The sequence below is a fragment of the Xiphophorus couchianus genome, chromosome 17 (assembly GCF_001444195.1).
Source record: "Xiphophorus couchianus chromosome 17, X_couchianus-1.0, whole genome shotgun sequence".
Lineage (NCBI taxonomy): Eukaryota > Metazoa > Chordata > Actinopteri > Cyprinodontiformes > Poeciliidae > Xiphophorus > Xiphophorus couchianus.
The window spans coordinates 9,448,891-9,593,069 of record NC_040244.1 but is presented as its reverse complement, the minus strand read 5'-3'; the positions used below and the strand labels follow the sequence as shown (position 1 = coordinate 9,593,069).

The following is a 144,179-nucleotide window of genomic DNA, read 5'->3' as shown; positions in this document are numbered from 1 at the left end:
CACCTATACATTCAGATCTCCAATCTGAATGGAGCTTAAAAAATTAGGATGATGAAAGACATGGAGCGCATCACTAAAGATAAAACATCAAAATACCACCAGAAACACAAAAACACTGTCAGTTATTATAAAAAGGGCTAGATTGCCCACTAAATATTTTCCAGTGATTATTAAAATATGCATATATAATGTTTTGCATAAATTTTTTTAAAGAAAATGTAAGAAAAAAAAGAAATTACACATTTTACATTATTTTTTATTTTCTTTTAAGATATGTCTGTTTCATTTCCTGACAGAAAAAAATTCTACTTGGTTGGTTGAAAAATAAATTTACGTCTTGATCTGCCAGTGGTGTGAATGCTACTAATACTTTCAGTCCTGTTGCAGTGGGTTCAGAAGAGATGAAAGTTCAGATCCATGAATCTGAGGAGTTAAATACTATTTATTTAGCCGGAGACTCTTTAGCGGCTAATTCTCATTTGCTTTGGCATTATCCCCTGCACAGATGAGAAAATAAAGATGATTGGAATCCAAATTAGAAGTTATAAGTCTAAGTCCAAAGCGAAGGCCAGGTCCGTTTTACCTCACTTGATACGGAACGATTTTGGAGGATGGAAGCGCTCTAGGATTGAAGGGGTGAAAAAAACTAAGCTTTTCCGCTTGCGGGAACTGACGTTTTATTTACCTGCCACGGTTATCAAGATTTAATGTTGCTTCACCTCCTTGCATTAAAGCAGTGATAATCTTTCTGACAACTCTGGCATTAGTCAGAGGGAGTGTCAGGGAAACATTCTGCAGAATTCGTCTGCAACTGTAAGTCTAAATCCATCTGCTAGAGCCCTGCCATTCTCCTATCTAATTCCTTATCATCTTGAAAAATGAGGACTCGATTTATCTGTTTTCGGGTTGTGGAAGACATTTATCGCTTTAAGTGAAGGCCATTGTCATAAGTTTCTTTGGGAAAAAAAGCTGAATTTGACATTAACTTATAGCAGATTGCCAGTTTTACCATTTAGTAATTTGAGAGAAATCACTCAAGCTCACATTCCTCAAGATTTAAACCTCTGCAAAGAATTTTATCTTTGCTGCCTGATTGTAAATGTGGAATGTCTTTTGAGACTGCACTGATGAGCCCTAGGCATGATGGGGACCTGATCCTGATGCCGTTTTATCATCCAGTGGAGTGGTTTTAGCTGCAGCTCTTCTTCTACAACTTATCCAGATATGTTCAGCACTTCACTACCAGGCTTTCAAATCCCTAATTCAAACCACTTGGTCACTTCCTACTTCTCTTTCAAACCCACAAACAATACCATATATTTTTTTTGTTTCTGCAGTTTTTACTATCTTGATTGTGATTCTGTTCCCCATTTGGAGAAGCCAGATTTTATATTTAACTGATCATCAAATAAAAATTACTCTCAGCACCCAAATGCATGTAGATATTCATTGATGTCACCAATAGTACTCGTTACATAACACATTACTTTGGTAAAGGAATGTCCCTATATATACATAATATAAAATATTTTCTGGCATTCACATTTCAAGTTTTGATTTCTTGTGATTTTGATGATTAGGGCTTAAAGAAAAAGAAAATCCAAAATTCTGTTTCTCAGGAAATTTTAATATTACATCGGATGATCACACCTCGGCATGTGTAATGGAAGCCCGGGTTGTTTTGATAGCAGCCTTTAAGTCATCTGCATTGTTGGGTTTGGTGTCTCTACATCGTCCTCTTGACAATAAACTGTAAGTTCTGTTTGGGCTCAAGCTAGCTTGCTGGCTAATGAAGAACAGCAACATCATGGTAATGAAAGCAGCTTTTGGAATCACTGGCAGTGTGGAAAGGTGCCAAGTCCCACTGGAAAATGAAATCAGCATCTCTATAAAGTTTATCAGCAGGAAGAACCATGAAGTCTTCTAAAATTTTCTGGTGTATGGGTGCATTGGTGCAGGAAACACAGTAAAGGCTTGACATATCTCACTTTGTATTATGAATCATGATCAAAATGAGTGACAAAAACTATCTACTCTTTCACTGTCATTTTTTTAGATGTACCTGTGTATGTAGGTTTTTGTTTTTGCCGTGAGATCTCCCAGAGGGACACGCTTGTGAGACTTCATGGTTGCATTCTGATCAAACGCTTGAACTTTCTTTCTTCCTCTCAAAATGGAGGACCAGCCTCTGTAATCTCACCCTGAAAGATGGGGTTCCTCACCTTATATGATCTTAGTCACCCTACATGGATAATGATCATAGGTGAGGTTTGGAAAATAGATGGAGCAGTAAATCATGAGTTTCAGCGTTTACTAGGAGCAAGCTCAATTCTGTAACAGGAATAAAGATTAAAAAGTCTTTTAAAACATCCTTGGCTTGCCACACTAATACAATACCAGCTACAAAAGGTTTCAGGCGACACAATCATCTCCTATCAATCGGTCAAGTTTGTTTGTGTAGCACATTTCAGCAACAGGGCAAATGTTGCATCACTCCTAAATGTGACAAGTGCAATATCTTCCTGTATCTAGAAACTTTAAAGATTTTTTTAAATTTGCTTGATTTTCTCTTCAAGATATGGATTGGTTGTGGGAGAGTCTAACAAACCACGGTAGTTCTGGAATGTTAACTTAATTTCACAGAACCTTTTATTTCCGATAGGGATGCACTAACATTCGTATTGGACATTTTTTTAACAAATCTGTGTCAGTCCATAAAATAAAACTGGACGGTATGAGCAACCAATATTTATCTCTGTCTTGTTCCCATTTGTTTCTGGATGGGGAGAGGATGTTATGTGGTATTTGTTTGTCAGTCATGCTGCACCGGAGTTTAACTCAAGCAGTGATCTTTTTTTAAAGGTTATACTATATCTATTGGTTATCGTATATCGTCATTGGCCCAAATTTTTATATCGGTGTTTTCCTAATTTTCAATATAAGAGAACATCCAGAAGTGGAAGAAAAGTGCAGTTCCATACTTGTCCTCAATTTAGGTGAATAGGTTTTGATAATGATTCCTAATGCTACTGGTTCTTTGGGTTTGTCAGTCGGGTTTGTCTTTTCCCAAAATGGTTTTAGGTCATGGCTTGAAAGATGACAAATCATCCATAAACAGACAGCAAGTGACTATGGAGTAGAAGTGTAATGGTGTGTATAAGTGTGCTTCTCATGTTGAATCCACTTTACACCTACTCACCAACCTGGCTCTGTGACTACTTGTCTTGGCAACTTAGCTTATTTAAACCCAGAATTTCTGCACAAGTAAATTGCTATACAGTTAGTTAGAGGTAGAAAGAAAAGTTATTCAAAAGGTCAAATAAGTGCATGTGAACTAATACGTTATTGAAACACATTTTGATTTAGTTCCAGCATTCACACTTATTAGGATCCTACATCTTGACTTGACAATATTTGTCCCCGTCCAACTGTGATGAAGTTTTCCAAACCTATCAGATTGTGAGGACATCTTGTCTTGCTTCATCAGGTCTTCATCTTCCAAACTTGATATAACTTCCCCCCATAAGCTCCTCTTGGCAGAATCATCTGCGCAAAAATATATTTGCAGGTCAGACCAGATATGCAAACTTAGATTTAAATCCAAATTCTTCATGTTCCTCTCGGAAACTTGCAGAGTTTTCCCCAAGCTGTGGGATTTTTTATTTTTGCCAGTACACTATGTTCTTCTGTTCTTTGTCAGATGTGTACCTGTGTTCCAGCCTGAGATTCTGGCTTATCAGGTGAAAGCTTTTACTCTATTTTCCCTCATCCATCTTTCCCTCTTGAAATCCTCTTAGAAAGACGGCTGTAGGAATTGCATGAATGGGGAAACTAAAGGCCCTGTTGACATGCTTGGCACTCCTGAGGGATGAGATTAATTATTACAATTTACCAATGTGGTTTTATGAGCTAAAGATTGTCGGGGGGTGTGTGTGTGTTGTGTTTTTTTTTTTTTTTTTTGGGAGGATTAGTAACATTCATGTCTATCCACACTGCATGAGCGATGTGTTTGCAGTTCATAAAAAGGTCAAACATCGTGATCAAAGCTGCTTCCAACATTCTGCCTCGGTGCCACGGCTTGATAGTAATTTTTAGCACAGCCAGCATTCTGTGCAAGTTTAATCAAAATTTGTCCCAAAGATAACATATAAATCCAGGCACATCTAAAGGATCAGGTACAGGTGTGGAGGAATTTATAACGGGAGGCTTCATTTCAATATTTGAGGCGACGGCATGCTGCTTTCTGCTGCTTAACGGACCCATCAAAGGAAATTGTAACGTAGATATCCATTTGTCAAATGAGATCTGAGGCTGATATTGAGGTAGAGCTGCTTATGTGTCCTTTGTGATTTTTATCTCGCTGCTCTGATGTTTTTCAATAGGCATTCATTCGCTTTCAGTCCCGCACTGCCTGAGACTTGATGGAAAGTTGGAGAATCCAGTGTGCCAGAAACAGTAGTCTTGCTTCATCTTTCATTATTTTTGCTCTTCTTTCCGCCATCTGTCTATACCTCCTTTTAAAGCAGTCTCTTTCTCATCTTGCACATGGAAACCTTGCAAATCCAACCGTCTTTTAAATTCAACAGCGCAGCATAATGTGTAATAAGTTGAATCTATTCAAGAATGAGCCCATCATCTGTCTACCAATCCAACCTTCTGTAAGTTGTCCATCAATTCATCCGTTTTCCCGCCGTCCCTCCATCTATCCAAGAAGAAAAGTTCCCCATCTGTTATAAACTTTGGAACTTAAACTACAGTCATTTCCTGACTATAAGCCAATACTTTTTTTTCAAAAGCTCTAAACACTTCAGCCAGAACAACAGGTTTGTGCGTGATGAAGAGGACAGCACAAGCTGATGGGAGATTTTGCCTCTAGACGAAAGTGACATTGAGAGAGCGACAACGAAAGAGAGACTGACGAAGTGTGTGTGTGTGTGTGTGTGTGTGTGTGTGTCGCTTTTTGGTTCAGACACTGATGAAGACGACTTTAGTGGTTTTAGTGCGCAGGAGGGAAATGAAGATGGCGACCTATTGCTGTGTTTACATTACAAACGTGCGCAAAACTTTGTTGCTGTCCAACTGAAGTGGGAAAACCCAATTTTGCGATTGAGTTAAGAAGTGCAATTAAAATCTCACATGAATAAGCTTTTTCATGCAATAAATCATTAAAAAACAAGCTGAGCCATGACCCGCCTACCACTACCTGTCGACTTCTTTGTTTCCCATCCGGTAGTAGCATCCGGTTGTTGATCACATGAGTCATGTGACGCAAAAGAAGTATTTTCATCAAAGTTTTGCAAAATGCACTGATTTCAATATGGCCAAAAAAGAACATCTCAAGCCAGCGGCAAAACTTTACATTGAAAAAGGAGATTGACGCGTTTCCATTAAGCAAATTTATTTTTAAAATGTCAAATTTCATTTTTCTCAAATAATTTTAAGGTGGAAACGCAGCTAATGACTTTTCTACACTTTTTCTTCTGTTTATAAAGGGCATTTACAGTATGTATTCGTGTATGTTACCGGTGTATATAAAAACAATCTTTCTGTTTTAATATCTCAGGTTACAACATGGATACCTGCAGGTTAGTATAGCGCCCCCTGGGTATGTGGCTTGGTTTTTTTCTTTTGCTTCACCTGTCAAAAATATTGTGTTCTGACGAAATACTTTTACGATCCCTCACAATAATGTGTTTACTAGTCAGTTCATGCGGCATCTTGAATACCGAAAGACTTTCTCCTATAACATAAGGTTTCTCCATCTATGTTAATATCTCTCTTGTGAAATATCTTAAGTTTCATATCTTTTACTATGGGAAACAAACACACCACAAACTTATGTGGAAAATGCTCGAGGCGACCTACTTTTGTATTTATTTTTGTCTTATTAAAAAATAACTTATCAGTCCAGGAATTATGGTAATTAACAAAAAGCAAAGTGTGGAGATCTGGGCATGGAAAGGTTTGGAGTTGTGACATAATAACTGGAAGAAAATTCTTATCATTCCACATAAGTGGTGTGCTACATATTCATACAAATATCCAGAAATATGAATTGGTTATTATTGTTCAGTTTACATTAAAACATTATATCCGTAACACTGCAGAGTCAGAGTTTAACTTTGATATTTTTAAGAATTACAATTCACCTGGCAGTATGCTGTCAGATAAACCATCAAAAGGCTTTTAAACACTATGTTAATTTAAACTACCAGCCCACTTTATCCATTAACCTTCAGGTGTAATTTGCTTTGGGGGCCATTATGGATTGGTTGTTCCCAGAACGCCCTCCTCAGTGGATATGTTCATCTTAACGGTGACGTTTCTAACCTGTGGCAATCACCCTTTGCTCAGTTGTTTAATTTTGCTTTAATGGTCTTAAATGGCTTTCATTTAATTGGCAGAGGGAGCCGATGCCCTGGGCAAGGCTCTTGAAACTCTGAGCCGAACAACTTTCTATCAATAACTAAATTAGGCTGAGGCGCACCTCTAATGAAAGTCTTGTAACGGTCTGCACAGGAGATTGCAGACGCAGGCCCTCCAGTGAAACACGGGGCGTTCCAGCGCGAAGGTTTACAGTAGATTTTCAGTCTTGACAGTTTCGCGAAGACAAATCATGGCCAAGTGTTTTTATCAGCAGCTGTCGCATCACACATCCATCTCAGTTTATCTGAACGCTGCCGCACATTACACGGTGAGAGTGGGTAAGTGTGACGGGGGGAGTCAGCTCTCTGTTGGAAGATGCAGGACCTAACGTGTCCAAAATATTAAGTAACCATCAAAACACATCCGCTTTGCAAACTGACGTGAAGCCGGAATATGAGATCATAACTCTAAGGAAATTTAAACAAGAGAATAAATCAAGGGATTTATTCTAAATTTTACTGACTCAAAAATGGAAAGCAGCTACGCAGTTTAGACTGAAAACAACCCTATATTTCTGCAGATGTTGACTTTTTGGCCTTTTGTCAACATTTACCCTCAGATGTCACCCTGACGACAGACGAGGCCCTCGGTTTGACCTCTGCCTTGTGTCACTAGTGCTCCGTGCGCTGATTACCAAACAGACTTGGTAAAGTGAGCTAATCGCCCTTTGATTAACTACAGACTTGGGGCTCGCATTACAGCGGAGACAAAGGCCGTTCTTCAAAATGTGATGTGACATCGCAGCTTCAACTGTCGAGGCAGCGCGCCGTGCCGCAGCTTGTGCATGGACAAAATGACGGGGTTGGAGGAACAGAACAGTGATTGAACATCAATCACTGGAAAGAACTCAAAATATTACCTCCTGGTATGAAAGCAACGTAAAATCAGTCAGAGTTTGTTCACATTTTATGAAGGCTTAAACACAACTCTGCAGTAGATGCATTATTTATGTAGGAGGATGGATTTATAGTACATTCAGTACTATACAGGCTATGCATGTACTGCAGATGTCTAGATGTAGCTAAGACAGGTTTAAGGAGAAAGAGGGTTCCACACAATTAGTATAAATCTGGTAATACAGTGGACTCCCAGTACCTTTAGGGATTAAGGACCACAATGGCCTGCAAATAGATACATTTTGCAAATGATTGAGGCCCCCTATAAACTTCTTATAACTTTGTGTTTTAATAGTTCATATACCAAGTATGCACTACTACGCATCAATATCCACTGTGAAAACTATTTTAGTACTGCTGCTTTAGCTAATACCTGCAGTTTTCCTTATTTCTGCTCTTGGAATTACAGCCAGTCAGCGGCAAGGAAAATAAATGCTGCTCCTGGTTTGGCTGCTTTGCAATAGCCAACCAAGTAGCTTTGGGAGTCAATGGTACAAAAATAAACACCCTTTTCTCTTTTCAGTAAAAGAGAAAAGGCCCTGTCTTTCGTAAACAGGGCATACGAAAGACTAGTAGAAACAAAACCATAAAAGTTTGACAAGTATTGACACAGCAAATTCTCCAGGTATCTTTTACATAAAACTGGGTTAAGACCAATTACAGTATTTATTGTAATCTAGACAGATTTTTCACAACATGAGCACAAGTAGAATAAATAAGTCCCACGTCCTACTAAAAACATTTGTATTAGCATAAAGAACTGAAACAGAAGCAGGATATTCTGATTCATGCACAGTATCAAAACATTATCCCTGTTTGATTTTTTATTTTTATGCCGACCTAAGCTAGCTCTCTCTGGTCAACTCCTTCTGTTGGCAAAAAACTAATTAAGCCCCTTCTGTTATATAATTTCATTGTCTATTATTGTATTCCTAATCTGCATCCATGACAACACATTTGAAACTACTCCAAAGTTTTAGTTGGAAATAACACACAAGGTAAAAGCTAATTAACTTATAACCCTGAACAAATTGCTTTCTGTCTGCTCCAGATCCAACAATTAAAATGGGGCTTTTTGTTGAAACATTACTGTTGCAGAGGTGCAGGAGCAGCAATGCCAACCATTGGTCTTATCACTCCAAGCACTCAAAGTCCATTAGCCGGCGCAAAGACTTTGAGCTGATTAATTGATTTTTAATTGGCTGCGATGATGGGGCCACTCCTGGCACAGCATGATGGCTTTATGGGGGGACAATTTCACTTTGACAACATGTGGCCGTTGTTATCCCCGGCGAACACCCACACAACTTTATCCACACAAATACGGTGAGCTTTCCTGCTCCCCTGAGTGTGGTTGTAATGATGTTAACTATGCCTTGCTGCTTGTCAGGTACAGGATTATCATCGAAAGCGTACACAGGTTTCCTGGCCCCCGATACGTTTTTCTCTGGGGGCTTGGTTGGTGTCGGGAGCCCTTTTCTTCTGTCAGAAGAGCCTATTAAACAACCCATTATTAGGCAAGGTCTCAAAGAACAAGAAAATATAGTCTGAAGAGATAGTAACATACAGTATGTTATTGGTTTCATTTTCGCATTTATTCTGCAATGCTTGCTCGGCATCATATCTGCAAAGCTGCATCTCTTGTCTAACTCCAGCATTGTTATCTGCCAAAGCCGAGCACATGTATGCACAAATAAAAAGGCACAAACAATATTTTATCTCCTGACTTTGCGAGTCCAATCTGCATATGCCAAACCCGGACAGGGGGTGTCATGTCGAGATGAGTCGGGCACGAAATGAAATGCGACTGAACGCACCTCGCTATCTGATGCTTCCGAGGCTCTTCAAGGATGCAATCTCTGAGGTAAACGCGAAGCTGAGACGTGCTGGTGGTGAGAGCCATAATTCATCATGGAGATGCGCGGCGTGGCGTGTGGTCAATTATCAGCGTAGAAAACAGACGCACTGTGCTGACACACAGGCTTTAAAGAGGAGGTTGTTGGCATTAGTCACACACAAAGAAACGGCATAAATAACTACAGTATGAAGAAAATTAGCCGGTGAAGGGAAAGGAAAACAAGCCTTTACAATAATCATCAAGGGCATTTACTAGCGGGGGTATTCTTCATTATTCATTCAAAGAGAATAATCGCACCTTATTCCTTTTGTACCTCAAGTAAAGAGGCTTGCAAAAGTATTGCTTGTACTTTAACTTTCATATCTTGTCACATTAGGACTGAAAACCTAAATGTATTATTGGGGTTTGATGTGATGAACAAACAAGAAGTAGGGCACAATTGTGAGGGGAAATAAATTTGATACGGTTCCAAACTTTAACAGATGAATGTGATTCTTTCTAAACCATGTAGCCCAGAGTTTAGAGTTATTCCAGAAATTTGGAAGTAGATAGTTTAACTTGTTGAGGGAATAAAGAAGGTAAGTATGGTGGAGGTGTTTATCCGATTTCATGCACACGAGGCTCCGCCCTGATCCGCTCAAGCAGCAGCAGAGATCAACCATACATCCCAGATGATGTGCTCTTGGCTCACCCTAACAGTATTGCTGTGTCACCACATCATGATGTTGCCACTCTCATGTTTTTACACAGGAGTGACCTGATAACCGAATGCTGCGATGTTACTTTTCTACCACAATATACTGTGGCATGTTGACGGAGACAAGAACTTCAGTTTTGATCTCACTGGAGCATCAAATTTCTCCGCACATTTGATATTTCCCCCTGCATGACTTGTGGAAAACCAGAGTTTCCTATCCTTCTCTTATAAAATCCTGCTTTTCTGATTAAACCATGTTAGCTTTTGGTAAACAGATATTTTTATCCTCAAAATAAATAAACCACTGGTGGACTTCTTTTACCCAATAGGGACTGACATAGCAAATTAGCTTAGGCTAGACATATTGACACCAAATGATACCCTTTAAAAAGTAAATAATCAAAATATAACAAATAATCTGTACTAATAATATGGCAATTAGTTGCACTGGATTTTATTTAGGCTTACCGAAGAAAATTGACAAAGTTCAGAAAGGAACAAATCAATGTCCTGTATCTCTAAAACATGTTTTAATATTACCAGTAGCCAATTGCATCTGCTTTGGTACATATCTGAATTGGAGAACATCGCTAAGACATAATTACACTTTAAGGCAGGAGAGCTTAATGGCTGAGCGCTAAAGAAGCAGCAGAAGCAGAGAGAGGAAGGCCGGATGCCTCTCAGCATTAAGTATCTCTCTTGGAAATTGTGCAAATGAAAAGGATTTTAGCCTTGCCAGAACCTAAACAGGTTGAGGTAAATCACTGTGATCAATAATCCCTGACCTAAAGCAGTGCTTAAACTGCAGCGACATAGGTGCTCACATAGACTGATTTCCCCTGATGTGAGCTCCTGCAAATTCACAGTTGGATCCCACTTGGTTGTTCTTTTTTTTTTTGCCCATTGGGACCTTTTTATCCCCCCTCCCCCTCCCTCCATAATGTAATGGAAACAGCTTTCTAATCCCTATGGGAGGATAAATTTAGGACACATTCCCATTTGGTGCCCTTCTTATTATCACAACTGGAACTTAATGTGAAAGTTACACTGAAGCGGAACACCGTCGATCAAGAATACCAATAAAGTGCTCTCTCTGTGTGTGTGTGTGCATTTTGTGTCTTTTTGTCCATGTAATTGTTGCCGGCATCAAACACACATCAGAGCTGAGGAATTACAGCAGCCCGACAAGTGCTGGTGGAAGAAAATCCTCATTTCAGCCGTCTTTTCCGTCTGCACTCGGCTTCTGCAGGAACTGCCCTGATTTCCATCTTTTCTCCCTGAGTGGGTTCAACATTAATTTTGTTTTTGCGGTGAATATGGATTGGCATTAATCACAGAAGATAGAAATTTGCAAGTTTAATTCTGCCCTCTGATAACTCAGCTGCATGCTGGCTGCTTATGATTACCAGCCCTCCCTTCGCCACACTGAATTTTTGCAATAAAAAATAATTATGGCGGCATGAAAAAAAAAAAGTCTTGATGATAACTCGCTGATTTCAAGTGCTCTTAATGGTCTATTGTCTAAATTTGTCAAGCGCTAAGAGTTGTTTTGTTGTCTCTTGAAATGGTAATTAGCCCAATGCAATCTGTCCTCAAACACCGTATCTACATGACTCAGGCATTTCAGCCAATTTATCTCGAGCCTGCCACAGCAAATGCAGGATGATGAAGGAAATGGTTCTAGCTTTTTATGTACACACAGAACCGCAATCTTTGTCACAGCAGAACAAACTGTAGCTAATGGTTGTTTCTTTTAAATCGCAACCTGGCTACTTTTTAAAAGCTTTTTGTCAAAGTCTTTACATTGTTTTTTAAAAAATTGCTTCAAAATAGTGTTAAAAAATTTCTCCCTATATCTGACAATTAACCCCTTAGCTTTAGTTGGTCAGTTCACCTCTGTATGTAATGCTCTTAGCTAGCAGCCACTTTACCACGTAAGTTGCGTTGTTAGCTAAACACCAGGTGTGTCAACATGGAAATTCACTACTTTTAGATACATTTTAACCATTTCTCTGACATTTCTGGGCTTTCTAATTTTCAATAGAATTCCCCTTTACGGATTTTTTTCTGTTTTAGTTTTATATCGCATTGATTTCTACCACATCTCAACAATTAAGAAGAATCTGTATGACTAGCTGAAGCTAAAAGTTCTTGAAAAGCAATCCGGTGATAAAATCTAATAACGGACGGCAATCGAACTTATTGACATCTAGAATAGGACAACAGAGAATCAGATTAAGAGCCAAATATCCACAAATGGACAAAAACATAAAACGGTGGGGAATCTTTCCACAAGTGGGCCTGCCAACCAAAATTACTCCAAGAACACGTCAAAGAGTCATCCACAAGGTCAAAATATAACCAAGAGCAACATTCATAGTACTGTGGGCGTCTCGGTAAAGGTCAATGTTTATGATTAAACAATAAAAAAAACTAGTAAATACACCAAAAACCTTTATTGTGAACCAAGATTAGAATCACAAATCCTTCACTGACATTGCAAACAAGTCAATGACTCTTTACAAAATCTATGAGATAAATGGTCCCACTGTTATCCAGCTCACACAAGAATTACTCATCTGGTCACGCTTCTTGTTTCCTATGTATCCTGGCAACTGCAAATAATATACTGGCTGTTCATATTTGAAATTAGCGTTCACATTAGTAGGGAAAATTGACCCTAAGCAATTGTCTGGTAGCTTTCACCTTCGCACATTCTGATTGTCTGATGACATTTTGCAATGACACATGCCAGCTTAATCAATCATAACTACTATTATATAATTGCATGACTGCCAATCACCACTGTTGTTATAAGAGCACAAATATAATTTATGTCTTGCACGCATTTTTTTTTTTTAGCTGAGCGTCTGATTTCCTTGCAATGTAGAGAAGACAGTTTCAAAGGAATACGGCCGTCTCCCTGCATCCATCAGGACCTCCTGCTTGTACTTACACAAAATGTCAAGGTTAGTAAGTATTTAAATGTCAGGATGATTTATTTGGACTTGATTTCTTTTATGTTTGAGTAATAGGTCCATCTGATAAGATTTGATAAATGGCAGCATGACAGCTTTATAGATGTTAACGTTTAAATGGTTTATTACATTTCCACCAAGAATACTGCTTCTAAAATTAGACGTATTTGGTTGGAAGACTTTTTGGGGGGATTATTAATGGATCGAATGTATGCAAAAAGTCTGGAAAGTGCAGCCTGCATTTGCATTACGCCCTTAAATTAGCACTTGTAGAACAAGTTATAGTCAACTCAGTTACAGGTGCATGACTTGTCGGGGGTATGCCTCTACTGCTCTGCACATATAGGGACTGAATTTTTGTGCCCATTCTACTTGGATTTATAAAATAGCTCAATTGAGGATGTAAAGTTTTGCCACAGATTCCCAAATGGTTTATGGTTTTAACTGGGTGGGCCATTCTAACACGTGGTTATGCTTTGATATAAACCGTTCCTTTGGGGCTCTCGCTGTCTTAGGTCTGTTGTAACTTTTCTCATGTTGTAATTGTCAGTATTTCCTCTTTTTGTGTTTATCATTCTAACAATCAAATTCAAACCAGCTCCCCAATCCCTTCTGAATTCTTCCTACGGCATGGTATTGCAATTACCATGTTTCCATTGGGGATGGTGTGTTCAGGGTAACGTTTGGGCTTAGTTTTTCTTGATTTTGCAGGGTCTCTTTGCACTTTGCCTATTTCAGACTTCAAATTATACCACTTAAGGTTTTATTCTCCACTTACCAGTTCATGTGCATTGCAGCTTTGAGATATGGATCATCTCCAGAAGAACCAAATCCCAATCACAAGCTAAATGAGATGTCCCGGTCCAGTAAACGGGATAAAATCCTGAAGTGATTGTGTTGCTCAAACCTGGGTTTGGAATCCTAAGAATAGTTATCCACAGTTTTTTTTTTATATATCTGATTTATGGTGAGTGATACACCAACTCTTAAAAAGCTGATTCAGGTTCATTTTAGCTTTCTTGCCCATACCTGTAAACTGTCCAACTAAATAGTCATGGTGAGATGAAAGGACTTTTCAAAACCAAACTGCGGCATATGAGCTCAGTTGGATAAAACCAAGAGGAGGCTGTATTTTCTTTTGTTTAGTTATGTAAAATTAAAAAAAAACTATTTAATACAGCATGGGGTGAGCACATTTATTTTGAGTCAGAAAATTAGGGAGCAAAAACATATGAGTTTGCATAATCAGTGTTGTCTTTCCTGCCCTGCAAGTTGCACTCACACACAGGGGAGAGGCACACACTTTTGTCTTAAAATTTTTATGACTTAGAAATAAACACTAAGTTTGTAAATATGTTCTTTGCTGCATGTTTTCTGTGCACACATCAGCTTTAACTGCACAGAAATGTGTCAGAGTAAAAATGCTAACATTAGCCTAGCATATCAGCTAACTGCCGGATGGAAGGATTGTCAGCAAGAGCAAGAAATGTGTTTAGTGAAGTGTTAGGTGCGTCTTTCAAAACTAATGATGAAGCTATGAACCTGTTATGTGACGGATAGTCAGAACATCAGAGCAGCTTTTATAACCAAGTTAGCTCATGTTGAAGCTGCGTTGTTAGTTTGCTCTGCAGAAACGCTGATTGGTAATAAATATCTGTTCTTGTCAAGAAACAGAGGAGGCTGCAGAATAATGAACATCATTAGTGTGAGTTGGAGTGTAACGATGACAAGTGGTGCGTCGTCGTACTGCACTGTAAAATTGCCTTCAAGTTTATTAATTTTAATGAATCATCGGCATGTGAATCATGTCAGGCGATGCCTATTACCAAATTGCGTGTACCTGTTATGGTTTTCATAGTAATTTTCACCCACTTAAAGTAAAACCCTTGTAAAACACATAGACATTTTTACTTTTGAAAACAATTTGTTTTCAAAAGTATTGGACGGGTCTTTTATATATGAATTAAATAGATATTTAAGAGAGAGAGAACTGCAGATTGAATCGGAAAGTGTGTTGGTCCATGTTGTGGTGGAGAGGTGAGTTATTTCTAGAGGGTCAACTGAGAGTTGGAGGGTGGAAAACAAAATGCAAGTAAATGTTAAGTTTTGTTAGATCTTTAGTGAGGGAAGGAGCTACAAAGGACATGACTGGTTGAGTCATCCATGTTAGAAAATTGTTTGTGTTCTTGATGATCACCAGGGGATTGTCTTTCAAGAGTTGATGAGAGGAGCTTCACTAATGAACCATGGAAGAGACAAATAAACAGCGTACTGTGATGGGAGGAAACATAAATCAAAGACTTACAGAGAGCTTGGGACTTCCACTTAGGGTCTACATTCAAGTGCAGAATGACTGGTCTCTATAACCAGCAGTTCTGATGGGTTGCATGTGGTTACAGGTGAACTAGGTGCAGCCCGTATGGCTCTGACAGGAAGTAAACTTCCAAGCCGGACAAAAAGAATCCAGATCCCGACATTTCTACAAGCTACAGACATAAACAAGTGGGTAAGACAATAAGAACAAAGTCCTTGTTTCTCAGAATTGAAAGGAATCAGTAGCGTTTGTTCAGGGTACCTACTCTAAGAACCCTTCACCATGGTGTGGCTTTAACCGGTTCTTTCCCAGTCAACCCTGTTCAGATTTGTTGCAATTTTCATATCCTGCATAGTTCCTTCTCCTTTTTTGGAAGCACCTCAGGGGAGGTACAAGGCGGACTAGCTGGATGTTGCGTGCAAGCAATTTGATTGGCAGAAGACCGCATTCATCAGCTGGCCTGTGGAATCTGTGAGGGGACTGTAGAAGTTGGCGAAATGGCGAGCTGTATAATGGTCAAACCTTGTAGTAAAACCCTTTTTATCAATTGTGGCAAAAGTGAGGATACAGTGTCAACTTGCAACCCATAACCAACAACTACACTAAGAAATTTCAAAAGAAACTGGCCACTCAAGGGTACATGCACAAAATTACATCAGAGTGTTGACCACAGCTCCTGCTCACTGCCAATGGCCACAATCCAATTGGCTAAAACTAAACTAGACATGAACCAGCTAGAGTGAAACTTGTTATTGGATAGCGGTTCATTGCAGGGCCAGTCAGACGTGGAGGAGTCCTCAGGAAATAGCTAGAACTTCCTGGTGGGTCTTCATTTAATGGACGGATGGATCTAATGCTACCTATGCTTCATCTTCAGTCAATCTTTGTTTTCAGTATTAATTGGGAAAATGCAGTGCTGCCTTCAATTTCACATTAATCCCGCAGACTGTGAATGGCTTCATAGCTTGGTGTTCGTTTTCTCAAGTTTCACTCCTGCTGATATTTAAAAATACCTGAAAAAGTCACGAGTGCATGCAATTCATTACTCCCACCCCTGGGAATATTTGACATTTGTAAATGATGGCTGCCTTTGTTCAAAGCGTCAAAGCCGAGGCGTTCATTGTTGTATCTCTCACTTTGTAGCGCAACCTCTAATCTCCTTGAAGCACTTCAAAACCGACGCAGTGCCGCAGGTTCGCCGTCTCTCCCGCTGCCTTCCCTCTCCTTGCTCAGACTTTTCTCTTGTTTCGCCACAAAGTGACACAGAGCCCCCCCTCATTGTTAGCAGATTGTGTCCTGCAATGGAAGGCAGTAGCAGCTGAGTCTTTTGGATCATTTTTCTACAGATTAAAAGCTTATTCAAATTATGTTTCTGCCTCTCTTATAAACAAGACAAGCTTGGATTTCCCTGCAGAGAAGTGCTGGTAAGTAGCTTTGTAAACATTTGGGTCTAGAAGCGCACAAATTGAAGCCTGAGTGATCTACTTCTTGTTTGTGGAAAAAAAAATTAACAAATGCCCACAGACATAAATGGATAAGTCGTTTAGTTGTATTGTTGTAATTGTTTGTGTGATCTGATATAGATTTAAAGCAAAAACGTTCCATCATTGCATCAGAAAAATGGAGAATGGGAAAAATTAATTCACTACCACGCTAATGTGCCTCGAGCGCTTCTGAACATGGTAAAGAAAAATGAATGTATTAAGACCCATTTTGCTGAAAACAAAATGTGGCCGAGCAAAATTGCATTTCACAGGCACATTTAGGCCCCCGTGGACCCCTATTAGCTAGGAGCATAAGAAGGCAATGGACGGAGGAAATTCACAACAGTTCGGAAGCATGAATGCAGTAAATGGAGAATTTCTTTGATCGCCCCATTTGTAGGCGGCTGAGCACTCGGCTTGTTATAAAAAATGAATCACGTGTGCTTTTCAGTGGAATAGGCTCAGATCTCCACAATAGCTCAGGCTGTGCTGTACCAGTTTTGCTCCGCTCGTGCGTTTGGCAGCTTGGCAAGTCCCCGTTCTTTGCATATTGATGCGAAGCTTGCAAAGCTCTGACACCTAGCTGCTAACACGGCTGATGGAAAGCAGTAAGATACTGGTCCTAAGCATCAGGCGGGAGATGTGTTTTTTGTTGTTGTTTCTTCTTCCACTGTCTAGGTTGTCTGAGTCAGACTGACTGCAGCGGAGTTAAAAAGCGCTACAGTAACAGGAGGCGTCATTGTGCTGCTCCAACGACGGCTGCTGATGATGAAAACGTACGCCTAAGAGACAGGAATTGTTTTTAATGAGGTGGAGTCATCCTCTCCCAGGAGAAATCACTAAAGTCTTTTCAGGATCTTTTTTTATTCCCACCACCCCCCACCCCCCACACTAGGTATTACAATAAAAACTAAAGACAAACTTCTCTGCATGAATTATTAAAATATAAACCACTCCGCTTAACCATATTTGAACAGCACCTCTGAAAACCAGAGCAAAAGAGAAAGAAAAGACAAATTTCAAACTTGTTATAAAATGCACCGTTTCAACAGAAGCTTGAACCGCAGCTGCGATACATTCATGTTTTTTTCTCGAGTTTGGTGATGCATAAAAACAGAAAAATGCATGATGTAAGAAAGTATTTTACAGCATTTAAACTATTACTTTTACAGCATGTTTGCACAAACTGGGACTAAAAGAAATTGATTTTGGTAAGAAGTCTCACCATCTGGAGCACCATTGTGTTATGGGATAGGAAAAAGGTTATGTTGGTTGTATCTAGCTATTTTATTATTGCTCATTGTGTTGTCCAGTAGATGGGGAGTTTAGGATGTGAGCTTTTAACTGCGCTGGATTAGCATCTGAATCAGGGTTCTGATTTGGCACCAAATTTTTACATTTATTTGAAACTGGATTGTTAATCACCAACTCAGAATCTAAAGTACTGTCAACACTGGACAGAGATTTAAAACAAAACACTACTATCATGTTTTTGGAAAAGAGCAATTGGAGAATTTTTTATGCTTCTTTTGGGTGGAGGGCCACCTTCTATTTATGAAAACCAAAGAAAAACAAGTGATCCTATGTTTTCTTAAAAATATACTTCAATATATGCCAGGACTGGCTGCCCTATTTCTATCCGCTCTTTACCAATCTTTTTTTTTTTTTGCTCTTTTATTGTTCAAGAGTGAGACATTTTACACCACCTCTTGCCTCCATCTCTGCAGGGCTTGTGCCTCTTGTGAGATGCTAATGCAACGCTAGCTTAAATTTGGAAGCAAATTACACTTTCTACCCATCGAAGCCTGTTATCACTCTATGAGGAAACAGAATAACCCGCTATTTGTCTCTCAGCGCGGAGATTGAATGAAGGGCCGAGTCGAGGAGCGAACGGCAAAGGAAGTTTGAGAAAACCCACAATAAAAAAAAGAAGAAGAAAGAGAAAAAGATGGAGCGAAGAACACTTGACTGGTAATTTTACTGTCAAACACCCACACTTGTGTGCAGCTTGGGCACAAATTTTTCCTCTAGACACAATGACTGTATGCATGCAACGTTTATGACATCATTAAGCTGGTTTTGCTTTGTGGTGTTCAGACTATATACTTACAACAACAGCCTGATGCTCCTCTCTGACAAAATTCTGTCGTTTGCACAAAGACAAAACCAATAACAGAGGGAGAGAGTGTGGGTGTGTTTTTTCCAAAGTCTATAACTCAGCTGTTCCTTTTCTCTGTCATACTTGGAAATGTAGGCGCCATGTGGGGAAGTGTGTAGCAGCGATAACGTAGTTGGAGGGCAGCTGTGTGTGCAACTATGACTTTGGCAGCATAGACAAACAGTAAACCAGTGGGTCTGGTTGCCTTGCAGTGTAAGTGGCAGATTTGGTCCAGTTTGCTTTGGCAGGATGGGACCAATGTGCTTTAAAAGGACCAGCTAACATTGTTTCAGTGATTGCTCCATTAACACAGGTGTGGGTGGTGATGAGGACAGGGCTGGAGATCAATCTGTCATGATTAAGTAAGAATGACACCACTGGACACTTTAAAAAGAGGCTGGTGCTTGGCGTCATTGTTTCTCTTCTGTGAACCATGGTTACCTCGAAAGAAACATGTGCAGTCATCATTGCACTGCACAAAAATGGCCTAACAGGAAAGAAAATCGCAGCTAGAAAGATTGCACCTCAGTCAACAATCTATCGCATCATCAAGAACTTCAAGGAGAGAGGTTCCATTGTTGCCAAAAAGGCTCCAGGGCGCCCAAGAAAGACCAGCAAGCGCCAGGACCGTCTCTTAAAAGTGTTTCAGCTGCGGGATCAGGCTACCAGCAGTGCAGAGCTTGCTTAGGAATGGCAGCAGGCAGGTGTGAGTGCATCTGCACGCACTGTGAGGCGGAGACTCTTGGAGCAAGGCCTGGTCTCAAAGAGGGCAGCAAAGAAGCCACTTCTCTCCAGGAAAAACATCAGGGACAGACTGATATTCTGCAAAAGGTACAGGGAGTGGACTGCTGAGGACTGGGGTAAAGTCATTTTCTCTGATGAATCCCCTTTCCGATTGTTTGGGACATCTGGAAAACAGCTTGTTCGGAGAAGACGAGGTGAGCGCTACCACCAGTCTTGTCTCATGCCAACTGTAAAGCATCCTGAAACCATTCATGTGTGGGGTTGCTTCTCAGCCAAGGGAGTCGGCTCTCTCACAGTCTTACCTAAAAACACAGCCATGAATAAAGAATGGTACCAGAATGTCCTCCGAGAGCAACTTCTCCCAACCGTCCAAGAGCAGTTTGGTGATGAACAATGCCTTTTCCAGCATGATGGAGCACCTTGCCAAATCTTTACATTTAAATTGAATTGAAAATAAAAAATTAAGTCCTAAAAACAACATATAGTCACCAATTGAGAAACCAGAAACAAATATTACATTTTGTCATCATCGAAATCATCAATACACATTTTCATGAATCATCAATACACAATTTTAATTAGCCACTCGAATTTCAGCATGATGGCCATTTTTCAGGATAATATTTTTGTTTAGTGGTTTGGAAAACCTGTTCCTCTCCTCGCCTGTGGGGGCGCTGCATCAAGTACTACTGAAGGAAACGACACGAAAACCTCTGAAGAGGAAACTGAGCACAACTTCCTTGCTTCACTAAATGTAAACAAAATGGAGGCCTCAGATTTTAGCGGTTGTAGATTTTCTTTTTGGCTTTTGCTCAAAGCTATAAGCCATTTCTCCTGCTAGCGCTAGGCTAGCACATTTGTTTTGATTGTATTTACCCAGAATGCCTTGCACTGTAATTCACTTCCTGCTTTTGGAGCGGTCTCTGGTCCGATTGATGTACACAAGCTGTTCTGTCTGCAGCTACAATACATAATGTAATGCTACATTCACATATGGGCTAGCATCGTCTGCTGTTAGCAAAATAACAAAACAACAAACACTGAAACAAAACAACAAAATAAACACTGAAACAAAATAAACACTGAAACATTTCTGCTGATATAATTACAAATGGGAATTAATGGAGAAAAACTATTTATAATAAGAACGGCATTGTGTCGTTAAAAAGCTAATGAAAACAAACTGAAAATATAGATTACAACTTTCTTTAGTTTAACTGACAGCCATCTTGGTGTGCAGTTGCTATGACAACAATAAACAAGACACGACAATACTAGTACAACTATCGCTCATTTACAATTTTTGAGTCTTAAGCCTGATAATAAAAACAAGGCTTAATCAATCCGACCCAACTTTCAACAAGATTTAGAAATCAATAGTTATAGTTTTTATCTTTTACTTTTTCATGTTGTTATAAATAAATAACCACAAAAATCAACAGATCCCCACATTTTTTCTGAGTTTATCAAAACTTCTTCTCAAAATTGGCCAAAAACATTTGGTGACCTCTGTCTCAGCCTTGCTTGATGTCAAGTTATAGTGCATGACCGATAGAGTGATTAATAAAAGAAAACATTTAACATCATATATTAGCTCAAATATTGTAAAACTTTCTTACAAATATTTCTAAATTAGCACCACAAAATCTGTGATGATTGCAGAAAACCACAAAAACAATCCTGGACGGACTGATTAGTGTGAAAAGATGTTCAATATGATGTTATTTTAAGAATTATTGAATGCTGAAACACCTATATATTGATGTTTTAACAACTGAATTGGTTTTTATCAGTACAATCTGGTGCCACAGGCCCTGTATTAACATTCAGATTTTGGTCCAAAATGGAAATGAGTTTGATGCCCTGATATTTTGGATAAAAACAAGTGAATCATGGACTATTTTGACTGTAAACAAGAATAAAGAGTGAGATATTTGGTGGTGGAATGATGTCACACCACCAGCAAAGGAAGACTCTGTGATGTCACTGGCGGTGCAGTCTGTGATGTCATCAACTGCAGAATTGTATGCAACACAATTCTGCATATTTTTCATTGCTTGCAATATCACTGACCAGTTCAGACGTGCGCAAAGCTCTTTCAGGTAGTTTACCAATCGACAACTTTAGTGATTGTATTTAGGAGAAAATGTCTCATTATACGCCGAGATACCGCAGTGGAACGATGGGACCCCACGCGAGAAGGGGAGGCCAGCAAAACCCCCAAGGCAGGTTCCCTCCTGCACACCCGAGAATCTTTCACGGGGAAATCCAAGAACTCAGCTACGCCCTGGAAATGGAGAGAGCCGGGAGGGTTGAAGACAACCAGAAACTGGCCCACCTGGAGGCCGAGCTGGAAGAGACGAAACTCCAGTTAAAGAAGCAGAAAGCTCTCAAAGAAACGTTTATCAACGAGGCCAACGAGGCAAAGAGGGAACTTGAGAGACTAGAGAAGTTCAGCGATCCAGCAGTCCTTAACGCAGCGGTCATTGCTTCCAAGGTTCACAACGATGTGAAGTACATGAAGAAGAAGAACTTGCAACAAGACTTTGAGGAGTTAAAGGTGGCCAACCTCCTCGGCCGGGAAGCGTTTGTAGCTGAAATACAAGCTGAGAGAAAGAAAAGTCTCGCCCTCCAAGAAGAACTGAACCAACTCCAGACTTCATACGAGGAGCTGCGTTCCCAGTATGAAGCAGATGATGCTCTGCTGAGGCAGGAGGCCGAGACACAAAAGTATCATGAAGCGAGGCTTAGTGAAGAACAACGGCTGCTGGAGAACATGAGAGCTGAAAAAGACGAAATGTTTCAAGAAATGTCTCAAAAGATCACATTCCTGCAAGGCAGCAAGAAACTTCTGCAGGAGGAATTAACTCAGCTCAAATGTTCATACAATGAGCTCAACTGTAGATACGAAAGGGTTGTTTCTGGATTAAAGCAAGACGTGGATAGATATCAGGAAGAAGTGAGACATGAGAAAGATGCCAACAAAGAAAGAGAGAACGAGAATCTGCAGCTCATCAACAAGCTGAGAGCTGAAAAGGAGGAGCTTCTCCACAAAATGTCAGGAGAAATCGAGACATACCAACATCAGGTAGAGCAGGAGAGAAAAGCTCACCTGGAGAAAACAGAGGAGGACAAGAAGCTTCTAGACAAGCTGAGAGCTGAATATGCCATCCACCAAGAAATCACAACAACAGAGAAGAAAATCCTGCAAGACAAGGAAAGAAGTGCCCAGGATGAGCTGGAGAATGTTAACTGTTTGTACATGGAGCTAAACAGTCGGTTTGAAACCGAAGTCACTGCATTTAAACATCAAGCAGAAAAACACCAGGAGGAGCTCATTTGTGTGAAAAATGATTTACAAAGAGCAAGAGACGATCTACTGCTGGCCGACACTCTGAGAGCCGAGGAAGAAGGTTTCCAACAACAACCCATCACAGTTTCCCAAGAGAAGGAAGAACACTCACAGAACCAAGTTAAAGTCTTAAATCAAGAGGTTTCTTCAGAGGAGGATCTCTCAGGAGAACCTTTACCAGGTTCTTCCACGGATCCAGACTCCTCAGAAGAGACCGAGGTCGCTGGAGAAACCATCCTGGAGGATTTGGACAATCCAGATGGTAAAAAGAAAAAGTCTAAAATTTTGTTTTGGAAGAAAGTACGAAACACTCTGCGATGGAAGAAGCCAAAAAAGAAACAAACAAGTGAAGACAATCAAGAACGTGTCTAAAGTTCTTGATTTTGATATTTAGAGAAGGAGAAAGACGTGCAGGAGACGAACCGAGGACTGGAATCAAACGCATGGAGGTTGTAGCCTCTGTGAACGGGGCGTCATGCCACGCTCCATCAAGACCAAATTTAAAAAGTTTTTCCCCCCATTGACAAACTAGAAAATAGATCCCTTCCCAACCCAATTGGAAAAAACGTGGGCAGCACGGTGGTGCAGCGGTTAGCGCTGCGTCTTCACAGACACCATCTGTGTGGAGTTTGCATGTTCTCCCCGTGTTTGCGTGGGTTTTCTCCGGGTTCTCCGGGTTCCCCCCACATCTCCTAAAACATGTCGGTCAGGTCAGTTGGTCACTGCAAATTGCCCCCAAAGATTTGAAGAAACCCCAAACACGTGTGCAGCTTTATTGTTAAACTTTAAAATTAATTGAATTAGCCGTACGTTAGCCCTTTTCCCTTCGCTGCTTTAGCGCCGCAACAACACTGGGCTCAATTTTTATAGCAACGTATTGATTTAAGAATTAAAATGTCTTCTTTTAATAGTAATAATTTCTGTTTATTTTCACTGTATTTGTGCTTTTATGGTTTGTCCTTTAGTTTACCGTTTCTACTCACTTTTTATATTAAATTGCACTGAATTGTAGCTCATTAAACTGTTTAAACCTGTATTTTAAAGAAGACTAGCAAAAGGATCATGCAGTGGCTGTTTTAGGGCGACTGTGGCTCAGTGGGTAGAGTGGTCGTCTTGTGACCAGAAGGTTGTAAGTTCGATTCCAGCTTCCTCAGCCACATTTTGAGCTAAGGGGCACTTAGAGGCAAGTTGCCCTCCGACCTGCATGTCGGTGTAAATGTGACTGTAGTGTGAAGCGCTTCGAGTGGTCAACATGACTAGCAAGGCACGACACAAGTTCAGTCCATTTACCGGTTTTTCTTTGATAAATCCTGTTTTGCTTTTTATACCAAACATAAAAAAGCTGATTTAACAGGTTTGGATTCTTCAGGTTCCAGGATGTTAAATGAAGATTAGAGTTTAATCTGTACATAGTAATAGATGATAATTGTAATCATAATTTAATACTCCGGACCCTGAAGAAGCCCAAACTTGTTTTATCTGGTTTGTTTGTTATAAGAAAAAAGCAGGTTTTATCAAAAATAAAAGTTACTGTGGGATCTTTCAGTTAGTCTTTATTTAGAAATACAGATTCAAGGTAATATTAGAAACTTAACAAAAAAGTGCAATTTAACATGAAAAACTGTAGAAAAGGTAAAAAGAAGAACAATCCATGAAAGTATGAAAACAGAGAACTTTATCAGAAATCATTTCCACTACAGGAAGAAATCGATTCTTAGATGAATACTTTGTAATAAATATGAAGCTTTTGTGTTGTTGAGCTTATGTGCTGTCTGCTTGTATAAGAGAAGGAAAAGGGGCTAAGAAATGAATAATTCAGTTATTTTTTTAACTGGATTTATAGTAAAACTGTAAATTATGTTTTGTTTGTCAACCTGGGTTTAATTCCCAGTCCTGGGGAATCTGCTGCATGTCATTTCCTTCTCTCTCCTCCCAATTTCCTGTTCAGCCTGTTAAATAACGGCCTAAAAAACTTTATTAGAGCCTAAAAATCTTTTTTTTTTAAACTACAAAGATACATTTCACCTCACAACTGGACCCAAGGTCAGAATTTGCTTCCCACCACATTGAGGTCGTTTCCTCATCTTAAAAAACAACTTTCTTCCTCTCTCTGTCATTTTCTCTCTGTCTTACATAATTAACAGGTTATTTCATATTTACACACACACACATTTACACATTTACACGTCCCCTCCATGGGCTGCCACCTTATCGTGGTGGGGGGGTTTGAGTGTCCCAGTGATCCTAGGAGTCTTGCTGTCGGGGCTTCATGCCTCTGGTTGGGCCACCCAATGCAGACAGATCCAAGGTGAGGAACCAGGCCAAGTGCAGCCCAAAGATTCCTTATGATGAAAACGACCATTGGAAACAGTGGTTCTGCTCGCCCGTACATGAGGTCCCACCCTGGAGCCAGGCCTGGGAGTGGGGCACGTTGGGGAGCCCCTGGTGGCCGGGCTTTAAGCCACAACATTCATAAAGGAGACAAAGATGATGATGTTGATGAGGGGGAGGAAAACCCTTACAGGAGTCAGAGGTAACCAGGGAAACAGCAACAGGGACAACCAATGATACACCAATACTTAAAGAACTAAATCTGTCTGCTGCATCCATAGCAAATATAATATCTACCCTGTTAAATGTTATGTTTGAAACAAATCAAAGTTCATATAAATGAAAGTGAGGACAGTGATTTAATTACAGATAAAAATCAATCAAACTTTGTTGCTGTTTTATTTATTCAATCAAAGGAAGAAGTTGCGACTCTCTACCGCCATACAGCTAGTCTTACTTAATTCAATCTTCAGTTGAATTAACTTCGTTGAGACGCCTCTTGTAGACATCTACCAGTCTCTGACATAAGTCTGAAGAAAGTACACTTTCTGCTCACTTTCAGCTTTGAGTTTTGACTTTCTTTTGATGTATAGCTCTTTTCTACTCACCCCACAACATGTCAGTGATGTGGACTTTGAGTCAGCCCGGGACTTCATTTCTTATTTTTTATTTCTTATTTCTCGGCCGGTCCTTGGCTGACTCCCTGCTATGTTTTAGGTCATTGTGATGTTTCAGAGTCCAGGGCTGCTTCAGCTTTAATTTTTAAAACGCTGTGTTTGGTTAACTTTCATGTCAAGAAGCAACAGCCTGTTTTTGGGGCTATTATGACATTTCTGTGAGGATTTGAGTTTTTTTTGTGTGTTTATTTCGGTTTCTGTGTCTTGACAATTTCACTGTTTTTGGAGACTTCTCTTAGTATTCTTAGCGTTCAGGGTGAACTTGCTTTACCAACCAGACCAAGGCATGTTGGCCCTGGTTTTGAATCTCCAGCTCTATTTCAAATTCTTTTCACATCTCTTTAAATCATTTACCAAACTCAGGAGCAACTACAGTTGTTATAATGGGCAGAGCATCTCCATGGACCTCACTATGATGTTCATTCCATCGTCAGCCAGGGACACCAAACTTATTGTCCTTCAAATGTTGAGTAAAGACGTTCTGTGTACTTCGAGCCATTTTATGTGGGGTGTACTAATGTATTCCTAGCCAGAAATTGCATTCTTAAATTCAATTTTACAGATATTTTTTAAATGTACATTACTTGAATTTCTCAGCATGGGCATATCAATGTGTCTAAGTGGATATGTAATACTTTGCAGGGATGCTAGTGGGATGCCCAGTTTGCTACCTGGTGTTGGACATAAACTGTAGCAGAACCAATCAGGTCAAACGTCCTCATTTCAGTGAGAATTTAAATGCATCTTTTTACCCAACTTCTAAAGTGTGACAATCAACTCCCGCGCAAATGTGAAAGACTCTTTGAATGACATATTTTAGGACCCAAAGGGAGCTAAACAAATGCTGACTTTTGAAGTAATATATATTTATTTCAGTAACCTCTTCAGACACTGCAATACACATTCCCAAGGACAATAAAGTGACTTTTTAATAACTTTTCTTTGAGGTAAAAGAGCTGTTTTAGGCTCTCTTATTTTTTAACCAATATGTTTTTTAAAAGCAGGCAAATAGTTTGTATTGTTTATAACCTCTGCTGATTTATGTATTTATTACACACAGGTCACCTTAAGGGGTGTTTAGTCCTGTCCTAAAAGTGCATTCATATTTTTGTTGAGCACCATAAACAAACCTAATTGGCTGAGAGCAACAAGGGAACAGAAAAATGACAATGTTTGTAACTGGTCTGTATTTTTTATGCTGGTATTTATCAGTTCAACAGATTATGTATAAATTTTTAAAGATTCATTATTTTAGTGACACACCACTACTATATCATATGTAAAGCTTTAGTAGACTTGGATCTTCTAACCCTATATTTACGCCACAGCTTAATAAAAAGAACCCTGGTGTGCCTAAACATTATTTTATCAATCAAATCAAAGCCGTTTTATCTTTATGCCACATAAATTACATCAATGTGAAAAGTTATTTAATTTTTAGCACCTATCAAATGCAGAGACAGCTACTTATTAATATTTTAACAGTTTGCTAATGGGTTTTATCAATACTTTCTGTCATAACCTTTGAGGACATTCATGATCTTGATACGGCCCAAAATAAAAGTAAATTTGATAAGAAATTACAGCATATTCATATGTTAGCATGGCCTAGTTGACATCCTGTCCTGAACACCTTTGTAAAGTTGTGGCAAACATCCTTTTTTTTGCCAAAAGAGGATGTTTTTGCTAAAAGAAATGGGCAAAACCTTTGGGTTTACTATTCTTCTTCTTCACCTGATATCCATAAGCTTTCTTTCCTTCACTCGTCTGTCTCTGATTGAGACCCTATCAGTGTTTAGAGACCTTAAGCCTGGCATATCAAGCAATCTTATAAGACACCAAAGCAGGAGAAGAGAAGCAATGTTTGTGCTTTCCATATCCGGACGACGTCCACTGTGTGATCGGCAGCACCGTGTCACTTCCAGAAAGGCGAATCGGCCTCTATCACCAACACCTTGTCACCTCGCAGACGCCGTCGCTTCGGCGTACAAGCCGATCAGACGTGTCGCTGCCACTCCCGCTTTCCAACGCGAACAGACGCACACCTGGCAGGTCTGAGTGACAGCCGCACGCTCCGCATGAACACCAAGCAGACGCAGCTGAGTGACAGGGACGTCACTCGCACAACAATGCAATTAAAAACTACAATAATTGCCTACATGAGAGTGAGCGAGGCTATTATGCTGTCAAGCGGCTTGAAGGGTTTAAGACAGCGGAATTTGTAAAGGCTCCTGCTTGATGATGGGAAATCAAAAATGTTCACCTCTGCAGCGGAGACTGCAGCCCCCTCCATGGCGCTTGCATTTGGACAATGCCTCTTCTTTATAATCGTCTTTAACAACTGTCAGCAGTGTGTTTACAAGGCCGCTCAATTGAAATAATCCATTTCCTTCTCTTCCCACAAGTGTTGGAGGCCCTCAGAGCCATCTGGTGGTCAGCGGGAGAACTGCAGCGCAGGAAACGTCTTTCCAATTGCAGTAAAAAGCTTCGTTGTGCACCACTGAGCACTTTGACTCTCATTCTTATGAATTATACAGCTCCTTCTCTTTATTTTTTCTTTTTCTTTTTTCACACTTCTTTTTCATCATGTGCCCACTAACAGTAATCCAGCACAACAAAACATCCCGGAATGTACCTTAATTTGCAAAGACTATGTGAAATAGGGCTTGAGGGCTTAAGTCACTCATGTGGAGTGAATCAATACACTTGTTGGCAAGATTACTCATTGTGCAGCCTGATCATACATATGCAAATGCTCTCTCATGATCCCGGCACAGTGAAAGAATTACAGCGAGCATCCGTCACACTGAAAGACACTGTACCGGCCCATATAATCACTCAGCTGAATTGAGGGCAAGCGGAAAGAAAGGAAGTGTTTTTCTTTCGTTCCCCCATCATCATTCAAAAGCTGGGGTAAGAAAGTGCTCCCCGTGTACTGCTGCACAGATGCTTATGAATCATTTTCAAAGACTTTTTTTTTTTCATTTCAAACACTCCACCCGCTGCTTTACCACCCCCACACCCCCCGCGAGCCTTAATCGGGTACAGCTTTTTTGGTAAATATTTGATGGTCCTGGCCTGGCGTATTTGAGAAGCAGAGATTGTCCACGTGGAGTTGTTTTTAGGTCATTTCCGAGGCCGTTCCTCTTTTACTTCTTCTCGCCTCGCTTTTCTTCTTCTTCTTCTTCTTCTTCTTCTTCTTCTTCTTCTCTCTAGCCTTTCAGCTTGCTCCCAGTGAAAACTGCAAAAGGACAGGATGTGATAGGCGGGTGGAGATTTGTTTGAAATTTGCCCCAGTTCAGAGAAAAGGGAATCAAGCATGTTGTCTGTAAGTGTGTCGGGAGATAGCGGAGGGGAAGACTCCTGCCTTTCCTTTTCCTCTCAAAGGATATGCAACTGATTCAGAGCTTTTTTTTTCCCCCTCCTATCTCCACATTAAACAGTGTGCCAACCTCTGTGATAAAGCAGGAAGGTAGAGATAACCTTGAGACAAATGCGGGAAAGGAGCTGAAAATCCATTGAAAAGTTGTAACGTTGTTGTGTGATACTGAAAAACTCAAAAACGTGCCAAACCAATTTACAAAGCATGACGTGTGCAATACAAAGAACACTTCAGAGTTGACAGAGTCATATTTCAGTCAAGTTATTTTCACTCTCCTTTCAGAGCACATTTTAAGCAATGTTCAGTTCAACTTTCAATTCACAACAAATGCGGTTCAATTCAAATACGGTTGTGTCCAGATTTGGTTTAAACCAGTGTGATTTTATTCCAAAACAGTCCCTCTAGGTCATCAGATTCATATGCAATCCCACATAATACAATCCAAAGCACATTTTAATAAAATGGTAAATTTCCGGCGATTAGTAGAAAGTTATCCTTGAGGCTGATCAGCTGATTGCAGAGAGTTTATGACTTGGGGAGCAATCCTAAGCAAGCATGTGGTGACAGGGGAGTAGAAGCATTCCTTTATAACAGAAATAAACATCCTCAGGCACTGAATGAGTGGCCATCTTTGAATGAGCGCTAGAAAGGAGACAGAGTCTGAGTTGTTTCTTACAGAAAATAACATTTATAGGCAGTACAGAGTTAATGGCTGAAATAATTTAGTTTAGGAAGGAGAGACAGCTAAACACAGAAGCACTGCACCTGGAGTACTTTCCACAGCAAAGAAAACAGAGTACACATACAGCAATTAATGACATCAAGACTTTGATCATTGGTTTTGTTGAGGAAGGCAACACATAGAAGTGCTTCCTTTGTACAGGAAAGAAAAAGCAAGGAGATTACCCGTCGTCAATGGCAACAACTGTTTTATCCAGCACTTCATTCGGTAAAGAAAAACCACAGAGGCCTGGGACATACTCACATTTCTTGGCAGCAGTAGCTACAATTAGGGAATAAACACCCAAACACTAATCTACAGTTACTTTCTATGTGAAAGAGTATTAAAGATGGTATATTAGTGGCTCAATTATGGGAAATTGAGCCACTAATTAAACATGGAAGAAGTGAGCCTCCGTCTGTGCAATGACAACTTCATCTGAAATTAAACCAATCAGACCACATTTTGTCCAGGAAAAAGCTAGTTCATCTCACCACCTCATTGTAAAAACCACCTTTCCTTATTAACGCTAAAGACATCCAGGATGATGTATTAAGGTTACCGCTTTCACGGCCTGTCAAGTACCGAGGACATAAGGTGCACCGTAAAACCGAAGCAAACTCAAAACTGCTACACAGCTTCAATCCTGGAGTTAATCAATCAGTAGAAAACACATTTAAAAAGCAGGAACTGATCTGCCCTCTTTCTAAGCTCATCTTGGCTGATGTTAATGATATAATACAGCAAAGTGGAAAATGTTGCTTCTTAATTTTTTCTTGCCTTTAACATGCGACACAGGTTGACGCAGGTTTTAAATAATTTGCCGAGATATAAGAATGAGGTCTGCAGTTGGGAAGAGTAAAATCTAAGGGTATACTTCTAGAAGCACTGTGTACAGGTGTAGAGTCCCTTTGGTCGGGCAATCCCTCAGGGCCAGCTGAGAGAAATCCGTGTCTGCAAGCCAGAGAGACACTGAGCGAGAGGGACAAGAAATTGGCTTTGTTTTGCTACAATCTGTTAGGGTTGACCTGTCAGACCCTAGGCAGAAACAAAGTGGGTACCTCATTAGTTTAAAGGAGGAAGTTAAACAGTACATCTATGTCAGATTCCACTCATTTTTATATTGTATTTAAATTAAGGAGCCTAATAACTTTAATTCAGTGGGACAGCTTGACAGTGTGCACTGAATTATTCCCTGGAAGCAACATTTCTTCTGATAGGAATTAAGATGTCTCTAGAAAAAACGATCCCTATGGAAGACAAGTATTTGGTTTTCAATCAAATATTGTTTTTACATCTATTAGAAGTGTTTGGACGATATTTAGCAGCATCATGTGGATTTCAATACCACTAGAAGAAATTCTTGTAATGAGATGTGAAACCTGCATTTACCAGAACTGAATATTACCAGTGATCTTCTAGCATTTGTTCCTGCTTTGGTTTGCAATCTATGCCATTTAAGATCTGGAATGGAGAGTCAGAAACAACTTGTTGAGTTGCTTGAATCATCAATGAGCTTGAAAAGTGCCAATTTCTCTAATCTGATCAAAAGACTAGACTCAACATCTTCCAGGCAAGGGAAGAGCCATATATATCAAAAAGTGAAGCAACTGTTCACTCTTTGAGAGTGAACACTGAAGGAAGTGAAGGCTGGAACGTTGGATCTATGAAGTTTGAGTAATAGTGCCTGGAAGGCATTTAGTGCAGAATGAGTAATATGGAAGGGGCAGCAGAACTTCTGAATTGGTTGGGCTGCACAAGTGCATTTAGTTCTAGCTGGTCAGACAGAAAAACTACAAAGCAAGAAACCAGGCATGTAAATTGCAATTTATACTGTTATGGGTAATGCAATGGACTGCCTTGCCAAATATTGCATGTCAGTTGACGTCTTTTATGCGTCACCCTGAAATGCAGAGAGGCTGGACAGCTTAAGAGACTCCAGCCTTGGATGGATTTATCAGGGGAAAGGATCCCTGTGTACGGCATCTTGGAGCGTTGGCCTCTGCTTAGGTGCAGCCTGTGTGAGTTCCTCATAGGAATGATGTTGGCGCCTCTTTCGTTGTGTCCTTGAGCAAGGCACTTCACCCGCCTTGCCTGCTCCTCATGACTGGGAACTTTCTCTAATCTTTCTCCAGTCATTTCCAACCTGCACTTTTAAAAATGATCTTATACATCCTGTGATGGACAGGTGATCTATGCGAGGCGCTCTTGTCTCTAACCCACTGATCACGAGATACACGCCGGCTACATCACCTGTACTGAAGGGTAGAGAAAAGCTGGCAAATATGTAACAAGCTTTATCAAAGACGCTCAATGTGGCAGCAAGTCATATCATGTTGGTATAAGGAAAAACCATTACCATGCTGTTGTCCCATGGGAGAACTGCACGGGTGATGAGACAAGGGCTAACACTGTAGAGGTAGTAGACCAATTTCCATAAAAATGCAGCAATTGTTCACATTTCACCCAAAATTGCTGATCTCACCGGTCCTTTGATGGTGTCGCTGTACCGGATTCAATCTTGCAATTTCTCATGAAATGGAGTCATTGAGAGAGTTTCTGATAGGAGAAAAAATGAGAAAAAAACAACATTTCGTCAAGATGACTTAACACTTCTTAACACATGACTTAACACGGCACTTTGTACAGCTACATTATCAGAGTTATTCACTGTGTTGCTTCTTCTCGCCACCCACACTTCAAAGTGAGGGAAAGAGAAAGAGAGAGATGAGATGGAGTGCATTTGTTTTATGCGTGTCTTTATAAATTGACGTGAGGGGGGGGCAATATGCTAGCACCATGAGATAGGTTAATGAAAAATCATTATATAAATCCAGGCAAACACAAATTAGATTCAAATGAGCCGAGTCTAAAGTATGGTTGAGGAGATGTTAACATTTATTTGCATCATGCACTGTCACTCTGTCTTCATACTCATTTCTGACTGAATCCCAACAAAAAACAAATCTTTTCTTGGACTCTTTCTAAAATGTTCTAGCATTTAACTTCTGTTCAGAGCAACAGCGCCATTGTCTTGTGTTTGCAGATCGCAGGCCGTCTGATTAGGTGCCTCAACACCTTAACTCTGATACATAGCAACACTGTGTGTAGGTGTAATGTGCAGTATGTGTTTGTGTGAAAACGAGAAAGAAACAGACTTTTTCTTTTCATCTGTTTCCGTGTTAAACGTTTGTCTACCACTAACCCACATATCCAACCATTATGTCATCATCTATGCTCTTTCATTTAAGAATTCCTGCAAATATTTACTTGTTCTATTAATATGGAATTTCTTTTGCTTTACTGCATGGAGAAAAGATCCACACAAAGTTGTTACTTTTTGCAGGGTCAGGAAGAAAAATGTTGAGCACAACTGAAAAAGTGACGAAGTATCTGATATATTGTACAATTATAAATAAAAACGAGTGCTTTGGTGCTGGTGTTGCAATCGCACTGCTTTAATCAGAGAGCAATGCAGTATCAGTCACTGGAAAAGGAAATACGAGCTCATCTTAAAGGCAGTTTAAAGAAAATAGTCCGGTGACGAAATCGTTTTTTTGTCTTATTTGTCACAAATAGATCGAGTCGGGGATGCTCTCTCTGAGAAAAGCTATTAAACGTTGCTGTAAGGTTACGGTGTAAATAAGGCAACATAAATTTGTCATCTTTTTTTTAAATAGAACTCCAAGCTCTTTCGGTCATTTCAAATGGGGTTATGAATGTGTGAATTAAGTATGCATACCCTGAAGTAAGGTATTATTCACTGAGGCTGCATAACTCCCTCATCACCCAAATATTCAATGATTTCTTTTACTTTCCTACTACCCTTGTTCAGGGTTGCAGGATGGCTTGGGGCTATGTCAGTTGTTGTCGGGTGAGAGACAGGGCAGGTCAATGCCTGATACAAAAATTATGATGATTTTATTTAATAAGCAATAAGCCTGTAGAAACCTAGCTCCTGCTGTATAAAAAAGTAATCTTTCTCTTGTTAAATTATAAATTAACTGTGGTTTAAGGTGTTTTCACACCTGATAGATTGATAGACTTGGTAAGACTGGGACCAACATTTGCTACATTTCCAGTTGGTGCGGTTTGCTTTCACACTGCACTGTCAAAAGAACGACCAAGAACCACTGAAGGAAACGACACAAAAACCTCTGAAGAAGACATGATCTCAACTTTCTTCTTCACAAAATGTAAATAAAAATGGAGTAGCGTCAAATTTGAGTGATTATAGGATTTCTCTTTTGTCATTGGTGAAAGACCACAAACGTTTTTGCACGTTAGCACTAGACTCGCACATTTTGGGTGACCTGCGTTACAGTTTGTTTGCTGCTGTTGGAGAGGTTGGCATTCACATATGCATTCGAACCGCACAAGAGTTCACTTCAACCGAGACTTAGGTTTGTAGGCAGACCGGAGTTCACTTTTTTGGTCTGCATTAGAGATTGCGAATTCACATCTTGCCAGACAAATCAGACCTTGTAGGCAAATGAACTAGAGTTTGATTAAAGCGTTGTGGATGGAATAGGAAAAAGTGAAACTGTTTGGAAGGTGTGTGTCCTGTTACATCTAGTGTCAAATTAGCATAACAGTAGTCAAACATAGTGGTACTAACAAGATGGTCTGGGGCTGCTTTGCCTCTTCTATCCATAATCCATAGAGCCATGAATTCTGTTTACCTGAATCTCAAACTTACTTGAGGTTTTCAGCAGAACAAAGATCTTAAGGAGGACAAGGCACTGAAATGACGACAGCATCCATTTGTGTAAAATGGACACAGAAATAGTGTCTAAAGAATACCTCTATAGTAGTGACGTAAAAGAAACCAACTCAAGCAAACATTAATGGAAAAGATGGGTACAAGTACCTCTTTGTCATATTTAGCAGTGGTTCAAGCATACTTGAACCATTCATGTACTTGTATTTATACACATGCAAAAATCTATCAGAAGTCTCTGAAAAAGACACTTCCAAAGGCTTTTTCCATAAGCTGATATTTCTTGTGGGTAAAGTCATGCTTCTGCTGGTGCGTGTAGCTTTCTGCACCTGCAGCATAATCAGATGTGATGTTTAAAAAGCTATTTGTACAGCTGCAAGGGGTGCATGCTATATTTTTACAAAGTTTTCACACTTGGTTTAGCTTGTGCTCATTGGTTTGCATTAAGATTCTGCGTCTTGTGCGCACTGAAAGGCTTTAGAGAGAGTTCATTGACGGACGTTGGAGGACGGGCTACAGGGAGCAGTTCAGCTCATGCAGAGCAGTGCTGTGGGACAGTACCAGGTTACCCTGCGTCACAGCGCACAGACAGCTGCGGAACAGTTATTTTTGATCATAGAACAAAATATCCTGTAGGTGTATGGATTCCTGCCACACCAAAGCGTTGAGCACATCATTCTTCGGTGTGTTTCTCAACAAGCCTGCGTGCATAAGAGCACCCCTTTAAAGCCGATCCTCTGTGTATTGGATATGCGGGGGGAGGAACGGCACGCCCCCGTCCTCTTTAATGTCTCACATTCAGAACGATGAGGTCGGACACACGGGCACAAAGCTTCGGATGCGCCTCTTCCCTCAAGGTAGCGACACACGTCGAGCAGCTGGGCTTTTCCCTGCAGTGAGCTGAAATCCACCTGTGATTAACCCTGCATTATCAAACACAACGTGTTATCGTGTGGAATCCAGAGCCTCTGGGCCTGCACTGACTCACAGTGTCGCCTCGTAAAATGCACCATTAAACAATTATGAGGCTCTGTGAGTGCGCCCCCCGGACCAAAAACACTATTTGCAGGCGCTGTCGTCTTTGGTGGACGGTAAATGGAGAAGGGAGGGGGTTGGGTTTCATATAGGTTACGTCTCATGGGCTGATTATTGCCAATGGATTATTGACCTATAATCTCTGTGCTTCCTGGATCTCCTTTTTGGTGTTTAGAAAAACTCTAGAAATCTTGGATGCTGTCCAATATTGACAGCTTGCAAATACTGAAGTTGTACAGGTTAGAAGAAATAATATATCAATCAACCAGGCAAGTTTATTGGTATAGGACATTTCAGCAACAAGGCAGCTCAAAGTGCTTGTATATTATAAAAACACAAAAATGATAAAAACATCATCCAATTGAGAAATCAGCAACAAAAATATAACATTTTGTCAGTGATTATGAATTAAAAGCTACTCTAAACATATAGGTAGTTTTTAAATAAAGCAACTACATCATTTAATAACTTATCCCTATTACTTGTAGATATATTTTAAAAATATATTTGCACTACAATATTCCTTCCATACATCCATACATGTAAAGGAATTTAGGGTTTCGCCATATTCCCATACTGCCACATTAAATCAGACATGACTTATTTCCATCAGCAGCAAAACTGGGAGAGCTTCAGTTTGTCTGCGACAGGATGCATCGTCTTAGACGTCCTGCTAGTAGCAATGAAATGGACGCGTTTTGCATCTCCTCAACACATTGTGCATTAAGTTGTTGGAAAGAGAAGTTTGGTACCAGATTAAGGAGGGGACATAACATATTTTTACCTAGTGTATAGTTCTAGACCAGCTGAAGGGATAACGGTCACCTTTTCCATCAGGAAATCTGTCCCTTTACAACCAAAAACCAAAGGTTTTTCCTGCAAATGCTGGAATCACCATGGTCGGGTCTCAGATTCTGTTCATTTTATTCATGTGGCAAAATTCCAAGTTTCTAGAAACGCCACACTTCAACTTTCCATTGCATTTTCGCTTTTGTATGAAGCACTCGAGAAGCTTCTGCAGATAGAAGAAACATCTTGGCATGATAGAGTAGGTGAGAGGTGTCCTGAATAAGAATTTGCCCCCAGTCCAACTGAGCAGCTGGCGTTGAGGTTTGCTTCTGATCGGGAATAAAGTGCTGCAGTTGTCTAAAGTTTAGAAGTGCACACTTTTTGAGTTTTTGTTCCCTAGTATAGATGGAACAAATTGTATTATTTATGTGGAGCTGTGCAGCATTGAAGGTTTTGTAGTGGTGTGTTTTGGTGAAAAGCTAGCTGATCCAAAAGAAAAAACAATCAAGCTATATAGCCTACCAATTTCTGTCTTTATCTTGATCCTTTGATACTCTGGATGGTGATTGAAAGGATGACATCGCAAATACAAGAAGGTGGTATTGAAAAGAACTCGAGGTGAAAAGGAAAACTCTATGAAGGCAATAAAATGTCCCATTCTGAGTTTGTTGCCTTCTATGTTGATGATGTTGTGAGCGGCACATGAAAGCATGTCATACTCAAAGCTGAAAGTGGATGAAAAAGATTAAGCATTTCTCAACCAGGCGGCGTGTCGGTTCAAGGTGTGTATACTTAAGCATGTGCTGGCGTAAATTTGAATGCATCCTTCAAAAAACGACACAAAAGCCGGCATTTCAATTACACAAAGACTTCTAAATCAAATTTACACTGACATGGGTATCTTATCAATTCGATTCAGTTTATTTACATGGCTCAACTTCATGATGAATGGCGTCTCAAGGCCTGTTAGAAAAGAAAGTCAATTCAGTCCAACCGTAGAGACAGACTTTTTTTTATTTAATTAATGCAGTCGATTTCAGTTTATTCAAATTGGTTAAAAGGTTTTCTATCTAAAGAAACTCAGCGGACTCCTAGATGAGCACGTAGTGACGGTGAACTGTCGCTTGCATTGAATCTTTGACCCTGACCCGCTATGCTAAGTTTTGAAGAACTTTGGTTCTGTTCTGTCACCAGTTTCCAATTCGTCATGTTGGGTGTATTCTGCATTTTAGTACATCATCGTATTATTCATTATTATTTTTACCCAAATGTTTTGGATTCCTCTGCTGCCAATACTTGTTTATCTCAATTTTGGACACTTTGTTTTATAACCTTTACTTTCCTTATGGTTTGGCCCGACTCCTGCCTGTTTTAGGGTCTTCCATTAATAAATAATGTGATATTGACTGGTTAGAACTTATTTAAGTATATAAATCATAGTTTGTGACATTTTGAATACCAAGAATATGCCAATTAATTATAGAAAAATAAAAATTGGCAAGATGTAAAATTATTTAACAGTCTGCTTTTAACCTTGCCTTTGCAGGATCCTTGTGAGTTTTAGCATAACAGCTGTTTCTGCAGCCGAAGCAAGACTACAGTGGTTAGTATAGCTAAATCATCTTTAAAATGTATTTCTCACATTTGTCTGAAATCAGTTTCAGAAGTAAACACCAGAAGCAGAACCAAATCAAGTTTCCAGGGACTCCTAAAGCTGATTAAACTGTTCTTTGGTGTGTTGCTATACTTCTGGTTTTGTACTAACCAACTGGATAATTCACCTGTTATCATCGAGTTATCATTTTAGCCATTAGTCCCTTCATTTCAGGCATCAGCAGTGACGCCTACAAACAAGTCAAGTCGTCGCAGTCGCCTGATTGCTTTTTGAATTTGCATTTGAGTTTCACGTTGCTGGCACAGCATCTCTCTGGGTCTCTCTGGGTGGTCCAGCGGCTCATATCCTCCTACATTATCGGAGCTCGTAATCCTCCCAATAATGCAGCATTTTATTGGTGTCAGATCGCCTGCTTGTAAAATGGTGTGTTGCCTTCATCACCCCTCCCTCTGCTCCTCCTCCTCCTCTTGTTCTTTATTCATTTGCAATATAAAACATCTCTGTACGTCTATTTTGCAAAGGGAAAGAAATGGGTTTTGCGTCTTTTCTGCGACTAGCTGTCACCTTCGTTATGAGAAAATCTGGACATTGTGAGAGAATACTCAAGCCCTGTGGGTGTATGCATGTGGCTGTTTTAACTCAGAAGAGATAATAAGGTCAGTAGAACCAGCAGAACAATGTGTAATCATGAAGGTCAGAAGTTCAGTCCCAGTGTGAAATGTCACACTGGTGACATCTACTAAAGTAAATGGCCTCTTAACTCGGCAGCGTTGTGCAACTCTTTGGTACAGCAGACACCATGACTGACGGCTTATTATGCTCCCTAAGCCTCAATTACAGCATGAAATCTTATCTTCCACAAGTCTCTCCTTCAAAACATCTGAAGGGCAATCGGCCACACAAGTAGACGGGATGGGAGAGAAACTCAAAGAGAGGTGGCTGTTTTCTATAAAACGCCTTCACCTCTATTTTTTCTTCTTCTTCTTTTTTTGTTTCCATCATACACGTGATTTCATCCGCAGACCCTATTAACCCACAGGATGAACTTTCGTTCCCCACTCCGGTCCCCTCATCTCTGTGTGTGATGAGGGAGGAAGGGTCAGGTGTTTTTATCCTGAGCTCAGTGAGGATCTTGTCACGCTGGTCCCCAGAGAGGTGGCAGTAATAGCGTTTTTGAGGGAGAAATCATGGGGCAAGGTGCAACCGGCAGGTCAAGGTCAGCATGTTGGATCTGCAACTAGTCTGCCAATGAGACTCGAAGACCGCTGCGTTTTGAGAATCTGGGCTCACTGCACGGTTGGCTTCTTCAGTTAGTTGCAAGGAATGCTGAATTAGAGCCGATCACGGAGGTTTTCGCTCGTGTGTCTGTGGATAATAAAAAGGCAATGATAAAAAGGTAAGGTTGGATAATTGTGAGACATCACAACGCGATTAACATATTTGTCTGTTAATGACCTTGTTGAAAATTATCTCGTGCAGATGCGACCATGTATCACAACAGCAATAACGTTCAAGTAATTTAATCACATAATTAAATTTCTTGATCATGTAATCAAAACCATATGGTGCATTGGAACAGCTGTGTATTGTAAGCCAGCCAGTTCCTTAACTCACTGTGTTGGCGCTCCTCTAGTGGGAGACGACCACTAGGGGCGCTGCTTCCCCCTTCACACTACACTGTATTTGAATCACGCATTTCATTAAAAGGAATGCTTTTGTTGTTGAGTTAATCATCACTAGTGTTTTTGATGTTTCTGTTTGTTGTTGACATTGGGCAATGGTGATAGTGAAGCTGTCATTCTACAAATTTCTGCTTATTTTTAGTCTTAAGTGACACTTTCGTAAGTTTTTTGGTTTTGAGTTCTTCAATGTTTTGATACTTTTTTTGTAAAATGACACATTAAGAACATGGATTTGATATTAGTAAGCATATCAAATGTAATATATTAGTGTTACATTTGATATTGATGAAAGTTTATCCAATTCTGATTGGTCTGCAGGGTTGCAGAAAGCTCCGACACATACAACAACTTTAGGAGGATACACACACAAGAAGCATATTGTCTGGGATTTATTGTGTTGAAATTAGACCACAAAGAAATATTTCTGATGTCAAAAGTGACAGGAAAAAAGAAGATTGTAGATACAGCCACAGTGCTATGAGCCATAAATAGGTGAGGATCTAACTGATGTCTGCTTTAACTAGAATAACCCTAACAGAGTAAAAAGGAAGTTGAAAAAGATGTAATGTGAAATAAGTGAGGTGTTATGTCCAATGCAGCGACCTCCACAGAAGAAAGGGAGTCTGAACGCGGAACTTCACCTTTGGTTCTTGGATGGCTTTTTCTCTGTTAGTAAATGAAATCATAATTTGAAAAACTGCATTTAAGATTCACTCTGGTTATCGATTGGAGACATTTTCAATAACAGCCACCAGCAAAAGAAGTTTGTAAGCCGGGCAAATACCTTTTCATAACACTGACTGAACAAAGAAGAGCAACAAATCATGTAAACACTGCATGCTAAAGGACAAAAGTCAATTTTTGCCTCGTGGGTTGCTGCATGTAGTTCACGCTGTGTTACTTTTGTTTTTTTGTTTTTTTAAGGAGGTGATGATTTTAACTGCTGATTTCTCAGCACTGTGAAAGGTTGTGCAAGTGTTCTCTGGCTGAACTTCATAAAACTTGAAAGAGAGGTCGAGCAGAAGAAAGGGAAGAACCCAATGAATCATGGATCAGTTGCTTTTAAAACCAGGAGGTACGGTATTGGTCTTGGTGGTGCTCTGAACCTCGCAGGTGTTATTCTTGTTTGGTCACATGGCACTTGTTCATTTGCGATACTAAACCTTCTTGACCCAAACTACTCTCAGGTACTTGTAAAGAACTTTTGTGCCACGTGCACAAAAGTTTGGTATTCCAGCAAAACGTTGACACATTTTGAACAGGTAGGAGTGTAATAATACAAGCTGACCTCAACTACGGTGCTGTGCAGATTTTATTTTTATTTTTCAAATTTTACTTGCAGAAAATATCATTTTGAAATGAAATTTTACAGGGAAAATGAAAAAGGTAAACACAAATACGCCTTAATAACTGGACGTGACAGCTGTCATCAACTGTTGATGATAACTGTCATTAGTTCTAGGCATGTTTGCCTTTTTATTGTATTTTTGGGAAGGGCTAAAGGTCATGCTAAAGTCATGTATTGGGTTCAAATTTGGCTAGGCCATGCCAGAACATTAATTTGAATAGCTGTTCAACTGCATAATCCAAGTAATGCAAATGTATGTCGCTTACACTTGGCAGAATTTGGATAAAAAATATTTTCATTCCACCAAGAAGTTTGTTTTTGATAGGAAATTAGACAGTCCTCCCGAAATAATAAAACAATGTAAAATGCCTATCCATTTTGAAAAGGGCAATTATTTTTACCCTTCTCAATCAATGGGCATTGCAGACATCCAACCCTCCTCATCGTTGTTGACCAGCTTTTTGCATGTTTCCATTAATATTTTGATGATTTACCTTTGGTGTTTGGTCTTTGAGGTCATAATCTTTTAGCTCAAATATTAATGTTACTTCCAAAGAGAAGAAATATGAACTTTAAGCCCGCAATTGCGTGTAACATGAGATGCACAATATTCAAAAAAGTTCCACTTTGGTCTCATTAGTCCACTGAATATTATCTGAAAAGTCTCGGGCTGTCGGGTCCAAACCTGCTGCCACTTGGGTCAATATTGTCAAGTCAAAAAATGATCACACAGAAATTGTGATTTTTTTATTAAGTCTGCAATATAGATGTAAATTAGTTTACGGATTTTGGATTAGAAAGGGACATCTAGATTCTCAGTTGACCAATTGAAGGAAAAACATTTTTGAAGGGTATGACTGAAATACAGGTGCATTCTCAGCATTAAGAACAGGATTCAGATCACTCTTTCGTTAAAAAAAGCTTTCTTTAACCAAATTCAGTAAATTAACATTTTACTGCACCAAAGCCTACTTTTGGGTAAATGTCACTTGACAAATGTGGGCATATTTATTATGAAATTACAATGAATGCAAAGAGCTGAGTTAATTAAAAAACAAAACAAAGAGTATACAGTATTTTCCAGTCCAACATTTACGAATAATAATTTTGTTCTAATTAGAGATAAAGCCTTTTACATGCATCAACACTGACCCTCACTGAGGTAGATGAGGTCTGCAGTAATTTACATGTTGCTATGAGTTCTTTAGTAACTTCCTAGATGCGTCATTTTCATCCTCCTACTTTTGCCTGCTATTCACTACTGCTCCATGTTTTCACAAACTTCATGCAGGCCTTCTATTGCATGTAGCATCAGGATTAGCTGCTGCACGTGTCGCACAGATAAACAACTTCTTCTCCTGCTTTAAATATCACTCTCTTAAAAGTCATCTCCAAAAATGCCCTGCAACCTGTCTGCTTTAAGGCTGGGTGAAATGCGAAAGCCGAGGCTTTTACATGCCATTTGATGAAGAATAATTTCCTTCTTCCTTTTTATTTCTAGGCTGTAGCAGTTTAAAGGAGTCCGAGCTGTCAGAGGCGTTCTGTAAGGATTTACGCTAAGGGGCCGACACGGTGGATGACAAGGGTTATGATATAGAGGTGAAGATGACCGAGAATGAGAACAAGGAGCTTGTCTTTGTAGTGGAAATGAATAGAAGTTTAACCTAATTTTTTCTCTCTCTCTCTTCTGAGCCCGGCTACACTTTTCTTTACCCCAAACACCAAGAAACCCACCGACTCTTTGAAGATCAAATGCAGCGCTCCCATTCTAATCCTCCTTCTGACATGATATCTATTTACATCTGCAGTCACATTAAAGCGAAACTAGGATCCCTCACGTACTGGCTGAACTCTTTGTGAATCGCAAAAATCGGCGAGAAAACCTGCGCATCACGTCAGGTGGCGTTCTGCAAGACTTTGTGATCTACCCTAATACGTAGAGGAAACACAGGGCAAGTGTTTGTTTTGAATGCATCATGTCTCTTATTACTAAAAGCCCTGATGTTGTTTTTTTTTTGTTTGTTCCCAGAATCACATCATCCTGTTGGAAGACTCGGTGGACGATTTACGGTAAAGTCCACCAGGATTTTTTAGCTAAAGTTTTCTTGTATTTTAAAGAGTTAATGATGCCGTGCGCTCTTAAAAAGGACACATTTTCCAATGGCACTTTCTCTTATTTTTCCCATTTTTAAGAGTGGGATAAAAGACTCATGAAAAGCTATTGATTTTTTTTTTCTCAATGTGCTCTGAAAATGGCAGGTGAAACATATGTGTGCAAACCTGAGTGGTATGTTCACTTGTGTTTCCTAATTTGAAGAATGGCTTATACAAATCATTTTATTTTTACCAGCAAAAAGAAATAGGTCGTCAGTTAAAAGTTGGTTTATTTAAGCTTTAATTAAGAACAATATATATATATAAGTAAATATTATTTTTTAAGAAATTGTTCAGAGGACTTCTTCAACTTTCCCACTAAAATTTTAAAAGTTTTTGTCTGAAAGACTTTTCTCACTGAAATACAGATTAATTTCTTTTAGATAGCATGTATTCATTTTCTATCCAGAAAATCTAGAACTTCAAAATACCTTGAACTTTTTTCTTATACTTTTTCACATTTTAATAGATAGTTAAGTAATCACCTCACCTTTGCTTCGGTTTTGCTTCGTTTGAGTCTATTTCGGCCTGCTAGAGGCATTAAAGGTCAAGGTGCTTTCACCATAGCCCTAAGAATATCTGTCACATTTTAAATATTCACTTTATTCTAATCTCCACCAGGGGCTGTCCAAGTATCACCCTCCATTCACTCATTCATTATTCACCGGTGCATAAATAAAGGCCGCAGGACAGAAGGGAAGCGACGACGTCACGTGTTGCTTCACTCTAATTTAGAAAAAAGCCCTGGTTTTTAAGTAAGAGTCTCTACTCACTTTTCTGTCAGCAACCTGTAATGAATGTGCAGAAACATTTGAAATCAGATATTTACACACACACTACATAAAAAATAAACATAACTCTTTTTTTCTTATTTTCTCACATTAAATCAGACTAAACGTCTCCAGATCGATTTAAAAAATCATTTTATTTGCTAAATGTCTGAATAAAACCAGAAGAAACTTTTTTAAAAAACGATTTTTTTAAACAAAGTTTATGTAAAGTACACTTTATTTACTTTATTCTTTGGGAATGGGTACAATTTCTCACTAGAAATATTTTGTACCAAAATATTTTCATCTCTGGATGAATTAACCAATCAGAAGCTTACAAAGCATGACATCATGACTTTGGCTTTTCCCAATTTTTAAGAGGCAAAACATTTTACCCAAGTCACTCAACGTCTTAGTCAATTCTGCCAAAATACTAACAAAATTTATGTAAACTTCTGAATATGAAGAGATTATATTGCCATTTGGCAGGTGTTTAGAAACAATCTTGGTAACTAACTGACACAAAATATGAAAAAACGTACTCCGATTTGTCTCACAGTGACAAGAAGCGGTTTTCAGTAGTGTATTTAGACATCTGGTTCATAACATAACTATTATAGCTAAGTTATGGCAACGTGAAGTATAGATTATGCGGAGAACATACACACATAAACACAAATTTTGTTCCGTGTCATTTTTGTGTTGCTTTTATACCAAACAGATGGCCCTGCTGTCAGCGGACGCAAACATTTCACTCAGCGTCGCGTTTGCCCCGACTTTGACTCTCGTGTGGAAATCATATCAAACATCTATCGGCCCACCGCTACCGCCGCCTCCTGCGTCTCCAACAAACAGGAAGTAAGCCGTGACGGAGATCATTTGGTCGTAAATGTCTCGGCTCCGTCCAGACCCCTGATATATGTGCGTCTTTATGGTTGTTGACGCGGCAGCGCCGGGTATCATGGGAACGGCTCGGCTGAACATCTGTAATGGGAGGTGCCAATTATTTCCCAGTGAAAGCCCATCTCTAACACATCTTTCTTTGCCGTGTCCCAAAGCTTCATTCCTGGGCTCACACATTGCGTTTTAACACTTTATTTTCTGCATTACATCATGTTTTATGACCAGTTGCCGTCTCGGTTTCCGTGGAATGAAAGTGTATTTGCAGTTGATGTCGACAGCTAGTTCTGATAGCTCAGGTATAGTGCTTTGTTTTCTTTTTGTTTTCGACAAGTTATTCCTTTTGTAGACTCTGTGTATTTGGAAAGCCTGCTCATCTGACAAAGGATTTCGGTTGTAATATGCAAGCCCGGAGCAATAAATAATTTCCACTGATGCATCTTTAAAGTTAGAGCGAATGCTATATTTCAGAGTAATGATGAAAGAATGTACAAACATTTCTCTTCCGAGTTCAGAGTTGCTTTGAAGTCACGAAAACCTGACGTCAAAGAGATTTTTACCTTTAAGCCACAATTCTTCACACAAATGCACTAAGCCAGACTTTTTGACAAGGCTTCATACACTCTTGACTCGTTTCAGCAGTTTGCAGCAAAAAACATCAACTGTGTTTGATTTGCTAGACCCAAAGCTGATGTGACTGATTCACCTGGGTACTGGTTACGGGAGTCTGAACATGTCAATCAGAACCTGACCCTGGTGAGCCACAGGAAGATGTTAGATAGTTTTATTCCTTTGTTACTTCTAGTCTTCCAAATGCTGCTAGTGAATTATGGAAAGACGTAATTTTATACAATTGAAATTGTCTCGCAGTGTTTACATGAAGTTGATGTTTATAAAACATGTTAATTAAACTCCTAATTTTATGAAGACCCAGGTCAAAACCATTTTTCTCCTATTGCTGATTACTAGGTTTAATCATGTAGTTCAGGACAGATCAGTTATTCTAATAATAATAAGCAAGGATATGAGACCTGTTTATGAATCTGCAACAAAATAATCACGTAATAATGTATAAATCTATCAATATGTATGTTTATGTAGACATATTGTGCATCTGATTAAGACATAAACCATATATTTACAAGATATATGCACTGAATTTATTCCACTTTAAATGGTAAACAAAAAGGTTTAGACTTTAAATATTATACTTTTTACTTCATAATCAAATGATCATAATCATTGATCCCAAATGGAAATGAAATGTCGTAAATTCTGTTATTCCAGATTCTTCAAAGAGTATCTATAGAGGCTGAGAGCTCTGGACAGAATCTCCTGTAGCAGTCAGCGTTACAGTGAATATCAAGAAGCTTCTGATTGAACACAGTTTTTCTGTGACAATCTCATGTAGACTATGCTTAGGTTTCCCCACAATTTTCTTGTTTTCATGTATATTCCGTGTGTAATATGAAGTTCTGTCAGATAATTTGCATCATTTGATGCAATTTTTGTTATACGTGCATAAATATTCATGCAGGATGAATCAAATAAAGTAATTTGACTCCAAACTTTATTTAAAGACATTAAAAAGTTTCTAATTTTACTGTCTTTAAATGAAAATGAGGCCAAATTTTTTTCACCTGTACAATATTATATATACATATATATAAAAGCCAGTCCTTACTTTTGTTTAATCTAAACTGGACTTCTGTAACTCTTACTAGGATGTTGCTCCTGTTATAAAAGCAAAATTTATTTTGTTATTGTACACATCTTTACCAGGAGTGCCAATAAAACTGTGGATCCAAACTATAACAGCAGAAAGCTTTGAGTCATTGTAAACTGTGACAGTTGACGTGGTAAGAAAGCTGTTGCATGAAAGGAAAACTTAAAGAGAAAGCAATAATTCCTCTTTATTTTCCCTACCAGAATGCCTCCTTTGCAGGTGCTTTTTTTTTAGAGACACCTAAAGGGAAGGGGAGAGCGATTCGGAGGATTCAAGCAGGTCTTTACCCAGGATGCCTCGGGTATTTGGTATGCAACCCAACCGGCTGAAAATCTGAGATACCACTCATCCATCATAAATGCACCAGAGTCAGGCTGCAGCAGCCATTAATCCATTTCAACATGGCGTTAATAAACCTTATCAGGACGACGCCGGCTGCACATTTTACAACTAAAACTTCGCAACGTTAGCTTCGCGCAAGACGGCAGTGGCCTCTTTTATCTGATTCAAAACAATATGATGAAACGAGAAAACATCGCAGCTTTGTTAAAAACATCAGTATGATGTCAGAGCCGTCATAATTACTTCTGATGGGTTTTCTCTGATGTAACACTTCGAAGATGCCTAATACTGATAAATATGAGAGTATGGAGGATTTTTTTGGCCTCAGGCTGTAAAGATCTGAGAAATCTTGATAGAAGCTACAAACTGCTTGCAGAAAGCAAAACAGCCAAAGGCCATAGTCCCCCCGCCCCTTCGTTAGCATCTATATGTACCACTTCTGCTGGTATAACAGGACTATGGGGGGAGTTCTCTGTCCAGTTTCTGCAAAACTGTTTCCCCCTCCCCCTTTCCCTTACTTTCCAGCAAGGCCAGAGCCCTGAGGAGGCGGAGTAAACCGAAGCGTGTGGTTGAGGTAAACACCTGAGCTCGCCATGTAAATATAGCAAATAGGGGCACTGTGCTGACTGTAAACTTTTCCCCGAGCCTCTTCATCATGTCGGGCAATCAGACCGTTCTGCGGAAGGATCGCACACATTTAATGGGTCTTCCTGAGGCCAAGGCGTGCAAAGAGGAATGGCAATAAAAGGCCTGAAAGTAAACAAGCGAGATGAAGAGTGACGGTTTTATCGCCAAATTCATCATCATTCAGAGAACCGGGGGAGATGAACACATTTTCAGATGAGCTGTACAGGCTGCCGACCTGAGCTCTTTTTGCTTCCCTTCACTCCTCTCCTCGCACACGTCTTGTTCACTTTCACGCGAGTACATTTGTGCGGTCGACATTTCTCTTGCCTCGCCTTAAAAAGAAGCAAACGTGTAGAAAGAGATCAGGAGAGCGCATATGGTGCTCATTTCTGCATCAGCGGACTAATGCTCTTAAGTTCCCCCCGCCCCCTTTGTTCTGAGTGTCATTGTTTTAAAGGTCGAGACAAAGCGGGGCAGTGTCTGTGCGCCGATGCATCATTGCAAAAAAAAAAAAGAAAAAAAAAGTAGAACATTGCGCCTATTGTTAGTCACCTCATAACTCCCTGCAACCTCAGCAACATTTCTGATGGATGAAAGGTCGTATTTGGAAATACTTGCAATTCCGTGTAGAATAAGGAGAACCTGTTAGCTAATGGGAATTCCCTAAACAATTGTTGTTTTGTTGAAAAATTGATAGTTGGGGTGTAATGAGATATGCCGTAAAAAAAACATAATTTTGCTGTCAATTTTTTTTGTTTTAGGTCTGTTGAGAGAAACGGGATCGGACCACAATAATGTGCAACTTTTTAGTTGTATTTCTGGATGTATTTTAAGACAGCACCTCAAACACACCGCCCCCATGTGATAGCACATACAAATTGTGTAAAGATGGCGACAGAAAGTAGCTGAAGCGAGTGTATTTATTGATAATGGGATGAAATATTATCTACACAGGGAGGAGGTAATTCAGCCATTTCATTCCAGTGTTTTGTACCTGTGACACATCTAAAAACTGCAGGACAGCGGCCCTGGAGGACTGGAGTTTGACATCCCTGCTCTAGAGGAACGGGCCTTTTTTATTTTTTATTTTTTTTGGAAACTACTCTGAGGAGTTTGTGAAAGGATACCAAAAAGATCATACTTTGAAAGGCAATTATATCAAATATTAAGGAAGAACATGGGCTTTTGAATTTAAGGAATTGTGATTGTCTTCATGAAAGTTGAAATAATCCAACAAAATCCTCACAGCATTCATTCAGTAATCCTAATTGATCTGAGCTGCTGCTTTGTTTGCTTATGCCTTGGGCCTTTTTCTGATTGAGTTATTTTAATGTAAAATGCACGCTAGGCCTGTATGTGATCTGCTTACATGGATATCTTTTTTTTTAATCTCAAAATGTTTATGAAAAAAAAAGCAAAGACCTTATTTTACTCTTTATAGCTCTTTCAGATTTAAAGAGCTCTGCATAAGTTTTCAGACTGTGGCTATATTTCATGTTTTCATTTTGACTACAGTGAGTCTTTGCAGGAATTTCTACAACTTTTTTTTATTTTTCACGTTTTAAAAACAGACTGAATAGCTCGGCCCAGACAAAAAAGAGAGAAAAAAAAACAAAACGTTGATGGCGATTATGTCTTCTTAAAGGGAGGGGCTTGAACGGGGTATTCGGTGCGGTTTTAACATTGAGTGTAGCAGAGGATCAACTGCAGACTGGCTCCCCTTCCTCTCCTCTCAACCAAACTCCAGAGCTCTACTTTTATCCCGTTAAAGATCCACAGGTAAGCCCCGAAAACACTTTTACAAGCGATACAAAACCTCCTTTTTGTTAGCGGAAAAAAAAAAAAACAACAACAACAGAGAAAAGATGATGCGACAACTTTTTTATTTATTTAATTATTTATTTTTTAAAGCAGCAAAACGAGGGCAGACTATATCCCACCGTTTCTTTCCAGAACATCTTTTGTTTGCAGTCTTACGCCACCGCGGGCAAAGGAAAGTCATGTGGCGGCGGCGGAGTGTTGAACTTTTTCGCGTCCAAGCAGCGAAAACGCACAAAGAAAGGCGAATGTCCGCCCCTTTAATGCGCGCTCGTCTCTTTCTGATTCTTATCGGACAAAAGTATGAAGGCGAAGCAAGAGAGGTGGAGGGTCTGAAGGGGGGCTGTGTCCGACCAACCCTGGACAGCTAGTGGCCGACATGACGCTAAGCTACCGCTACATTCCTGGCAGAATGTCGCACAATGATTTGTTTGAGCCCCTTCCAGGGTTATTGTCCTACAGCGGAGTGTCAATGTGTGGAAAGTACTGAGTGTAGTTAAAGGGACCATTTTTAACCACTGTAAAAGATAGTCTTGTTTGTCATTTGTAAAAAATAAATACATTTAAAAAAATTCACAATAAGAACACAGGTGGGTGTTTTGATGTGTGAATTTCCATTACAGGATTTCACAAAATTAACGCAAGAAAGATGCGAAGAAAAAGAAAAGGAGGTAGATGTTGCTTTGTTTGTATTTGGGTTGATGACGTCACAAGGGGCAGAGTGGGGGGGAGAAAAGGAAAAAAGCACCATCTGGTTAATTCCACTGTTGGCCAGTTTCCTACCAATTTCAGATCGATTCTGCACCTTCTCTTTTCTATTGTATATTATTTTTTGACAACTTATTTCCATTTATAATGGTTATTATCCCAGTTGTGATCAGTCTGCTCTAATGTAAAATAACTCTATGATCATTGATCAAATCAAAATTAGTTTAAAAAGCCTCCAGCTGGTAGATCTTAAAAATTGATAAGGGTGAATGGTATCAGGAAAATATATAAGTGGAGTGCCATTGGTTAAAAAAAATTGTAGGGATTAACCAACATTTTCCTCACCATTGTCTTCTGTTACCACTACACAATGTCCCCACCACTCTCTGTGACCTTTAACCTCTCAGCCAATAGAGCTATACATCAGATATGAGTTTTAAGGGCAGTCAGAATCCATCCAACTGGCTAAATATATCATCACTGTGCAGACTTTTAAGTTTCTGACATTTGAACTATGACAACGTAGCAGATATTTTGTCCTTTGCTATTGTACTATCTTCACAGTGACACAGCAGTAACGACTGCCGTTTTTTTTTTTTTATAGATTGGAGCTTCGATTTATTTTTAATTGTGTAACTGCAACGTCCCTCAGGCAATACAAATTGATGTAGGATTGGCAAATCGCTCCATTTTATTTCTATTAAAGGAATCTAATTGTACAGACTACAAATTGGGTATGTTTTTTTTTCAATAAACATTATAGCACATGAGAGACTTTTTATAAAATGTTAAAATTGATTTGCAAGCTTTTCAACCCAATGTGTGGGAGAGAATATTGACCTAATGACCTCTGTCACAGGTAACAAAGCTATAGCTAACCGCAAAAATGATGGTCTTCAGAACTTTTACAAGGTATCAGTTTGTTAATATTACTTTGTGAATTGTGCCATCTGTGCATATTTATCACTCATAAAGTGAACAAGTTCCCGTATTTAACTTGTGTCACCTAAAATAGTTACATGATTTGCCGCTACAGCCTGAGCTCACACTATCTTTATATTAACAACTCCTCTTGTAGACAGTTTACCAAGTTGCAACAGCTCTGTAGGAGACAATGTTGTGACTTGAAAGTCATCTAAAATGTTTGGTAACCTTAATTTTAGGTTACCAAGCAATTTTAGGTAAACTGGTCACTCCCCAGTATCTGAAAGACCTTTAAAAAGTTGGAATAGTGTGATGGAACAACACTTTTGCAGTTATGAAAAGATGACCTTCTGAACACCTGAATATGCCTTTGTACTTGCGACTAGTCTGCAAGGTTTTTATAACAACTTGGTTTGAAATGATTGCTGAACATCTCTGAAATCTTGCTATTCCAGTCTGACTTGGTCTTCTTCACAAAACACTTGTGAAAAAGACCAAGGAGTGTTTTATAGTTTCCCAAGTTTTCCTGAAATCCATGTAAAATCTTCCAGTGCGCTTATTGCAGGGTAGTGAACACCTGTCAAGGAATTTTGTTTTGTTGAAAACATGCAGATAAAAAGGACAAAACAAGAAAAACATAATTGAAATATTTTTGAGTATGTAATTTTTTTAAATCTAACTGTTAACAGTACGTTGCATCAAATAAAAAAAATGCTGTTCTGTAGGTATAAAGGTGTACTGTACAATGAATTCGATTGACTTTCAGAAAGTCTCAATTGTTGCTTTAGTATCTGGGAAATGTGAAAAGAATGGAGCTAGAAAACCGCGGACATGTCAGATGTTTCTGAAGGCTTTTTGGCCTCTGAGTACTGATAGTTTTTTGTGATACTATATCTGATAAGTTGAGTTGAGTTTTGGAAAATGTGTGGAGAAAGCTCCTTATAAGGTCCAGCTTGGTGACAGATGATTGGATTCGTCTCTGAAATTCAGTAATTTTTTAGAGTGGGTCAACATTTTATATCCCGACAGTCTGTGCCAGGAATTGGTCATTAAGACCAATTTTGCAGACTTTACTGTGTGAAAGAAGACTCCAAGTTCTTGATAAAATAATTATCATTACTCATAAACCAACTTGAGGTTTGTACATTTTGTACATTTTCATCTGTTCCCCCAGATCAAAAGTTGTTGGGAAGTAGTGTAACAATTGATTAAGTTTACGAGATGAGGTGATGCACAGTATTTAGGTCAAGAGAATGAGAGAAGGTTTAAAGAACTTTTTTTTGAGAAAGCTAGGAACCTCCCTCTTGTTCATTTTCACAAATACGTAAGGCTCAACATAAAAAGCTGTAGTCATTGCAGAATGTTCCATATGTAACATTTATGCCTCTCTAACTCTACACTAGTTCTAATGTCCATTGAAAGTAGTCTAATTTATGTGGCATTACATCTTGTCTGTCCCTCTCAGCTTTTTATTTTGACCCTAGTATCTCAAATACTGCTCCACAGGCAACTGAAAAGTGGCTGTTAAGGAGTTCAGTTCAGATTTTATTAGCCTAACGGTACATACTGTGCACAAAAAGAGAAATTTCTTCTTTCACTTGAGGTGGACAAGAACAAAGTTCTTTCTGACCAGGACATTTCATACTTCTCAAGAACTGAAGTGCAACATTTGTATATAATTGTCAGACACAAGACGAGAGAAAAGTTCTGTCAAATGAAAAGAATACATTTTTGTTATTGTAGAGCATGCGTAGCTGTTGAGTAGTGAAGACCTTAGAAAAGGGAGGATCCCATGCAGGCTAGACCCATTAAACAAACTGTACAGTTAGTTTCAGAAGTTTCAAGGCTGTTGCTAACTTTGGCATTGTCAGTAGCTAGCGTTCAGCCGATAGTTTCACAGCTGCTACACACAATATTTAAGTGGTTAGGGCTTCTTGTTGTCAGTTTGCCTGATGAGCAGTTTTTGTCAGTCAACACAATGTGACCATGCGTCATGATAAGAATTGCAAATATAGATACATCAGGGTATGAACTTTGAACGTCTTTGTCGAGGCTAAATATGGAAGGGGCCTATTGGCTGAAAAGACAGGCTGTTGCTAACGTGTTTCTGTCTAAATAAAAACAAGAAGTAGGTAAACTTTTGTAGCCCTTAAGATTTGTTTATGATGTGTAGCTACTTAAATAAGCATTGTGTTGGGTTTAAAAAAAATTTTTTAACAAGAATGTGTAAACTCTAAGTACTAAACAAACCCAGAAATCTTTGTCTTGCTTCTTATGTTGCATTTTTGTATATATATACTGTATTTGTATAATATACCAAAAATAACACGGCAAAGTTTTAAACTAGCTAGAAACTTTCCACACATTGCTTTTTTTTTTCACACACCACTTCTCTTATATGTACAACACAGCTGTAAGTTCAACGAGTGCTACTTTGAGCAAACGGTTTCAGTTGCTTACAAGTGACTTTTAATTATATTTTTCTTCTAAACTGTCTTGCCAAATTGCTTATAATTTTCTCCATGGTAACATGTAATTTTAAAAAAGCTGACACTCAATATTTCAAGATCCGGTATGTGTCGTCATTAAATAAGAAGTTTTGTTTTGAGAAAACTTGAGAAATTCTACCCTATTTGCACAAGCAGTATCTTGTAGCCAGACATTGTTTTTAGCAGTGTTGTATAGTAACGAAGTAAAAATACTTCACTACTTTACTTAAGTATATTTTGGAGTACTTCATACTTTCCTGGAGTATGAAAATTTTTGATGACTTTCACTTTTACTTCACTATATTTCCGAACTTAATTGCGTACTTTTACTCCGATACATTTTCAATGTGTGGTTTAGTTACTCGTTACAAAAAAGCGAGAGAGAGAAACAAAGTGTTTTGATCCCACCTACTGATTAGCAAGTAGCAAGCAGGCTACCGAACAAAGTCCGTAGCCTACTTGCCTGGGCTTGTTCATCACCTCCAATAGGATACACCTATTTCGCTTCTCCCATTAAACACAAAGCAAGTCTCGCAATCAGCAGCAGCCTCATAGAGGAGGAGACGGAGACCACAACGACTGCAACTACGTCGGACACGGCTCCAGGGGAACCACCAGCTGGTGATGAGAGCCCATGGCCTTATTTATACACAATATACTCTTTCGTGGGTGTTAAAGATTCGTCGTACCGCATGCAGTTTGTGTTATTCCTGCCCAAAGATGTGGAAATTCTATCTTACAAAAACTCCCCGTCCAACTTGAAGAAACACATCGAGGTAACGTCTTATGAAATGGTTATAATCCTCCTGTATCAGTAACTATAGCTTGGTCACTAGACACTACTGTATTATGAAACGTTGACCATAAATGAACTTTGTTTGGCATTGTTTCAGTTCCATACGTGGTGTATTTAGCTTAGGCCTAATGTTGACTGTATCAGGCTACCTAGACTCCTCTGTTCAAGGGGGGACAGAAGCCATAGCGATAGCAATTTAGACTAAATTTAACGAATATAGGAAAGGCATGCAAGTTCAAAACCAGGTTTACAGATGCCAATAAGCTGCATTTCCCTCCCAATTCTTTTTTTCTTTTGCATAATGACCAGTTGTGTGCACCACCTACTGACTGTAGCATTGACTGGTTCACTGATTTGTGAAGTAGAGTAATCGTAACAGCTCTTTTTCTTCATGTTGGCCGCATTTTCTGTACTATTTATTTTTCTCATTTTCAGCACTGACCTTACTTGAAGGGAAAACTTGAGGCTTACAAAAACTTTGTATTTTCTGTCCTGGAGGGTATACTAAGAAGCTGGTTCAGTTGTAAAGCAGGTTAAGTTAACCTTGTGCTATAGGTAAAGCACCTAATTTTCTTAACTAAATGATGCCTGCAGGTATATCTATTAGCAGGTTTAATTTTGCCTGCACTTGGTTGGGTACATTATTTTAAGTGTATTTGACAAGTTTACCAAAATATAAAAAATGTCATTCAAACTGCATTTGCTTTGTTTTACTTTTTACTTGTACTTTTCATTACATTACTTGAGTACATCCATTTTTACAGTAATTTCCATACTTAAGTACAAGAAGTTTCAGATACTTTAAGACTTTAACTCAAGTAACATTTCAGTCAGTGACTTCGACTTTTACCAAAGTCATATTTTGGAGAGGTACTTATACTTTTACTTGACTCTGAGATTTCAGTACTTTATACAACACTGGTTTTTAGTTGTTTTTTTTTGCATGCACAGACCTATAAGACTGGCTCTATAGAGGCTTGTGTTAAACTGCAAGGTTTAAGCTTAAACCTGTGTTCTACTTTGTACTCAGAATGGGATTGTATAATTGTCCCAATATGATCTTGGTGCCGTGGAATCTGGAGGTAATTGCACGGAGTGATAACAGAGGTTTGGCAGTGTGGGGGCGAGGGCCTGGGCCAGGGTTAGGGCTGGGCGGGCAGGATGTAGGGAACACAGCCATGCATTTCCGGAGTCTGGCTCTGGACTACCCGGTGCGGTGAGGCCTTGCATTTACTGTACGTAGCTTTCATTTTTCTCCCAATCTGCATTTTCCATCCCATGTTTTCCTTTAATTAAAATTAGACGTCAGAGTCTGGGTTATTTTGCCTCATTCTCATTACAATCAGCAAGTTGCAGCGGCATGAAGCATGTTTTGCATGCGTAAAGTGCATGTGGTTGGTTTGTTATGGTTTGATGACTAATTGAATCCAATACAGAATCAAGTTCCAAAGCAAGAATCCAGCGTTTTCTTGCGAAGCAGTTGTTGTTTCACCACCGCTGAGCTAAAGCAGCCAACCGAGCGGCAGAGTGAAGTTGAAAAATATTGGAAAACTGGCAGAGGGAATTATCCCAACACAAATGACCGGACCATTCAGTCCTGTTCTTTAAAAAAAAAAAGGATGGTGAATGTAAACTAGATCCAGCATTAAAGCTTTCCAAATGTGGCTCTTGGTATCCCGGCGATTGCATGCTGACATGTCAGTTCAAACACACATTGTTTCTACACAGCAGGTGCCAAAGCTATTTTCTGGTTTCTCCTCACAACAGACAAGTGAAGCAATGTCAAGCCTGTTTTACGTGCTGCGGTGTAATTTCGGGAGGATTTGTTTGTCGTAATGATACAGTTTGAAAGTTATATTCGGCACCACCATGTATACCGAGAAACGCAACAAATGTGTGCTTTTTTATTTTATCAGTCATGTCCTTGTCGTCCATGAGCTGTGGTTGTTTTGGGAAATAAGTCAGTTTCAGGTTTTAGGGTTGTGTTTTCTGGACAACAGACAGAAGAGGAGAGGGTTTTGGCTCAGTCGTAACTGACGTGCCGCTCGAGCTGCTTGTGGGACCTTGGCAGTAGACTTGAGGCCAACTGCCTTGGAATTCTATACCATGTAATTTGAACGAGCAGCATCCAGAACCGCAGTCTTAAATTGTGTAATATGGTGAGCTTGGACGTACCAGCAGATGTTGGGGCGACTAGGAAATTCAACTTGAGTACATCAGGGAGCAACGGTAAGCAAATGCAAGGTTGGTAGGTAAAAGCTGGTAACCTTAGATGCATGAGATCCTCACAGCCTGCCACTGTTGAGCAAAAACACCACGATATTAATTAGGGCTGAAACGATTCTTCGAATGATTCGAGTGCCTTGATTATTAAAATGTACCTCGAATTAAGCTTCGTTAATTTATGTTTTATTATTTAGTGCACCGTGTTCCGGCCAGAACATTATTTGCGTTACGTGTAGCTCTGACTTCTGCCTCTGAGTTGTTGACGAAAGCAAAGTTAGCGGCATAACGTCCAGGTTTCAAGGTGGAGGGGTTTTATTGATTGATGATAATGCCCGGGTTTTCATCGTTTTGGGGGGACCAATAAGCATCCTTAAAATGACTGACGCGATGCCTGCAGTATGGCAGCCTTTCTCCTCCGGGAGCTGCTGGTTGAAAGCGAAGGGCGGGAAGAGCGCTGCGCGAGTATTTATACAGGTGAGCGGATAGACTGAACACAGCGGGTGGCTGAGTAGCTGATGGTTACAGTGTAAGTGTAGCTTTACAGACGAACCGCACAATAAATTTCATATCATCCCGGTCTCAACAAACGGGTGGCGGAAATCGTCGTGGCGGTACATGGCTGGTAGAGGAGTTTCCGAGTGTGACGAACATAGGTGCCGTAAATATCCCGTATTGTCTATGTTATTGTCGTATATCCCCTGGTCTATTTCCTCCCCTTCACCCCCATCTTACGTTCGTTAGTTTGCCTGCCCCCCACCATCACCACCCCAAACCCCACACTCTACACGACATTTCCCGTATTCTCAAACCCAAAGCTTGACTGAAGATGAATACATAAACTCAAAGCTGGAGTATAGACATTTTTTATAAGCGTATTTGTGAGCCTGCCTCTTTATTATTAAATTGAATATAATTTCAGATTTTTGTATAACTTCAGGTTAACTTAGAAAGTGAGCTATTATTGTTACCGGTTAGTTTTCTAAACTACAAAAAAGTAACTGTTAGGGATGCTCAAATATGAAAAATTGGACTGATATTGATATCCGATAGTAACACCAGTGGTATGCCAAATTTATCAATATTTTATTTGATTTTTTTTTTATTCAATTACTCAATTAACCATAAGAATAATCGATAGATTACTTGATTACTAAAATATTTGTTTACAACAGCTCTAATATTAATACAGCAATTTAAAACAAAACAGACAACACATTGTAAACGTTTTTATTTAGAAATTACAGGTATTAGTTATTCTCATCATTAGAAGTAGGAATAACAAGAAGCACTCCTGATTTTGTTTATCTATTTACCAGTTCATATTAAAATTTTGAACTAGATTGGAACAAAGGTTGTTCAGAGTCCCTGAAAAATATTAAATATATGTTCAACACAACAGGAATAAAGCTGCCAAATTTAGCAATGTTGCCAGTAGAACTGTATGAAAGATTGTAAATGTATTATTGTTGCAGTAATTGTCAGTATTGTAAAGAACTGGATGTACTCCAAAAAAGATACATTTTATTTGTACCTTAAATTCAGCCTCTAAAAGCTAGCTAAATACTCCTTGTCAGTCTTTTTCTAGATTTTATTTTCTTTTTTTAACAGAAAAACACTTAAGCTGGCAAAGTCATTGAGAAACTACATTACATTACTTATTAGTGAACACAGAACACAGAAAGATATCAACCCTGCTGAGTTCAATATTTGAGTATTGCAATTCATCGTTATCCCATGCTGTGTTAATATCTTGACCTAATTAGTTTAGCTGGTCTCTGTATTTTCACCAAACAGCAACTACATCAGGAAGATCAAGAAATGGCTTGGTATTTGAATATTGTAAGATCTTTTCTCGTAATTTATCTTTGATTAAAACAAGCAACTGATGCATAGAGTAAGGCATAGGTTGCTATGTGTCTAGTTAATTATTTGGGCATCTCCTCTGGTAGAATAACATAAATGTTTATTGAAGCATTACAGCTGTAGCGTATGTAACCCAGGAAAGCTCTGGTCACTCCAGGACTCTGTAGAAACAGTAAAACAGAAATTTAGAGTTGCTTTAAAATCTTAACTTTTACTAACTTTGGTACACCCTTCTTATTTTCCTTGCAGTTGAGCATGAAGCAGCCATACCAGGAAGCATGGTCCAATTGGATGTGCTGGTATTTTCTCAGACTCTGGTTGTCTCTTGAGGGATAGGGAATGATTGCTATGGTCTCCTTTTTTTCCTGGCCTATTATACATTCACCACCAAATCCAGCCTTATTGAATCAAACCACACTTAGAGTAATCTTCTGCAAGCCACAATTCAATACACTGTACAGCATGAAGGCCTTTATAATGATCCCTTCTCTGTGATCGCACTCTCTCTCTCTCCGTTTCCTTACTTTCCCCTAACAAACTCTTCAACTTTGATCCTACTGGCTAAATCAGTCATGTGGACCCGAAAACCTTTGTTTGAATTCCTCTGGGCTTTAGTCACACTCTGATGGAGAGGGTATGTTAGATCAGCCACTCGCTCCTTTGGTTTTCTGACTTTAAAGTGTGATCATTCAGAGCCAGATTGCCTAATAGGCAGCATGGCACGCTAGTGTTGGTAATTGGCATATCGGTCCACCATCTGCTAGTTGCCAGATGCCCGCTTTGCCAGAGGTTTCATAGCTTTGGAAAAAGAAACAGACAATTCTATTACTGTAGCTGTACTTTTATTGGAAGATTATCTAATTCACGGACAGCCTTGGTTTCTATCTTAAAAGGTAAAAACTCCACTCAGAATCACGTAGCCCAGATTTCAAGTGGATGATTGATGGCAAGCGAGTGAGGTCAGTGCTCCTAAGCAGCACTTCTGATGTCATTCCTCAAAGATGCATGTTTTCTACCCTTTGTTTCCCAAAGCGGGTTACCCTGAGAAATGTGCAACCTTGCTTAGAGGGGGACATTTAGCCTTTAGGCTTCTTCTCATCTGATAAAACAAGCACAGGAAATGTCTCTGTTAGCTGATTGGCCTCGTGTTTTCATTCGCCGACGTCCCACTGGGACTTCAGACGTGTACAGTGTGTCCCTGTGGCAGAGAAACCACCTTACACGTCTTTCTCTAAGCAGCTATTCCAACTTCATCTTTGCCTCTCTCTCCTCTCTGATTCATTTCCACATCTCCTTTGAATTTTTCTGCTTATCCCCAATCATTGCTAAAACTAAACAGGAATAATCAAGAGCCTATCAAATTGGTGTTTTAAAGGCTCGTATTTTAGGGTAATGGGGTAATATGGTCATGTAAACCCCAAAGGAGTGTGTAAAAAATACCATTCAGTGTGTACACATGACTAAATGAGGTCATGCGTTTACAGAGTTTGGAAGTTTAACCATTCAATGAATGGAGCAGGAGTTGGGGAGGGGGTGCTGAAACAGACCGCCGGTTTGCAGGTCTGTTAAAGGCCTGCAGGATTTATACTTGTGGCTTTTCCTAATGTGTTGAAGTGTGCATGGTGATTGTGAGGGACAACGCAGAGAGGCCATGTTGGGTGGCTGCCACCATGGGAGTGAGAACTGGCAAGAGTGAAATTGGACTAGTATGTAGTAATGATGAAAGTGAGGACTTACCTCATCCACATAAAACAATCATTGTGTCCTTAAATGGGTATCCACATTTGTAGGCCCTCTAATTCTTCCCGGATTTAACCTTTAGATGAGTATGGTTTATGGTGTAAGAAATTGTTTATTTTAGGTCTTGGAGTAAAATGGAGTGTTGTAACACATTCTCAAACAACAGCAGGCAATTGGCATTACATTTATTAGAGGTTGGCCATCTTAGTAGTTGTGTCCTTGGGCAACACACTTCACCCCCCTTTCCTACTTCTGGTGCTCAGAGGGCCTGGTGGTTCTGATTGACAATGTTTCTTCTGTCCGTCTGCCACAGGGCAGCTGTAGCTACAATGTAGCTTACCACCATCAGTGTGTGAATTTGGTTATGAATGGGTTAATAGCTCAGTTTAGTGTTTAGTGCTATGAAATCGTCATACATGATAAAGTGCTATATAAGTGCAGGCCACTTAGCATTTGTGAAAACAGCAAGACAGAAGACATTTACATTCCTCAGCTAATTACCATGATTTCCAAGCTTATTGTAACAATCACTAATTCCTTAAGCCCCATTCTAAATTATTTTTGAAAATGTCTTCCGAAACCATAAATAAAAACTGTGTTGTTACATCTAAACATTAGTGGAAAAAGTGTGCAAACCTGCTACGACTTGAGGAAAAATAGCGATCTGTCATGGATATGACGGACAAAACGTTATGTCATGGTTATAAAAACCATGATGGCACAATTATTCAGTTCCTAACCACAGAGATTTGTTTGTAATTATAATGTATTGTGTTGGCATGTTTTTATGTGACGAAGAAATAGACTTTTTTTAGCGCTTAATTATGAACTGGAATACCACCGCACTATCAACTGGGCTGTTCTCATAATTCAGCTTTACATCCATATCCACCAGCTATAACTATTTATAGTGAACATGACAAAAGTTAGAGACTGAGGGACTTCCTTTCACCTCACATTATTCTGTTTCCTTATGGAAACATCTGGCTTGCTAGCTGCTAAACCCTTAATTTCCTTAACTGAGAAGTTGCTGTCACATGGACATTTAGGCCAGAAGTCTTTTCATTTTCTACTACCACAGTGTAGCAACCGTATTTAGCTTAATTTTTCAACACGTTAACTTGCATAAAACAAAAGTGCTGAGGTTAGCCAAATGTTATCTGCTGTCAACAGTATAATTGTGGAATGTTTATCTATGTTAATGTGAAAAACAAAGGCCTGCAGTCCCACCAGAAGGCACTTACACCCCTTTACTTTTTCCAATGTTATTATTTTGCAGTTATTTTAAAATGGGCTACTGTAGAGTAGTATTTTTCTGCGTCAACTAGTAGTGCCCCAAAATGACTAGCCAAGAGCAATTTTTTGGAAATATGTCCAAATTTTTCACAGCCAAGGCTTAGTATTTTCTCCAAGCACCTTAGGCAGCTGGAGCAGCCTCAGATCTTTTTAGTTAAGTCTCTGCAAACTTTGTACATCTGTTTTGGGGTTATATTCTCCTATTCTTCTTTGTAGAACCTCCCAAAAGCTCAGTCCGCTTGGTCTTTCCAGAAATTTACAGGGCCACTTAAGGATATTCACAGGCTGTTCCTGAAGCAACCCCTTTGTTATCTCGGCCAAGTTTTCAATCACACAACAGTCCTAATATTTCCTCAGAAATTACCATAATAAAAACTGTTCATGCTTGCGTTGCTTCCAAAAGAACAAAGAGAAAATATCCACAATGTTTGATTATTCGTATATCTTATTGATGTGCGAAGAAAACCTGAGAAAATGGAAAAGATGCAGTATTCAAATCTTGGATTAAATTACAAAAGGGGAATACACAATCAAAACCAAGCTGACCCTATGTGCAAAAGTCACTGCTCCCATTGTTGCATGTGGTGTAAAATGAATATACCAACAGTGAAACATGGTGGTGGTAGTATGATGGTGTGAGAGCTGATTTCCTGTATGAAGATCTTTAGAATGTTCCGTAATTGATGGACCCATGAATTTTGCTTTAACCACACCAATAAGTCAATCTGTGAATGGCAGATTGAAGCTTCTGGAGAAGCGTAGTCAGTCTGAACTTGAATTTGGTTAAGATACACTGGCATTACCTCAAACAGGATGTGTTTGCTTAAAATAAACAACCAAACTCTGAAGTGACTGAAATTCATCCACAAACCCTTGGTCCATACTCCCCTGGTGCTTCTTTTACATCTTAATATGAACTTTGTTGGTTGTTTAAGACTCAAACATTTTAGCAAAGAACCGGCACTAAGTTTTTCGCGCCCTGGTTGGCGAGTCAGGCAGCAGCCCCGACTGGATCCTGTGTCGGAGTTGCGGTAATTGTTTAACTGTGCATTTATAGAGTGTACTCTTTGTGCCTCCTAATCAGAAGCATACCGAGGCATTTACATATGAGCCTCGGAGGATTGCTCAGGAATGTATTACAAGAGAGAAGTGGAGAGCCGGCACTGGTGGACTACTCCATTGTTGGCCCTTCTTCCCACTTTATATGTTGCTGTCCGGTCCGGATAAGAGAGGAGGAGTGTTCAAAGAATAAATGTGCATAAAAATGATTAAGGTTGAAGATGGCACGCGCAGAATAGCTAATGCAAAGCCATTTCTAGCTTGACACTTGGTACCAAATGCGCACGGGGACACTGAGAATAAATTTCTGTTAAAAAGCAGAACTCCATCCGTCTACCTATCCGGAGGCCCTTTTATAGATCAGATCGGTTTTGCGGATTCATTTCGGTATGTATTGGGTAATTTGTCAATTTTTCCCTTCTATACTTTAACTTGGTTCTGGCAAGGTTACAAGGAGAGCAAAAATATAGCCTCAGAAAACCATTTTAATCAGACGGCGCTCCGCGGGGACAGCGGCTGGCATTGGAGGCCTCTTTACCTCATCAGAGCTCTGCCAGCGGTGATTGGGAGAAACACTCAGTCAGGTTTTTATTGAATAACCCCGGCTCAATACCAGAGGGGCTTTACTGTAATAGAGCAGCTCTACAGCCGCCGAGGTGACAGCCAAATGGTACTTATTAAACTAAGGGCTAATTCATACTACATGCCCCTGCTGCAGTTTTAACCTTGTTGGAGGGTTATGGTTTGGTTTAACTGCTAAAGTCCAGCCGCTCTGGTAAAACAGACACCCATGTGTGTGTAATTACCCTCTGATCAGACAAATCTAATGTCATTATTATAAACAGCTTTGCTATTCCAGCTGTATTCCTCGTTCTCTAGCTGCCGTACATACATGTCGGAGCCTCGGATGCAGCCCCGTTCGGGGATAATAGGCCGTGGGTGCCATCATCTCGGCTTATTTACACAGTACACAGCTCTGTGCACAAATTGAGCATGACATCTAATGGAGTGTGAGCACAGATTAATTACCCCCGCATTCAGACTAATGGCTCCTTTCTTCATGATTAATGATGACACATGTCACAACGGAGCAGAGCGAGGCCAAAACATACCAAGACTTTTCATAATGCCGGAATGAGAGAGCTGAAACAAAGAGGCATTAATTAAATTTTTGGTGATTTCCTATAACGGAGTGGGATCTGAGACTCGGTATATTTAATATGTAGTCATGCTGCAACATATTACAAAAAGTAAACCATAGTTGAAGAAAAGGACAAATTGTTTCTGAAATCTTCTATTTGGGATATGTCAAACTGCAAATTGGTCTTCTTATACAACAAAGGCTTTTTCTAATTTATTATGGGTAATAGAGTCAAGGGACCTACATATGTCTACAGCAATTTTTTTGTTGTTGTTGGAATACGCCAGTAAATTGTCCCAAATTTCCCTAATTTTGCGAGATTGGCAATTCGCTCATTCTTGCATGTGAAACCAATCTTATTTACCTCCATTAACGATTATAATAACCCATTCGGTTAACAATGGTCACCTCACTGTTTCCAAGTTGACAAATTTGCTGCCATCTTTATATTTAAAGATCGTTGATTGGCCAGAAAACTGCAATTGGTGCGCCCCTGATTTTCTGATTTCTAAATGTAAAACTGCTCAAGACGTGTATTTCACCTCACAGTTTTGCACCACTTTATGTTGCTCCATTTAAATAACAATAAAACACAAGATGGTAGTAAAAAAATATATATTTTTAAAGGTTATTAATTGATTTGGAAGGCAATGTAAACATTTTTGTCAAATCTGATGACCATGGGGCGTGCTGTGGTGGCGCAGGGGGTTAGCACGTCCCACGTTTGGAGGCCTTAGTCCTCGACGCGGACGTCGCGGGTTCGACTCCCGGTCCCGACGACTTTTACCGCATGTCTTCCCCCCTCACCTCACCCTCCTTCCTGTCTGCCTACTGTGGAAAAAATACGAGCCACAACGCCGCAAAAACTCTTCGGAGAAAAAAATAAAATAAAATCTGATGACCAATGTACTCCTGGTAGAGTTTATCTGAAGAAGTGGGCGTGGCGGCCATTCTGACTGCCCTCATTACACCCGCCTTAATTGGAAACGACGCAAAACCACCCTCTTCCCACAATTCCAGTGGAACAATGGGTTCTTGTTACCAAATAATCTGCATTCTACGTATGGGTTGAGTCAGGCAAAATTTTTATTGGACTCCGTGTGCCTGCAGTGCCAGTCGCTCCTGCGACAGCCACCTTGGAGACCACCTCTGGAAAATAAGCCCCTATTAGTTCAGGTTAGACTTAATGGCCAGTAATGATACCCTGGCCAAGCCAAACTGTGCAAAATGGCTTTGGGCAGCAACGAAATGAAATACCAGTCACTCAAGCAGCGAACATAAACACGAGTTGGGTGGCGGGCTCAATAGGTGCGTCTGTATTTGCATTTATCTGTGCGTTTGAGAAGGGAGGAGAGAAATTTCCCCACCAGAAAACATGGGTGACCCCCCCCTCCGCCTACACTCCTCTTATGGGGAGATTAGTGCTGGAAGCAGAGGAGGAGGGGTGGGGAGGTTGGATGTGGTTTTGGATGTTCTCCAATTTAGCGCTGCTGCCTTGCTGATCCAAATCTAATTTCCACTTTTGCCATTAAAAGCTCGGCGCGACCTCGTCTGAGCGACCGGTGAATCCTCCCTAAGAGCAGCTCTCAATTATTTACAATTTCATGCCTGTCGGAGATATGTGTTATTCTAATAAATTTAGGATATAAGCAGACTTGCGAGCCGCACATAGATTAACCCTCCGAAGCTGAATTTTCTCCCTAATTTAGTGGTAAATGCCACATCGCGCCTAATGGTATTGAAAGATGATTGCGACTTCCGACGTCTGAATTGTCCGTGGTGGAGAATTAGCGCGGGCGTCGCAATGAGAAGCGGGCCGATGCGAGGCAGTCGCGATGAGTAAAGCTGGGGCTCTCAGGCCTGCTGAGGCAGACTCGCTGTAGGAGACTCATACTGAGGAAGAGAGGGAGCTTTGTTATGTCTCATGAAGCTCTAGGGTTTCCTGGAATTTTTGGCAATGGATCCCAAAATCACATAACCGCTGAAAGAGAGAAGAATGAGGCCGATGTGGGGTAACTCTCTTTTAAAAAAAAAAAAACGGGCAGTAAAAAAGTCTGACAAAAGCTGCAGAGTGCTTTGCAGGTGTTAAGATGACACGCATAATGCATTGCGTTTGGACATATTAAGGCCAGGGTAATTAGTCATGCAAACTCCACCTGATGCAACTGTGCAACATGCAGGATGCTATTTGGTGGAGTGTTTATTTTTTGTTTGTTTGTTTTTTTCCTTGACGCTTTAGTTCCTACATTTAGAAAGGAAAAACAGCAAAACCGTCTTAAGTTCTGCAGTATAGTAGCGTGCTTTCAAAACTACTGAACTCTCAAATGGTCACGTATTTTATTAAGATTTTATGTTTTGTATACAATGTGAGATTAAGTGTACTTCACTCTGATAACCCTGAAAGAAGTAAATTGCAACAAATGGCACAAAAATAAAAAATAATTGCCTCAATTCTAAACACTAAGTCATAAAACTTCTGCTCATCAACCTGTAAGCACCATCCGTGTGGAGAAGCAAAAATATATTTTTGGACACTGTGAAAGACTTAAGACTGAACCCTAAACGTAATGCCAGAATCATAATGCAGTGTTTAGTAACCACTGAAAACGGCCCATTCAAAACCTGAATCCAATTAAGAATCTTTGGGTTTTCACAGCATGATGGTGCCACCACCTGAGATGCATTGGAATTATTTTAGATTTTAGTGCAAAAATATTTATAAAAAAGAGTTATGGGTGCATCAATCAGTCAACAAATTGATCCGATTTCCTAAAGGCCTGAAAATCAGCCACTGTCCCCTTTCGCTGACACCAGGTCACGTCTGCATGTCAGTGGTTAACAATCTGCCCGCATCGTGACTTTGTTGCTATATTTAGCGTCTTTCCAGATAAAAAAAAAAAAATCGTTATCAGCCAAGAATTTGAATGAGCAGGTCGGGCTTTTTAAAGATCGGTGTTCGGCCAGAAAACTGCAGTAGGTTCACCCCTCTAAAAACCGCTGGACCGCTGTTGTATCACTGCGACGTGAAAAGTGGAAAAAAAGTTAGAGATGTTTGGATATTTTTGCAAAACTCTGTAGGAAAAAAAAATCGGCTCAGTCTAGTGGCTTCACACTGCCGTCACACAGCAGTTGGCAGCGATGTGTGAAATCTGTCCTCTGTAGCTTAAAGCATCGGCACACCTGTGCAGAGCTTGTTCCAGGCCCTAAGACGCCCGGCTTAAGTGTATCACCTCAAGGGAGGTTTAGCAGGGGCAGAAGACCCGTATGTGTCCAAGCTGGCTCTAATAACAGTCAGCACAGCCATGCACGAAAACGAAAGCGTGTACGGTGAGTGAAGTTCAGCCTTGTTGAGCCTCGAAAGGATCAGTGGTATGAGAAGAGTGGAATGTTTTTTTTTCCTCTTTCTTTTTTTTCTCTCAGAGGAAGGGAAGGGAGTGAGCTCACAGCCACTCAGAGAATGTGCTTTCACTGATTCTAGTGTTGAAGATTTGATGACTGTTGGTTAATAGTTAATAATCTCACCTTAAAACTGAAGTTGGTGGAATAGACCTTCCACTTGATCAAGGTGATACTGAAATATATAGTACAGGTAAATGTTGTATTTTTAATTAAACTGAATTTGCTGAGATTTAAATCATGCGACATCTTTCAAGTACGCACTATAATACACAGTGAATCTTTCTGCTGTTAAAGCACCTCAACATTCAGACAACTGTAATCAGGCTAAAAGGAAAATGTGCTGAAGTAGAATTATATTGAGCAGAACACATAAAGTATTTAATTTTTATATCAACTGGATATAGTTTTAAGTATGGAATACATTTAAATATTAATATCTTAGCCCAAAATATATACAACAGAGGCAATCAAGCATATTTAGACATATTAGCTCTAAGGTTTCTACATGTAGAAACCAGGGGATTGCGTTCATTGGGAGGGGACAGTGGAGAGGAACAACTACCATAAATGAGAAGAAACCTCTATCAAAACAGGACTCGGTTTGGGCTGAAATCGGGCTCAGTTGGACAGAAACACTGATGATGTTGATGAAGAATGCCTGCCAAGTCAGAAAAGTCGGGTTTTTGACGGCAGCAGCCTGTAGTTATCTGCTTTTAAGCTGACGGTTTGCTTTGAGTAGAAACATGTGCCTTAAAGGCAAGAGGTCAGATTAAAAAAAAAAGAAAGGCAGAAGCACAGCTGACAGGTTATTTTTTTGAAAGCGTGTTCAGATGAAAGCCCCCTCTTGTGGTGAAAATCAAACAAGCCACTTTGTCCTCAGTAGTTCCATGGAGGCGGCGGGTCACAACATGGAAATACGAGCAGAAGCAGAGCTGACTGACATTTCAGAGCTCCGGTTATTAAAGTATAAATGACAGCCTTGTCTTTTGATTGAAAATGAGCAATATGCATCCCTTCAGAGTGTACTCATTGCACATTTTTGGTTCTAGTCCTTAAGTGGAAAATTTGCTAACTCCTCCCGTCCTCTGCTTAACTCTTATAAGGCAAATATATTATTAGTCCTATTTCGTTTTACTAGTTGGACTGTTCTGCTGATGAAAAGTGATTTGGCTCTCCTATCTAAAAAGAAGAAAAATGGAAACGTATAAATGTACGAAAGCTGTTTGAAAATGAATGTGACAAAATGACAAGCAGCTGTGGACAGATGGTAATCCTGTATGCTGAGGTGTAATGTGAGTTGGGACTGCAGGGAATTAAAACTGGATGCCGCCCAACCCTTCAGCGCACAGCCACCACGTGGCAGCTTGGGCCCGAATCTCTTTACTCGCATCCAGTTTTGGATGAATACCACCGTCTCTCACTAGAGCAAGGGTCTTGATCTTAAATCTATCAGGTTATCCATGCACAATAGGCTTTTCACATAAAAAAAAATAATTTTTGTAGCAAGACGGAACTGTGTACTTGCTCCACTGTTCCTCATCCAGTGTGAGTAATAGGCCTTCTCAGTCAGGTCATCTTGATGGTCCACCACCCCACTCGCCACCCAGCCCACACTTTAATCTCCTCCTATCTTTCTCCAGGAATGCAGGCCCTTATTTTGAAAAATACCTTGTCATGTAATACCCTTGAAAAAGTTAGCAGAGTATCTCAAAAAAATGAAAAAAAAAAAGGCATTCCACCGCGTGATTTACTCGTGTGCTAAAACAAGGCAGGGAAGATAAGGATTTATGGCATTTCAGGGTAATTTTTAAATAAAAAAGTCTTCTAGTTTGGTGATTTTTCTTTTTCCTTTCTTTTTAAAAAGGGGCATGCACAAAAATGGCAATACTGTGTCAGAGTCTTCACTCAGCTGTCATGTTTTCAGCAGACTCTCACAGTTTGGGGGCATTGCATCATGCATTGCAGCCTCATGCATGTTTCCATGTAAGGTATGATAGGAAGACATTCTGCCTTTGTGTGGGTTTGAGTCAGCCTCATAAATCACTTCACTGCTTACAATACTTCCTCTCCCCCCCCCCTCTCTCCCAGCCCTTCCGATTTTCTCTTTTCTCTCTCACCGGAGTGTAATTTCTCTCCAGGCTGACGGGGGGAGCCGCCTCTCTGTCCGACGCGACCAGAGCACGGCATTTATAGGAAGCGTGTCACAGTTGCTCAGCAGATCCATTTTGTTTCACTTTCTCCTGTAGGGAAACGCATAAGGAACCTCTCAAGCTTTATGAGAAATACATTTTTATGTTCCACTTAATGATTCCAGCCTGTCATGTTATTGCCAATAAACCAGAGGCGGTGGGGCTGCTGTAGATCCCCCGCTCTGGGGGTTCTTTTTAGCGGCAGACAACAAGGAAAAAAGTCTGATTTCACCCTCTTACGGTTTAGTTTTGCTTTATTGCCATCAGCTGGATAATCTGTTCTCTGGCCACGGTCTCAGCAGTAGCAGTGCTTTCAGTGAAACTCGCCATATATCAGCACTCTGGTCTCCTCCGCCGGTCTCCTTGGTCAGCTCACTTGTAGCAGATTGATGTCCTGTTGTGCAGATGCAGACTTCTGGCCGGGGCTCATTTACTCTGACGGAAGGCAGGTGTCAACGCCGGCCGTCCCGGAGGGGCGAGCCGAGGCTTCCGTTCTCCGGGAAATTGACATGAGGAAGGGATGTGACAGCAGGGACGCAACAAGTGCCAACATGGGGTTTTTTGTTTCAGAGGAAAGAGGAAATTAAACCATTAAATGTCCGTCTTTAAGATGTTAATGCTTAAAATGTTTGGCCTTTTTTTTTTATGTGATCTATGACTAGGTTCAGTTTCCAGAGTGGGCCTTTTGCTGCTGAAAGGGTGCCTATTGTAGACTGGGGAAAGTCTGGTTTTTCAGATCTGGATAAGTATGGAAATAAAACTGAGAAAAATGTTTCTATTTCCAGACTTTACCCCAGTGTTTATCCTACTATCTGAATGTGATGACCCTCTTTCATCACTCCATCATGTGCTTCTTTCAATCCTTACTTTTCTCCTGGATGCTTTTGCTTCTTTACCACCTTGTCTTGCCTTCGTTTCTTTCTTTCGTTTTTCCATTCTTATCATACGTTCCTGTTTTAGCCTTTCTTTCTTGCATCCCTCCTTTCCTTCTGATTTCCCCTAGTTGCTCTTTTTCTTGTCCTGTCCTTTCTTCCTTTACCTTCCTTTTTATTTCCATGCCTTGCATGCTTCTCTTCTTCCTTTTTCATACCTTGTTTCCTTTTGTTCTTTTCTTCATGTCTCTTTCCTTTTTCTTCCTCCTTCCCATGTGTCCTTCCTTCCTGTCTTTACTTCTTTCCTTGTCTTTATCACACTCCTTATGTCCTCTGTTTGTTTTTCATTGTCCCACTAGCTTCCCCCCTGTCTTTTTGCTTCATTATTATATTCATATAATCTCCTTTCATTCTTTATTTCCCTTCTCTTCCCTTTTCTACTTTCATTGTCCTCAGTTCACTTCTCCAGCTTATTTGCGAGTAGCTGTTGGAGCTCTTTCTCATGGCAGCCTCGTTGCATCACTATTACAAGCAGGCATGAGCTGGCTTCTGCTTTCAAAATACACCTCAGTTTTAAACAACTAAAATGTGGCGTCACACAGCTGCAGCGCTATGAAGTAGTTTTAATAAGATGCCAAAGAGTAGAGTGAAGAGTTTCCTCAGTTTGTATGACACATAAAAGTTGTGGAGGCGTCAGTCAGTTTTGTGTCAAGACAAAGTTGACTGGTTGGAAGCGTTTCTGGTAGTGCCATCATTTGTAAGAAACAGCCATTGGAAACAAGCTATGTTAGCATGACTTTTAGCTAAGACAAGTCTGTTTGTTTTACCCAAAAACATGCTAACAAGCTAACGTTAGCCTGTCAGACTTGTCCCTTCTTTATGTGGCTCCTACTTGTCCAAACCTCATAAAGTTTGCACTTTAATGTTGAAAACTGATTTGAGAACTCCAGTTAACATGGTCCGTATAAACTAAGAACTCTGGGAAATTGAGTGTGGAAAAGTCTGGAAGCATTTTAGAAGTGTGTCGGAACCCCTTCACACATCTAAAGTGTTTCTGAACACTAGCTTAAATTGTTTCTTCCTGAACATTTAAAGTCTTTTCGGAGTCGTTTAATACAAAAGTTTAGCAGTATTTGTTCTCTACGTTGCCAGGCTCTGTGCTGCCTGAGTGTGCTTTTGTTTTCTGCTGGCTTAAACAACAAAATAGAGAAAATTCCAGATAATTTGATAAGTTTCTTGTATAATGGCATGCCCACACAGACATTTATTTTGTTGCAAGAGGATGTCACATAGCGAGGCCAGGGAGAGGAAAAGAGTAAGGGGGATGGGGGAAGTCCGATAAACAAGCTGTCTCCAACTTAAGAAGAGGACTGTGGCGTTGCAGACGGCCGCTTTTTCACTGAGAGGAATGTGAGGGGCTGCAGAGACTCGGGTGGAGAGCTCATATGTGTGTGAGAGAGAGAGAGAGAAAGAAAAGCTTTGGAGTGTGTGTTTTAAAAAAAAATAGAAAAAATTAAATGTCAGCGCCGTGAAAAGATCGGCGTGGCTCTCTCTCGCATCTCCCGGAGTCGTGCAGGTGTTCGCGTTCATGTGCGCAACCATGCCCAAACACAGAGGTGTCACGGCGGGTCCAACAACACCATCAATCACGCTGTGTTTGAGAGGAAGCCAAGGCTGTGGCCACTACGTAGTGAATGTGAGAGCTCTATCTTGCTGTGCATGCAGCATGCAAGAAAACCTTCCCTCCTTTCTTTTTTTTTTTCCTTTTTTCCCCAGTTTGGTTACGGGAAAAGGCAGCATTTTTTCCTTCCATATTTGGTCATGTGGAGCACTGCCAGTGAGCAGTAGCCTTTTGATGCTGTACAAACATCCCTATTTTGTGTGGGATCTGTACTTTTTGGAATGCTCTTACTCCAATTTAGCCTGATTGTGGGTGTAGCATCTGAAACTGCACTTTTTAAGAGGGACACAAACCCTTTAAAAGTCAAACACTAGAAGGAGATTGGATTGCATTTTGCTTCTCTTCTATGGAGAACTTTCCTCATTGTGTGATTATTTATGATTCGGACAGAAGGAATCCAACTCCTAATGCAAATGTCCCTCTTAAAACCAGCATTTAAAAGTGAGGCAGCGTTTCATAACCTGCTTTTTCCAGCCAGCGGCTACATTGTCTGCTCTCGGACAGTCACTTTATTTAGAGAATCGGATCAGCAGCTGACAAATAGGAATTTATCATTTTGGGTCGGTGGCAAACTTTGGAGAAGTTTAAATGAGGTTTCAGAGTTGGCTTCAGTTTTTAAAAGCGTTGTGTTTTTTGCAGTTTAATCTAGTTAAGAGGTGATGCTGTGAGTAGTTCAAATAAAGAAGCTACTCTGAGATTCAGATGATGAATATGGTGCAATAGTGAATTGTTATTGCAGTTTAAGAGTAACAGCTTTAGGCGTGGTGTTTATGAACACACCAACAAACAGTGCTTATGATAGTATTTATATCAGTAACATTGTCATAGTTTCACCCCAAATTGTTATGGGATTTTATGTGATAAACCAACACAAATTCAGCTTAAAATAAAACTTGGAAAATTGGGAGTTACCAGATTTGTAAATTGGGTCCATCTGAAAACTGACACCAAACCTCACCCTAAACACACACTCCTTAGTGTAAAGGATGCATCATGCTGTGGGGAGGCTTTTAGTCTTGCCACAGTTTGCCACTTAGATTTAAGTCTACGCTTTGACGGGGCTGTTTGAACACATAAATATTCTTTTATATAAATATCAGCTACCCAATGATTTCATACAATTAACTTGCATTTTTCTTTGTTTTTTTTTTCCTTCATTATTGCCCCACCACCCTATGTCAACGCTAGCATCTCAACCATAAATGCATGCCTTTTAGCAGTATAAATTCACTAACTAATGTGACTGTGCTATTTGATGGGCATCCTTTGGCTAGCTTTGAAAGACTTTTAGCATCATTGTAATAAATGCTGCAAAGCTATAATTCTAAGAATTATTGAATCCAAGCAGTCTATCAGAACTACAGTCTGGGATATAAGGGTATTGCAATGACAACTGTGATTTAATTGCATTAATCATTGCATTGTAGCTCTGTATACTGGGTAAATTTACTTTGTATTTCCAGTAAACTGCATTGTTTGTGGTTTTATCGTGCCTAAATGTGAAAAGGTAAATAAGTTTCTTTATGTATGAGTATTACTGTATTTATGAGGTGTTTTCATCTGAAAAAGAAACATGATGTCTCTGAACACAAAGACTGAAGAGTAGAGGAAAAAATATATATATATAAAAAAGTGAGTCACAATCTAAATATACAGAAGATTACAGCATGTACAGTGAAGTTGAATTATTTCCCGCACTTAAACACAGGATTAAAGTGCTACATACTAATAATCTGTTTCAATCAAGGCAATCAATTTGTAGGTATGTAACTACAAATTTCCATCCAAGAAGAATTCCTTAACTTGACAGATCATTGGAAGAAATGTTCCTCATAACATCAGTTTTATCAAAGCGTTCGCTTTGGGAAAGTAAGATGACAGCAAAATAGGAACAGCTGATTTTCATGGTCCTTTTAAGGATAATTCCAGTGTGTTGGACCTCACTTTGCGTAATTTTAACCATAATTTGTCTCAATATTTTAGGCCATGGTTGGAAGGTCTGTACAACAAAACATGATAAAACTGGAAACCCAATCTGGCTTAGAGCAGATCAGTGCAAACAAACCCATCATTTGAACATCAGATCAGCTAATTTTCCCCCAACTTGTCCACATTATTGTTAGGATCGTGGTGCTGTTTGTCTTTTAGGCCACTGATTGAGTGTTGAATTTAACCCCAGATAGTTTTGTCCAGCGTATAATGCCTCTGCGGTATTCCATTGAGACTTTCTTGGCTGTGTGTGTGTGAGAAGATAAACCTCAGTCCGCCTGTCTCAGCGCATATGATTCACATGGCACAGAGAGGTGCTATGGAATGTGAACCATTGTCTGGGAATGCAGGAGTCTCCTTTTTCCTCACCAAATGGAAACTTGACATCTTTAACCTTCAGGTCTTTTCCTCATGCTGATGTGAAGTTTTCCCTCGCTGGTTGATCTTTTTTTTTTCTTTCTTTTTTTTATCAGCTTAAGTCAGCACAAAGGAAACCGAAGAAGGATTTAATGGATAATTGCGTTTAATCACTAGATCCTGATGACAATTCGCCTCGGGCGTTCATGGTTGCATTTCACTTTGCGTTGGCATTACCCTCTCAGGTTTGCCTGTAATTGCCGTAGGCTCACGCTTGGTGAAAATTTTCCCCATTTCAGCTGAAGCTTCTGAAATTTGTTTTGGAAGAAGAGCGAATGTATGCGGAAAGCAGATGGCAGTGAGGCCGAGCTGAGCGCTGATGCTTGGCCTCATATGTTGCGTACAAAGTACGGTTGCAGCTGAGGATCCTGGCGTTGGGAGCAAAAGTTTGTGGTTGACATTTGCTATGACAAATCAAGAAAGAAGTTTGGCTCCAACAAAGGCTTAAACCCTGTAAATTAAGCTGAGGACTTGAGTTAATTCATAGCCAACCATCTCCGCCTCTCTTCATATTTTAGCTATGCCGAGTGTGCAGCTGTTGGTTTAGCTGTGGCGTTGTGGTCGAAGCAGGAAGGACAGTAAGAGAAGTGCGTGTGGGAAAGTTAGAGTTGTACTCTGAGCAAAGGCAGTAGAGTTTTGACACAAAATGTAGTGCGAGTTATTGTTTTATAAGAAATATTGGAACCATTGGTTAAATACTGACTATTTAAATGTTAATGCAGGGATAAAAAAATGTTTATAAAAGATTTTAAAACCCAACACAAGGTGATTTTGAATGTAGCTCAGTGGGTTGGAATGTTGAAACAAAAATTATTGACCTACTTGACATAATGATTAAACCACAGCACAGCAGTTTACAACATGTGATGAGTGTAAATTGAGGTAAAACATTGAGTTTTATGTAAAAAAAAAATTTTACATCTACATTTTTCTAATAAATTAGCATGGTTGCTATAATAAACTTAAACTGAGAAGGATTTCAAGCTAACATAATGTAGATATCAATTTGAGTTGTTGGACTAAAAGTATAGCTTGACATTACAAAATAATTGAAAGTCACACGGTGTGATACATTTTTAAAATGAAATTTAGACAAAGCACAGAAACAACAGTTTATAATGAAGTAAGCTGCATGATGAATAGCATTAGCTGTCTGTGAATAGCTAAAGCAGCTTAAACCCATTAGGGTCTAAACCTAACAAGCTAACAAAACAACAAATTGGAAAGAAAAAAGTATAGGACACATTTCTTGAATATGGATAATTTCAGGTGTTGATAAAGAAATAAAGTCTGTCTTTTGAAAGAAAATTTACAATATAAGCTAAGAAAGTGTGAATGTCATCTAATTGGTTAAAATGTTTCCATCATTTGTACCCACTTATCTTTGCGTCGTCATTAAGTGACAGGCAGGGTACACCTTCCACAGTCCTTTGCAGGGCAGCATAGAGACACACTCTCACTCAAAATGTTTAACATTCCCTTTAGTGTTACGCCTTTATTTTATTTATTTATTTATTTATTTTTCTCCGAAGAGTTTTTGCGGCGCTAGTGGGCAGACAGGAAGGAGGGTGAGGAGAGGGGGGAAGACATGCGGCAAAGATTGTCGGGACCAGGAGTCGAACCCGCGACATCCGCGTCGAGGACTAAGGCCTCCAAACGTGGGGCGTGCTATAACCCCCTGCGCCACCACAGCACGCCCCTAGTGTTACATCTTTATTTTTAATTAAGAAGATATAGTTCTACATAATTTGATCAAATTAGTTTATGATTCTGGTCCTGAAACATTCAAATAAAGAGGAGATTCTAGATGATAAAGTAATGGGAACGACCAAAAAAACAGCATAAACCTTCTAGTTTAATGCACAAACGCTGACCCACAGTCACTACACATATTGGATCTTTATATATATATATATATATATATATATACATATATATATATATATAATACTTTTGAAAAGATACTTTTCACATTATAATATATAAACCCCCTTACACTTTAATTTTAACAGCTCTGAGACTACTCTCAGGAGACTCCTTACCTCTGCGAGAAATGATACATTTACCCAACTCAAACTGTCCCCGGAGCCTCGGCCAAAACAGCTGTTAGAGCGCACTACCTACCGGCATGAAGTGTCTTCCTCTCATTACGCCTCGTCTTCCTTATTTTACTGCCGAGGCTTTATCTGTGTGATAAAATAACCATAAAATGATCATTCTTTCTTTACTGAAGTACACTTTCTCAGCTTGAAATGAGAAAAGCACCTGCCCCTGCTCTTCCTCTTAAGCTTTTTTTAAAAATGTATATATACTTTGGTCATTTTCTCTTGAGAAGGGTTGTAGATTTAACTTTAGTAATTAGTGCACTCTTGCTTTCCTGCACTGGGACTCCAATTTGAACTGAAATTGCCATCATTGTTTCTGTAGTTTAAATTACAGAGAAAGTGTCCAAAGGAGTAACCCAAGAGGGTCACCAAGGAACTCAGGACAACATCCACAGCTTTTCTTTCCTCACTTGCCTAATGTGTTTGCATACACCTCAGAAAGTACATAACTGCACACCTGTTGAACAATCCCCCCTAAAGTAAAAATACTGTCTGAGTGTGTATCCTGTCAGCATGTTGGGGTGCATTCACGCCAGTCCTGTTTAGCCCACTTTAATCGAGCAGCAGTCTGGTTTGTTTGGGGAGTTGTGAAGGGGTAACCGAACTCTGACACTTTCCAAAAAAGCGAACACTGGTCCACTTAAAAACCTAGGTTTTGGTTCAATTAAAGTGAACTCTATCTCAGTTTGGATTCATATGTGAATGCCAAGTGAACCAGAGACCGCTCCAAAAGCACGAAGCAAGCTATAGCACATGGTATTCTGGGTCAATGGAGGCAAAACAAAGGCGAGAGTCTAACGCTAGTGGGACAAAAGAGAAATCCTACAACTGCTCAATTGTGATTGTGCTCCATTTTTGTGCTTTGTGAAGAAGGAAGCTGCGTTCATGTATTCTTTGGAGGTTTTGTGTCGTTTTCTTCAGTAGTTCTTGGTGCAGGGCCTCTACAGGCGAGGGTGGAAAATGCAGGTTTTTCAATTAGTTTGCAACATTTGGCTCAATACAATATGAAAGCGAACCACACCAGCTGAAAATGTTAGAAATGTTGCAATTTCTAACAGAAGTGAGTCTATGAGACTATCCGGTGTGAAAACACCTTTTAATGCAATTAAAAAATTTTACAACCACTTAGCGCTGACTTGTTGATACACTTTGTCACCTTTGTTCCTTTTATTAACTAACCGCACAGCTGAAAAATCCATAACTGGGCGTAATGCTGGTTTTTGCTCATCCACTTCGTCTCAATGTAAACCCCCTTTTACTCAATAACCAAAACAGGGCCTGCACACACAAAGAAGAGGAGCTTTGTTGAACTGGCATGTGTAATAAGAAATATCAAGTCTCTTTAAAGTCTGTCTATTAGAATCAAAGGTGAAATAACATTCCTCGCATAGCTTCATGACTCTACCGTGAAGATTAATGTGTTTGTGAAGAGATTGCAAGAGGATAGCAAGTCCTCTCTTGTGATAGAAGTTATCCAATGTTGGGAGCATTTCATCAGAACCTGAAGCCATTTTTTCTTTCCCAATCCAACCTCTTCCCTTTTCTCTGGTTGTGCCTCATTCGAGCAACAATGTTCTATTGTTTCAACTCAAGACTTTCGGTGTGTGGAGTCATGATGTATAATCCTAGTGAATGTGAGGATCATATCAGCTTGGTTCTTAAGGGCTTTCAAGAGACTGGCACTTAAACGGTGGGTTATGTGCCAGGGTCTGGCGGTCTCGACGGCTAGTAGTTTGACTGATAAAAATATCATGATTCATAGTAAGACAGAGAAGGCAGATAGGGTGAAAGAAGAGTAGGCAAGGAGTGGGTAGATGGCGCTGAACAGGAATAAACGGACAAAGATGGAGAAGGGAGATGTTTTACAGCTGGCAGGCATGGGCAGGTTCAAAATGTGACAAAATGTTTACTCTGGCTGCCTCAACTTTATGCCTTTGTTAGCTTTTTGCAATGTGTGGGTGGTCCCTTCAGCGACGCAAACAACAGTTACACCTCTAGGTTGCACTAAAGACCCTTTCTCTAGGGACTCTGGTGATTCCTCGTTTTAATAACAGTTTATTTTATCGCTCTATTTTAGAGCAAATTTAATCCTAAGGGACTTCAGAACAATCCAATCACATTGCCATATTCAATGTTTAGATCATATTACTTGGTCAAATTCAGTTAGTCATGCGATAAAGCCCAGCTAATTACTCTGAATTGTGACTTTTGGTAGCACTGAACTTTATATGGGGAAGAAAATAGCGCTAACTCAAAGTTAATAGCTGCAATAATTAAGAACAATGCATATATTGCAGCAATAAAAACTTTTTTAAATGCTTTTATTCCCTCTCCCCTTGTTTATTACTCAATAACACTTTGCAACGTGAATCACAAATCAACTTACGATGTATTTGTTGCATCCATCTGTTGCTAAATGACAGGTCTTTAAATCATTTTTTAAAACTGTGCACATTGAGCAAACAGGCTTGCACCTCAGCTGCATAAATCAAACATTATGTGTAATAATAAGCCCAAATTTATATTCTTTGCATGCTCTCATTGCTAATACGTTCTCCCTCCCCTGGGCGTTTGGCCGTTTCTGGAAAGCGTGCGATGAGGACGGCGAGGTCTTTTCAGGTTTGGTTGTTGTTGCTCTCATCTCCTCTTGATTACTGTGGTGTGACCGGCCGTTTCCCACTCATCGTTTTCACAAATAACTCTTAAATGCGGAGCTAAACATAGACTCCTCGCACTATTTAGGGCGTCTCTTAAGACCAGGGTATTGCTGTACGGAGGCATGGTTCTTATTTACTCTACAGGCTCGCGTAAGAAGGGTTGACGATGCAATAAGGGGTTTGGGTGGGCGAGAGTCTGCAGGTGCTTTTCACATGCATGCATCCGTTTCTGGTCATTAGCATGTGCAAGCACAAAAAATCAATAACGCCTCTCCTACGTGCCTGTTTGCATATATACCTGGGTGGCAATGTCCAATGTGGGACCACAAATGGGAAGATAGGGAGGCATAACTCGCAGCATACAGGAAGCTGAGAAGGAAAACAAAGTTTAGCCAAGCTCCGACACGTCTGTAAACAACACAGGAAAAAGTTTTGGAGCAGAGATGGGAGGACAGAAAGAGGGAGGGACAACTAGGAGGGAAGGAAGAACAAACAGGCATTTGCTTTTTTCTGACAAATGACGTTGCTTTGCATTTTTGCTCGGACAAACCGTTACAAGTTACTGGTATGGTGTGAGGGACAAAAACAAAAGACATTGGAGGCTAATTCAAGGTACGATGCAGTTCCTTTATGGCTTAAGTCTGTTTTAAGAATCTTATTCTCAGCACTGTTTGCATCTTTTTTGCCACACATTATTAAAATAGGCGTTAAGCCGCAGCTTACACGTAGCCGGCCGGTTATAGTTCGCTCCATTCCAGTTAGTTTTTTCATGAGAATCATAGATATATGATGGAAAGCTCAACAGCTCCTGGGTGGTCTCAGGCCTCACAGCCAGTCGTGTACCAAGTCGTTTTTTTTTCTTTCTTTAGATTTACTCCAAACTGATGATGTTAACATCCTGTCTTGGCTTCATCTTCTCTCTCTCCCCCCCCCCCCTTGTTTTTGTGCTCAGTTGTATGCTTTTTTTTTTTATTTTAGCTCCTCAGCTTGCTGACAACTAATGAGAGCTGTGTGTGCAAAATTATAACCCCATTGAGAGAAGTAGCAATTAAAGTTGCACATCGTGCTGTTTAAGTCCAGTGTAGTATTTAAACATAAAAAGGAAACACTGTCTGGGCTGCCGCTCGCATGAATTGAAAACAACTGCGACAAATACAAAGCCTTTAAAATGAACGCATAAACATAAAATATCCATATTTTATTTTAGGAATGCATTCTTTCTTTTTTTCCTTTACATGAACTTAACATAGCAAACATGCTAATTTAACTTAGCTTCTAGCAGACTCAGTCTGCTATTAATTGATTTGTGCCATTTTTTGATTAAATTAAATTAAATATAATGTGCCATTAAATGATTAATGCCATTAATTGATTTGTTGCTTAATGCAACAGGCATAGTAATATCTACAATCTTTTTTTCTGAGTTTCCATAACAACAGACATTTTTTACATGGGTAACTACAACAGAACAATAGTTGGAGCAGAACCACGTCCAAAACATTTGGGACACTTGACTGGAGCTGTGGCCTCCTGCTGTTGAGGTTTTTATACATCTTTTTTCTTTTTCCAGTGGTGCCAGTAAATGAGGTCAGAGCTGTAAATGAATGCCTTTCTGTCCTGCTTCCTCGCCAGAAAGCGAGCAAAGTGAACATATCTGTGTTTGATGATGTCTCCGCAGAGCACCATCATGGAGGACATGGACTTTGAGCGGCGCCGGGAGCTGAGGAGGCAGAAGCGGGAGGAGATGCGCCTGGAGGCTGAACGGTGAGACGCGTCTTGGGCTGTCCCTTTTGATATATGTATTTTTATTCAGGCGTTCTCTGTGTGCTTAAAAAAAAACCCACCTGCGCCTCAGAGAGGTGAATCTGCTGTCGTTTAGGATTTTTTTTTTTTTTTTTGTATGGATGTGGAAGCAGTTTCTTTTGTGCGATTATTCCCTGGTTGTTAATTCTCTGCACACCACCTCTGATGCTCACGCCAAGTTAGGGGAGGACGTTAGCCAGGAGCCAGGTCTTTTAAAAACATCACTCAGCAGAAATTGGCTTTCCCCAAAGCAGGCAGGAAGAAGAAAGGCTTGATAAGAAATCTGATACGCTCTGTGATGACCTTTAATGTTCAATCATGCCCTGCCTCCCTGTTTCCAACTTTCTCTCCCAGATACTATGGCCTTTTGAACTCTCTTTTACTTAGTGGAAGAAACTGATTAAACCAAAGTTGGCTTCTGCAAATTGATTCAGCCGCAACACACTAAAGTGGACTAATCAAAAAGGTAGTTAAAAGGCATTTTTATTGCAAGGGTTTTATACAGAGTGCGACAAGAAAGCGTTTAAACTCACCATTTCTTCTTTTTTTTCAGTTTTCTAAAAGGTCTCTTCATCTTTGGTGCAGTCTTTAGCGCTAAGGAAGAGTCTGATTTGGATGCAGATAACCGTCCAAGGTCACTTGCTGCTTAAAAGCCTTTATATTAGAACCTGCATCACTTATGGAAATCAAAGTGACACCGGGTTGAACTCTGCAGAACGCTTAGATGGGTTTTCTCTGAAAATTCGTTCTAAGACATTATGAATATGCGAGTTGTGTTTTCTAGTAAAGAGTGAGGCCAGTCGCTCAAAGTGAAATTGTTTATATGCGAAGGAAAATCTGCAGTACAATTGAGGTAACATGTTAGGCACAGTCGTTTCAAATTGGTGTTAAAATTAATTCTGCTTTGCACCTGATAAAAGGATAGTTGTAATTTTTTGGTATTGTTTTGAATTTAGGGCTAAGAATATTATCTGATTCTTAAGACTAGATTTAAATCTGACCAAGGCTGCTTTACTGCTTTAACGATGGTCTTTGGCTTTTTAAGTCTGCAAAAGAACTACTTCCTTTGTTGCTTCAAAATAAGAGTCACAAACGCAGATTAAAGGATGTCAAGGTTAAAGCTTATATCCTGGGCATAATAATGCTGTGAAACAACAACAACTACTAGATAAAGCCTTTAAGATGGACTTCACTTAAACAAAAACACATGATCAACACTTTTACTTCTCCACAGAGACTAAATACTATTTTGCTGACATGCTCGTAGCTAACACTGTGCCCATTATCTGATACCAACCTAATTTTTCATATTTAGGTTTTAAAAATCTTTCTGTGGATGGAAAAGCCTGTTTCATGTGACCTTTGAGGTTCTTCAAAAAGTGTCAGCTAACTTTCTGCCTACCAACATGGAGAACATAAAAGACAGAGCGATAATAAACATGCTCCAAAAATGTCTTACTATTTTAAATTACTTTTTAAAAATTACTTGAGCATTTGTAAACTTTAGCAATCAGATATCAAACAATGCATCTTAGGGGAGCATGTTGTAGCGGTAAGATGGGCATCCTATGTATGATTATAGTCGTCAGGGATTCTGCCTGTTTCCATTTGGACAGCTGTGAATAAAAGCCAGATGTTTTCAGCTTGATCATCTATTCCTAATTTAGTTGTTACATAGGAGGATAAAATATGTCTGAATCAAGATGTATTGATATTGGATTTTCTAGAGACGGAGTGCGCTGGTGTTTGGTTTTCCTAGGCTAAGGTAAACGGGGATTGCTCTGAAAGACAAAAATGATGGCAAGGATAGCACTCCTCATTCAATTATAGGTTTTTAGAATCAAGATTTCTACAACCAATTTTTGTCTGTTATGCAGAAGTAATGTCTTGAGGGCCTCTTTTAATTTCCACCTCTTAGACTTTTATGCCTCATTTCCTCAGATGCACTCTTAATAGCTGATTTAAGTGAAGCTTAATGGTTTCACAGTCCACTGCTTAGAATTATTTATACATTTTTCAAGTGTTTATGTTTATAGAGGACATGGAGTTGGACAGAAAAAGCAGACTAAAGAAAAGGCATCGCAAGAGATCTAAAGGGTCAACTGAGAGAAAACGTTGAAGCTTTTGGGGAGTTAATTTATACGTCATCCATCATTTTATGCACCAGGCAACACAGATCTCTTATTGGTGTTTTTTCTGACAATACATTAAAGCAAGTCATATTTATAGTGTTGTTGTAAAGTGTTTCCCTCTGACTTTGTTCAGCAGTTTTGTCTTAGATCACAGGTGTCAAACTCCAATCCTCGAGGGCCGGTGTCCTACAGTTTTTAGATGTGCCACCGGTACAGAAAACACTGGAATAAAATGGTTTAATTACCTCCTCCTTGTGTAGATCAGTTCTCCAGAGCCTTAATGACCTAATTATTCTGTTCAGGTGTGGTGCAGCAGAGGCACATCTAAAGGTTGCAGGACAGCGGCCCTTGAGGACTGGAGTTTGACACCCCTGTCTTAGATCCTCAAACTAATCTTATTATTCCACAGTGTTAACAAAAATGCAGTTATCAAATGATTTCATTTATTAAGAAGGGGAAAATGCTATACTTAACCTCACCCTATGTGAAAATTTAGCTACACGCTAAGGCTATACCTGTCAGATCAGGGAATCTGGAAATTACATGACAACCTGATATAGGCGAAGAGATACCAAAAAGCAACACATCAGGTCCCAATTTAAAGAATTCATGAGCAGATAAAATCTATTGTGTGTCTGGAAAGTGTTAGAAAGCCTTTTTTAAGGCTTTATGGCTGAAATAAACCACAGCAGGAGACATGAATGGGGAAAAAAATGAACGAGTGATGAACCATCCAAGGAGATGCTTAGGCAGCTTAAATTATTCCCAGAGCACATCAAGGACTCATTCGGGAGGTCCAAACAGAACCAAGAGCGACGTCTCGAGCAAGATCAGTGTTCGTGGGTAGACTTGCAGGGAAATAACCGCACCTGAAAACAAAACAAAAAAAAGAATGTAAACCCCCATCTTGATGCTGATGAGCTCCAAGGCTTTCGGGAACATATTGAGTGAACTGGCGAAACATTTTGGAAAGTGTGTGTCCCCGTTGCATTTGGCGTGAAAATACACACTTTCGAAGAACCACAAACAGTGGAAGGCCGGATTTTTATCCGATTGAGGTGCTGTAGCAGAAACTTGAACAGGCAGATTTAAAAGGTAGAGTGGGCCACAGTTTCTCCACAGAGATCTAAACAGCATATTACCAGTCTTTCCAAACCTTAGATGCCAGTTGTTGCTCTGAAGGATGGCACAAACAATTATTAGCCTTTTTACCTGAAATAAATTAAATAATTATTTGAAAGCTGTGTTTTTTTTCTATTTACTCAGGTAATTGGTAGCAATTGGTAATAAAATTGGTTTGATGATGACAAAAGGTAAAACCAAATCAGTAAGGAGGCATTTCAACTCCAAGTTTGTTTGAGGAAGAATGTGGGGCCATGTAATGGTGCCTGTAGGGATGCTAAATTCCTGGCTATTATGTGTTTACTGGCCAGCTCTCCATTTACTACATGCTTGGTCACTGCTATTGTCTGTGTGGTAGAGTGTGAGTAGTAGTGTGGTCAGTGGGCGTTTGCATGCTGTACTAGATCATGTTATGCTTTGTGTGGGGTGAGTGCCTGCGTGGAGTAGATTTTCACTCTGCGTGTTTCACCTCCAGAGGTGATGAAAGCTTGACAAGCTCCATTCAAGCTTTTTTAATATTTTTTTTATGTTTAATCCATGCTTTGTTATGTATGGCATGGAAGACAGGCAGCCAAATCTTCCCTGTTCTGTTTCACATCAGCCTCCGTTGGTCGTATGGAAGTTGTTGCTGAGACAGAGGTGCACGGAGGGCTTTGATTTACTATTATTATTCAATAAAGCCACAGACGTCCGCATATTATTCCTCAAAGCTTTCTCACACACCCGTGTTCTTCAATTCCCCAATCAATGCTACTCATCAGTGCCGGAGTATGTTTTCCTTCAGCGAAACACACTCGGACAGGAATGTCTCCAAAGAGCTCATAGACATGGAATTTTCTCAGTCGATTCTGAAACCATGCTGCCTTGACTGAATCTGGTCTTTCTTTGTGTAGAAGCATACGCGAGTCAATAAAAAGTTAATAAAAGTCAAATTAAGTTTACAATTTTTTTCTGGAGTCTGGTAGAATTTTAACTTTGCTGTACAGACAGCTAGTTTGTGGTGTGTTTAGATATATAATTTCTTGATTAAAGTAGCTAATTTTTCAATTAGCATTACATATTATGTTGCTTGCATGTGAAACGTTTTTAATGAAATTTAGGTGAAAATGACAAAACGACTTGCTTTTAATTTTTCAACATGTTAAGCTAAAGTAAAGCCACCAGTTAGCTTTGTGCTAACAAGTCAGCTAGTTGTTATCTATCTTTGCAGAATTTTCTTATAGCATATGAAAGTCATTTATTTCTCAAACTTTTCTGGTGTTGTCTGGTGTTTTTCCTTTGCCTTAGCAAAGAAAAAATATGAGCTTTTCATTAGCTAGCTATTTGCTTTTAACCTGGTAGAGTTCTGTGTTACAAAATAGTGGCACATTTGGCAACTGCTAAAAGTAAAAATAACTGATTTTAAACAAATGTTTCATATCTTATTTATCTTATTTATAAAACCTGTTGTGTTTTTTTTTTTGTTTGTTTTTGTAATGAAGTTCATCAGCATTAGCTTAATTTTCAAACATTTCAAGCTAAAACAAAGCTGGCTGGTAGGAAGGGTTAGGGTTAGGAAAAGGAAGGGTAGATTGAAACTTTCTACTTAATTTTTACGATGTATAAATTAACCAGAAATTTGTACGATGAATTGTACTAGCGCATTGATAGTACGATTAATGAAATAGCGAAAAGGTTTAATAATATTCACAAATGTCCAGTGATGTCGTGTTGCCACAGTCCAGATGTTATTCTTCATGGACTGTGATGTCAAAGACTGTTTGAAATCCTGAAGGATGTGCAAACTTGTACTGGAGAAGAGTGGTGCATAGTCATACTCTGATAAATCTTCCTTCCAATGGTTTAGAATACGCACAATTATTTTTTTTTCTGGAGAATAAAAGACTAGGGATACCATGAGTCCTACAATGTGTTAACAGAGACGCACCCTGATGGAATCCACATGTTGGATTGCTTCAAATTCAAGGGAGCATAGTTGCTTCATAATTCTGCTGAAGAACAATGCGTAGAAGGGCAGGGGGGACCAAAACGTACTCCAATAAGCAAGCATTTTTCTTTTTGAAAAGTAATTTTCTAGCAATATGAGGCAGCTTGTCTCAAGACAGTTTTAGTGAAGCGTCTCAATGACCATAACTCTGAAATTAGAAAACACTGAACTATTCCTTCATCTTCTCGCCATTCGGATGTTGCTTTCTTTCTGCTGACCTACTCCTACCCTTTCCTCTTCATTTTTTACGCCTCTCCTGACACTCCCCTCGAGAGACCAGGAAGTGCTGAGGAAATAACACCCATCCCTTGTGAATGAGCCATGTCAAACAGTCCCCACCCTGGCTGAACACCACTCCAAACATGACCCGATCGTGCTTCGTAAACCTTCGACTTCTGACAGGAACAAGGACGGACACGGACACATGGAAACCTTCCATGGACGGAGAGGTTGCCATCTTGCTTTTTGACCCTCGCGTGTCAAATTTTAACCTGCTGGATCCCTTTGAAAGCTTTCAGTTCAGGAATTTATTGCGAATCTATTGTCATTTATCTGCGAGTAGGAATAAATGCATTTGGGTGGGACTTTGTATCAGCTAACGTTCTCTATCCTTGGAGGAACGCAGGGAGGGTGGACTGTGGTCCTGTGGGCCGGCAGAAGGAAGGGAAATGATCCAGGGAGATCAGCGTGGGAATGGGTCAGCATTTCTGACAGCCCAGTCCAAGTCCCCGTCTTTCACTCCCCCTTTACCATCCTTAATTCCTCTACCCCTCTCGTCCCTGCAGCCTTTCTCTCTTCACTTTCCTCCTTCGCATTGCTCTGTCCCTCTGTTGCCACGGAGGCTTTAAGAACCCCTTTCCCATGGGCATTTCCCAAATTATTTTCACTGACATTTCTGGGATATGTTCTAGTAATGATAATATTTGGACATTTATCTCCCTAATAAGCTCACTGATGGCGATGCTATGTCTGCAGACAGTTGATTTTTAAAGCTCACACAGACCTATGCTGTATCGCCTTATATTTTGATCTACAAATTCATGTCAAACTGCTGTGTCTTCAATTTTTTTGTTATGTTAGAAAAACTTAATGCATTTTTTTTAGGATTTTATGTGATGGACCAACATAAAGTTGTGCATATTTGTGGAGCGGAAGGGAAATAAAATCATTTTCCCTTCCACGTAACAATATCATGCTACAAAGTGTTGACGCATCATTAAAGCATAAAGGTTCCACTCACAGAACGCGGTTGTAATGTCGACAGAATGTAGGAAAAGTTCAAGAGGTGTGAATACTTCTCGCTATAAATATGTAAGATGACAACTTGTGATCTCGAATGTTTATTTTAAATTTTGTGTTTGATCACCCTAGAAACGGACATCTGTTGAAGGGTATACATCGGCAAACCCACCTAGCTGCAGCTTCTAGCCGTGGCTGCACATCATTTTGTACAGGAAAAGTTGGCCGTGATAAAATCTGCAGATTACTCCTTTTTCCATTATTGTGCACACCCTTTCCTTCCCGTTTTTCATTTCCCGCTTCTCCTTTTTGTCCCTGCTCCCCGTTTCGCCTGCTCTCTCTTGTCCTCTGCTCCCACCTCATATTTCTGTCAGTATGCTGATAGAGTTTGGGGCCCAGGTACGGAAGGGGGCGGTGGAAAGGGGGGGATATTAAATCAGAGCTTTGCTTAGTGCATGCGTCTCTAGCCAAGGCTGTGATTGACGGGAATGCTAATTCAGCTTTTAGGAGTTTGTTCTTCTCTCCTACTGGGAGAATCTTTAACCCTGAGATCGTCGTCATCATCGCAGCCACCAAGGACCCTTTTGTTCCATACTTAGCCTGTGTCTTTCCCTCTTTCTCATGACATTCGGTGCTGTTTCTGGGGCGGACCTGTCCCCTGGGAGCTACGCAAGTTGTTTCACAACTTTTTTCTTTTTTTTGTCTGTAAAAACATTACATTGCCATGGCATTTTAAATGAAGGTTAATGTGCTTTCTATTAAAGGGGAGTATAGTTAAAGAGGATGTTATTTAGAAAAGCATATACATTACTCTCTTGATTTGTGGCTGATGTAAGTGCGCTGGACAGTTTTATGAATTTTTTAGGCTTTTCCTGCAGAGAAAAATAATAAAATGTAAAATATTTCCTATTATCCTCAATTCTTCCAATGTAACTTATTCCTAATGTCATGAGAAAATAGGTTTCCTTACAGTCATGGGGAAAAAATAAGTAAGCTTAGGCTTACTACTTTTGGATTTAAGTGAAAAAAGGAACATCCAGAAGCTGCTAATCAGTCGCACTTGATTTATGGCTCAGCAGCAAGTGTGACCACATTTTGGAAGCTTGCTAATCAGTAATGAAATGGAGGATTCCTCTGTGTAAATACAATGCCAAAGCAGGAAGACGTCAGCAGTAACCTCAAAAGATGCAACTGCTGCTGTCTGTCAGTCTAGGAATAGGTTATAAATCCACTTACAGTCGAACTGTTGTCTTCCTACAGGGGGAAAATAGTATTCTGCTGATCTGAAGCATAAATACTTGTTAACACAATGTGAAGCTGGAAAGACATCAGCAATGACCTCAGAGAAGCAAGTGTTTCTCCCTACCAATATGGGAAGAATGTCGGGCTGTTTCCAGGTTATTTCAAGTCTTTCCTTCGCTGGTGAAAAAGATTATTCCCAGATTGTTGGGTTAAGGGATACAGATGTGTATTAACACAAAAAAAGAACTGCTTTCTGGATAAGGGAGAAAAAGAACATGACTGCACGACTTGGGGTTTACCAAGCTGCATCTGAACAAACCAGAAGACTTCTCGACTCAATCTAGTAGAGATGTTTGGCTTCAAATCGGTTTGTCGTATTGGCTGAAACCTGAACCCGGCATGTAGCTCAAACACTGTCGGAGATCTAAAGAGGATAGAACGACAACAAATTTAGCATTTTTTTAAACTTCCGGAAATTCTTTTAATTAAGTCACTTTCAAACCCCAAAGTTCCCCGATTTAAGGAATTGCACACGTAAAGCACTGCCTAACATCACCGACGTCACAGTCCCATAGACCTTGCAAGGGCGTCAGCAGATTTATCGGTGCTGTTATGACAACACGGTCCATGTGGGAGCAAAATTGGAGCCAGAACCGGAGAGACGGGTAGCAGCTGAATGGGGTGAAATGAAGGGAAAAGTTGTTCACAAGCTGTAAAACTTTGCATAAACCAGAGCAGCTTCGGCTCCGCTCACCACACATGTTGCAATTAACATGCAGAGGCATGCTTCGCTGGCTGACCTCAAGAAGCTGCACTGTGATCTGAGGTAGCTGGAGCGTGTGGTTAGCGGTGGGAGTGTAAAGGTCAGCCAGGGCAGTGGCGACGAAGCGTGGAACTCTGTTCATAAATGTGAGGTGGCCCAAGCAAACCGATTTCAACCAGAAGTCCTAAAGTTTAAAGGGAAAAAACCCACCAAAATGATGACTTTGATGTCGGGCATCCATATTTAAGAGGTAGTTTAGTATCAGATGTACTTGGAATTGCAGCATCTTCCATGTAAACTGCTTATTGTACCTCACGTTCAGCTGTACCTTCCTGCATTCCCCAAGCTGACTCTGGCCCCAGTCGACTAGACTTGTTGCTTTTCATCACATCTAGGTTACATTTAAAGTTGCTTTAAAGGGAAATAGACTGTGAACTTTTTTATTACCTTTTTATGATGTCTTGTTGACGCAGGGCATTAAATAGATGTAACCACAGTGTGGTTCTTTGCCTTTTTTTTTCTTTTACAACAGTACATCCTTGGTAATGTCTGGGCATTATAGTAAGTAGAGCAAGAAGGTTGTAAAACCTAATTCAAAAACCAGATGTTTACCCATGTCTGAGACACAACCTGCTCGGGCCGTTATCCCGTCTGCTGGAGGCTTGACCAGATACCTCCAGGTGGAAAATGAACAGCAGCTTTTGAGCTGCTTTTTTTTTTGTTATTTGAAGCAGTAAAACGCCTTTGATTTTTATTGCCTGCACCTGTTGAGAAAAACGGTGTGAAATGTGGAGAAATTCAAGATAAAATTTTAAAAAACGATCTAAGAGTAGAAGACATATTTTTAAAGAAACTGATTTTTTCCCCCTTTTTACAAAATTACCAGTTTCACTTTTGTTTAAGTTTCAATAAAATAAGTACAACTGAAGCATTGTTTTAAGTTAAAGATGCACCAAGACATCACCTCGTGATCAGAATTGACTTTTCTTCGTTTTTACTTCTTCCTGCCTTTTCCGGTGGTTAGCTGATAATAAGTCCAAAAATTAGATATTTTTTTTTATCAGTGAATGCAGAATATCTAAGACCTACTACGTCATGCAACACTCTTCGGTGCGGAAGTTGTTCCAGAAGGATTGGCTGTTTTTTCTGGAACACATTATCCGGGAGTGATCCTAACTAGATGCCTGAACCACTTCAAGTCCGACTTACTGCCGTCAATGTGGACCAAGTTCCAGGTTTATACTGGAACCTGACAGCCCATATAAAGGGAACTGGTTGGGTGAACTCCCATGCATCTTTAGGGTCCTACTAAGGGTGTAGAGGTGGTTCAGTTTTCCATGGCCTGGATGAAATCCACAGTATTCCTTTTGAATACCAGGCTCACCATTCCAGTTCAATTAAAGATTAAATAATGTGATGCTTTAAGCATGCAGATAATTGCACCCCTCGCAAAAATATACAAGATTATCACTGCTGTAATTGAATTAATGTACCTTTCACATACACGTCTATAGTTACTGGCTCATTCCCGTTATGTCGGCACAAAAGAACAACTTTTCACTTGATTTTATTTCAACTTTTCGTTTAATTTTGTTCATGTTCAAAAAATCCCGATTCCTCGTTTTAATGTGTTTCTCAAAGAATTAGCTGTTAAGATCGCTTATAATTTAGACCAGATCTGGACAATCCCGAAACACTTTCATGACTCTCTCTTATCCGCAGCCAAGCTAGGTCTCAGGCTGACTTTTTATCAGCTCGTGAAAACTGCAGCCTCGATAAGAAGTATTAGATGTCTCACAGCTGACAGGTCAGCGTGATAAGAGAAAAGGAGTGGAGCGGGGGGTGTGAGGGAAAAAAAAAAACCCCGAAGCAAATCCATCAGCTCTGGTCACTGTGGTTATTACAGTCCAATTTAAAGAATCATTCACTTTGAAGTTTCTGACTCGGAGGTTTAATTGAGGAGGGGAAGAAGGGTTGAAAGTTGGCTTAAGAGAGGGGGAAAAAATAAAAGAAAAGAAAATGTCCTTTCTTCCTCTCACTTTGCTTTTCTTCTTCTCGCTCCCCTCAGCATGCTCAGGAACGATGACGACGAGGAGGAGGCCGCCCGGGAGAGGAGGCGCAGGGCGCGTCAGGAGAGGCTGAGGAGCCGGGAGAGCGAGGAGCCCAGCAGCCAGCCGGACGGCGCCGTCATGACCAATAGCCACAGGTGACGCTCGCACTGAAAAGCCACTGTATGAACTTCTTACCTCCCAGTGTCGCTGTTAAAATAGAGCGAACGGTTCAGCTCTCCCTCAGCAGGGGGACTTGCTGTGAAGTTTCCTGCTGGTACAGAGTTCAGCTTTTTAAGCCACAAACTAGTGTAGCTGAGTAAATGGCGCTTCTTCATCTCAAACGAAATGTCGATGACCTAGATAGTGAATAAAGCAAGCAGCAAATTGGGAGGACTTCCTTTCTAGGAAAAAAAATGCATGCTTGGTGTTTCAGTAATGCATGATCTCATCTTAAAAATGGCCAAAGAGCAAAAAAAAAAAAAAAAAAATCCATGGAGTTCCATTGGTTGTTTGATGAATCGTCTTTGCAACAGTGGAAGTGGTGGGAAGAACCGACATCCAGAAATACAAACGTCGCTTTGTGGTCACGAATGTTTCCTCCCTTTGGGCTTGGAGATACATCCTGGGCTGGTCATACAACAAGGGGATTGTGCCTGAGGACGCAGAGACGCGACCAAGCAATAAACCATTGTTGATTGTTTGCAGTGAGCGATAATGTTTGCCAGACGTTTTAGGTCAGAACAGTTTGAGTCACGCTGATTTGAGCGAGGTCGGAGGATATACACTTTCAGATGGTCTGTTTGTGTGTTGGCATAAGATTGATAACGCGGATGTAGATATATGTTTTGGACGTAGGTGTGTAAATGTAAAGTAGTGATTTATTGTGCTCTACCTGCAGTGATGGCAATTTCAGTTTGGAAAAAAAAAATTTATATTCCCACTGGGGAGTGAAGCTAAGCACTAACCAGAGCAGGGTTTGCATTCAGGAATTCATTTGCAACTTTAAAAAGGTTTGAGTTTAATCATTAGCTCTATTAATTATTTATATGTTAAATATTTTAAATGCTTGTAGTTGCTGTTTAACTGAACAGTGTCCGTATTTCCATGTTTACTCGCTAAAACACTACTATTTAATCCGTCTTGCCACAAATCTGGTATTACTTCAGAATTACAATTAAAAAAAGTAACTACAAAGGTGTCTTGGGACAGATTCATAATTAATAATTACATAAGCCAAATACTGATGCAAATCTTGATTTCCGTCACTGTCCATATTAGTATTGAAAACCTAACTAATTTTTAAAACACGGTAATAAAAGAATAATGAAAACAGCAAAAGAAAATTGCTTTTGAAAAACTTTCCCTGTTTATTTCACTGATGCACAAACTTCTTTTATTGCTCATTTTTACATAACAGACTGCACCAAACCACAAAAACTCAACAAAGCATTTTCTATCAACTTTTGTGCATCTTGTCAGATTTGCTCTGACCCCATAACTGTTCGCTTTTGACCTTTTGCTGAAAGGTTGAAGGTCTGAGAGGAAACTGTAAACAGTGTGCAATGAAAAATATTTTTCATTTACTTCGCGTTATTCGGCGGCTGTGCTAAGAATGTTGTACTTTAGTATTTGGATGTGCTTTATGTGGTTTTGTATAGTTTCTTCAGATCTCCATTATAGGCACTTTTATATTTACTTTTGAATCTATACTTTTGGTACAAGATGCTTGAAATGCGAGCAATAACGTATCTTAAATGTAATCTTCATTGATAACTAATAAACACAGTGAAATAAATACAACAAAAACAATTACAAAAACTGTAAAGTGTCCTATAAACACTGGCGCCTTCTCTGACCCAACGCAAAGATCCCCGCAGTGAAATGGTTTGTCCTCTTGCTCTCCCCGTAGCGTGACAGAGTCCGTCTCAGTGAGCAGCCCCTACGGCGGCGGCGGGGACGACGAGGAGCAGGCCTTGCAGGAGCGCATGGCCAAGCGCGAGGAGAGGCGGCAAAGGCGCATGAAGGAGGCGTTGGAGAGGCAGAAGCAGCTGGAACCCGCCGGCGACGGCGTCGGCCTGGAGAAGAACAGCACAGAGGAGGAACGGCCCTCCTGGCGCAGCCGCCGTTACCGTGACACCGTGGAGGACGAGGAGAAGACTGAGAGCAGCAGCTCGAGGCGGGAGGAAAAAGAGCAGGAGGAACCTAGAGAGGAGGAAGAGGAGCCTGCTCCTGAGGGAGAGGAGGATGAAGAGGAGGAGGAGGAGGAAAAAGTTGAAGTTGTGGAAACCAAACCAAGAAGGTCTAATCTGAGAGAACAGGTCAGTCATGTTCATCTCTCTTCTGTCACTGTAGTTTTCAGGCATTAACACCAACTTTTTAACATTACAACATATTTTATTGTGATTTTATGTGATAGTTGTGCATAATTGTGAAACAGAAGGACTTTTTTTTAAACTCTGCTGAAGAAAAGGTTGATTTTATTGACTAACTGGGCAAATCTTGTAGACAACTGGTGGCATTGGATCTATTTCGAGGTGCCAGATTAAGGTTTGTCAGGTTTTATTTTTAAATCATGAGCATCTATCATATAAAATCCCAATAAAACACATTGAAATTTGTGGAAAATGCAGAAGATTTCAGGGGTTAAATTACTTTCTGCTGACAAATACCTGCAAACACGATGCTTGTCTCTGCAGGCATCAGCAGAGGAGACTGTAATGCAACACAAGGTATGCCAGCCAAGTCCCTTGGAGATTTCTTTTTTTTTTTCTTAGCACAAATCCTTGAGCGAATCCCAGATCTGTGCTTCAAAGAACTGCTGTAATCCCTTTTCTTAGGATCACATTGAAGACGAAACCCATTCGGTAGTCAGTGAGAGTTCAAGTCAGGCCAAGTCGGCAAACTCCGAGGCTGAGGAGGATTCAGTAGCATCAGGGGAGGCTGAAGAGGTACCTGAGGATGATTATGTAGATATCCCAACAGAGAGCAAGAGTTTATTACTAAATGACATTGAAGAGGACTTTGAGGTATCTGAGATACAGCAATCAGAGGATAATGTGGTATAATACATGCGGTAAGAACTCCAGTATAGGTGTGCTGCACCGCTTCAAACGAAAGATCTTCCTGGGTAACTTCAGCGTCATAATCAGACTTCTTAAGGAGTTCAGTAAAGAGCAAAAAAGAAAAAGAAAAAAATGTGGTGTGTTTAACTGAGCGGGACGCTGAAATTACCCGAGCACCTCGTGTCTGTGGCGTGGTCCGCACCGTAACCGAGGCAACTCTGTTACGTTCCACTGAGTGGTGGTCACTGTGTTCCTTCTGCAACTCTTCCACTTCGACAACTCGTCACGTTTCAGTCACGTTTTATTTGGATTTTGCTCACAATCGACCACGCCCCTTCCTTCTGCGTCTCCAGCCATTTTTTTTAACCTCACGCCCTCACTGTCGCTGTTGTTGTTTGTGTGTGTGTGTGGCGGCAGGTGAACGAGAGGGAAGAGTCTGAGGAGGATCAGAGGAAGCATAACGGAGGACTGCATGACGAGGCGGCTCTCAAACAGCACAGGAAACCCGAGAGGACCCTCAGGTACGCACCTGCTGCATCACTGTCTGCTTCTCATGCCAAGACTACACTTGTCTTAAATATTTCTGAACTTTTCTCCAAGTTAAAACTGGGTTAATTAGCCATTTTGGGACGTTTGTTAAGACTTCCCAATGTATAAAATATGTTTCTTTATGAAACTTATCTTCCAGTGTCAGTTCATTACTTCATTATTAACCAATTTATCATTTTAGTTTATAACATCCATCCACCCATCATCTGTTTATCTGTCCATATATCCATCTATCTCAGTGTGCCCCCCACCAAAGAAATTGTAGATTACTTTGCACTGAATATTATTTTATTACTCATATTACTATCACTATTGTTGATGTTTTGATTTTTACTCTTGTTTTTGTATTTATCATCAAAAGTAATTTTCCAGAGAACAAAAAAGCCATGTGAATAGAAATAATTTTTACAAGCGTCTACAAAAAATGCAGTGGACATTCATAAAATCGGCAGACCTAACAGGAACCAATCACAGTGGAAAAAAATATTCCTGTTCTGTGCAATTTTCTGATGTTAGTTGCTAAATCTTGCACAAAATGACCAGATAAAAGATGTACAGCGATGCCAGTTTAAACTTTGATCTATTTGCAAAACGACAGTGCTCTGCAACATTAAAACATGGCTAGAACTGCAACTATATTAATCATAACTCTTCTTCTCTTCAGTGTTTCTGTGAGTTTCTGGTGGAGCAGCTCTGTGCTGCATTCAGGAGAATGGGACATCCATTTTTATCATCCATAAAATTTCACCCACATGGCATAACTGTGCAACAGAGCTTTCAGTGGAAAAACAAAAGTTCCAGATCATTTTAATGCCATACAAATATGAGACAGGAACATGGATTATATCTTTTGTTTGTTTATTCTTACCGTATAGTCCTCTGTATTAATTATTGCTCAAAAGGTCTTGCCATACCAGCTTATTCCTCTGTATTTATTCTCGCATTTTGTTCTTCATTCATTTCCATTCAGTTTTCTTTGATTAGTATTATCCTCTCTTGGTTTATTGTTATGTCCTCTTTAGTTTCTTTCTTTTAAGTTTTATTTTATTGTTTTTATTGACGCTCACCACCAGTAATCTTCACTCATCATGCTATTCACCTGCTGCGCCGCCTAATCATCATGCGTTTCACATCATGCGTTGATTCGCCACTCCTATTGATTTTTCACTATTCAGCGGCGGATTCTCTGTTTTTATGATTCGCATCTAGTTTGTTGGACCCGGTTCTGAGTTTTGCAACGTGTGCATCTTTTTTTTTTTTTTTTGTTTAGTTTTTTTTCCCCATACGGTGCGGAGCGGTCGGGAAGCGTATCGATGGAAAAAAGCAGACTGACGTAAGCTTTTTAAAACAACGGAAAAAATATTCTGATTGAAATTCAAAACTGCTGTGGTACTACCATTTCACATCGGATCACTTACATCACCAATGTTAACTGTATAAAATGACTGCTGTCTATCGTGGAAGGATTTTTTAAATTATTATTTAAATGGGTTAATTTTTCAGAGGGATACAGAGTGAGGGTATCGTAATTTTAGTAATCATATCTTTATAAGAGTGATATTCCGTTGTCCTTCCATGGAAGCGGGCATCATCCCAACGGACAATAAAACACTTTTTTAATATAAGTTGCTGCTTTGACATGATCACAGCACTGCCAAAACATATGTACAAAAATCCTCAATAAAACATAAAATATTTGAAAATCAGACACCAAACAAGTGAATCACAGCAACATCACCAGTTGCTAACACTGAACTGATGCGGTGAAGCTACAAGTAGCAGGACCGCGGAGCTGCGCCAGGAAGCTACAAACACTGAAGAGAAGAAGAGCTGCCATCGATACAGTTGGAGCCAAGCATGTTTTAACGTTACACAATACAAGTTTAACAAGTTGTAGCTCCCCCCTTTTGTAAATATTTCCTCCAGCGCCCCCTGGTGGGCGTCCTCTGAATGCCCCCGTTGAGAAACGCTAATTTATCTGGTCGTCTCTGCATCCATTTCTCCGTCTGGCCATCCAACTATATTTCCATCCATCAGTTCATTCATCCATTCAGACATGGTTTTTTTTACATCCAACCATCTGTTGAGCTGATCCTCATTGACTATCTGCCTAAATACATTATTTGCACATAAATGTCTCAGAAGTGTGGCCTTTTAGTAATAAAACAGGGGTATTAGTATTCAGAATAAAGTCATATTACAAGAATAGTGAGAGAAAAGTTGTACTCAAAGTCATAATATCATGATAATAAAGTAGTAGTATTCTGAAATTAAAATTGTACAACATTAAGTTGAAATAATACTAGAATGAAGTTACATTACAATAGTAAAATTGTAATAATACAAGAAAAAACATTGTAACGTAAGAAAAGTTGGAAGACAAAAGGTCATATTACAAGAATAGATGTAATAATAAAAGGAAAGTCATATTGAAATGAAATGAGTCTTATTACCAGAGTAAAGTCACAATATTACCAGAATGAGGTCATAAGATTAGTAGAATGAAATAGTAATTTTATAACTTCCACACCAAAAATAACAAAAACTTAAAATTTAAATGTTGAGCATCTTATGAAGTGATACTTTAGTAAAGATGTGTTTAATCTTTAAACACATCAGCATCAAATTATTATCAGCAGCAGGACTTAAAACAATTGTATGTTTCGAAGAAAGAATCACGGACTTGATGAGCAAGTTACAAATCTTTGCTTCTTTCCTGTAATTTTGCGACTTTATTCTGCTAGCATGACTTTATTCTCATAATTTAAAAAACAATCTAGTTCTCCATTGTATATTAGTCAACACTTTGTTTCAATTCCAGCTACAGGTCTTTTGGGACAACAACTTGATCGGCTTTGCGACTCTAGCCAGAAACTTTTCGCAAGCCCCAGCTTGTACTGTGTGTATTTTTATGTTCTCAGAGAGCAAATCCCTCAGTGTCTGTGTTTAAATATTAAGCTCAGATCAAATGTCAAGCGGGTAACCCTAGTCGGTGTTTTCGTGTCCGACTCAGCCGCGGCAGCGTCCGTTCCCCAGAGGTGTCCGCCGGCGACGAGCAGGACGACGACGCCCGCCTGGAGGCAGAGCGCAAGCTGGAGGAACTGAAGCGCCGGCGCGATGACGCAGAGAGCGAGGAGTTCGAGAGGATGAGGCAGAAGCAGCAGGAGGCCGAAGCCGAGCTGGAGGAGTTGAAGAGGAAGCGGGAGGAGAGGAAGAAGGTGTTGGAGGAGGAGGAGAGGCAGCGGAAGCAGGAGGAGGCAGAACGGAAAGCCAGAGAGGAGGTAATAACTTCACCGACGGCGCTTTCACCGTTTTCTTTTTCAACGATGCCAGACTCTAGATCAACGCTTCACATTGAAGTCCTCGCCCTATTTGTAACTCCTTACCCGCTGTCTGTCGCTCTTTCCTCTTCCCTTCACAAACAGCTTCACCCCGATGTCTTTCTAAGAATCTTCCTTTGTGTCGTCGTGTTCGCCTAAACGGAGGTGTCATCGCTTTTCCTTCAACCCGAGGGCCCCCTCTGTCTCGCTTTCACCTGGGCCGGGTCGTCTTTGTTGATCTTGGCACCGAACGTGGCGGCCCGTCTCCCGCCATCAGCCCCCGCTCTCTTCCTCTTGTGTGATGTTAATGAGGCCTTTTGGTTGGTAATTAAAAGATGGCCCAGAGATACAGAGAGACTAATTAACCAAGACAAGGAAGCTGGAGAGGGTTGACACTCTGCCAAGCACCAGCCATTGTCTGAATTTACTACAAACGCCTCGTACGCTAATTGGTTTTCGTAGCAGTTTGTTGGGTTGTTGTCCAAAATGGGCCGTTGTTTGACGGAGGGGACAAATTGTAAATAAGAATATCTTCTGAGGGGTTTAGCAGGTCCGTAATCTGCTGCAGTTGATGAACTAAATCGGTTTGATTCGTCTTTAATTGGTTCTGCTGGCCCTGATTGTCTGACACATTGTTTCGTTTTTCAAGAATATACGGTTCTGTGAAAATGCATTTCCAGCTTACTTTTGTTTTTGCTTTTTCATCACACAACAAAATTTATCCGAAATAAATCCAAAATCATTTTTATAAGCGTTTACTTTGGTGAAGATGTATTCAAACCAACCTGGCCCTATGAGAAAACGTAAACCTGTTGTTTGAGCCTACTTTCCTTATTTGTTTTTTCTTTTGCTTGAATGGCCTGCCCAGGGTAATACCAAAGCATCTCAATCAGATTTTCATCTAGACTTTGACTAGACCATTCTAGAATCTCATTTTGTTGCTCTTTTAAATTTGAGTCATTCAGATTCAGACTTGGTAGCAGTCACAAACTCATGACATTCTCCTTAAGGATTTTATTCTATAGAGCAGAATGCTTGGTTCCATTAATTACATTAAAAACCCCACATCATGACGCAATTGGTGTTTTGTGGTATATATGAAGGGATTCTCACCTTTTTGAAACTTCCTCTTCTGTCTCGTCAGTTCTCGGAATGATTTCCCAGAAGTCTTTGGGGTAGGCGCTTTAATCAGTGTTGCTTTGACCTTGGAACGCTCCCACTGAGGCTATTTTTGCCCAATTTCTTGTTGTTGCTCACTGACTCTTAGACTTTCTTGAGGTCTTCAGTTGTTTTGGGTTCCTTTGCGACCTCCTGGGTGAGAATTTGATTGGCTCAGTGAGAACGTTTGGTAGCTCGGCCACTTGTGGGACAGTTAAACACCGCTCCGTGTTTTCTCCATTTGTAGATAATGGCTCTTACTGTGGTTCCCTGAAGTCACAAAGCCTTAGAAATGGCCTGGTATCATTTCCCAGACTGATAGATGTTTATGACTTTGTTTCTGAAGCATTCTTATATTTCTTTAGATTGTGGCTAATGAAAATAATATGTAAATTTGGGATTGGTCTTGAAAGTTTATTTCCCTAAATAAATTAAATAATCACTTACAACAGACAAAGACAAAAAAAAGTGCAGAAACAGAAGAAATCTGTAAGGTTGTTGTTGTTTTTTTCACAACACTGGAACCTCTCCTTTCCTACAAGTCTTATTTATGAAGAGTTTTAGTGGATTGCAGGTTCAACAGTGTCCAGCAGCTTCAGCAATAACAAAACGAATGTAAAAGTAAAGCCCCGATCAAGCCTGCCTCTGTCTGTCTGCCGCAGGAGGAGAAGAGGAAGATGAAAGAGGAGATTGAAAGAAGACGGGCTGAGGCTGCGGAGAAGAGGCAGAAGGTGGACGACATCGTGGACGGGGAGGGGAAACCGTTCAAGTGCGTCAGTCCTCGAGGCTCTTCTCTCAAGGTAAGCTCACCTTCTCAAGCTGTCACTTCAAGCTCACATTAATTATTCTTTTTAAATCAGCTCCATTCCTTCAAACCTCTCATTCCATGATGGTGAATTCAGGAGTAAATGTCCTCCAACCACCAAACCGATCTGGTTAAAGTAAAGACAACTCTCGGGGGGAGAGCAGAAATTTATCTTTAAATCTAAAACTTTGTTGCTTTTTTTTTTTGGCTTCTAAATCTGTCTCCATTAGGAACGGGCCGGTACAAGATTCTCACGGTATGTTGTTAACCTGCAGGGAAAATACCATCATATCACAGTCTAATCGAGTGTGAGCATGGCCTAATTACCCTGCATTCAGACTACAGGCTCATTCCTTTATGAATAATGATGACACATGTTACTAAGAAGCCAAGCAAGGCGAAAAACATGAAGATTTTGAAATGCTGGAATTATAAATTTGTCCTGGGATCTTTTATTCAGTTGTTGGTGTCATATTAAAGTAGAATTAGGATTTCTGGTCGGATATAAAATAGTTTTTCTTGTTGCAGCAGGTCGAAACGAAGTGTTGGGAAACATTTTATAACAAAATTCACAACAAATACTTACTCTGAGTACAATTTGTTTTGTAATATCTTTAAACTTTTTTTTTTTTTTACATGCCAAAGATCCTAAACCGTTGTTGAAACGGCGCTCCTGGTGGCCAAAAGTGAGAAGTTTTAATTTTTAATCCTTGGACACTGGTTGTACTTTTCAGGCAGGCTAGCAAAGCTAATAGCCTGACACAGCCTCTGATACAAAGGTACAGCTTTAAAACTCACGCTAAACCTTTTTGGTTACAGTCACTGCTCTGGATAGACATATAGTGAACAGGAAGTTATTGGTCGATTTTCACAGGTAAATTAGCATTGCATCTTTTGCCTAAAATCTCACTCATTTGGCAGTACTTCAAAGCTTCTACTCATTATCCAAAATGTTAAAAGATTAAGACTTCACTGCACCTCTCGTCTTCTTTAGGTCTTATTTATGAAGAGTTATCCACTAAGATCAAGCATTACGCACAAATGAAGAGAGGTCCAGTGAGTCTTTAAAAGTCTGCAGATACATTATCCTGTTAAGGACAAATAAACTCGTATAAAAAAGATCACCAGTCTGTGTCCTGCACTTCCTTTCTTCTTCATAAAACTGTCACAGATAAAGAAGGTTTAAATAACTTAAATGTGAATAAATGACTCCAGTGTTGCCAGAAGTCAACTCCCACATGCTGAAAATCGAGGGGGATTTTCAGCACGTGGAGAAAATCCAATTAGGGACATTTAGCAGTAATATGGTGCTGGCCCAGAGAGACCCCCAGACAAAATGAGGGCTCTGATGGTGAGCTCTGATAACACCGGAGTCCTGAATGTTTCCGGGTTTGTAAATAAATTTCAATTCTCCACCTTTCAGACACAGCCTTACTTTGTCATCATGTTCACTGTAGGTACTGTTGTGCATGTGTGTAGGGGGTTGTTTTTATGCATGTGTGTTTGCATGTCATACAAGATTGCTAATGAAGGAACTTAAGGTTGTGATTTTGTTGAAATGTGTGCATTTTTACACAACTGCACTTAGAAATGATGGCTTCCAGCAGTTTAAATATCTATACGGTTAATATTAAAATTTGGTTAGTGTTAGTATTGGACATCACAGAAATGTGAATAGAGCGAGACATTGTCACTGTTCTAACCATCATAATGGCTAATAAAAAGTTTATTGCAACTTTCACTACAAGGCTACTCAGCAGCCCCAAACATTCCCACTCAGGAATCTGACTTCAGTGTAACAGTTTTCAAAAAAATAATTCTCTTCTTAAATATAATGTTAATGCTGTTGTGTACCACAGAAACAGTCGTTTTAACTGAAACGCTAAACAAATTTATTTTTGTTTAATGACAGGCAAAAAAATATCTTTTGAAAAAGGAAAAAAAAAACAGAGTACAGTTGTTGGTGCCTTAAAAAAAATTGAGACATAAATTTGATCACATACCAGCAGTGTCCTTTACTTTTAAGATTATGAATGGTAAACAGATCCACAAGATGCAGCTTCCTTCAGTGGCAAATCTGCTATCTAGGTAGCTGGCTAGCTAGCTAACAAAAGCAGACTATTTACTCTAGCTAGCTAGTCAGCTACCTAGCTAGCTGAAAAGAGAAACTTAACAATATGTCTCACTCTAAGAGAAGCAGAGGAGGAGCTTGTGTGAGAATTTCAACAACAACAAACAAACAGTTCAGTTATGACATGGTTGCTAATATTTGCGTTAAGGAGCTAGCCAGGTAAGAAATAACTGGAGAGTTAGCAGTGTGGCTAAAACACCTACAGTAATGTGTAAAGATTGACTAACACAGCTTTATACTTTTTTATGGCCTTTGTGATGTCTTGTTTTCTCTTCTGGGTGTACCAGTCCTATAAATGGAGGTATTGTATTAAAAAGAATTGAATCAATTTCATGTAGCTGTGGTTGTACCATGTAAAATTGCACACGCTGGGATATATTGGCTTTTTTTTGTTTTGTTTTGTATTCCATCCAGAAATTGAGCAATTTCCTGCTCAATTTATGTGCTGAGTGAATTTCATGCCTCAGTGAGACCTGTCAAAAGCCTATTTCAGATTTCAAAAAATACAAGCATGCAATTGAGAATATACACTTTTTCCCCCGTTTTTTTGTTTTGTCTTTTTTTTCCCTGTACACGATTCTCTTTTTTTGTTGTTGACAACAGCAATTTTTATGCATCCTGTTACATTAAAAGCATAGATAATTATGCCTCACTGCTTGGAAAAAGCTCACAGTGCAACCCACATCTCCAAGTGCTCGCATTTCCGTTATCAGCCGTCAACCAGCATAACCCTGGTTTGTATTGTAGATAAATCAGAGATGGACAGCAGGCCAAATGAAGGACAGGCTGCAGGGATGTGCAGGAAAGTGATTAGGGTTAACAGGATTACTTTAACTGCGTTCGGGTGGATGCAGCTCTTTAAAAAAATACGCGTCTGAGAATGGGGAATTTCCTGTCGGGAGACTATTTTTGGAACGTCAGCATTCGGTAGCAGCCGAGCAAAAGGTCTGTTTTCACAGAGATGGGGGGGAAAGAAAAAGAAGGGGAAAACGAGAGCTTTTTCTGAGCGTTTTGTCTTTTTTCCATCTACAGAACGATGTGACTGAGGAATGCGGCCCCCTCTTTAAGTCTTCATGTTGTGTATATCATAAACAATCCTCTGAGATTCCCACAGTTCTACAGCAGGGAAAGGAAAGAGCCTGCTCTGTTTGTCTTGTGTTTTGTGCATGCGTGTGCTTGTTTGGAGAGCAACTTTTGCACACAGAGGGAACAATGAGGGACTTTTGTGATGAGTTCAATCACGTTTTGGGTTTTAGATTGGTCCTCAATGTTTACGTGAGAAAAATCCACACTTAGTAGAGAATAATGCCCAAATTAGGTACAAAAGCAATATTTCTAACTGGTTTGGATTTTGTTTTCCAGATTGGAGAAAGAGCAGAATTCCTGAACAAATCAGCACAGAAAAGGTAGAACTTCTTCATCTAAAAATTGCCTTTTGGTTATCTTTGTTTGATATTAAAATTAGCTTGATGTGAAATGTTTAGGTGTGACATATTAATGTGAAGGTATATTGTCTCTGCAGCTCTGTGAAGGCGTCTCATTCTCCTGTGGTGTCCAAGATAGACAACCGGCTGGAGCAGTACACCTCAGCTGCTCAGGTCAGTTGTTTAAGGCTATTTATTCATTTATTTACAGGGACAAAATGGCACCGGGTGGGTACGAAATCTTGTCTTTTTAATAAAACATGGTTCAGCCACAGCTACAGCTGTCATCCCTGTTTAACCCGGTCGCTATTCATCTTCGCAGCGAGAGAACAAGGAGTCCAAATCCCCTCGCTCCACTGTGTTGGATCTTCCCATGGTCACTGACGTACGAAACATTAAGAGCATGTGGGAGAAAGGCAATGTGTTCAGCTCACCTGGAAGTGCTGGAAGCACTTTTAAGGTAAAAGAAAGAAAACTACAAAAAAAATGTATGTATTTGGTAAGCTGCACAACTGTGATATCCATTTGTTACCAATGAACGTTTTAATTTTGTCCGACAAAGTAGGTGCAAAATTATTCTTGAGTTTCCATGTATCAACACTTTATAGAACCAGGTTTTGATGCAGTTACAGCTAAAATAAATTTATGGGATATTACTCTATCAGCTATGTAAATCCCTTTTACCCTAAAGTAACCATTTTTTTATATGAAACAAGGAATTCTGGGAAAATTAAAGGAAAATGTTTCCGACCTCTTAGTCAAAACCCAACTTTAGAGACTTAATTTTATCTTTAATTAATTTATTTATTTGTGTATGATTCCTCAAACTCAATTAGATTGAATGGAGTCCATCTGTAAGCGTCACATTTCAAGTATTATTTCAATAAATCTGCTTTCCTGTTCTTGAAGTACAGTATGTCCAAAGCATAATGCTGCCACCACCATATTTCACTGTAGAGATGGTGTGTTCAGGGTGTTGTGCAGTGTTTTTTAGTTTTCTACCAAACTTTGCATTTTGCTTGATGACTAAGAGCTATAACTGGACAAATTACTTATTGGGTGATTGTAAAAGGCAGGAACATTTCACTTCCCCATCTGTCAAACTTGCATTAGTAACATGATAAAACGCCAAGTCGAAGGAGTGTGAATACCGCTGAATGACTAGTGAGTGCTGCAAATTTGGCTGACCTTTGACCTTGCTCAAACAGGAAGCAGCTGTTATAAAGACGGGCGTGGCAGGCCGCATCAACGACTGGCTGAATAAAACCCTAGAGAGCGGCAAGACGTCAGGAGGGAAGCCAACAGTAGGTCACTGCCAGGAAATATCCTGCATCTCCAGCCCAGCTCAGTGGTTTATAAACCGCATAATTTACACAAGTATGTTAAGAGAGAAATGTTCTAATCAGCTACCTGCTGTGGGTTATGATAACCCACATATTCGTTCAAGAGGGACTCCTCTAGTTTCTCGGCATCGGTTACATTATATAACAAAAGATTTTAATCGGAACGATTTTTTTTTTTTTCTTCTTTTGGTCGATCCCTTTTTCTTTTTTTTATCTTGTTTTGCAAGAGAGCTTTCATCTTGCAACATCTAATCCCTTTCAATAAAAAAGTATCTGACTCTCCCCTCTTCCCTGCAGAACAGACTTTGTTGCAGGGAGCAGAACCGGGTCGTCTTGTCATCTAGTTGGCGCCACCTGGTGGCCACAGATATAGTTGTAATTTCAACATACAGATGGAAATTGTCGACAGCAGTCGGGTGCACGCTGTCATGCAGTTTTAAAAGTTTATGATGATTCAGTGGAGAATTCAATTTTCATTATACGGTTTGTTGTTAAACACGCTGGGAAAAATTAAATGACCCCTTCCATATTTTTTTTCCTTCTGCTTTTTTGTCCCACTAAAATGTAGCAGATAAAAAAAATTGGTTTTAAAAGGATGATTTTATGTATTGAGAGTAAAAGATGTGAAAAACAAGTTGATCATATATAAAAAGAAATTACCCCTTTCATTAAATTCAGAGTCATCTGTGATTACCTCAAGGTTGATTAATCATCCATCCAATCCAAAAACCGTCAGTGTGGCTGAAATAAACAGTTCTGCAAAATAAATAGTGGGCGAAATTTAATAAACCGTGATGTAAAAGACTCATTGGCTATTTTCTTTGTTGGTTATTAGAATTTGCTTAATGGTCTGAAAATGTACGTGCTTACCACACTGCAAAAACACATAATCTTACCAGGTATTTTCTTTTGTCTAGTTTCTCGTGCAAATATCTTAGTGCACTTAAATATCTTAGTCTAAAACCGAGAACAGAGTTCGAACCTCACAGCAGATTCAAGTAAGATGTGTTGGGTTTGGAATGAGGTTTCCGTTTTTCCACTTCCTCTGAACAAACAAACACTCCTCCAGTTTTCCCTTCCTCCTCGCTCTCCCAGCTATCTGTGCCCTGTTGCTTCAGTCTAAATCAAACAGATCTACAGTTGCTGAGTGCCACAGATAAATCGCTCTGTCTCTGCCTTTTGTTCTCCGATTCACTCCGACAGGACCTGAAACCCGTTGATGTCACCAACAAGAGGAGTCTATGGGAAAACAAAGGCGCCACTCCGACAAAGGTAGCTCCTATTGATCTCCGCTCACTCTGTGTCTTCTTCTAACATGAGCCGGGTGATTAGAGGACCAGATCGGAAAAGGGAAGGGGATGGTGGTGGTGGTGGTGGGGGGGGGGGGGGGGGGGGTTGGAAGAAAAATAAGGCTAACAGAGCATTACAACATCCAGATGAAGTCTTAACTATGCCATGAAGTGGTTTGTGGTCTTGGAAAGCTTTCCAGGCTTGTCCTCGGTGTCCAGTTGTTGCTACTCAAGAGAATGTTTCGCTAAAGAGGAGGCGGAGGAGGAAGGAGCTGGAATCTCACGTTATTTTGACCCCGCCGTAGCAGGAATGGAAGTAACAATCACTCGTGTTTGTTTTTGTTTTAAAGAACTCTCACAGCTAGTTGACCTCGGCATTCAATCTGGAATAAGCCTGGAGAGGTAAAGGAGTAATTAATCTGCGTTTCCTCAACACGCCTGTCCTAGAATGACCCCACGCTCTGCTGTCATGCTGTTTTGCTCTCTTGTCACGGACACAGCTGCATTCTGTTCTGCATTGTTTGGACACTAGTGCTTATTATACTTGTAGTAACAATAAGGAGCCCATGAGTTTCAGGTATTTATTACGGGCGTGATTGGAATTTAGAGCAATAAACAAGAGTCGGGCTCATTGGAAAAGACAAAAGCATAAATCAAGCCCAAGTCCGGTCATCTTAACACCCGTAACGAAGCAGATTTCTGCAGGTCCAGATCGCCTCTATGACTGGGTGACTGGTGTCCAAACGCAGGATGTTTCCACTTTTCATGGGTGGCTTTGTCACGTCACACTGCTCCAGCTTCTGTTGGCCACAAATCACAGACAGCTCTACGCTCAGCTTCACTGAATGTTTTGTTGAGAAAGTTGGTGAATTTTTAAATTTTTATTTGCACCCTTACAGACTTCCTTCTACGACGATCTGAAACGTACAGAAAAAAATCTGTAAGACTGCAAATACTGTCACAGCATTTTGTATAAAACTTTTGTACTGCAGAAAGAAAAGTGTGTGTCTCAAGGATATTCTGCAAAGTGTCTCGGTCAGTTTTTCATACTTGGGCAACAGCAGACCCATCTGCTGTAATGAGTTCTGTGGTCTGGTGGTCCTATGCCGTGGTCTGGGTTGTGGGGAAACAGGGTAGTGGTTAGCGAGCTCATCGCTAACCACTTACATCACATACAATGTGATGTAAGGAAAAATGATTCGACAGGAGAGGTGGATGTATTTTTGTAGTTAGGGTTAGGTATGTTTTATTAAATTTCCATGTCTTTGCTGTTTTATAACCGTAATTTTGTTGTGATTTTTCCAGATGGCAGGCAGAGGAGAGACCAAATCAGTCGCCAACGGTGAGTCTTAGGTAGACGATATAAGTGTCAGCTTGTTATTGCAAGCCTAAAGCGTTTTTGAACAAAACAATTAGTAGTTTCTTTAAAAGATTTTTAGTTTTTGTAAGAGCTTTTAGCAAGAATTTTATCGTTTTTATGGCTGTTTTGGAAATTGACGTCCAGTTATCTTGTTAAAGTAGCTATCATTAGCATTACAGCATGGCTAGCTAAAAAAATGTGTAGTGCAGATTAATGTGAGTTTGAAATGACGTCTTCTTGACATATAAGCAGTATAAGCATCTAAATAAGCTAAAGAAAATAAGTGTAAAGTCTTTGTCGATAAAATGAGATGCTAGCAAAACGTTGTTAGCTGTAGCATTTTTGTACAGGAGGAAAGATAAAAATGATACAGCTGAAATTGATCTGCTGTTACAGAAAGTTAAAAAAGTAGCTTATATTAGTTCCTAAATATAAGTGAAAATATGTATTTATATTGATATAACAACCATTTAGCAAAAAAGTATTTATGGGAGGGTCTGAAAGAGATTTTCTGGAAGTTAACACCCAAAATAAAAGACGTTTATCCACATGTAACCTTAAAATTAAGAGTTAAATTTAGTGCAGTTTTATCTCTATTACCTAAAATTTCGTGCCTCACAAAGGACTAATACATTTTAATCCTTAGACCTGACCAATCTGGTCAGAGAGCACCAGATTTGTGAAGAGCATTTGCAGAGTGGGCAAGCTGTCACTTTACCCTCTCCAACCAAAGAGGGTTGCAAAGTGCATTGACATTTTTTAAAAGTACCACCTTTTCCCAGTTTTTTTACCCTCGAATGTTCACGTGAAGATTAGACACGTGACCTTTTTGCGACACGTGTTAAATTGTCGACAGAGCTCTGGTTTACACAGCACCGTGTCCTTAAACCGAAAACTGGCCACACCACTGCCCTCCCTGCTGTCTTTTTCCAGGGTGCCATTTGTTTGACTCCACAGCCTTTTAGGATGCCACCTAAACATTGCTTGCTATTTTAAAATCGGATTGCAGCCCCTCTTCCCCCCCTCACTTTCCTCTCCTTCACTCCACCACCACCTCCGCTCCCCTCCGGCAGTCAGGCAGGCGAGAACTTTGGCCTTGATGGATTCTGTACATGTCGATGTAATGCGCCGCTTGTTCATTGCACGGGGGACAACACACATGCATGCTCCCCTCCTTCCTCCTGCTTCTATAAACACACTCAGCAGCCATTGTGACGCCACTCAAACCTTTTAGCTTTTTCACACACGCACGGCTCCACTTTTGCTGCTCTAGACCCGATGAGTGTTAGAAGCGGAGCTCCTGCCAGGCCGGTTTTGTCACATTAATGGCTGGTATGTTGCAGATTAGTGCAACCATTTCAGGCCGACTTAGAGGATGACAGAGGATTTGTACAGATTTCAGATTTCTCACCCAGAGCTGGCTGCAGGACCTTGGTGGACGTTTGACGCTGCAAAACACGCACACGTTGGCAGCATATGTGGAAAAATAAGCTTTACTTGAAATGGTTTCATTTTGAAAATATTGCTAGCTCGTCGCGGTTAGCATTGCTCATCTAATAATATCTAATGATAATCTTTTAACATTTTCACATTTCATTATGTTACATCCACAAACATCTGTGTATTTTGTAGAGCCTTTAAAACGATTAAAACAAAGTAGCACATATTTTGGAAAAAATTAAAGTGTCTTTGTATTCACCCTCACTCAAAACTACTTCTATTGTGTCTCTGCCATATTAGCATATCTAGATACTATTCAAAATAACTAAAGAGTAGACATGTTCAATGCAAAGGATTGTTTTTAAAGACTTGGAATATGTTCTCATCGGAATTTAGGTCCAGACTTTGACTGGGCCACTCTAACAAGTGAAAATGCATTGATCTATACCAGAGGTCAGCAACCTTTTCAATTCAGAGACACTTTTACCCTCGCTAACTATGAGAAACATTTGTCTAAAAAGACAGAGTCTGTAAATGTATACCAAATTAGATGTTTTTGATTTTGAAAGCTAGTGCAGTTAGACTACATTTTACTTCTGTTTTCAGATTTTAGGGGGGAAAAACAACTAACTTGTGTAAAGGAAAGCATGATGCTGCCATCACCATCCCCGTGCATTGTGTTCAGGTTGATGTGCAGTTTTTGCATAATTTTTCTCATGCAATCACTGTGACAAGTGTATATTCTCAAAATTGTATGGCTAAAATCTGTTCCAAATATATCAAAATAAAAATCAAAGCACATTAAAAAGAGGAATGCTTGCTCTGGATATAAATCCACGCCACATTTTTCAGATTTTACTTAGCAAAAAAAATTTAAAAATACATATATTATTGTCTTTCAATTTCAAAGTTATGGGTTAAGCTGTCTAAATCGCAACAAAATACGCTGACGTTTGACCAAATGACTCCTTTTTTCAAGCCACTGCTTGCGTAATGCTGCCCTCTGAATGGCACATTGACTGCATGTAACTACGTGACTCCAGCTCCTCGCTGTGCTCTTTATTTACTTTGACCCCGCGTGTCTGACGATCGGCCATTAACCCACACCTGTCTGCCACTGATGGACTTGTATCGTGTCTTTCACCAGGTATGGGACACTAATGTCTTAAAGGAGCCACTAAAGCTGGGGACCACGACAATCCAAGATTCTACCTTTTGAACAATTTTTTCCTAAGAACCAAATAACGACCAGATCCCTACGAGGAACGACACCACACTGTAATGAAACACCTCCTGCATTTTTGCCAAGTTTAGTACTTTTTGCACAATGGGTTAGGTTCTGAAAATAACAGAGGAGGAGAAAAAGAAAAAAAAAAACGCTGTGAAATTTGGACATTTTTAGACCCGAATGAGTTCCCAATCAGCATTTTAGATTTTTAGATTCCTCCACTTTTTAAGTTCCCCCGTTCCAAATAGACGAGTGAAACCAGATCTCTCCCTCTTACAGATTACTTTCCAACTCTCCTTAATCTTTTTTTTTTCTTTTTTAATTTATATTTAAAGAGACGGCTTCACACATCGCTATTTTATACTCAGCAGCCACCTGTTCAGGATAGAAATGTAAGCACTTCTAGATTTTAGCAGATTTCACTTGTATTAATTATGTCTTAATAATAGCAGAGGAAAGGTCTGAGTAATATAAGTTAGCACATGTGACGTTTTGAGTATCATTGTATCATGTATAACATCTCTATGCTCATAGAAGGTATTTTTTGCTTCTTTTTTTTATTTTCGATGGAAAACTTCACCAACAGACGGTTAATTGTGAAGGTGAAAGGAGTGCTGAATATTCAGAAGGCCATTATGACTTATTATTATCCTTTATGTCATTTTAATTTAAGTTTTAATGTGGTTTATCGTATCTGGCTGTTGTTGTTTAGTTTTTTTTTAAAAGCTTTTGAGATCAGTTTATACAGCACTGGGAAAAGTGTTTGCCTCCTTACTGATTTCTCCTGTTTTTTATTATTATTGTTGTTGTCCCACTTAAATTCCTCACATCAAACACAAATTTAATATCAGACAAAGATAACTTAAATAAAGGTACAAAATGAATTTTCCAGTGATTTTATTTTTTTATTTATTTTTTAATTTGGGGGTAAATAACTTTATTCAAACCCAATTGTCCCTGTGCAAAAATGTTCCCATTTTTATTTCCTTAATTTACAGTGATTAATCCAATTTTTTTTTTAATTCTGTTTATACTGTCTGAAGTCTAGAATCAGGAAATCGCCTAAAAAGAACCTGTTTGACAACATGAAGTAGGCTTAAAGATGTCAAAATAAAGCTTAAAAAACTGATGAAAAGAAATTCAGGACCAATTGTGTTTGAATACTCATTACCAGTTACTACAGTGTGTCTGTTAGCTGGTTGGTGTGGAAAGCTTTTTCCCCTTAACACATGAAATTATCTTTTGAAAACTATTTTTAAAAATGTACTCAGGTTATCGTTGATATTAAAACATTTAAGTGCGACAAAGAGAGTAAAAAAATGGAGTAAGTCTCTAAGGGGGGAAATCCATCACCTCAGTGCTGTGAAAAAAATAAAAAATAAAACAAAAAAATCTTCTTACATTCCTGTTTGAAATGCTCGTGGTGCCTTCGCTGCTTTGAAGCTGTGCTGTGTATGGAAAATGTGCAAAGAAGACCAAGTTTTGTATTCTGTCTTTTACAGTAATCTCTTCCACTCCTCTTCTGCTCGAGCAATGTAACGAGTTAGCAGTTTAAGGATATTTACCACTATGTAGAACCTCTCGCCTTACGATTGCAACGAGAACGTTTCCGGCGCAATAGAAGATGAAAGAATCGCAACAAAGATTCTGTGATTATTTTTTTGATTTTTCTCTCCGAACATGTTGTTATGTAGCTCATATCGTCAGCGTGGCACAAGCTTTGATTAGTACATGAACGGTTTGTCAGGGCATTAAATCGATTAATGTTACTGCTCAACAGTCTGACAATCACATTCCTTTGGCTCCTCCAAAAAGCAGGGAGCTTGACCAAAATATTTTATAAAGAGTGAATTAATGTGACATTTATTTTTTTTTAATACAGTGGTTTTATTGTGCTGTATTTTTTTTTTTTTTTTACAATCTTGTGTCCTTTTTTGATGTTTTTTATGCTTTTCTTTTTCAGTTTTTAACCAGGCACTTGTTTGTGTAGCGCCAAGCCTATGCAACACACACACATCTGTACTTGTATCTTATTCTGTATCTCGGTGTCATGAACGTGGATGGATGTTTGTAACATTGTACTGCAACTCAACTGCAACAATAAAGACATCGAGGTATTCCAGTTGAAGTCTCTTTTCATGCCTTACATTCTCCCATATGTCTTCCACATTATGTATTCAAGCTTCTCTTTTGTTCATAGCGGCAATTTTTTCCCCTTTGATTTACCTGTAAGCTGTTTTTACAGTGTGTTTACCAAGATTGTGAAATATTCTGTGGATGAAATGGATTGTAAAGCCAGGATTCCTTCACTGTCAGGAAAAGTCTGGAATTTTCTTTGTTTTTTCCAGGTATTGACAATTAGTATACAACATTTTCCATCTCAGGACTTGATGAACCTGAAGTGGTTCAGGTTCATCAAGTCCTTGCTGTCTTCTAACATCTTTTTTTGTCTTATCATTCTAACATTTCTTAAATTTTCTTCTCCCCTTCTTTAATTCTTTCCTTGTGCCATTTATTCCATTTATCCATACCTAGTTTGTTTTTGTTGTATCTTTTCTTGTCTTGTCCTTGACATTTTTCAAGTTTTTATGTTCAGTTCCTTTCTTCCTGTCTTTCTCTTCCTTGAGTTTTCTTTCCTTTATTTCCTCCCTTCCTTTAGTCCCATTTTCTGTCTTTTGTTTTTTGATTGTGCCTTCCTTCTTCCGTTGTGACCTACTTCCTTTTTTCCCATCCAGCCACTCATGTAAAACCTCCATTTCTTTTCCTAATTCCTTCCATCCTTTCTTCTTTGTTTCCTTTTCTTCTTTGTGCTCTATACGCTCTACATTGTTTCCTTTATTTATGTCTAACGTCCCTTCCATCCAGTTTCTGTCATGGAGGGATATCTTCCTTTAAGCGAATTTTAAGGCACCATTTTATCGTTTTCGCAAAGTCATCCTAAAATTACCACAGAACAGTCAATATTTAGGTGTCATCACCTAATGTCTCAATATCCATGATAAAATAAGGTATTTAAAATGATTGCTAAGTTCTAAATATGACAACGCTTATTATAATTTGAAAAGTAATTTTAAACTATACAATCTGAACAAATTTTGAAATGTTTGATGTGCATTATGGAATCATTTTATTTACCAAAATGATATTCTAGCCATTGTAGCTACTTAGCTTGCTTTATAGTTAGCTAGCTAGTTAGCTGGCTTACTCACTAGCTAGCTAGCTAACTTACTCATCATAGATGAAGATAAATTTATTATTTTATTTATTCACTGATTGCATCATGAACTTCATTTTACACTATTAAAGCAAGATTAATGTAAGTGGAATTTTTAATTGTCGTATTCTGCTAGCTTGGTGGTGTTAAACTGAAGTCCTTTGCTAGCTAGCCTAGATTTTTCGTGTTTTCACATGGTGTCAGAATGTTTGTCATTTATTGTTTGAAAAAAATGCGAGACTTTTTTTTTTACTTTTTAGTTAAATATATTAAATTCTATAATTGTATAGCACACAATCACAAGATCTCAGTTAAGGCAAGTTCCAAAGATCCTCTGTCCAATCTGTCTAAATTATCTATATTATCTGTCTTATTTTGCTACAATTCTCCACCCTCCCTTCCTCCTCCTTTTGCCCCCCGGTGCAATTCATGACCAGCATGTGAAGGCTGTATTTAGGTCCAGGTACGTCTCATCTGACTTTGTGTCTCCAACAATAGAAGGGACCGTCCCAACCAGTCATAGCAAAGACATGCGGTCACAAGACCCCCTGGGCTGTTTTAAGTTGTGCCGTTTGGCTGGAAGAGAGGATGACCGAGTTTGTATTTGGTTGGATGTAGAAGAGGAAGAACAACACTTGCCCTAAATCCCATCGCTTCTTCAGGGGACGCATAGCGTAAGAGGTAAGAGTGGCCTTGACCTCAGGGACAACTAAATGAACATGATCGTAAAAGAGAACTTAAAAGACAGCTTTCGGCGTGGTTTTAAACATGAAAGACATTGGTGTAATATCTGATATTGACATGATGTACCAAGTGATTTTACATGCAGTATTAAAAAGCCAGAAATGGAGATATAACTATATCCAACGTGGCCTAAGTTGGCTTTAGGGGGAACTTTCTTCCTGCTTTTTGTTCAGAGTTCTGCATACGAGTATGAAGAAGGTGCTAAGCTCGCCCCTGAGACCGCTGTGTTGGTGGCATGCTTTGCAGGCTTTGACTTAATGCTCCTTAACGCTGAAAGCAGCACCAGCAACATTCCCGCCACCGTCAGTTGGTGTGCTGTTCCACAGTTCCACGCTTTCATGTGTCCCACTCTGATGCATTATAAAGCATCTTCTGTTTTTCCGTATCCCACTGCTTTTTCCCCTCACTTCCTCGACCTTTGACTTCCCCCACACTAATCTCTACCGGCCCCCTATCAAATACCACAGTGTTTGACTTTGAGAAACTAAATGGTGAGAAACACCAAGTCTCGAGAAGAAATACCCAATTAGATTCAAATGTGCGTTTAGACCTTCAACGTTCAAACTTTCAAAGTATTAGAAGAAATCTGGCTCGTTTCAAAGTCGAGATCCGCTTCTCCTCGGCTCTATTGTTGTAAAAATGTCCTCTCTCCCCATTACTGGCAGCTGGAAGTCGAACCTGCAGCAACATAAATAGCCCTCTGAATGTTTGGACGCGGCCCACTGATTTACTGGAGTACAGACGAGGTGAGCCAGAGCCATTGTCTGGAGGTGCTGCTCCGCACCTGTTCAAGAGCTCGTCCTATTATTCTTAAAAATAGACCCTCGCTCTCCCCTTCGCTCTTCAGCCATTCTGACATTGGATTTTATGATCGTGTGATTTATAAGCCTGTAGGGGAAAAAAAATAGGAAAAAAAAAAACTCTGAAGGAAGTGTTGTGTGCAATCAAATCTTGACATCTAATCCAATGACATAGCACTCTGATGCAGTCTGCTCCAGTTCACCTTGATCTCCAGCAGTCAGAGGTCACTGCTGTGCTTGGATCAATGTTTGAAGCACCTCTGCTAAAAAGTAACATAGAGGCTGTATATAAAACAGAGCGGTTAGAGGTAGGACAAGGTGGAAGTTGTGAAAAGCACATTGATTTATAAAGTTCATTTTCTTTTACCTTTCAGGACTTCACGACCTCTGGTCATTCTTAAATCTTGGTCCGAATTCACAATTGGACCCAAATTGTGACTGACTTGATTTGTTTATACAGTCACTTTACCGTAGCCGTAGAGGAGCAGCAAATAGCCCGACTATTTAACCAGCTAATGTTAGCGTACTTTAGTTATGATATAACGAGAAGAATGAGGAAAAAAGTGTACAATATTATGCATGCTAGGCAAAAAAAATAAATGCAAATGTTTTGTGAAAAAATAGTTTATTCAATAGCAGGGAACTGTTCATCTTTTCCTCTATAATCAACATTATATAGAGTGAACATTTACTCATTTTGTCACTTTTAAAGTCTCAAACTTCATTGTTTTGCTAAATTGTGAAGGGGGGGGGGGCTCATCCATGTTTTCCAAATCTACGGAAACTCACTCCGTTGGGGAAAAACCCCTCAAAAAACATGCATCTCATTGTTAAGGCTTTCTCATAATTATAAGATACAAATTGTGTTTTTTATTGGAGTGGTGGAAATCGGTTTCATTTAGCATGTAGTCCTTGTTAAGGTGATGCATCCAAATGAAAGACCAGTATGACCAATTCATTTTTTTTAAATTACCTTATTAGTAAATTTATAAGTTGAAACATCTTCGCCTACATACAAATCTAGCATAGCTGGTTGGAGTTGATGGAAGGAGGTAAATACAAGACAATCCTGTAAGGTGCTGCAAAAAAACATTAAGCCGGTTTGAGGTTCACCTACAGAACATGTAGGCAACAAAATAAAATTACTATTGTCAACTTTTATTGTTCTTGAGCTATTTTGTAAAGAAGAGAAAAACTTTAGCCTCTACTTTTCATGCATTCCTTAAATCGTGATTTAAACCCCTAGTCTAATAATCAATGTGCACTTCCTGTTCGATTTGATGACAGGAGATCTGAAAACTAGGTGCATCCCTTGCAACAAACTGCTTCAAAGCAGTCTCTGCTACCTGATCAACCAGTGTGAGGATTTAAAAAAACACACACACACACATCTCGTCTTCAGATGCGTCAGTGGGTCATTAAAAAATTCATGATTTCCCTGCAGTTTGAGCGCAACTCAGGCCTCCGTCGGCTGCCTGCAGCCTTGATCAGCGCCAAGAGGAAATGACTGCGGATTAGGCCTGGAGCTGTTTAACACCCTGGGCCTCAGCCTGCAGAATCATTTCTCCTTCTACTACTGTTCCAACTTCACAGCCCTACCGCCAAGATATTTTCTCTCTCTCTCTCTCTTTTTCCCGTTGTTTTTATTGTTTGCACAAATAATAAAAGGCTCCGAACGCTGGGGAAGAAATGAGCCATCTGTCGAGGGCTTGTTGTAACATTAGAGTGATTAAAAACAGGGAACCAGGTAAATAATCACAGCAGGAAAACATCTGAGAAATGAGCTTATTGTAACTAATCAGATTCGTGGAAAACTGAAGTCGTCTAACAAAAAAAAAAAACACAAAATGTGATAAATGTGAGCAGTTTCTATGAACACAGGGCGTTCGCACATCCTTAAAAAGTCTTGAATCAATGTCTCTAAAATGATGGCCTTGAAATGTCTTAAAATCATTCCAAAACATTTAAGTTGGCCTTAATTAATCACTAATAAAATTTTGTTGTGACAGGGCTAATTTCATCTTTTATATTCTATGTACTTTTTTTTCTAAAGAGACTTTTTCTGTCAGGCAAACATTTGAGTCATACTCGGACATCATCTGTGACTCGAGGTGGTCGACGCTACCGCTAACTAGCTGCTAACATACCCTTGCTAGCTGGCTAGCTAGCTAAATGCCATTTTGCGTTTTTATCATGGGTAAATGTAAATTTATCGTCAGTTTGCTGGACGGACGTTCATCTTTGCCACTATCTCCACCTCTCTTGCTAACCCGTACGATGCTGCGTTTAATCTGCGCAATAAAATCTTGGTTCTACTACTATATGAGATATACGACCTTTTTGTCGTCTTTAAAAATAAAAAGTTTTAAATCTGAGTTAGTGAAACCTGAAGAAACCCTGTAATATAATTGCTTGTTTTTCTTCTGTTTGATTAAAGAAACTATAAGCTAAAATGTCTGAGGAAGCAGCGGAGGACGTCGTCGAAGAAGAAGTTGTGGAGGAAGAAGTAATTGAAGAAGTTCTAGTGGAGGAGGCGGGGTAAGTAAAATCCACTTCTAAAGCTTTTTATCACAATAAAAAAACAACAATCAGATGCTCTCTGATCATTTCAAATCTGTGCCTAATTTCTTTTCAGGGAGGAAGGTAAGTGACGACTTCTGAAGTGGTTTGATGCTTCTTTTTTGTTAAAAAAGAAAAAAAAAAAAGAACTCGTCACTTCTAGCCTCCATTCTTAGACGCGGCTGACCTGATTATGTCAGCTCAGGTGGAAGACGAAGCAACGGGAAGGCGAAGGCTTCACGTGTGCAGCCTCTTTGTTGGAGTTACATGCCTGCTGTCAGCGAGGAAAAGCACAGACAGCAGGATTCAGAGTGCTAACACCTCGCCTGTCAAGCGCAGTGATGGGTGCATGCTTTTAAAGTGTGGAAAATTAACAACTAATTTATTTTAGGCGAGTTTTTTTTTTTTTTTTTTTTTTGCACATCTTTCCAAAGAAATGTGCGTGTACTTTTTCCAAGTCTATCCTACACGACGGCACAGAGCTGCTTTACCGTCTGAGGCTACAAGGATCTATTGGGGCGCATTACAGACGGCTCCGTCGGTGATCTAAGCTCATCCCTCCGTGTTTGTACCTTTGCTCACGATAAATGTCCAGCACTGTTTTTTTATGCATCCCAAGAGACGGTGATATGACAGTGTGCAGAGTGACCAGATTCCTGCTGGGAGCTGTTTGCCACTAATCCATATTTGGTTCATTCAGTCATAAAGGCTCAAAGAAAAGAGAAAAAAAGGGCTTTTTTTTTTTGTCTGTGAACGCAGCCTTTTCATTCTGCTCTGTGCTTGCCCCCTCGGGGTTGTATAATCTCAGCAAAGTGTGTTTGTGTGTGTGTTGCTGCAAGTCTTTTGTCATGTCTGCAATGGCAGAGCTTTGACTGTTTTTTTGTTTCTTTCTGTTTTTATTCTTGTTTTTAGAAGAAGCTCCACCTGGAGTAGAAGGTAATTCTCATCTTTTAAATACTTTGTGGTTTCGTCTCTCGTTTTTACAAACTGCAATAACATTTATGGCGACGACGGCTTCATTTGATATTATAACGGCCTAATTTATGGCCTTTACTTCTGCCGTTTGCAAATAACGCATGCAGAGCTGACTGAATGAAATCTGTGAGAAGCAGCCTCCACCTGCAGATTACTGTAAACGATGTTGTCTTTTCATAGCTGCTCATTCATTTTAGTCCCATTAGCCGTTTTGAGTCCAGTCATCAGTAATCACTGCTTTGTTTGGCTGCTCAGCCGCTGCCTGCAGTTAGGATCAGATGAATTTACTCTAAATGAGATATCCATTTGTTTGTGTCGCTGAATCCACTTAAGGGACATTTGCCGTCTATGTGCAGGAATAACGTTAAGACCAGGTTCATTTATTTCCACTTTTCACATCCTTTACTCTGATTGGAATCAGAGTAGTTATTATATAAAATGTCAAATTTTTTTTTTATCTAATGTTTGTGTTACATCTTTTTTCCTCAGAGCCCCCTATCTCCACTACTGAAGGTAAAACAAAAACCCTCTTTTTACTTTTTTCCCCCCCATGAACTGCACACAGAGCCAGCCAAAACTATAAGCAGTTACTTGAAGACCTCCACACCACAGGGGGCCCTCAAGAGCACTTGAATTTCTACACAAATAATCTCAAAACTTTTGATTTGTAATCTATTATAAGAAGAATGAGCTGATTTCTAAAATCGCTTTGAGATTTTCTGGAATGCAAAAAAAAATAAAATAAATCATGTATCAGATTTGATGGATGTGCCGGTTTTAATCTTCTTGTTCTTAAAAACAACAGGCTGTTATCTGAGCTGTTTACAAACAAACCTAGATAAATCCTTTCATGCATTTATGTCCACTCAGCCAAGCGAACAATACACAAACTGTGGATGGTCAAGCAAAATAAGATTAAATGGGCCCCCCAAAACTGAAATATCCTCTGGGCCCCATAAAACCTTTGGCCGGCCCTGTCTACAGATTAGAAGTTTTCTTGTCGGGATACTGGGAGCTCAGTCAGTCTAAAAACCTCAAATATTGGTAAAAAGTTTCAACCAACATGTCCTGAAATGTATAATAAGGCATGAAAGAGAAATCAATAAACCAAATTACATCAAATTAATGTGCTGAGAGTGCCAGAGATTTGTATAGGCACTACACATGTATAAACATTTTTATTTGGATGTTCTGTAGTTATTTTAGTCTGACCTCCCCAGACGTAAAACTCAAAGACCTGAATGGAGATTTGTTTTCTGCCTTTCACCTTAATTTTTGTGCGTTTGTAAGAAACTTCAGAGAATCTGTGCAGATTATGACAGTTTTTTCCCCCCAACTAATAACATTTATTACTGCAGTATATTTGTGTGCTCCTGCAAAAACAAAGATACATTTCTCTGTTATTAAAACCATTTCTCAAGAAAATTGTCCCATTCCATGTTTAATCTTTAAAGGACCAAAATCCACTCTGCTTCCATAATTCCAAAATTATTCTTATTACACCGACTCAATATTGTGATGTTTACCCCAATATAACTAAACAATCAACGTCATGAAAAAGGAACTGAAACCTTTAAAGTGAGAAAAACATTTATTTATTAACTTTTGTGTTTATTTATTCCGCGCCGGTCGAGGCTACAGTCTTTAATCAGCAGCACCATCTGGACTGAGCGGATGGGGAACAATTCATCAATGCTGGTAAAGGTCAGGAAGATAAACAAGGCAACTTTTTAACACCTGAGAGGACAAAACCCCTTATAAAGGGGTGGCAGTGTCATGATCTGGGGCTGTTTTACTGCATCTAGCTTCCTTTATCCTTATGTGAAACTTGAATTTAATATCTTGTTATTTTCTTGAATCCCAACGTAGTAGAAATCATTTTCTAAGCTACCTGACTTGAGCTGAGCCACTTTTATTGATGATGTGTTTTCCATTTCATGCTGTCTCCTCCGATTACGTTACAAAGAGCCTGCAGAAGAAGGTACTTTGAAATTGTGTTGTGCAGACTGGCAATGTTGTTGTTTTTTTTCTTCTTTCTGTTGTGCAGTTTGGACAAAAATACATTAAGAGCTGAGCTGCTTGTTGATATCTCAAATACTAATTTTCCAATCTTCTCTATGTTGTGCTATGGAAGGATTTACTCGTAATGCAAATAGCTTGTTATTTTCCACTCTTGGCTTCAGATTTATTCTGATAACACACTTTAATAGAAGAGCTGCCTTCCTTTATCCGAAAAAAACACAAACAAAAAACAATTTTTGTGCCTTGAAACCCTGGTGTGACATGGCATACAGAATGAGTTCAGGCTTTCTATTTCACCCTCTGACATGCAAGAAAGGTTTCCACATCAGAATATATAAAGTAAATATCAGACCTCGGTAATGCAGGGTTTGGAAGTAATAAAAGGAAATCCATTCATATTCTGCCTGTTGATGCTATAACATTTCCCTCTGTCCTTTCTTGTTAGAGGCTCCAGCTGCGGATGAAGGTACATTTACAATATTATAAACTCTAAAAAGCACGCTGTCAAATGAACCGGTTTTAACAATCTACTCTTAATGGTGGCTGTTCTGGGACTTGCTGTTTAACTTTATGGGTGGAAAATATATTTGCTATTAAGGATCACTGATGGTGTTTTATGTATGAGATTTTACAATTGAGTAGATTAATAAGAACTTATAATAATGTCACATAATTTTACATTTTTTCCAAGTGTATGTGATTTTACCTAAACGGAAAAAAAAAATCTGGCTTTAAATTTAAACTCCTCAGATGTGGGAGGACATTTTAAAAATAATGTTATATACTTTGTATTTTCTAGTAAAGAGTGCAAAAGTATTTCTACCAATTTTTACTTTAAGAGAAATAACTCTTGGAGACCAGTTATGTTTATAGTCACATAATTATATAAAAAATAAGCATAATTTTTGGTTCATATTGGTTAACTTTGCTAATTATTTTACTTTCCCACATTGGAGTATAAAAACCTGCTATCTAGTGTCATGATTGGGGTCCGTGATGGCCTACATGTTGCACTAATTATAATTAGGACTGTAATTTTTAAAAAATCATGCGGAAACTTTGAAGAAAATGTCAGAAATATTTCTAGTCGTTCACAGAGGGACACCAAAAATCCCTCTGTGTTTTGCGTTTTGACACACTTACTTTTCCTCTGTTCTTTCCTTTAGAGCATCCAGCTGCAGATGAAGGTATGAAGTATGACCAACGAATTCTCCCATTACATAACTGCAAATTCACACTGTTAAAAAACACAAATTATTAAAAAGATTAACACTGCTGCGCATTATTAAATTAATTGAACTTTTAATTAGCCCTTTAATTAAGGGCTAGATTGAGTTTTGGTAGCAAAACTCACGTCATGACAGCTGAGCAGTGTATTTACATGAGAGTGTATGAAGCAAGAGATTAGAAAGAAAAGGAACAATGATGCATAAATTAACCATTTTTACCCATTTATATCATTTATAAACCAATTTATTTTGCATGGTATATGGGCCTTTTATTATTGACTCTAAATAATGAGTACTATCAAAGAATAATGTGTTAGCATGTTATGCTAATGCATAAGCAGCAATTAATTCTCAGTAAATCTGTTAAAAAATTAACAGAACAGATACTTTTTTCTTTTTCTGCTATAACAGACGAGTCCAGGCCCAAACCAAAGTAAGTTTTTACCACCTTCCTAAATCTAATTAATCAGTGCACAAATTATTATTATTATTATTATTATTATTATTATTATTCTAACAGATGTGTTCCTTTGCAGGGCGTTCGCTCCGCCGATCGCCGTTCCTAAGATACCGGAGGGGGAAAAAGTTGACTTTGATGTGAGTCAAACTGTCTAAGGTTGGAAAAAATATAAGCATCTGGTGAATGTTGCTGATGTTTAAAGCCTAAGTTTTAGGGCGTAAGCTACCCAAGTGTCAATGAAGTTGTATCAGGAGTGGACGTTTTGAGTGGAGGCCCATTTGAGTGTGTGTGTGTGTGTGTGTGTGTGTGACCTCCTTGTAGGACATCCACAGGAAGCGTCAGGAGAAAGATCTGTCTGAGCTGCAGTCTCTGATCGAGGCCCACTTTATCCAGAGAAAGAAGGACGAGGAGGAGCTCATCGCTCTTGTTAACAGGATTGTAAGTCTTCCATGAAGGCACAGACCACTGCCAAAGTGATGTACCACCCAGCAAACAATTACGTTTTGTTTGTACGCACGCACGCATGTGTGTGTGTGTGTGTGTGGGTGTGGATGATTAGGAGAAGCGTCGTGCTGAGAGGGCTGAACAGCAGAGGATCCGCACCGAGCAGGAGAAAGAGAGGCAGAATCGTTTGGTTGTGAGTACCTTTTGAAGCTGCGGTTAAAGTGATTTTTGTAAGCGGGAGAGGAATCTCAAATTGGTCCAAAGTTACTCATAGAAAGTTCTGGATGGAACCAAAGAAAACCTGGCGTTTTACACCACCTTTAATCTGCAGGAGGAAATCGATTGTTGTTAGAGACGAGTCTGAATAATCAGGTGACTTCTAGACTGGTAAAACAAAATTCCCCTTTCACTTGTACTACAAAATAAATAAATAAATAAATAAATAAAAGCTATGTATTTTTCCTTGCATTGGTCTGTATCATAAATTGTCAATGAAATACCTTGAAGTTTGTGGTTGCAACACAAAAAGGGTGGAAATGTTGAACCTCAAAAGGCATGAGCATGTTTGTTAGGAAAAGTATCAGCATGGTATTTCAATGCGTCGTGCTCATTGACACGCTTTTAATTTAAATTCCTTCATGTTTTTTTCAAATTGAACAATGTTTCTGCCTGTTGGTATTTTATGTGTGAAATGCTCAATTTTTGGCTACTGTCTCTTTAAGACTAGCTTGCCCTTGACAAACGTGCCACAGTGCAGGTGATTCTTGTTATGTGGTCAAGGATTTGTTTAACACATTGAGAGAAGGAAAACAGATTTTTTTTTAATACATAGTCAGATTTTTTACAAAAAAACAAAAACGTCTTTGTCATTGTAGCTTAGATTTTTCTGTTTGTTTTTCTTTTACTTAGTCCTGGGCTTTTTTAGATGAAAAAAGCAGGTTTGTAGTACAGTACAGTCAACAGGTGTATAGATGGCGGATTTTTGCACTATTTGCTTCACAGGAAGAAAAAGAGAGGAAGGAACAAGAGGAGGCTCGTAAGAAGCAAGATGAGGATGCAAAGAAGAAAAAGGCCCTGACTAACATGACTCAACAATATGGTGGCCAGCAAAGGGTCGGTCACCGTTCAGGATTTTGTTTTATTTTAATCTAATAATTTTAAAAAAAATCAAAATCAACATCCTGCACCTTTTTTGATTTTGCAGCAAGATGGAAGGAAGGGAGCAAAGAAGCAAACAGAGAGGGAAAAGAAGAGAAAGATTCTGGCAGAGCGGAGGAAACCGCTCAACGTTGACCATCTGAACGAGGACAAGCTGAAGTGAGTCTGAGGCAGGACATCGGTTCATTAATCAAAAGCCATCTGTCGTGTGAGTTTGTAGCAGGTTTTGGTTTTCAGCCGCTGATTTTTCTGCCTTATGCTTAAAAGGGAGAAGGCCGGTGATCTGTGGCAGTGGCTGATGATGCTGGAAGCGGAGAAATTCGACTACACCGAGAAGCTCAAGAGACAGAAATATGACGTGAGTACTGACCTGAAAACCTAAAGTAAATAACACATTATGTTTAAGTTTAAGTATAAATACTCAGTGCCTAAGTAGCTAGCATCAGAGAAGTAGATGTGTTGATTAAACAATGTTATTATTGGTTAATACAGCAAAGATTGTTTGCTAAATAATCAATTACATACAGAAGAACATAATATATTTTCCATCTGCGGGGCTTTTATTGTCCCACAGATGGAAATACTATTAATAATATTAGTAATATTGCATGTGATATTTTTATATAATCAACTTTTGGTTTTGACATTATCTGTTGATTTGTGACAAAATCAACATATACCACAAATTTTTCCAGTAGTTCACATTGTACCTCTTTGCAAACGCTTTTCCTTTGCATTAACATTTTTCCAACAAATTTACTTGACTCTAGTTTAAATGCCTACACTAGACTTTCTGAGCCAAAGTAAATAGTCTTTCTCATGATTAATAAATTTGTCTGTGTTCCAACCATGACATTAGCGTTAGTGCTAATTATGCTAACGGTGTTAAAGCCGATGGGCATATTTTTGAGACAGCTGCTCGAAAATCGGCAAAATGAACTGAATACATCAGTGGAACTGCAAGGTTCCTGTGTGACTGGTTCTGGTTATAATTAAGGTAACACTTCTGAAAATCCAGCAGAGGTCTAAAAAGCAATATTTAAGTTACAGAGTAAAGAACAAAATAATTTTTAAAATAGTTTTTGTTATTTAGCTACTTAGTGTTGGAATTGGGTCTTTAAACGGTTGTTAAAAGGTTCTCATTTAGATAAGTGGAGTGGATATGCATATGATGGTTAATGTTAGCATGAGCATAATTAGCTAAATATTGACATTGGTGAGGAGCACATAAGTATAATTTCTTTTTTTTTGGCCAAGCAGTTTATTTAAATCACTCTTAATGGAAATTCCTATTTTCCGAATACATATGCTAACAATATCAGCATTGCTGACTAATATCATAGATCTTTAAAGATACCCTTTATGCAAATATCATAGTTGCCATTTAACAAGTCACTTGCTTTTAATGTGTTTTTTATTCACCTTTTTATATCTTGAAGGCATGCTGTCTCTCTCGTTCACTTTGAGCTGAAATCATTTTGTCAGATGGCTCTTCATTCCTCAGCTGTAGCGGCATTTTGACAGCCAGTGATGATAAGCATTTCATTTCTGAGATCATGTTGCCTTTTCCTCTCTGATCTTTCTTGATGATCGAGCTCAGTCAGGAATTAGTTAGACGTCCATCAGTGAAACAAACAACGTCTCAGTTCTTCTTCAGCACCACCAGATTCCATCTAGCATTCGGTGTGACTTTAACTAGTCCGTTTGTCCTTCACAACAGATCAACTTGCTCCTGAATCGGGTTCAGGCCACCCAGAGGTAAGCAGTAGCCGTCTGTAAACTCACACACTCGTCTCTTGAAAAAACTAATTCTACGGGAGCATTTTTTAAATAGACTTAAAGCTTTAAAAAATAAAAACAAAGTTTGGGTTCTCTATTTAGAACAGTCATGGTCTGCCAGTGGCATCCTTTACTAATAGTCTGGTGTTTGCCCTTTCTTTTGACCTGGTCCAGCTCTCCCCTCCCATGACTCTCATGTAGCATGTAATACAGAGCTCCTAAATGCAAGATTAACATCATAAACCTATCAATTAACATCAGTAAAATAGAGCCAGTCTATTTTACTGGCTCTATTCCGCATTATATAATGCGGAATAGGCCGCATTATATAATGAAGAAATATTGCCCTCTTAAGAATTTCCTGGTTTGGTTTTTTTCATGCTGGAATGAATGAAGATTTAAATGCTAAATTTGAGTCATTTATTAGGGGGGAAAGCTGTTCCAAACTAACCTGGCCCTAGAATCTGTAAATAAGATTATTGGTAAGAATCTGCAAGGTTTGCCTTCATTCATTTTTATCCACGTTTGACAACTAAATTAATATATCAACTAAAGTTTTGTTTTTCTTTCATGTAATCCCTGAGTGTCAATGCTAACTGTGATGCTAATTTGTGCTAACATTTCTGTCTAATTTGCAGCGCCAAAGGAAGAGGCAAGGCCAAAGGCAGGGTGAGATAGACGGCCCCAACCAGACAAGACGCCGGAGCAGAAGTCTGCGTCGCAGCAAAAAACAAGTTGACAGAAATAAAGCACCATTTCTGGGTTTTAGAGGGTAGTGTGTTTTGTTGTATTTATTAAAAATCCTGAAAAAAACCTAGTTTAATTTCACCAACTGAATATATGTCAAAATAAATGGTTGTTGTTTTTTTTCCATTGTGAGATTGTTGCTGCAATAAAATATATATTTCAGGATTTGTACCAACAATTACCCAAGGATGCTAGTAAAGGTCTGATGAAACAGGTGAGATTTTAGCAAGATTTACTCAAAATATAGCAAGTGTACTTGGGAACACTTTCAGCTACGTTCACACAGCAAATCTTGATGACAAATATGTGGGGGTTTTTGGAGGCTGGGGGGTTAAAATGAAATTGGGCCGCATATATTATTTTTGCATACATACATACATACACACATGTATGTACTATGTCACTTCAACTCAGGTGGTAATACAAAGAACTCGAGCACAAACTGACCTAACGAACATGACGAGGTACATTTCCATAGTGGCTGATCAGGCCACTGCTGACACACAGAGGACAAATAACTAAAATACAAACAAATACTGGTCAAAATAATTTCTAAGTAATTTTTAGTTAAAAAAAATACTATTAGAACAGAACTAGCTGCACAAAATAGAAGGAAAACTAAAACAAATTTCCCCTCCCCTTGCAAAAATGGTATAACCTGCCGAGGCTGTTCCAGCAGGTCAAATGACGTCATTTTTAACACTGAATTTTCAATGTTCTACTCAACGTCACACTACAATGTCATTTTACCTCCTTCTTGAGAAGATTATTGCATCGTTTTTGACATACTATATGATGTCATGTTGCATCGATTTGAGGTAAGACTATATAGTATAATTTTTGACATTACTCTATGCTATGTGTCAGTTTACCTCGTTTTTGAGGTAAGACTATACCGTGTCTTTTTCCCTAGTTTTCGACATCATACTATGTGTTATTTTACCTAATTTTTGAGGTTAGAATATAGTATGTGGGCTGCACAGTTGCCTTGCAGCAAAAAGGTCCTGGGTTCGATTCCCGGCTCGGGGTATTTCTGCACGGAGTTTGCAGGTTCTCCCTGTGCATGCATGGGTTCTCTCCGGGTAATCCAGCTTCCTCCCACAGTCCAAAAACACGAAAAACATGACTGTGAGGTTAATTGGTCTCTCTAAATTCTCCCTAGGTGTGTGTGTGTGTGTGTGTGTGTGCATGATTGTTTGTACTGTCTGTTTCTGTGTTGCCCTGTGACAGACTTGCGACCTGTTCAGGGTGAACCCCGCCTCTCTCCTGGAACGTTAGCTGGAGATAGGCGCCAGCCCCCCCTCTTAACCCCACTAGGGACAAGGGTGTTAGAAAATGGATGGAATGTATTGTGTCTTTTTATCTCGTTTTTGACATTGTACTATACTATGTCATTTGACCTCCTTTTGATATCGTCATTTTACCTCATGTATGACATCATATTACGTGTCATTTTGCATCTATTTTGACATCATCCTATATGATGTAATTTTGCTTCAATTTGAGGTAAAACAATACTGTCATTTGACCTCGTTTTTAACATCATACTTTTTACCTAATTTTTGACATCATACTATATTATGTCTTTTTACCTCATTTTGGAGGTAAGACTATAGTATGTCTTTTTACCTCTTTTTACATCATACATGTCATTTCACCTCGTTTTTGAGGTAAGACTTTAGTATGTGTCTTTTTGCCTCGATTCTGATGTCATACTATACTATGTGTCATTTAACCTCATTGTCAAGGTAAGATTTCTTTCTTTCTACCTCATTTTTGAGGTTTCGTGTATGTATATTTTGACATCATACTATACGGTCATTTTACCTCATTTTTGAAATTATACTACACTATGTGTAATTTTACCTCATTTTTGACATTGTACTATACTATGTTATTTCACATCGTTTTCAAGGTAAGACAGTATGTGCCTTTTTACATCATTTTCAAGGTAAGAGTGTATAGTATGTGCATTTTTGTCATTTTTGACATCATACTATACAGTGTCATTTTACCTCGTTTGTCATTTTTCAGACATTTTCGACATCATAGCATGCTATGTCACTTTTTCGATATTTTCTACGTCATAGTATACTATGTCATTTTTTTGACATTTTGGACGTCATAGCATGTCTTTTTATTGACGTTTTCAACGTCATAGTATAGAATGTCATTTCTTTGACATTTTCGACGTCATAGTATCCTATGTCTTTTTTTTTTGGATATTTTTGACGTCATAGTATACTATGTCATTTTCTTGACATTTTTGACGTCATAGTATATGTCATTTTTTGGACATTTTCGACGTCATAGAATCCTATGTCATTTTTTGGACATTTTAGACGTCATAGTATATATGTCATTTTTTGGACATTTTCGACGTCATAGTATATATGTCATTTTTTGGACATTTTCGACGTCATAGTATATATGTCATTTTTTGGACATTTTCGACGTCATAGTATATATGTCATTTTTTGGACATTTTCGACGTCATAGCATCTATGTCATTTTTTGGATATTTTCGACGTCATATACTATGTCATTTGTGACGTCGAAAATTTTGGACATTTTCGACGTCATAGTATAGCATGTCATTTTTTCGACGTCATAGTATAGCATGTCGTTTTTTCGACGTCATAGTATAGCATGTCGTTTTTTCGACATTTCGACGTCATAGTATAGCATGTCGTTTTTTCGACGTCATAGTATAGCATGTCGTTTTTTCGACGTCATAGTATAGCATGTCGTTTTTTCGACATTTCGACGTCATAGTATAGCATGTCGTTTTTTCGACGTCATAGTATAGCATGTCGATATTTTTTACATTTTCGACGTCATAGTATAGCATGTCGTTTTTTCGACATTTCAACGTCATAGTATATAGCATGTCGTTTTTTCGACATTTCGACGTCATAGTATAGCATGTCGTTTTTTCGACGTCATAGTATAGCATGTCGATATTTTTTACATTTTCGACGTCATAGTATAGCATGTCGATTGTTTTGACATTTTCGACGTCATAGTATACTATTATGTTTTTTTGACATTTTCGACGTCATAGTATAGAATGTCGTTTTTCCGACATTTTCGACGTCATAGTATAGCATGTCGTTTTTTCGACATTTCGACGTCATAGTATAGCATGTCGTTATTTCGACATGTTCAACGTCATAGTATAGCATGTCGTTTTTTGAACATTTTCGACGTCATAGTATAGCATGTCGTTTTTTGGACATTTTCGACGTCATAGTATAAGCATGTCGTTTTTTTGGACATTTTCGACATCATAGTATAGCATGTCGTGTTTTGGACATTTTCGACGTCATAGTATAGCATGTCGTTTTTTGGACATGTTCGACGTCATAGAATAGCATGTCGTGTTTTGGACATTTTCGACGTCATAGTATACCATGTCGTGTTTTTGGACATTTTCGACATCATAGTATAGCATGTCGTGTTTTGGACATTTTCGACGTCATAGTATAGCATGTCGTTTTTTTCGACATTTTCGACGTCATTGTATAGCATGTCGTTATTTGGACATTTTCGAAGTCATAGTATACTATTTCGTTTTTTTGACATTTTCGACGTCATAGTATAGCATGTCGTTTTTTCGACGTCATAGTATAGCATGTCGTTTTTTTGGACATTTACACCGTCATAGTATAGCATGTCGTTTTTTCGACGTCATAGTACACTATGATGTCATAGTACACTATGATGTCGTTTTTTTTAACATTTTCGACGTCATACTATATATAGCAGGTCATTTTTTCGACATTTTCGACGTCATAGTATATATAGCATGTCATTTTTTCGACATTTTCGACGTCATAGTATAGCATGTCGTTTTTTCGACGTCATAGTATAGCATGTCGTTTTTTCGACATTTCGACGTCATAGTATAGCATGTCGTTTTTTCGACGTCATAGTATAGCATGTCGATATTTTTTACATTTTCGACGTCATAGTATAGCATGTCGATTGTTTTGACATTTCCGACGTCATAGTATACTATTTCGTTTTTTTGACATTTTCGACGTCATAGTATAGCATGTTGATTTTTTTGACATTTTCGACGTCATAGTATAGCATGTCGTTTTTTCGACATTTCGACGTCATAGTATAGCACGTCGTTATTTGGACATTTTCGACGTCATAGTATAGCATGTCGTTTTTTCGACATTTCGACGTCATAGTATAGCATGTCGTTTTTCCGACATTTTCGACGTCATCGTGAGGAAAATGTTGTTTTTTGACATTTTCGATGTCATAGTATACTATTTCGTTTTTTTGACATTTTCGACGTCATAGTATAGCATGTCGTTTTTTGGACATTTTCGACGTCATAGTATAGCATGTCGTTTTTTCGACATTTCGACGTTATAGTATAGCATGTCGTTATTTCGACATGTTCGACGTCATAGTATTTTGGACATTTTCGACGTCATAGTATAGCATGTCGTTTTTTGGACATTTTCGACGTCATAGTATAGCATGTCGTTTTTTTTGGACATTTTCGACATCATAGTATAGCATGTCGTGTTTTGGACATTTTCGACGTCATAGTATACCATGTCGTTTTTTGGACATTTTCGACCTCATAGTATAGCATGTCGTTTTTTGGACATTTCGACGTCATAGTATAGCATGTCGTTTTTTCGACATTTCGACGTCATAGTGTAGCATGCCGTTATTTGGACATTTCAACGTCATAGTATAGCAAGTCGTTTTTTTCAACATTTTCGACGTCATAGTATAGCATGTCGTTTTTTTTTGGACATTTTCGACGTCATTGTATACTATTTCGTTTTTTTGACATTTTCGACGTCATAGTATAGCATGTCGTTTTTTGGACATTTTCGACGTCATAGTATAGCATGTCGTTTTTTCGACATTTCGACGTTATAGTATAGCATGTCGGTATTTCGACATGTTCGACGTCATAGTATTTTGGACATTTTCGACGTCATAGTATAGCATGTCGTTTTTTGGACATTTTCGACGTCATAGTATAGCATGTCGTTTTTTTTGGACATTTTCGACATCATAGTATACCATGTCGTTTTTTGGACATTTTCGACCTCATAGTATAGCATGTCGTTTTTTGGACATTTCGACGTCATAGTATAGCATGTCGTTTTTTCGACATTTTGACGTCATAGTATAGCATGTCGTTATTTGGACATTTTCGACGTCATAGTATACTATTTCGTTTTTTTGTGATTTTCGACGTCATAGTATAGCATGTCGTTTTTTCGACATTTTCGACGTCATAGTATAGAATGTTGTGTTTTTGGACATTTTCGACGTCATAGTATAGCATGTCGTTTTTTGGACATTTCGACGTCATAGTATAGCATGTCGTTTTTTCGACATTTCGACGTCATAGTATAGCATGTCGTTATTTGGACATTTTCGACGTCATAGTATACTATTTCGTTTTTTTGACATTTTCGACGTCATAGTATAGCATGTCGTTTTTTTCGACATTTTCGACGTCATAGTATAGTATGTCGTTTTTTTGACATTTTCGACGTTATACTATAGCATGTAGTTTTTTTGACATTTTCGACGTCATAGTATAGCATATCGTTTTTTCGACGTCATACTATAGCATGTCAATTTTTGGACATTTTCGACGTCATTTTTTTCTAGATTTTTGACGTCATAGTATAGCATGTCGATTTTTTCGACATTTTCAACGTCATAGTATAGCATGTCAATTTTTTCGACATTTTCGACGTCATAGTATAGCATGTCGTTTTTTTGGACATTTACACCGTCATAGTATAGCATGTCATTTTTTTGGGACATTTACACCGTCATAGTATAGCATGTCGTTTTTTCGACGTCATAGTACACTATGATGTCATAGTACACTATGATGTCGTTTTTTTAAACATTTTCGACGTCATACTATATATAGCAGGTCATTTTTTCGACATTTTCGACGTCATAGTATATATAGCAGGTCATTTTTTCGACATTTTCGACGTCATAGTATAACATGTCGTTTTTTCGACGTCATAGTATAGCATGTCGTTTTTTCGACATTTCGACGTCATAGTATAGCATCTCGTTTTTTCGACGTCATAGTATAGCATGTCGTTTTTTGGACATTTTGACGTCATAGTATAGCATGTCGTTTTTTCGACATTTCGACGTCATAGTATAGCATGTCGTTATTTGGACATTTTCGACGTCATAGTATACTATTTCGTTTTTTTGACATTTTCGACGTCATAGTATAGCATGTCGTTTTTTTCGACATTTTCGACGTCATAGTATAGTATGTCGTTTTTTTGACATTTTCGACGTTATACTATAGCATGTAGTTTTTTTGACATTTTCGACGTCATAGTATAGCATATCGTTTTTTCGACGTCATACTATAGCATGTCAATTTTTGGACATTTTCGACGTCATTTTTTTCTAGATTTTTGACGTCATAGTATAGCATGTCAATTTTTTCGACATTTTCGACGTCATAGTATAGCATGTCGTTTTTTTGGACATTTACACCGTCATAGTATAGCATGTCATTTTTTTGGGACATTTACACCGTCATAGTATAGCATGTCGTTTTTTTGGACATTTACACCGTCATAGTATAGCATGTCAATTTTTTCGACATTTTCGACGTCATAGTATAGCATGTCGTTTTTTTGGACATTTACACCGTCATAGTATAGCATGTCATTTTTTTGGGACATTTACACCGTCATAGTATAGCATGTCGTTTTTTCGACGTCATAGTACACTATGAAGTCATAGTACACTATGATGTCGTTTTTTTAAACATTTTCGACGTCATACTATATATAGCAGGTCATTTTTTCGACATTTTCGACGTCATAGTATATATAGCAGGTCATTTTTTCGACATTTTCGACGTCATAGTATAGCATGTCGTTTTTTCGACGTCATAGTATAGCATGTCGTTTTTTCGACATTTCGACGTCATAGTATAGCATCTCGTTTTTTCGACGTCATAGTATAGCATGTCGATATTTTTTATATTTTCGACGTCATAGTATAGCATGTCGATTGTTTTGACATTTCCGACGTCATAGTATAGAATGTCGTGTTTTTGGACATTTTTGACGTCATTGTATGCTATGTCATTTTGTTTTACATTTTCGACGTCATAGTATAGCATGTCGTTTTTTTCGACATTTCGACGTCATAGTATAGCATGTCGTTTTTTCGACGTCATGGTATAGCATGTCGATATTTTTTACATTTTCGACGTCATAGTATAGCATGTCGATTGTTTTGACATTTCCGACGTCATAGTATACTATTTCGTTTTTTTGACATTTTCGACGTCATAGTATAGCATGTCGTTTTTTGGACATTTTCGACGTCATAGTATAGCATGTCGTTTTTTGGACATTTCGACGTCATAGTATAGCATGTCGTTTTTTCGACATTTCGACGTCATAGTATAGCATGTCGTTATTTGGACATTTTCGACGTCATAGTATACTATTTCGTTTTTTTGACATTTTCGACGTCATAGTATAGCATGTCGTTTTTTTCGACATTTTCGACGTCATAGTATAGTATGTCGTTTTTTTGACATTTTCGACGTTATACTATAGCATGTAGTTTTTTTGACATTTTCGACGTCATAGTATAGCATATCGTTTTTTCGACGTCATACTATAGCATGTCAATTTTTGGACATTTTCGACGTCATTTTTTTCTAGATTTTTGACGTCATAGTATAGCATGTCGATTTTTTTGACATTTTCAACGTCATAGTATAGCATGTCAATTTTTTCGACATTTTCGACGTCATAGTATAGCATGTCGTTTTTTTGGACATTTACACCGTCATAGTATAGCATGTCATTTTTTTTGGACATTTACACCGTCATAGTATAGCATGTCGTTTTTTCGACGTCATAGTACACTATGATGTCATAGTACACTATGATGTCGTTTTTTTAAACATTTTCGACGTCATACTATATATAGCAGGTCATTTTTTCGACATTTTCGACGTCATAGTATATATAGCAGGTCATTTTTTCGACATTTTCGACGTCATAGTATAACATGTCGTTTTTTCGACGTCATAGTATAGCATGTCGTTTTTTCGACATTTCGACGTCATAGTATAGCATCTCGTTTTTTCGACGTCATAGTATAGCATGTCGATATTTTTTATATTTTCGACGTCATAGTATAGCATGTCGATTGTTTTGACATTTCCGACGTCATAGTATAGAATGTCGTGTTTTTGGACATTTTCGACGTCATTGTATGCTATGTCATTTTGTTTTACATTTTCGACATCATAGTATACCATGTCGTTTTTTGGACATTTTCGACCTCATAGTATAGCATGTCGTTTTTTGGACATTTCGACGTCATAGTATAGCATGTCGTTTTTTCGACATTTCGACGTCATAGTATAGCATGTCGTTATTTGGACATTTTCGACGTCATAGTATACTATTTTGTTTTTTTGACATTTTCGACGTCATAGTATAGCATGTCGTTTTTTTCGACATTTTCGACGTCATAGTATAGTATGTCGTTTTTTTGACATTTTCGACGTTATACTATAGCATGTAGTTTTTTTGACATTTTCGACGTCATAGTATAGCATATCGTTTTTTCGACGTCATACTATAGCATGTCAATTTTTGGACATTTTCGACGTCATTTTTTTCTAGATTTTTGACGTCATAGTATAGCATGTCGATTTTTTTGACATTTTCAACGTCATAGTATAGCATGTCAATTTTTTCGACATTTTCGACGTCATAGTATAGCATGTCGTTTTTTCGACGTCATAGTACACTATGATGTCATAGTACACTATGATGTCGTTTTTTTAAACATTTTCGACGTCATACTATATATAGCAGGTCATTTTTTCGACATTTTCGACGTCATAGTATATATAGCAGGTCATTTTTTCGACATTTTCGACGTCATAGTATAACATGTCGTTTTTTCGACATTTTCGACGTCATAGTATAGTATGTCGTTTTTTTGACATTTTCGACGTTATACTATAGCATGTAGTTTTTTTGACATTTTCGACGTCATAGTATAGCATATCGTTTTTTCGACGTCATACTATAGCATGTCAATTTTTGGACATTTTCGACGTCATTTTTTTCTAGATTTTTGACGTCATAGTATAGCATGTCGATTTTTTTGACATTTTCAACGTCATAGTATAGCATGTCAATTTTTTCGACATTTTCGACGTCATAGTATAGCATGTCGTTTTTTTGGACATTTACACCGTCATAGTATAGCATGTCATTTTTTTTGGACATTTACACCGTCATAGTATAGCATGTCGTTTTTTCGACGTCATAGTACACTATGATGTCATAGTACACTATGATGTCGTTTTTTTAAACATTTTCGACGTCATACTATATATAGCAGGTCATTTTTTCGACATTTTCGACGTCATAGTATATATAGCAGGTCATTTTTTCGACATTTTCGACGTCATAGTATAACATGTCGTTTTTTCGACGTCATAGTATAGCATGTCGTTTTTTCGACATTTCGACGTCATAGTATAGCATCTCGTTTTTTCGACGTCATAGTATAGCATGTCGATATTTTTTATATTTTCGACGTCATAGTATAGCATGTCGATTGTTTTGACATTTCCGACGTCATAGTATAGAATGTCGTGTTTTTGGACATTTTCGACGTCATTGTATGCTATGTCATTTTGTTTTACATTTTCGACATCATAGTATACCATGTCGTTTTTTGGACATTTTCGACCTCATAGTATAGCATGTCGTTTTTTGGACATTTCGACGTCATAGTATACTATTTCGTTTTTTTGTGATTTTCGACGTCATAGTATAGCATGTCGTTTTTTCGACATTTTCGACGTCATAGTATAGTATGTCGTTTTTTTGACATTTTCGACGTCATAGTATAGCATGTTGATTTTTTTGACATTTTCGACGTCATAGTATAGCATGTCGTTTTTTCGACATTTCGACGTCATAGTATACCATGTCGTTTTTTCGACATTTCGACGTCATAGTATAGCACGTCGTTATTTGGACATTTTCGACGTCATAGTATAGCATGTCGTTTTTTCGACATTTCGACGTCATAGTATAGCATGTCGTTTTTCCGACATTTTCGACGTCATCGTGAGGAAAATGTTGTTTTTTGACATTTTCGATGTCATAGTATACTATTTCGTTTTTTTGACATTTTCGACGTCATAGTATAAGCATGTCGTTTTTTTGGACATTTTCGACGTCATAGTATAGCATGTCGTGTTTTGGACATTTTCGACGTCATAGTATACCATGTCGTTTTTTGGACATTTTCGACCTCATAGTATAGCATGTCGTTTTTTGGACATTTCGACGTCATAGTATAGAATGTCGTGTTTTTGGACATTTTCGACGTCATTGTATGCTATGTCATTTTGTTTTACATTTTCGACGTCATAGTATAGCATGTCGTTTTTTTCGACATTTTCGACGTCATAGTATAGCATGTCGTTATTTGGACATTTTCGACGTCATAGTATACTATTTCGTTTTTTTGACATTTTCGACGTCATAGTATAGCATGTCGTTTTTTCGACATTTTCGACGTCATAGTATAGCATGTCGTTTTTTTTGGACATTTTCGACATCATAGTATAGCATGTCGTGTTTTGGACATTTTCGACGTCATAGTATACCATGTCGTTTTTTGGACATTTTCGACCTCATAGTATAGCATGTTGTTTTTTGGACATTTCGACGTCATAGTATAGCATGTCGTTTTTTCGACATTTCGACGTCATAGTATAGCATGCCGTTATTTGGACATTTCAACGTCATAGTATAGCATGTCGTTTTTTTCAACATTTTCGACGTCATAGTATAGCATGTCGTTTTTTTTTGGACATTTTCGACGTCATTGTATACTATTTCGTTTTTTGGACATTTTCGACCTCATAGTATAGCATGTCGTTTTTTCGACATTTCGACGTCATAGTATAGCATGTCGTTATTTGGACATTTTCGACGTCATAGTATACTATTTCGTTTTTTTGTGATTTTCGACGTCATAGTATAGCATGTCGTTTTTTCGACATTTTCGACGTCATAGTATAGAATGTCGTGTTTTTGGACATTTTCGACGTCATAGTATAGCATGTCGTTTTTTGGACATTTCGACGTCATGGTATAGCATGTCGTTTTTTCGACATTTCGACGTTATAGTATAGCATGTCGTTATTTGGACATTTTCGACGTCATAGTATACTATTTCGTTTTTTTGACATTTTCGACGTCATAGTATAGTATGTCGTTTTTTTGACATTTTCGACGTTATACTATAGCATGTAGTTTTTTTGACATTTTCGACGTCATAGTATAGCATATCGTTTTTTCGACGTCATACTATAGCATGTCAATTTTTGGACATTTTCGACGTCATTTTTTTCTAGATTTTTGACGTCATAGTATAGCATGTCGATTTTTTTGACATTTTCAACGTCATAGTATAGCATGTCTATTTTTTCGACATTTTCGACGTCATAGTATACTATTTCGTTTTTTTGACATTTTCGACGTCATAGTATAGCATGTCGTTTTTTCGACATTTCGACGTCATAGTATAGCATGTCGTTTTTTCGACATTTCGACGTCATAGTATAGCATGTCGTTTTTCCGACATTTTCGACGTCATCGTGAGGAAAATGTTGTTTTTTGACATTTTCGATGTCATAGTATACTATTTCGTTTTTTTGACATTTTCGACGTCATAGTATAGCATGTCGTTTTTTGGACATTTTCGACGTCATAGTATTTTGGACATTTTCGACGTCATAGTATAGCATGTCGTTATTTCGACATGTTCGACGTCATAGTATTTTGGACATTTTCGACGTCATAGTATAAGCATGTCGTTTTTTTGGACATTTTCGACGTCATAGTATAGCATGTCGTGTTTTGGACATTTTCGACGTCATAGTATACCATGTCGTTTTTTGGACATTTTCGACCTCATAGTATAGCATGTCGTTTTTTGGACATTTCGACGTCATAGTATAGAATGTCGTGTTTTTGGACATTTTCGACGTCATTGGATGCTATGTCATTTTGTTTTACATTTTCGACGTCATAGTATAGCATGTCGTTTTTTTCGACATTTTCGACGTCATAGTATAGCATGTCGTTATTTGGACATTTTCGACGTCATAGTATACTATTTCGTTTTTTTGACATTTTCGACGTCATAGTATAGCATGTCGTTTTTTCGACATTTTCGACGTCATAGTATAGCATGTCGTTTTTTTTGGACATTTTCGACATAGTATAGCATGTCAATTTTTGGACATTTTCGACGTCATTTTTTTCTAGATTTTTGACGTCATAGTATAGCATGTCGATTTTTTTGACATTTTCAACGTCATAGTATAGCATGTCAATTTTTTCGACATTTTCGACGTCATAGTATAGCATGTCGTTTTTTTGGACATTTACACCGTCATAGTATAGCATGTCATTTTTTTTGGACATTTACACCGTCATAGTATAGCATGTCGTTTTTTCGACGTCATAGTACACTATGATGTCATAGTACACTATGATGTCGTTTTTTAAAACATTTTCGACGTCATACTATATATAGCAGGTCATTTTTTCGACATTTTCGACGTCATAGTATATATAGCAGGTCATTTTTTCGACATTTTCGACGTCATAGTATAGCATGTCGTTTTTTCGACGTCATAGTATAGCATGTCGTTTTTTCGACATTTCGACGTCATAGTATAGCATCTCGTTTTTTCGACGTCATAGTATAGCATGTCGATATTTTTTATATTTTCGACGTCATAGTATAGCATGTCGATTGTTTTGACATTTTCGACGTCATAGTATAGAATGTCGTGTTTTTGGACATTTTCGACGTCATAGTATAGCATGTCGTTTTTTGGACATTTCGACGTCATAGTATAGCATGTCGTTTTTTCGACATTTCGACGTCATAGTATAGCATGTCGTTATTTGGACATTTTCGACGTCATAGTATAGAATGTCGTGTTTTTGGACATTTTCGACGTCATTGTATGCTATGTCATTTTGTTTTACATTTTCGACGTCATAGTATAGCATGTCGTTTTTTTCGACATTTCGACGTCATAGTATAGCATGTCGTTTTTTCGACGTCATGGTATAGCATGTCGATATTTTTTACATTTTCGACGTCATAGTATAGCATGTCGATTGTTTTGACATTTCGGACGTCATAGTATACTATTTCGTTTTTTTGACATTTTTGACGTCATAGTATAGCATGTCGTTTTTTGGACATTTTCGACATCATAGTATACCATGTCGTTTTTTGGACATTTTCGACCTCATAGTATAGCATGTCGTTTTTTGGACATTTCGACGTCATAGTATAGCATGTCGTTTTTTCGACATTTCGACGTCATAGTATAGCATGTCGTTATTTGGACATTTTCGACGTCATAGTATACTATTTCGTTTTTTTGTGATTTTCGACGTCATAGTATACTATTTCGTTTTTTTGACATTTTCGACGTCATAGTATAGTATGTCGTTTTTTTGACATTTTCGACGTTATACTATAGCATGTAGTTTTTTTGACATTTTCGACGTCATAGTATAGCATATCGTTTTTTCGACGTCATACTATAGCATGTCAATTTTTGGACATTTTCGACGTCATTTTTTTCTAGATTTTTGACGTCATAGTATAGCATGTCGATTTTTTTGACATTTTCAACGTCATAGTATAGCATGTCTATTTTTTCGACATTTTCGACGTCATAGTATACTATTTCGTTTTTTTGACATTTTCGACGTCATAGTATAGCATGTTGATTTTTTTGACATTTTCGACGTCATAGTATAGCATGTCGTTTTTTCGACATTTCGACGTCATAGTATAGCATGTCGTTTTTTCGACATTTCGACGTCATAGTATAGCATGTCGTTTTTCCGACATTTTCGACGTCATCGTGAGGAAAATGTTGTTTTTTGACATTTTCGATGTCATAGTATACTATTTCGTTTTTTTGACATTTTCGACGTCATAGTATAGCATGTCGTTTTTTGGACATTTTCGACGTCATAGTATTTTGGACATTTTCGACGTCATAGTATAGCATGTCGTTATTTCGACATGTTCGACGTCATAGTATTTTGGACATTTTCGACGTCATAGTATAAGCATGTCGTTTTTTTGGACATTTTCGACGTCATAGTATAGCATGTCGTGTTTTGGACATTTTCGACGTCATAGTATACCATGTCGTTTTTTGGACATTTTCGACCTCATAGTATAGCATGTCGTTTTTTGGACATTTCGACGTCATAGTATAGAATGTCGTGTTTTTGGACATTTTCGACGTCATTGGATGCTATGTCATTTTGTTTTACATTTTCGACGTCATAGTATAGCATGTCGTTTTTTTCGACATTTTCGACGTCATAGTATAGCATGTCGTTATTTGGACATTTTCGACGTCATAGTATACTATTTCGTTTTTTTGACATTTTCGACGTCATAGTATAGCATGTCGTTTTTTCGACATTTTCGACGTCATAGTATAGCATGTCGTTTTTTTTGGACATTTTCGACATAGTATAGCATGTCAATTTTTGGACATTTTCGACGTCATTTTTTTCTAGATTTTTGACGTCATAGTATAGCATGTCGATTTTTTTGACATTTTCAACGTCATAGTATAGCATGTCAATTTTTTCGACATTTTCGACGTCATAGTATAGCATGTCGTTTTTTTGGACATTTACACCGTCATAGTATAGCATGTCATTTTTTTTGGACATTTACACCGTCATAGTATAGCATGTCGTTTTTTCGACGTCATAGTACACTATGATGTCATAGTACACTATGATGTCGTTTTTTAAAACATTTTCGACGTCATACTATATATAGCAGGTCATTTTTTCGACATTTTCGACGTCATAGTATATATAGCAGGTCATTTTTTCGACATTTTCGACGTCATAGTATAGCATGTCGTTTTTTCGACATCATAGTATAGCATGTCGTTTTTTCGACATTTCGACGTCATAGTATAGCATCTCGTTTTTTCGACGTCATAGTATAGCATGTCGATATTTTTTATATTTTCGACGTCATAGTATAGCATGTCGATTGTTTTGACATTTTCGACGTCATAGTATAGAATGTCGTGTTTTTGGACATTTTCGACGTCATAGTATAGCATGTCGTTTTTTGGACATTTCGACGTCATAGTATAGCATGTCGTTTTTTCGACATTTCGACGTCATAGTATAGCATGTCGTTATTTGGACATTTTCGACGTCATAGTATAGAATGTCGTGTTTTTGGACATTTTCGACGTCATTGTATGCTATGTCATTTTGTTTTACATTTTCGACGTCATAGTATAGCATGTCGTTTTTTTCGACATTTCGACGTCATAGTATAGCATGTCGTTTTTTTCGACGTCATGGTATAGCATGTCGATATTTTTTACATTTTCGACGTCATAGTATAGCATGTCGATTGTTTTGACATTTCGGACGTCATAGTATACTATTTCGTTTTTTGACATTTTTGACGTCATAGTATAGCATGTCGTTTTTTGGACATTTTCGACATCATAGTATACCATGTCGTTTTTTGGACATTTTCGACCTCATAGTATAGCATGTCGTTTTTTGGACATTTCGACGTCATAGTATAGCATGTCGTTTTTTCGACATTTCGACGTCATAGTATAGCATGTCGTTATTTGGACATTTTCGACGTCATAGTATACTATTTCGTTTTTTTGTGATTTTCGACGTCATAGTATAGCATGTCGTTTTTTCGACATTTTCGACGTCATAGTATAGAATGTCGTGTTTTTGGACATTTTCGACGTCATAGTATAGCATGTCGTTTTTTGGACATTTCGACGTCATAGTATAGCATGTCGTTTTTTCGACATTTCGACGTCATAGTATAGCATGTCGTTATTTGGACATTTTCGACGTCATAGTATAGTATGTCGTTTTTTTGACATTTTCGACGTTATACTATAGCATATAGTTTTTTTGACATTTTCGACGTCATAGTATAGCATATCGTTTTTTCGACGTCATACTATAGCATGTCAATTTTTGGACATTTTCAACGTCATTTTTTTCTAGATTTTTGACGTCATAGTATAGCATGTCGATATTTTTTACATTTTCGACGTCATAGTATAGCATGTCGATTGTTTTGACATTTCCGACGTCATAGTATACTATTTCGTTTTTTTGACATTTTCGACGTCATAGTATAGCATGTCGTTTTTTGGACATTTTCGACGTCATAGTATAGCATGTCGTTTTTTGGACATTTTCGACGTCATAGTATAGCATGTCGTTTTTTTTGGACATTTTCGACCTCATAGTATAGCATGTCGTTTTTTGGACATTTCGACGTCATAGTATAGCATGTCGTTTTTTTTGGACATTTTCGACATAGTATAGCATGTCAATTTTTGGACATTTTCGACGTCATTTTTTTCTAGATTTTCAACGTCATAGTATAGCATGTCAATTTTTTCGACATTTTCGACGTCATAGTATAGCATGTCGTTTTTTTGGACATTTACACCGTCATAGTATAGCATGTCATTTTTTTTGGACATTTACACCGTCATAGTATAGCATGTCGTTTTTTCGACGTCATAGTACACTATAATGTCATAGTACACTATGATGTCGTTTTTTAAAACATTTTCGACGTCATACTATATATAGCAGGTCATTTTTTCGACATTTTCGACGTCATAGTATATATAGCAGGTCATTTTTTCGACATTTTCGACGTCATAGTATAGCATGTCGTTTTTTCGACGTCATAGTATAGCATGTCGTTTTTTCGACATTTCGATCGTCATAGGTATAGGCATCTCGTTTTTTCGACGTCATAGTATAGCATGTCGATATTTTTATATTTTCGACGTCATAGTATAGGGTGTGAGTGCATGTCGATTGTTTTGACATTTTCGACGTCATAGTATAGAATGTCCGTGTTTTTGGACATTTTCGACGTCATAGTATAGCATGTCCGTTTTTTGGACATTTCGACGTCATAGTATAGCATGTCGTTTTTTCGACATTTCGACGTCATAGTATAGCATGTCGTTATTTGGACATTTTCGACGTCATAGTATAGAATGTCGTGTTTTTGGACATTTTCGACGTCATTGTATGCTATGTCATTTTGTTTTACATTTTCGACGTCATAGTATAGCATGTCGTTTTTTTCGACATTTCGACGTCATAGTATAGCATGTCGTTTTTTCGACGTCATGGTATAGCATGTCGATATTTTTTACATTTTCGACGTCATAGTATAGCATGTCGATTGTTTTGACATTTCGGACGTCATAGTATACTATTTCGTTTTTTTGACATTTTTGACGTCATAGTATAGCATGTCGTTTTTTGGACATTTTCGACATCATAGTATACCATGTCGTTTTTTGGA

The 144,179-nt window shown here is 38.9% G+C and overlaps 2 protein-coding genes across 8 annotated transcripts; both read left to right on the top strand.

Annotated features, from left to right (window-relative positions):
* Positions 1–40,891: 40,891 nt before the first annotated feature.
* Positions 40,892–112,665, top strand: cald1a (caldesmon 1a). 6 transcript variants are annotated; one of them, XM_028043436.1, is made up of 18 exons: positions 40,892–40,934; positions 43,237–43,277; positions 80,774–80,859; positions 91,452–91,589; positions 93,344–93,752; positions 93,940–93,981; positions 94,131–94,163; positions 94,272–94,382; positions 94,914–95,017; positions 98,059–98,326; positions 100,186–100,323; positions 103,822–103,865; positions 103,982–104,057; positions 104,206–104,343; positions 105,092–105,187; positions 106,430–106,498; positions 107,821–107,857; positions 110,463–112,665. In XM_028043436.1, exons 1-18 carry the CDS (start codon positions 40,907–40,909, stop codon positions 110,474–110,476), a joined length of 1,872 nt encoding a protein of 623 aa, XP_027899237.1. In that variant the 5' UTR covers positions 40,892–40,906; the 3' UTR covers positions 110,477–112,665. The 6 variants fall into 6 exon arrangements, with proteins under 6 accessions (XP_027899237.1, XP_027899238.1, XP_027899240.1 ...); XM_028043437.1 differs by lacking the exon at positions 93,940–93,981; XM_028043441.1 differs by lacking the exons at positions 40,892–40,934; positions 43,237–43,277 and adding an exon at positions 49,371–49,505.
* A 1,640-nt stretch (positions 112,666–114,305) lies between these two features.
* tnnt2e (troponin T2e, cardiac) lies at positions 114,306–126,697 on the top strand. 2 transcript variants are annotated; one of them, XM_028044428.1, is made up of 17 exons: positions 114,306–114,438; positions 117,739–117,839; positions 117,937–117,944; positions 118,773–118,796; positions 119,325–119,348; positions 120,802–120,816; positions 121,303–121,323; positions 122,024–122,044; positions 122,498–122,519; positions 122,623–122,683; positions 122,868–122,984; positions 123,106–123,183; positions 123,993–124,103; positions 124,195–124,307; positions 124,416–124,506; positions 125,869–125,906; positions 126,566–126,697. In XM_028044428.1, exons 2-17 carry the CDS (start codon positions 117,754–117,756, stop codon positions 126,603–126,605), a joined length of 870 nt encoding a protein of 289 aa, XP_027900229.1. In that variant the 5' UTR covers positions 114,306–114,438; positions 117,739–117,753; the 3' UTR covers positions 126,606–126,697. The 2 variants fall into 2 exon arrangements, with proteins under 2 accessions (XP_027900229.1, XP_027900230.1); XM_028044429.1 differs by lacking the exon at positions 120,802–120,816 and having other exon boundaries at positions 126,566–126,695.
* The last annotated feature ends 17,482 nt before the right edge of the window (positions 126,698–144,179 follow it).

Coding starts and splice junctions, on each gene's coding strand:
- cald1a (XM_028043436.1), top strand. CDS start 40,907: ATGGATCAGTTGCTTTTAAAACCAGGAG. Junction 91,590..93,343: donor GTCATGACCAATAGCCACAG/GTGACGCTCGCA, acceptor CTCTCCCCGTAG/CGTGACAGAGTCCGTCTCAG. Junction 93,753..93,939: donor GGTCTAATCTGAGAGAACAG/GTCAGTCATGTT, acceptor CAAATCTTGTAG/ACAACTGGTGGCATTGGATC.
- tnnt2e (XM_028044428.1), top strand. CDS start 117,754: ATGTCTGAGGAAGCAGCGGAGGACGTCGTCGAAGAAGAAGTTGTGGAG. Junction 124,308..124,415: donor CTGAACGAGGACAAGCTGAA/GTGAGTCTGAGG, acceptor TATGCTTAAAAG/GGAGAAGGCCGGTGATCTGT. Junction 125,907..126,565: donor CGGGTTCAGGCCACCCAGAG/GTAAGCAGTAGC, acceptor TCTAATTTGCAG/CGCCAAAGGAAGAGGCAAGG.